A 144,179-nucleotide genomic window follows, 5' to 3' on the forward strand; every position below is an offset into this window, starting at 1 on the left:
ACAAAAAACATGTCTATAGTGGGTTACCTCTTATCCTTATCTCTAATAAGTAGTTGTTCCTAAAATGTGATGAGAAATATTATGCTAAGAGATCATCTCTTAAATAAGAGAACGCAAGCCTTATCTTATGATTTCTCTCCCCTCCACCTTAGTATTTATCCTACGTGACATTCATAAGATAGCACCATTGTACATACCCTAAAACGAATCATGAGGTGTGGTCTTTCTTGGTCAAAGTAATATTTAATTGTTTTGCTACATGCGTACAGCAGGCTACACGGAAGGTTCTTTTGGAAATTTTCTTCTTAATGTACACGGAAGTTGTACATGATAGAGTGGAACAGACAAGCGCGTCGTGGCGAGGTCATGCATACACAGGCCTCAAGCAATGCACAGAGATGTGCGGGGTGGACATGACGTAGGGTGGAGCATGGTTACAGTCAGACAAGGTCGGCTAGGTCACACTGGACTGTCTGATGGATCGAGGGGGATGTTGGTCAAAGCAGAAGATGACGGTGATTTCAACAACGGAGACATAGGAGCGTGATGTTGATGGTGGATGACTTATGTGACGTGGAAAGACGTGGTCTGAGGACTTGTGCGGCTTCGACAAGACTATGACGCGGGGATGATTCAAGTTAGTGTATAGATGAGAGCTTGAAGTCGAGAGGGCGCTGGGTAGCACGGCCGGCTACATGGAGTCATGTTCAAGGTGGAGTTGAAGTCTAGCGGAAGACTTCACTCTCTGTCGATGGAGGGGTTACGGTGTAAGACGTCGGAGAATAGAGCCTATTTCAACGAGAAAGCGAGACACACGTGGGTCGGACTGGGTACATGTGGTCTGACGGAGACGTGATACTCGGCATCGGTCGATGATGATCGGTGGTTCTCTATAGTGGGGGTTGAGGGAGTGTGGGCTAGCTAACCAGGAGATTTGACCAGGACAGTAGAGGCTCGACGCGGTGATATCGGCAAGGAGTGCGGTAAGCACGAGACACATCGACATACCAAGGAACTGGTGATCATACATGTTGTCAGACAAAGTTTGTAAATGGTGTTGAAGCAGTGTTGGAGAGCACCAGATTCTATTTGGTGACTGGATCTATTGAGTTTGACGCGTGAGATGGATAAGAGTTGACCATGGAGAATCTAAGAAAGTGACGGAAAGTCTGAAATTATCAAAAACGGAGAGAGTACATTGATGTATACGAAGGAGGTGGAGTACTGCTATAGCTATGGGACATGTCAGAGACTATCCAGAAAAGGGTGAGACAACTGTGAATTTGACTCTGGGTGACACACGACAACAGTGAAATTCCTTCAAGTTTCAGAAAGACCGTCAAGAAAGAGTGAAGACGTTGAGTTCAGGTTACTCTTATCTGTGACATCCATTGTGCTTTCTTTCCCTCTATCAATAGAATGATACGCCCAGTGCGTATTCACGAAAAAAAATTGTGAGTTGTTCATTTTCATCCAGATCAGTGATCAGTGTGTGATGACGTTGAACGGATAATCCGGAAGTTAGGAGCACAAAGTAGAGCAATAAGGAACTTAACTTTGCTCGAGTGTTGACCGTGAAGAAGACGAGAAGGGACTACAGTTGCAGGTGGAGTCACATGGAGTCTGGGTTTAGCAACGATGCTCCTAGCGTTTCTCAAGTCCAATGTACATGGAGGTTCGATGCATGAACGAATCCAAGGTGGTGGAAAATATTCGTCAAGGTGAAGTTTGATAAAATTGTCGAATATTTGTACTAGGTAGGTTGGATTTAGACTGTGTGTAGATAGGGTAGCAGTCGTGTCCAATTAGGACACTTGTATATATAGGCCTTTTATATAATAAGAGGGTAGACACATAATGTAACATATGCCAACATAATAGCTCATGCATGCAAAGGAGCCGACGGCATGTGTTGGAGCCCGATGCGTTATTGTAGCGGTGTCATAGAGAGGAGCGCATGTAATCACGCCCTGTGGATGTAACCATATTGATAAACCTCCTTAACAAATTTCGGTTTCGTGCTTGTGTGACTTGATCCTCGAATGATCAACGGTATATGCCCCCGGTTTTATTCTAACATTTTTATGACAAATTCAGCATCGCAAGGACGTCGACTTTAATTGTCAAGTATGTTAATTCCCTTTTCGGATAACAGGTTTCAAATTTCTTTTTCTCTTTTCGACCGAAAATTTCGATTGTAGAAAATGTCATGTCAAGACCGGAGTGCTTCATGTCATGTTTGTGGCACTTGTTCATTTTAGAAAAACTATGCGGGTGCAAGATTCACACCTTATTGTTTATGCGCAAGGGAGAGTTGCCATGCGACCCCCCTGACGCATGCAGTCACGCACCTGAGTAGCGCCTCAGTATTTTACACGCAGATACGCTGGTAAAACACAACGTGTCTGCCCTCGACGCAGTGACCGACCACGTCCCTTTCGGCGCTGATACATTCCATGCACCTCTTCGCAGTGCCAGCTCGCCATCCTCGTGGGGACGTCGCGTCTCGACCTCGATCCAATTTGTACCTATGCACTCGCTCGTCTTCCCAACCACAACCGTCCACCGGCTCGCAACCGCGCCCGGGCTGAAGATCCAACCCCGGATTACTTTTTTGCACTAGCTAGCAGGCGACGCAAAGCCCTTCACTAGTCACCACCATGGATGCCCTGGCATATAGTAAGAACTAAAAAGATACTACTAGAGTATATATGTATATATATGTGTTCTAGCTCAAGGTCGCTCGCGGCCAATGGCGGGTCGCCACCGCAAAGCTCCATTAACAATAGTTGGCACGACTGAGAAACGCATGCGGGCAGATGAACCGCTTCTGCGCTACGGAACAAGCAGCATATCCCCTCGGATCGCTGACTGCGGCGAAGGATTCGAAGATACTGCCGCAGGTAGCCAATTGCTGCAGCTCCTTTTGCTTATGATAGTCGTGTTATTCTTCCCGCGCGAGTGTATATATACGCATGCTGATACCACGTTCCAGTGACCGCTCGCATCTCATAGACTCGTAGACGACCGCCGGCGAGAGAGGAAGCGGAGAGGCCGGCGGAGGCGCGAGGTAAGGAGAGCTCCATCGGTCCAATGGCCGGCCGCGGCGGGGCGATCGCGCTCGTCGCGCTGTGCGTGCTCGAGCTCGCGCTGCGAGGCGCCGGCGCCGGCGCCGCCCCCGCCCCTGCCCCAGCACCGGAGCGGCTCGTGCCGGCCATGTTCGTGTTCGGGGACTCGACGGTGGACGTCGGCAACAACAACCAGCTGCCCGGCTGCAAGCCCGAGTGCAGGGCCAACTACCCGCGGTACGGGGTCGACTACCCCTCCTCCGGCGCGCCCACCGGCCGCTTCAGCAATGGCAAAAACCTCGCTGACCACATAGGTGCCGTGAAAACTTTTCTCCTCCCTTCAGCTTCACTCTGTACTACCAGAGGCTGCTGGTTATAGCTTCTTCTTTGCGACAAATTTTACCTAGGAGCATTTGTTTTGTTATTACTTACTGAACACGTGAACAATCTATGCATGTACGTTATCGTACCAGCAACGATCCAACGAAACTGAAAGGCTGCTGTCCTTTGAGTCGCCGAGTGACGATCTAGGCACTAGGCCCCAAGCCTTCCAGTCAGTGGGAGCAGACCGTAGACAGAATGTGCATATACTACTTTTATCATGCAATACGCCTTGCGATCAATTATTTTTCAGCGCAACTACCTGGTACATGTTCCTCGAACGATCAAGTGACCCTGCATTCACTAAGGACAGGATTTCAGCGCAATCTGTCTTCGCCAGTATTGGTTTTTGTGACCAGTGCAGTGCCAACTTAAGTCCCTCTTCACGTGCAGCAAGCTCAGCCCCTAGTTTCACTATCTAATTAATTAACTCGCCACTTTACCATCCACGCAAGCAAAACATCATTTACACATACTTGCTCTCGCATGCGAGCTCGCTTCAGTCATGCATTTTCCACTATCCCCTAAATTCTAGAAGCTCTTGCAGCGATGGTCGTGGCAATCCGGTATTGGTACAGCCGTAGAGGCAAATGGCACCTCTCTTACCCTCGAGCCCACTTCCTCCCATCTCAACCCAAGCTTATGGCCGTAGCCGGGGACTGAGAGCAAAACGTTACAAGGACATATATTCACCGTGCAGATTATTCTAAAAAATGCGTAGTGCAGATAATGTTCAACTTCAAACAATCTCGAAACAATAGTTTTTTAGGCTGGTCATAATGAAAGTAAGTTAGCTACTCCCTCCGTCACGGTTTAGAAGACACGCTTGGAAAATTTCTAGGACCAAGGTAGTCACCGATTGGTTGTGGGATGTAGTAGGTGTAGGTGCTAATGCGCCTAATCAACTAAGAAAATACTAGTACTAATGCGTGAGCAGCAAATTAGAAGGGTTCATGCATGAGTAGTACTAGTACTAATTAATGAGAGTAATTGTTTTCACGCCTTAAACCTTGTCTATTTTAGAAATGCACGCAAGTTTAATTATGTCTTCTAAACCGTGACGGATGGAGTAGTAACGTAACGCATTTCAAGATAAAACTATTTATGTGTTATGTAGTTAATAAGAAAAAGAGGTGTTTTGAGTAACATAATATATTACTGTAACATAACGCTTTTCGAAAAAAGATGAGTCTCTAAGTCTAAATTACTTCCCATTATGACCAGCCTTATGAAGCAACAGGGAGGGTCCGAGGACCCAGAAGTTGGTATTGATACTCCCTTCATTTCATAATGTATGGCCTATCTTTCTTTTTTTTATGCTTCAACGACGGGCTTATGTCTGCGTGAACTTTATTGCGGTCGCCAAGAGTGTTACAAGGTGCATGGCACCGGAAATACATGGAGTGGGAGGCCTATCTTTTTTTCTAAAGTTATAGTGTTCAAATTTGACCAAGTATATAGAAAAAAATATCTACATCTAGAATATGGAATACATGTCATCATGTACATTGTGAAATATATTTTTATATTGTACAATAAGTTTGATAGTGTATATACAGATAATTTTCTTTATGAACTTTATCAGAGTTTATAAAGTTTGACTTTTAAAAGAATCTATATATGTGTTAAATTGTGGAAGGGGGTATAACAAAATAGGGGCTCTATGTTTTATGAGAGTTTCTGTTCCATTAAGCATTAGCAACTCAGCTAACTTTTGTCATTCCAATGTGGTTCTTCCTCTATTCGCGAAGTAGTCATGCAATACAAATGAGGTGACATTTTATGTATCTTTGTTTGGACGAGCAGCCATCTTCCTTGGATTCGACGAGAGCCCGCCTGCTTTCCAGTCCCTCTGGCTCCCGGCCATGGGCGCCGTTCCACAACACATGAAAGGCGGCATCAACTTCGCGTCCGGAGGGTCCGGCCTACAAAATACAACGGGCCGTAACTACGTACGCACGGACGCGCACTCCGCCTTGCCTTCGTTTGCGCTGACTACTACTGTAGATCTGTCCATGTAACGTAGCCACCGGCTCCGCTTTCTTCCCGCAGTGTGGGCGACCGGTGTACAGCATGGCCGACCAGCTCGAGGAGTTCACGTCGGCCGTCGATATGATGGGGGAGGACTCGGGCGACCTCATCTCCACATCCCTCTTCTTCATCAGCGTCGGCAGCAACGACCTGTTCGAGTACGCCTATCCCTGGCCGACGCCCTCCGACCGCAACGACACCGCCTTCCTGGGATGCCTCGTCGACCATTACAAGACCTACCTGCAGGTGCATGCGACTCCATGCAATTCCTGGGATGCCTCGCCGCCCATGTATCTAGTGCCTCTAGCTATTGACGTACATTCTTCTTGTAGGAGCTGTATGCTGCCGGGGCGAGGAAGTTCAGCATCGTCAGCCCGTCGCTGGTGGGGTGCTGCCCGTCGCAGAGGGCGGTCGCGCTGACACATCACAACGACACCGACGAGTTCGGCTGCTTCCGCGCGGCCAACGACCTCTCCAGGCAGCTCTATCCCATGTTAGCCTCCATGCTCCAGGAGCTCAGCCGTGATCTGGACGGCATGAACTACTCCCTCTGCGACTCGGCAGGGATGGCCGCAAGGCTCTTCACGCCCGGCGGCGGGTCTGGCTTCAGTACGTCGGCGCGCGGCGCCCTCAAATGCTTCGTTTGTCAGTAACGTTAACGCGTCGGAATGTGTTGGTGATGTATACTACCGTTGCGTTTTTGTTGGCAGACCTGACGGTGCTGGACACGGCGTGCTGCGCCGGCGCAGGGCGGTTCGGGGAGGGCCAGTGCAACAGCTCCGCCACGCTCTGCCCGAACCGCGCCAACTTCATGTTCTGGGACGGCTTCCACCCGACGGACGCGGCGGCGTCCCTGGCCGCGCTCGAGATCTTCACCGACACCGGCAACTACCTCCACCCGATGAACGTGGGGCAGCTGGCGGCGCTGTGAGCGTGGAGAGAGCCGCGCAAACGATCTGGCATGGCCAGTTTCTACGTGCTCCGCCGAAGTCTTGGTGTTGCTGGTAATTCCGGAATAAGTAGAGGTGTGTGACTACAGAGTGTCAAATTTGATCCGGAGATGCCAATAATTTGGTAGTGCCGGCGTGCTTGTTGTTATCCCAGATCATGATCTGGGATTCGTTTTCACATTATTCGTAAGGCCTGGTTTCAGATTGATCCACGTGTACCTCGTGGTTTTGCTTCCGTGAGAGATGCGGTTTTGTCTTCGCGAAAGACATGTCTTTCGAAAACGGAAAAAAACATTTTTTTGCAGGAGGCACGGTTTTGATTTCGTGAGAGTCGCGGTTTAGCTTCTGCGAGAGGCACGATTTTGCCTTCGTGAGAGGCACAACCATGCCTCTCGAAAAAGGAAAAATAACGCGTTTTCTATTTTTTTTCTTGATAGGTACGGTTTTCCTTCCGCGAGAGACATGTTTTACCTTCGTCAGAGGCACGCCCGTGCCTTTCGAAAAGGCGAAAATAACACTTTTTTTTTCCGCAAGATGCACGATTTTATTTCCACGACAGGCACGGTTTTGCCTTCGTGAGAGGCATGGTCTTGCCTCTAGGAAGGGAAAAACAACGCGAAACAAACATGTTTTCTGGTTTTCTTCCTATCGCGAGAGGCATGGTTTTTTTTGGTCCGGCTTTTTCGTGAAAAAAAAGTTTGTTAAAACCTATCAACATGAGATCTAGTTTTGAAGATCTCAACGCGAGAAATACAACGATGAAAACGGTTTAAGATTTCAACGCATGGTTGAGGAGATAAAACATTTTGAAAATACGAATCTACGAAAAAAGAAAAAACTTTCAGGTCGCGACAAGTGACACGCATGCAGTGCACCACTTGTCGCAACCTTGGAAGTGGGAGTGATCTTTGAAAGGAGTATTTCCTAATTAGTGATTTCGCCACGTAAGAGCATCTCCAGCCGCTCCCCCAATAGGCCCCCAAGGCCTTTTTTGTCATCCGCGAGAAAAAAAACGGCCCACCCGCCCCCTACAAGCTTGTTTTTCGTCGGATTTGGTCAAAGGTACGTCCGACGCTCCTAGGTCAAACCCAGTGCCCTGGGGGCGAGCTGGAGATGTCGGCGCTATTTTTCCGCATGCAATTGGTCCACATTCAACCACGTTTTCCCTCTCCCTCATCCCTTTCCACCTACCTCACGCACCCAACATCCTCTTTCTCTTCTATTTTTCTCCCGACAACTCAAAGCCTCTCTGCTCTTGCGGCAGGCCGAGGGAGTCCACCACGGAGGAGGAGGAGCGAGCAGTCGGCACTCGTCGCCTCCATCTGAATCTGTCGCCGCCCCCGAGCGAAGGAGGAAGAGGCGGACAGTGGGGACGATGACGGAAGCCATGGAGGAGGAGAAGGGGTTCCAACCCCAGCTGATGGGCGGCGGCGGAAAGATCAGGAGAGCGCCAATGAGGCGTGGGAGCGGCGACGGCATGGATCCTGGGCAGGGGCCGCCTCTCGCCGTCGCAGCGCGCACGGAGCGTCACGGACGATAAGCTCGACAAGCTCGCGGCTCCCTTGATCTATGCTGGGGGCGCAACAAGTGGGAAACTTTTCCCCCAAGAGCAAAATTAGCGCTGACAAATCTCAATTCGGTGCAAAAATTGTCCCTGGGGGGACAAAACGGCTCAAGATGCCCTAAAAATGAATCGCCTCGAATTCTTGGAACAAATCCACAACAAGCGACGGGTGTTGTGACAAGGTTTCAGTGACGAGACGTGGGTCAAATTTACGTATGGACTACTTTCGTTAGGGGGTTGATTCCCTGGTAACCAAACAAGGCTTTAGGCCAACTCCAGCACACGACCCCAAACATACGCCCGCCTCAGCCTGCTTATGTCCATTTTGGAAGACAATGGGGTAGCCCATGTCCGGATCGGGTCGTTGTCAGGTCAGTGCGCCCAACGCGCTGCCGCACCCCAAATCATGTCCGGGGTGGACATGATACAAAAAAACACAAAACTCAAATAAATGCCGAAAAAATCAAATAATACGCAAACATAATGGTTAAAATATAAGTAAACACTATAGTCTTCATGGCCTCCACATGGCTTAGAACATAATTAACAAAAAAAACTTGTTGGGGACCGTTGCATGGGAAAACAAAAAAAATCCTATGCATACGAAAGACCTATCGTGGTGATGATCATCTAGGAGAGGGGAGATCGGATCCACATACCCTTGTAGATTGCTAAGCTGAAATGCGGTTGATGTAGTGGAACGTCTTCGCGATCCAAATCGCAGTCGTCCCACGGTCAGTCCCGATCTAGCGTCAAACGGACGGCACCTCCGCGTTCAGCACACGTATAGCTCGACGATGATCTCTGCCTTCTTGATCCAGCAAGAGGGGCGGAGAGATAGATGAGTTATCCAACACGGCGGCGTGGTGGTGAACTAATCCAGCAAGGCTTCGCCTAAGCACCGCCGAACTAGACTAGAGGAGAAACATGTCTAGAGAGAAGTAGAGGGAGCACGTGGCAATTAGGGTTAGCCCTCACCTCTAAACCTCTAGTTTATAGAGGAGGGAGAGGAGGGGAGGCTGCCTTGGCCCCTCCTCCAAGAAGAGGTTCGGCTGAACCCTAAGGAAGAGTCCACCTTCCCACAAGGGAGGTGGACTACTTTGGGAGGATTCCTCCTTCCCTTCCTTTTAAAGGTCTTTTGCCTTTTATCCTCCACTCTAGCCGCATGGGCCCTTAGGGGAGGCTTTGGCCAGTCCACTAGGGGTTGGTCTACCTCCTCTCACAAACCATGAATCCTTTGGGTCGTCATACCCCTCCCGGTGGTCCCCCAGTACCCTCTCGACACTCCCGGTACACTACCGATGAGCCCAAAGCTTTTCCGATGACCAAAACAGGACTTCCTATATATCAATCTTTACCTCCGGACCATTCCGAAGCTCCTCGTGACGTCCTGGATCTCATCCGAGACTCCGAAAAACCTTCGGTCACCAACACCTATAACTCAACTATACCGAAACGTCACTAAACCTTAAGTGTGCAGACCATGCGGGTTCGAGAACTATGCATACATGACCTGAGACACTCCCCGGTCAATAACCAATAGTGGGACCTGGATGTCCATATTGGCTCCTACATATTCTACCAAGATCTCTATCGGTTGAACCTCTATGTCAAGGATTCAGTTAATCCCGTATGTTGTTCCTTTTGTCCTTCGGTATGTTACTTGCCCGAGATCCAATCATCGGTATATCCATACCTAGTTCAATCTCGTTACCGGCAAGTCTCTTTACTCGTTCCGTAATACAAGATCCCGTGACTAACTCCTTAGTCACATTGCTTGCAAGGCTTGTTGTGATGTTGTATTACCGAGTGGGCCCCGAGATACCTCTCCATCACACGGAGTGACAAATCTCAGTCTTGATCCATGTCAACCCAACAAACACCTTCGGAAATACTTGTAGAGCACCTTTATAGTCACCGAGTAACGTTGCGACGTTTGAAACACACAAGGTATTCCTCCGGTGTCCAGGAGTTCCATGATCTCATGGTCATAGGAACAGATACATTGACATGCACAAAAAAGTAGCAATAAACTGACACGATCATATGCTACATTTATAGTTTGGGTCTTGTCCATCACATAATTCTCCTAATGATGTGATCCCGTTATCAAGTGACAACATTTGTCTATGGCCAGCAAACCTTGACCATCTTTGATCAACGAGCTAGTCAACTAGAGGCTCATTAGGGACACTGTGTTGTCTATGTATCCACACATGTATTTTAGTTTCCAATCAATACAATTCTAGCATGGATAATAAACGATTATCATGAACAAGGAAATATAAAAATAACCAATTTATTATTTGCTCTAGGGCATATTTCCAACAGTCTCCCACTTGCTCTAGAGTCAATAATCTAGTTTACATCACTATTTGATTTCAATGAATCTAACACCCATACAGTTCTGGGGTTCGATCAGGACTTGCTTGTGAGAGAGGGTTTTAGTCAATAGGTTTGAACCTTTCAGATCTGTGTGTGTTTTACAGATCTCTATTTCATCCTATAGATACTGCTACCACGCGCCATTTGGAACCATTCCAAATGACTGCTCCACTATACGAATCTGGTTTACTTCTCAAAGTCATCTGAATTAGTGTCAAAGCTTGCATCGACGTAACCCTTTACGGCGAATTCTTTTATCACCTCCATAATCAAGAAAATTCCTTAGTACACTAGTTACTAAGGATAACTTTGACCGTTGTCCAGTGATTCAATCTTGGATTACTCTTTGTAACCCTTGACAGACTCATGGCAAGGCACACATCACGTGCGATACACAACATGGCATGCTTTAGAGTCTACGACTAAGGTATAGGGGATGACCTTCGTCCTTTCTCTTTCTTCTGCCATGGTCGGCTTTGAGTCTTAGTCAAATTCACACCTCACAACACAACCAAGAACTCCTTCTTTGCCGATCTATTTTGAACTCCTTCAAAAACCTGTCAAGGCATGCATTTTGTTGAAAGTTCTATTAAGCGCTTTGATATATCTCCATAGATCTTGATGCTCAATGTTCAAGTAGCTTAATCCAGGTTTTCCTTTGAAAAACTCCTTTCAAACAACCCTTTATGCTTTCGAGAAATTCTACATTATTTCCGATCAACAATATGTCGACCACATATACTCATCAGAAATTCTATAGTGCTCCCACTCACTTCTTTGGAAATACAAGCTTCTCACAAACCTTGTATAAACCCAAAAACTTTGATCATCTCATCAAAGCGTATATTCCAACTCCGAGATGCTTGCTCCAGTCCATAGAAGGGTCGGTGGAGCTTGCATACTTGTTAACATCCTTAGGATTGACAAAAAGTTCTGGTTGTATCACATACAACCTATCCTCAAGGAAACCGTCGAGGAAACAATGTTTTGACATCCTATCTGCAAGATTTCATAAATAATGCAGCAACTGCTAACATAATTCCAACAAACTCTTAGCATCGCTATGAGTGAGAAAGTCTCATCATAATCAACTCTTTGAACTTGTCGGAAACATCTTTGCGACAAGTCGAGCTTTCTTAATGGTGACTTCTCACCATCATCGTATGTCTTCCTTTTAAAGATCCATCTGTACTTAACAGTCTTACGACCATCAAGTAGTTCTTCCAAAGTCTACACTTTGTTTTTATACATGGATCCTCTCTCGGATTTCATGGCCTCCAGCCATTTGTTGGAATCTGGGCCTACCATCGCTTCTCCATAGCTCGTAGGTTCATTGTTGTCCAACAACATGATCTCCAAGACAGGGTTACCGTACCACTTTGTAGCAGTACGTGACCTTGTCGACCTATGAGGTTTGTAGTAACTTGATCTCAAGCTTCATGATCACTATCATCAACTTCCACTTCAATTGGCGTAGGCGCCACAAGAACAACTTCATGCGCCCTAGTACATACTGGTTGAAGTGACGGTTCAATAACCTCATCAAGTTTTCACCATCCTTCCACTCAATTCTTTCGAGAGAAACCTTTTCTTGAGAAAGGACCCGTTTCTAGAAACAAACACTTTGCTTCCGGATCTGAGATAGGAGGTATACCCAACTGTTTTGGGTGTCCTATGAAGATGAATTTATCCGCTTTGGGTTCGAGCTTCTCAGGATGGAACTTTTTCACATAAGCGTCGCAACCCCAAACTTTTAAGAAACGACAACTTATATTTCTCCAAACCATAGTTCATACGGTGTCATCTCAACGGAATTATGTGGTGTCCTATTTAAAGTGATGCGGTTGTCTCTAATGCCTAACCCAAAAACAAAAGTGGTAATTTGATAAGAGACATCATAGTATGCACCATATCCAATATGGCATGGCTATGACATTCGTACACACCATCACACTATGGTGTTCCAGGTGGCATGAGTTGTGAAACAATTTTCACATTGTCTTAATTGTGTACCAAACTCGCAACTCAGATATTCATCTCTACGATCATGTCGTAGACATTTTATCCTCTTGCCACGACGATCTTCAACTTCACTCTGAAATTACTTGAACCTTTCAATAATTCAGACGTGTTTTTCATCAAGCAAATATCTCAAGTCATCTTAATGATATCCACTGCGTGCCTCAGCACTCACTGGACTGCATACTTCAGAAATGTATTACTTCCAATAAGTCACTTTCTTGTTCCATCTCACTGGAAAACGAGGCCTTCAGTCATCTTTCTCATGTGGTATGATTTGCATTCTCAAGTGATTCAAAATCAAGTGAGTCCAAATGATCCATCTGCATGGAGTATCTTCATGTGTTTATACCTATATGACTCAAGTGGCAGTGCCACATGTAAGTGGTACTATCATTACTACTTTGTATCTTTTGGCATCAATATTATGAACATGTGTATCACTACGATCGAGATTCAATAAACCATTGAAGGTATTTATTCAAGCAAATATAATAACCATTATTCTCTTTAAATGAATAATCATGTTTCAATAAACACAATCTAATCATGTTCATGCTCAACGCAAACACCAAATAACATTTATTTAGGTTCAACACTAATTCCGATGGTAGAGGGAGCGTGTGATGTTTGATCACATCAACCTGGAAATTTCTTCCAACACACATCATCACCTCACTTTTAGCTAGTCTCCGTTTATTCCGTAGATTTTATTTCGAGTTACTAACACTTAGCAACCGAACCGGTATCTAATACCCTGGTGCTGCTAGGAGTATTAGTAAAGTACACATCAATGTCATGTATATCCAATATACTTTTGTCGACTTTGTCAGCCTTCTCATCTACCAAGTATATAGGGTAGTTCCGCTTCTGTGACTGATGGGGTTATAGTCCCAGGGTAGGGTCATAGGTCTGCCCTATAGGTCCTACCCAAGGACTACCCTTCATAGGGGACAAGGCCCTTAGACAGTTCCGACTGAACTAAGGACGCCCCCGTCATCCAGTCGGCGACGGTCCACTCGGAGCATATCTAACGTGCCGACTGGAATCCACTCTGTACATCGTAACCTCCCAGGAGGGCAACGGTCATACGTTTTCATACACCATAACTAGCATTTAAGGCTTACGTTACCAGTAACGCCAGCATTTACTCGCCATTACTCCACCCCTGTCCACCGGACCATTATGAAGGGCAGCGCACTCTATATAAGCCGTCCTTCACCACTGGTACAGGGGTTGGCACTTGCTGTAATCCCTTAATACACTCGACACAAAGCTCCCAAGAGCACTGAGACGTCGGGCTTTTACCTCCACCGTAGAGGGGCCTGAACTCATACATCCTCGCCGTAGCTAAGGCTCTGCCCATATACTTTCGTACCCCGTACTTCTACTGTCAGACTTATACCCACGACAGTTGGCGCCCACCTTGGTGCAGGCGTCTAAGCGACTTCCAGCGAGTTTGCGATTTCATCTTTTCGTCATGTCATCCGGCGGAGATCTGTGCATGGGTCATGAGATCCTCTTCGGTGCACTCTCCTTCATTGCTGATGATTCGGCATGGCTTCAGGATGCGCCCCTCGACATCGAAACGCTTCCAAGTCGCGGGGCTACGCACTTCTGTGCCAGTTCCTGCGGCGTTCTTCTTCTCCATCCATCGACCCCGGTGTCGATCTTTGCCCCCGTCACGTGCCGCAACAAGCGATCCCATCGTTCGCGGCTCCAGCGTTGGGTGCGACACGCCCTAGCGCGACAAAACATGTCCTCTCAAGTGGCGGTGCTCGAATCGGTTGTGGTCACGCGGTCATCCCAGTGCTTGGAGTCAGTTCTGACTGAACTACCTTCCGAGTATCAGGGTCACGGGTCTGCAGCCGAAGTACTCATGGCCGATTCCCACGAAAGTCCCTTCAGGACTGGTCGGAACAAGCGTGAGACCGGAGAATCATCCGACGCTCGTCATCAGCACCCTCGTTCTTCCATTCGACGCGCTCGCCAGAGCAACGTCGAGGTGTTCCGCACACCCATCCTCACATACGGCGCAGCAGCAAAACTCGGCGGTCTCCCAGTCGCACAAGAAGATCCACAACAGTTCCGTTCAAGCGAACACACATCAGTCGGTTTTCAGTCCCGGCTCTCACCAGCGTCGCAGAGGGGGCAGCCTCTGGAACGATCATTCCAGGGACCAGAGTCGGAATCCGCTTTCCGTTCGGTCTCATCCCGAAGATCGTCGCCGTTCGCGTACTCCTCCGCGGAGTGGGCCTTACGGACCCCGGCATTACGATGATCATCGTTCGGGCGGTGACGCGCATGATCAAAGGCCTGATGCAAGAGGGTATATCACTCACAAGAAGGTTGATAGAAGCCGAGCCCACCGTGATGGTCACGATAGAGATCATCCGAGTGGAAGCAGGACCGTTGTTTCTGGTCCCGAGTGTTTCAGTCGGGCCATTCGCTCGGCTGACATCCCTCCCAACTTCCGATTGGCGACGGGAATCAGCAAATTCACAGGAGAGTCCAAACCAGAAACTTGGTTAGACGACTACAGAGTGGCGGTCCAGATCGGTGGCGGAGATGACCATGTCGCCATGAAACATCTCCCACTGATGCTCGATGGTTCGGCTCGAGCTTGCTAAACCAGTTAGCTCCATCAAGCATTTACAGTTGGGCAGATCTGTCCCGAGTCTTCATCAGGACCTTCGAGGGTACGTGCAAACACCCTGCTGGTCTCACAGAGCTTCAGCACTGTGTCCAGAAGCAAAACGAGCCCTTGCGCGATTTCATCCAGCGCTGGACAACCCTCTACCACACAGTGGAGAATGTTACAGAACACCAAGCAGTCTGCGCCTTCAAGGCAGGCGTTCGGTACAGAGATCTATACCTGAAGTTTGGTCGGACAGGCGACATCTCCATGAGCAAGATGATGGAGATAGCCGCGCGCTATGCGAATGGCGAAGAGGAGGACCGCATACGTAACGGCAAGCATAAGTCAGTCGCCGACGGAGATGGGAGCAGCAGCCGGAAGCAGAAATAGAAAGCCCAATCCACTCCGCAAGCAGAGGCGGCAGTCGTTACAAACGCTAAGTCCAAAGGCAAGGGGAAACCACAATACACCCCCAAGAAGAAACAGTCAGGAAATTCCATCCTAGATCAACCGTGTCCAATCCACACGAAGACGGATGAAGAAGGCAATGTCATATTGCCGAAACATACCACTCGGCAGTGTCGCCTCCTGATCCAAGGATTCGGTGAAGGAAAGCCGAGTGAGAAAGACACCGAGCAAGATGACGAGGACAAGGGGGATCCGTTCCCTCAAGTCCATGCAACGTTAATGATTTTTGCTGATGTAGAAAGCAAAAGTCGACTGAAGCTGGTCAACAGGGAGGTAAACATGGCAACCCCATCCACTCCCACGTTCCTCAAGAGGTCACAGACTGCAATCACTTTCGATCAGTCAGACCACCCAGCACACGTACGCACCCTAGGGAGGCAAGCTCTGGTCGTCGACCCGGTGGTGGAAGGAGTTAGGCTGCGCAAAGTCCTCATGGACGGCGGCAGCGGCTTGAATATCATGTACGCCGATACTCTCAAGGGAATGGGCATTCCGATGTCCAGACTTAGCGAGAGCAGTATGCAATTCCATGGAGTCGTCCCGGGAAGAAAGGCCAAATCACTCGGCCAGATTCCCTTGGATGTCGTTTTCGGCTCTGACAAGAACTTCCGCAAAGAGAAGTTAACATTCGAGGTGGTAGACTTCCAGAGTGCATACCATGCCATTCCGGGTCGTCCGGCATACGTACGTTTCATGGCCCGTCCATGTTACGTATATTTGAAGCTGAAGATGCCTGGTCCCAAAGGCGTGATTATTGTCACAGGCAATCGGCAGCGGGCCGAGGAGTGTCTGCAGCAGGGGTCGAGAATTACACACCATCAGATGGTTGTACTCGAGTTGGATTAGTACAAGAAGATTGCCGACCCCGCCGACCTGATGCGTTCAAAGAAGCCAGCTTCCGAGTCCGCATTCCAGTCGGCGGGAGACACGAAGAAAGTAAGCATCCACCCGACGGATGCCACCGCCGCCCCAACAAACATCTCCACCACCCTTGATCCAAAATAGGAAGCCGAGCTCATCCAATTCCTCCGTGAGAACTGGGACATTTTTGCATGGAAGCCTGCTGACATGCTAGGTGTACCCACGGAGTTGGCTGAGCACCGACTGCATGTGGATCCTGCCGCTCGGCCCATCCGAGAACGCTTGCGTCAGTCCGCCGCGCACAAGAGAAAAGCAATCGGAGAGGAGGTAGCTAAACTTCTGTTAGCCAACTTCATTCGCGAGGTACACCACTCCGAGTGGCTCGCTAATGTTGTCATGATGCCCAAGAAGGACAAATCTCTCTGTATGTGCATCGATTTCAAGCACCTTAATAAGGTATGTCCGAAAGACCACTTCCCGCTCCCCCGCATTGATCAAATCGTTGATTCGACTGGGGGTTGCGAGTGCTTATCCTTCCTTGATGCCTATTCGAGCTATCATCAATCCGTCTGTATGGTCCAGATGAATTAAAAACATCTTTCATCACCCCATTCGGGTGCTTCTGTTACATCACTATGCCATTCGGTTTGAAAAATGCAGGAGCAACTTTTATGCGAATGATCCAAAAATGCCTCCTAGACCAGATTGGTCGAAATGTGGAGGCATATATGGACGATATCGTAGTCAAGTCACGCAAAGGTTCCGACCTGCTAACTGACTTGGCAGAAACATTCGCCAACCTACATAGGTACGATATCAAGCTCAACCCAGCCAAGTGTTCATTCGGCGTTCCCAGCGAGAAGTTACTCGGTTTCTTCGTTTCCGAACGAGGGATCGATGTCAACCCCGAAAAGATCGGAACCATTGTTCGAATGGAGTGGCCGGTAAGAGTACATGACGTACAAAAGCTCACAGGTTGCCTAGCGGCTTTGAGCAGGTTTATCGCTCGACTCGACGAGAAGGCATTACCTCTGTACCGACTCATGAAGAAGTCGGATACCTTCGAGTGGACAGACGAAGCCCAAACCGCATTCGACGACCTCAAAGCCCTGCTTTCCACCCAGCCGGTTCTTACTGCCCCGCTTAGTAAAGAACCCCTTCTTCTGTACATCACGGCTACAAATCAAGTCGTCAGCACCGTTCTGTCAGTCGAACGCGAAGAAGAAGGCAAAGCGTACAAGTTTCAGCGGTGTCGTGGTTTTGTCACGACAGATGTCCTCGTGAGAGAACTTAGGTGTGAGGCCATCGCAACCATGTGGCGGCTTGAAGGGGTTGGTCGGAATCGAGAGACACGAGTTTACCCAGGTTCGGCCCCTCCGATGGAGGTAAAAGCCTACGTCCTGCTTGTGTTCCATTGATGGAGATGATGATCTTGATTACAAGGGGGCAGATTCGCCACCTCTAATCTCGTGGGTGTCTAATCTGTCTATCTCATGATTTGTCTTGTCTAGACCTAAGTTGTCAATCTTGTCCCTCTTGGGGCGCCTTACCCCTCCTTATATAGGTGGAAGGGGTAGGTTTACATGTAGAGTCCTACTAGGAATAGGAATAGGACTAGTCTCTCTTGAATCCTAATCCGGGTCTTGTTTCCTTCTTGTGGGAGTCTTTCTTCTTGGGCCTTCTCTTGTGAGTCGGCCCTCCTAGCCTCTCTATGAGTCGCCTTATGCCAGGGTGCACGCTGGGCCTTGGGCCTTTGTCATTTATCTAAGTCGCCTGTGGGGACAAGTATGAGTCGCCCGCGAGGTCACTGCTGAGTTGCCGGTGAATCGCCAAGTCCTTTGGCGGGGCATACTCCAAGCCGGGTTACACTGCGGGGTATATCCCCGACATTAGCCCCCAAGGTTAGCTTGAATTTATTCATGGTAAGCTCCTGAAATAAGAATAATAAATAAGTTAAGGGACCGGCTTGCTCCTCTAGCCGGCTTGATTTACTGAAGTGGCTCCTTGAAAAATTTGGGTTTCTTCGAGCCGTCTTCACAATCATCTTGTTCGTGCGTGTCCTTTGTAATAAAATACATATGCCATTGAATCGGCCTCCACTGCTTTGGCTTGATGAAAATTTGGGAAATAAGAAATCCACACAATGTTGAACTAGCTTCTCTTGCTTCGGCGGGTTATGATTGACAATGGCGGGTCATGATTGACAATGGCGGGTCATCATTATTAGTAGTGCCCCGTCAAACAACTGAATTCCAATTGACAAATCCGTGTGATGTTGAGCCGGTCTTTCAGTGCTTCAACTAGATAAAAAATATGTTGAACCGGTCTCCCAATACTTCACCTCCATGACAGAATGAAATGTGCTCTTCAATTTTTTGATATATCCATATTATCTGTAGCCCCCAAGGGCCGGGTCATCAGTGTGTGATGTGTCGGGTCTTCAATTTGAACCTCATGATCTATGAAACAACTTAGTGTTGTAGCCCCCAAGGGCCGGGTTGTCTTGCGTGCAGCAACCTGGGACTTTAGAAATTATGATTTGAATAGTGTAACCCCCAAGTGACGGGTCGATTGCTTGCGGCGACTCGGGATTTCCATGTTCTTCTCTTGAATAAAGAGCGGTATGTAGCCTTCCAAGGCCGGCTTATCTCCTTGAGGTAGCCGGGTCTGTTGATGATGTGATGATTTGAAAAGCGGATTGCATTAGCCCCCAACTGTCATGGTGTATGCTTGCAACGACATGGGACTTTCATACTTTGATGTAATCTTGATTTGAATAATGTAGCCCCCAAGTGCCGGGTTGTGTGCCTGCAGTGACTCGGGGCTATTCCTTCCATTGTAGAATAAAATCATATCCACTCTGTGAGCTGATGATGCCTTTGTGATAAACGAAATCCTTGATCGTGGTTGCAATGTAACCCGGCAAATATATCCTTGAGAAATCCATATGTCGGAGAAATCCATAAGTGTTGTAGTTTACTACAGAACACAAGTTGAAGAGATCCAATGGCCGGTCAATTAGATGACTCCGCATTATATGTGATAGGGCGGCTCTTTGACAATAATCAATTCTTCCGAGTTGGCTTTAAAAAACCCCCCAATCATTTAACACTGGTTATGATAGACCATGATAAAAATCCAGCCAAATTGGCTATTCAAAGATTTATTTGCACCTGCAAGAATTTATGCTTTGACCCGGTTTGAAGACCGGCATGATATGTATGTATGATGTATGATGCAATGCAATATGATGCATGTATATGATATGATAAGTATGGCATCAAGCTATTTCAAATAAGCCGGCTAAGTGAGTCACGGTGGCTAGCACCTCAGTGAGTAATGGGTGATAATAAATAGCAATCGGCCCAAGATATTTTGAGGCGAGTCAGCAAAAAGCCTAAAAAACCTTGTGGCAGTGCCACGAAGGTAAAAAAAATAGCAATTTCGTCGGCTCATAAGGTCGCGACAGGATAGGGCGAGTCAAAAAGCTCAAGCGCCACCCAAGATAATGATTTCGTCGGCTCATAAGGTCGCGACAGGATAGGGCGAGTCAGAAAGCTCAAGCGCCACACAAGATAATGATTTCGTCGGCTCATAAGGTCGCGACAGGATGGGGCGAGTCAGAAAGCTCAAGCGCCACCCTAAGATGATGGTTTCGTCGGCTCATAAGGTCGCGACAGGATGGGGCGAGTCAGAAAGCTCAAGCGCCACCCTAAGATGATGGTTTCGTCGGCTCATAAGGTTGCGACAGGATGGGGCGAGTCAGAAAGCTCAAGCGCCACCCTAAGATGATGGTTTCGTCGGCTCATAAGGTCGCGACAGGATGGGGCGAGTCAGAAAGCTCAAGAGCCACCCTAAGATGATGGTTTCGTCGGCTCATACGGTCGCAACAGGATGGGGCGAGTCAGAAAGCTCAAGCGCCACCCTAAGATGATGGTTTCGTCGGCTCATAAGGTCGCGACAGGATGGGGCGAGTCAGAAATCTCAAGCGCCACCCTAAGATGATGGTTTCATCGGCTCATAAGGTCGCGACAGGATGGGGCGAGTCAGAAAGCTCAAGCGCCACCCTAAGATGATGGTTTCGTCGGCTCATAAGGTCGCGACAGGATGGGGCGAGTCAGAAAGCTCAAGCGCCACCCTAAGATGATGGTTTCGTCGGCTCATAAGGTCGCGACAGGATGGGGCGAGTCAGAAAGCTCAAGCGCCACCCTAAGATGATGGTTTCGTCGGCTCATAAGGTCGCGACAGGATGGGGCGAGTCAGAAAGCTCAAGCGCCACCCTAAGATGATGGTTTCGTCGGCTCATAAGGTCGCGACAGGATGGGGCGAGTCAGAAAGCTCAAGCGCCACCCTAAGATGATGGTTTCGTCGGCTCATAAGGTCGCGACAGGATGGGGCGAGTCAGAAAGCTCAAGCGCCACCCTAAGGTGATGGTTTCGTCGGCTCATAAGGTCGCGACAGGATGGGGCGAGTCAGAAAGCTCAAGCGCCACCCTAAGATGATGGTTTCATCGGCTCATAAGGTCGCGACGGGATGGGGCGAGTCAGAAAGCTCAAGCGCCACCCTAAGATGATGGTTTCCTCGGCTCATAAGGTCGCGACAAGATGGGGCGAGTCAGAAAGCTCAAGCGCCACCCTAAGATGATGGTTTCGTCGGCTCATACGGTCGCGACAGGATGGGGCGAGTCAGAAAGCTCAAGCGCCACCCTAAGATGATAATTTTTCTGTAATGACCCGTGGTTCTTGAATTATTCATCCCAGTTGAGTCTACCGAGCCATGTCCATGTAGCCCCCGAGTCTTAAGTCGACTCAAGGAGGCGTCTTGAGAGTCTCCATACTTGATTGTGGCATAAACCGGCAGAGAAAAGATACTGGTGCTCGCTCCATCTCCGAGATATAAAGCCACTGCACCGGCAAGGTTATGTTATCCGGACCGTGAGGGTGGCGACTTGCGTCCTTCTGTTAGGCAGCTCGTATAAGCGAGCACTGCACCGGCGGGTTGATATAATCCGGTCCGTGTGGACGGCGACTTGCGTCCTTCTGTTGGGCGGCTCATACAGGCGAGCATTGCACCGACAGGTTCATGTAATCCGGGCCGTGAGGGCGGCGTCTCAAATGTGAGAGTTGTTTCGCGATTTGTCGCAGACTCGAGAATCAATCGCGGCGTTATAAGCCGCCTAGGTTGCGCAGACTTGAGAATTGACGGTGTCATTGTACACTGGCGCGGAGGGTGAGTCGCCCGTTTGATCGCTTGGATTGATGTAGCGTGGATGGATGCCGGCGCGTGATTAACGTGAGCTCCACATCCATAATATTATATCACCTTTGTAGGGAGCACTTGTCCGGCGCGGGCGATGAGTCGCCCATGGCGTTTGTAGGTTGACGCCGATAGTGAGTAGTCCATGACGAGATTCGTCCTTGCAATAATCCGTCTTTGATCGCGCGGGCGTAAGAATTGGTCGCGTCATTGACTCATTGTGCACGTGACATGACGCTACTTTTATAATAGTCCTGCAAAAAAATATTACAGGACGGAGTAATTGTTCTTGAAGGAATTTTAATATGCATATATAAAAAATATATAGAAGGGAAAGATATCACCTGATATTTTCAGTAATCTATCCAACTAGCTTTATAGATTGATTAAATCATCAAATATGCAGCACCAGTAATATTGCTCGCGTTCCTTGGGAGACTATAAAAATCTGGCCGGCTGAAGCTTTGTGAACGTCTCCAGCTTATCAAGAGCACCAGTCTGTTCAAATACCCTCGCATAAAGGAAAAAAGTCAAACAGGAGCATCATATACTCCCACGCATCCACAGGAACACTCTCTTTTGCTGCCGAAAGAATGCCCAGGTTAATTTCTTTGTGAGCTTCTTTCTTCAGAACTGGCGAGGTGAGGACGCTTGACGGGGACAGCGCAGCAAGGCGGCGGCAGAGGTGAGCACGGCGAGGCGAAGCGGTGGCTGAGCCGGCCAGGGGCGACTCGCGGTGAGGGCGAGGTTAGGTGGAGGAGAGGCTGAGGAGGCGCGGCGCGCGAGACGAGCTTATGATGGCGAGGCAGCGGCTCACGGCGCGAACAGGCGACGCTGACGGCGGAGCCGGTCGGACTTGAAGTAGAAAAAGCGGCCCGCGGGATCTGTCCGACGCGAGGTAGCGACGCGGCGGCTCATGAAGGAAACTGGGCCGCCCTTCACCACTGGTACAGGGGTTGGCACTTGATGTAATCCCTTAATACACTCGACACAAAGCTCCCAAGAGCACTGAGACGTAGGGCTTTTACCTCCACCGTAGAGGGGCCTGAACTCATACATCCTCGCCGTAGCTAAGGCTCTGCCCATATACTTTCGTACCCCGTACTTCTACTGTCAGACTTATACCCACGACAATGACCGTTCCCCTCATTACAGAAGCACTTAGTCTCGGGTTTGGGTTAAACCTTCGATTTCTTCACTAGAGCAGCAACTAGTTTGTCGTTTCATGAAGTATCCCTTCTTGCCCTTGCCCTTCTTGAAACTAGTGGTTTTACTAACCATCAAAAATTGATGCTCCTACTTGATTTCTACTTTGCGGTGTCGAACATCGGGAATAGCTCAAGGATCTTCATATCTATCCTTGATATGTCCCGATCTAGCGCCGAACGGACGACATCTCCGCGTTCAGCACACGTATAGCTCGACGACGATCTCTGCCTTCTTGATCCAACAAGAGGGGGAGGAGAGGTAGACGAGTTCTCCAACATGGTGGCGTGGTGGTGGTGGTGGTGGTGGTGAACTAATCCAGCAGGGCTTCGCCTAAGCACCGCCGAACTAGACTAGAGGGGAAACATATCTAGAGAGAAGTAGAGGGAGCACGTGGCAATTAGGGTTAGCCCTCACCTCTAAAACCTCTAGTATATATAGGAGGGAGAGGCGGGGAGGCTGGCTTGTCCCCTCCTCCAAGGATAGGTTCGGCCGAACCCTAAGGAAGAGTCCACCTTCCCACAAGGGAGGTGCACTACTTTGGGAGGACTCCTCCTTCCCTTCCTTTTAAAGGTTTTTTGCCTTTTATCCTCCACTCCAGCTGCATGGGCCCTTAGGGGAGGCTTTGGCCAACCCACTAGGGGCTGGTCTACCTCCTCTCATAGCCCATGAAGCCTTTGGGTCGTCACACCCCTCCCAGTGGTCCCCCGGTACCCTCCCGGCACTCCGGGTACACTACCGATGAGTCTGAAGCTTTTCCGGTGACCAAAACAGAACTTCCTATATATGAATCTTTACCTGCAGACCATTCCGGAGCTCCTCGTGACGTCTAGGATCTCATCCGGGACTATGAACAACCTTCGTTCATCAACACCTATAACTCAACTATACGGAGACGTCACCGAACCTTAAGTGTGCACACCATGCGGGTTCGAGAACTATGCAGACATGACCTGAGACACTCCCCGGTCAATAACCAATAGCGGGACCTGGATGTCCATATTGGATCCTACATATTCTACGAAGATCTCTATCGGTTGAACCTCTATGTCAAGGATTCAATTAATCTTGTATGTTGTTCCCTTTGTCCTTGGGTATGTTACTTGTCCGAGATTAGATCGTCGGTGATTCCATACATAGTTCAATCTCGTTACCGGCAAGTCTCTTTACTCGTTCCGTAAAACAAGATCCCGTAACTAACACCTTAGTCACATTGCTTGCAAGGCTTGTTGTGATGTTGTATTACCGAGTGGGCCCCGAGATACCTCTCCGTCACACGAAGTGACAAATCCCAGTCTTGATCCATGCCAACCCAACAGACACCTTTGAAGATACGTGTAGAGCACCTTTATAGTCATCCAGTAACGTTCTGATGTTTGATACACACAAGGTATTCCTCCGGTGTCCAGGAATTGCATGATCTCATGGTCATAGGAACACATATATTGACATGCAGAAAACAGTAGCAATAAACTGACACGATCATATGCTACGTTTATAGTTTTGGTCTTGTCCATCACATCATTCTCCTAATAATGTGATCTCGTTATCAAGTGAAAACACTTGTCTATGTCCATGAAACCTTGATCATCTTTGATCAACGAGCTAGTCAACTAGAGGCTCACTAGGGAGAGTGTGTTGTCCGTGTATCCACACATGTATTTGAGTTTCCAATGAATACAATTCTAGCATGGATAATAACGATTATCATAAACAAGGAAATATAATAATAACCAATTTATTATTTCCTCTAGGGCATATTTACAACAAAACTAAAAAACAAAGATAAGTGTCGCATGCGCGCTGCTGCCGTGTTCGTCGTCGTCTCACACACTGTCGTTGTCGTCCTCGTCGCCAGTGAGGTCGATGTAGGGCGGCAGCGTCCAGAGGTGGGACGATGGTCCCTCAAAGGTAGAACGCACCTGCACCACCTCCCCCCGTGGCGACGGCCCGCGCTCCGGTGACCACGGCGGCATGGGGCACCAAGACCCGGCCCCCATGGCGTCGGCCATATCCGTGGTCGTGCATGACCAGCTCCATCGCTGGCCCACCAGACCCGGGTGGAATGCGGCGACGGGCTTCTCCTCCTTCACCTCCTCTTTGACGTCCATCATTTTCAACTCTGGTACGGCCACGTCACCAGCCGCATAGAGGGCCAGCATGGTGTCCAGACCCACCCATTAACGCTCCTCATGCGTTTTCTTGGAGTCTTCCAAGACACGTTGAATGAGCTGGGCCTCCTCCTCCTCTATCATGGGAGGAGGTGGTGGTGGAGACGGTGTACGCCCACGCACATGGGGGCGTGCTCGTCGCGGGCTAGCTGGGCGACCAAGAAAGTATGACGTGCACCGCGCGTCGTGCTCGTCCCGAAACCAAGTGTCCCCCAATGGGGATTCGACGACGTACGTGGGGTTGTAGTATAGGTCATCAGGCAGGCGGCTGCAGCGGCGATCGATCTCCTTGCGACGAGCACGGTCGCTCATCGGGATCGGCGACATCGGCACGTGATCCGCGGACAGATGGTAGTTATTGGGCAGGTGAACGTCGCTCTAGCGTAGTTGCGTCCCTCTTTCCCAATAATGTCGGCAAACATCCGCGTGGACGTACTATCGGTCGCACGTCGGGGCAGCCGGAGGGGCGATGGCGAATGTGGGCGGTGCGGGGGCCCTCCGTGAGGGTAGTGCGGGCTCTGAGATGGCGGCTCGGCGACGGTCGGAGGACGAACCAGCCTCGTGGTCGTGCACCCCCTTGCGGCCGGTGCTCCACCACACCATGGGAGCTGGCGACCGGAGAGCTCGAGGAAGGGAAGGGGAGAACTAGGGTTTGGGTTTCGGGTTTCGAGGAGGCAGCGGAACTGGAGTGGGAGCATGGACTGTGACCGGTCCACGGCTTCCCATTTAAGAAGGACAACGACCGCTCGCCTGGGCGGATGAGAGGTGGGGCCGACCGCGCGTGCGTAGTTAATTTGGGCGGTGGGAGGTAGATGGCCGCCTGCCACACGACCCCGATGCAGACGAGAGACACGTCCGCTTGTTGTCCGTCTCGGCTCAAACCGTCGCGCGCTCGGCCATGGGATTTGTCTGTTTTGCCCCAAACGGATAGGATGGGATCGTGAGTTGGCCTTATTGCCATAAATCTAACAGTCATGAAAACGGTGTGACCAATGCAGCCATGCAGTGTCGGAGGCCCCCGGTGGGCAAGGTGTGGCAACGGCCACACCTTGATTTGGTCCAAGTTTTTTAATAAATGTATGCATATCATCATTTGCTAGCTTGCTGGCTCTCGCTAGATGGAAAAGAATCGCTGAAAAAAGAAAAGGGGCACGCAGCTCCCCTAATTGGGCCTATGGCAACGCCCAACGACGCACGCAGCCCCGCTATTTGGGCCTAATCCCTCTCACGAACAGAGTCAGGCAACTCGCTCCAGCGCGCATGAAGCAGTTCCCCAACCCGAGAGAAGCACGCATGCCACGAACCCTAGATAGCGCGACGGCGGCCAAGCATACTGTTGTGGGTGGCGAGCGAGCGGACGCAGTGGAGGACGGCGGTGGGCGGAGGACAGACAGCGCAACTGGTTGCGGCCGAGGTCGGGACTGGGGCACGGACAGGGCACCACTGTGCAGCGAGCGCCGAGTGACTGCTGTGACCAAGCAAACGACGCGGCGGCCGCCAGCTCCGCCTCCCTCACGGGTCCAGCCATCCGCGCCTCCGCCTCTGTCTCCACATAGTCCTCTCCCTCTCTATTCGCTCGATTGAACAAGGCACGGGATTGGATCGAACGATCGGAGAGTCCTCCGATGTGCTGGCTGCTGAGCACGCGCTTGCTAGTTGCACAATATTTCTAATTATTTATATATATTCGTCACGCGCTTGCTAGTTGCACAATATTTCTAATTATTTATATATATTCGTCGTATCGTCGTATGGTTGTATCCAGAAATTTCCGGATCCGTATCGTCATGTTTGTGTTTGTGTTTCTATAGGTGCTTTGTAGGTTACGACACACACCACTCATCAAGATCAAGTGAATTCAAGAGAATTGCATGTTATTATGTTTAAGAGTCCGTTACACCTTAAATTTTTTTCGTCCTCCACCTCTGCAGCCACGTACCTTGAGCATAGTATTTTATTTTGCACGCGGATACGCTAGTAAACGACAATGCGCTGGCCCTCGACGTAGAGGGCGCCTCCCCGACATATTCTATGCACTCCTTGGCAGTGCCAGCTAGGCAGCTCGCCATCCTCGGGGGGACGTCGCGTCTCGGCTTCGGTCCAATTTGTAAGTATGCCACCGGCCACAACCGCGCACGGGCTGAAGATCCAACCCCGGATTACTTTTTTGCACTAGCTAGCAGGCGATGCAAGGCAAAGCCCTTCACTAGTCACCACCATGGATGCCCTGGCATATAGTAAGAACTGGACTACAGTACTAATTAAGGAGTAGTAGAGTTTACAACGATAGTTACCACGACTGAGAAACACATGCGGGCAGATGAACCGCTTCTGCGCTACGGAACAAGCAGCATACGCCGTCAGATCGCTGACTGCGGCGAAGGACTCGAAGATACTGCTGCAGGTAGCCAATTGCTGCAGCTCCTTTTGCTTATGATATTCGTCTTCTTCTTGGCGCCGTCCCATCACCTCTTCTTCGAATCGTCCTGGGCGAGCGCGCGAGTGTGTATATACATATACATGTATATATAGGCATGCCGATGCGACGTACCAATGCCCGCTCGTGTTGGAAGCAGAGGCGCGAGGTAAGGGGAGCTCCATCGGTCCAATATAATGGCCGGCCGAGGCGGGGCGCTCGCGCTCGTTGCGCTGTGCATGCTCGAGGTCGCGCTGCGGGGCACCGGCGCCGCCGCCGGGGAGCGGCTCGTGCCGGCCATGTTCGTGTTCGGAGACTCGACGGTGGACGTCGGCAACAACAACCTGCTGCCGGGCTGCAAGCCCGAGTGCAGGGCCAACTACCCGCGGTACGGCGTCGACTACCCCTCCCACGCGCCCACCGGCCGCTTCAGCAATGGCTTCAACCTTGCTGACCAGATAGGTGCCGTCAAAAATCCCTCTCCCCCTTCAGTTATACTCCGTATTAAGTTTTAGTAGCAGAGACTACTGATGATCTTACTCCGGACACCTTACATATCTAGCAAAAAAGAACTGAGTTGAGCAGTTTTTTTATACGTGTACATAACATGTTCTGACGTACGTGCAGCTCAATTTCTTGGATTCAACGAGAGCCCGCCTGCTTTCCGATCCCTCCCGGCCGAGGGCATCGTTCCACAGATGAAAGGCGGCATCAACTTTGCGTCGGGAGGGTCAGGGCTGCAGAACCAAACGGGCCAACATGTACGCACACCGGCCAGACTTTGTTTGCGCCAACCTGACTAAATGGCATCAATAACCACGTGAGGTAAGAGGCTGGCTTCCTCTGTTGTGCAGTGCGGAGGAGTCTACACTCTACAGCATGGCCGACCAACTCGAGGAGTTCACGTCGGTCGTCAAGATGATGGGGGACAGCTCGTACGACCTCATCTCCACATCACTCTTCTTCCTCAGCGCCGGCAGCAACGACTTGTTCGAGTACGCCGATGACAAGAGCCCTGACCCTCACCGCGACGACACCGCCTTCCTGAAATGCCTCGTGGATTCTTACAAGACCTACCTGCAGGTGCGAAGCTAGTATGAAGTTGAGTCATTTACTTTGAGACGAATGGAATATATATTACTCCCTTCGTTTTGAAAGAAAAAATATATACTATTACTTTTCAGTACTAAATCAGCGACAACTAATATGGTTCGGAATGAGTAGTGCTACCCGGTGCTTCCGATGAGAACCTCGTCGTGGTCAGATCACGGACGTTGTTTTGTTGCAGGAATTGTACGCGGCCGGGGCGAGGAAGTTCAGCATCGTCAGCCCGTCGCTGGTGGGGTGCTGCCCGTCGCAGAGGGCGGCCGCGCTGACACATCACAACGGCTTGGACGAGCTCCATTGCTTCGGCGCGGCCAACAACCTGTCCAGGCAGCTCTACCCGTTGCTGGCCTCGACGCTCCAGGGCCTCAGCCGTGATCTGGACGGCATGCACTACTCTATCAGCGACTCCACAGGGATGGCCGAGACGGTCTTCACACCCGGCGGCGCCATTGGCTACAGTACGTCAACAACACCCCGACGTGCTGCCCTTCCGTCGTGTGTTTGGGACGAGACGGTGAAGATCTGACATCCGATACTTATCATTTGGGTTTCCCTTTTTTTCTGGCAGACCTGACGGTGCTGGACACGGCGTGCTGCGCCGGGTCAGGGCAGTTCGGGACGGGCGGGTGCAACGCCTCGGCCGTGCTCTGCCCCAACCGCGCCAACTTCGTGTTCTGGGACGGCTTCCACCCGACGGAATATGCGTCGAGTTTGGCCGCCTTCGTGCTCTTCAACGGCGGCGGGAAGTTCGTCGGCCCGATCAACGTGGAGCAGCTGGCGGCGCTGTAGCGAACGGTCCGGCCGTGCGTGCTCGTCTGCTCCGGCCACGTACGTCTTGGTACTATCTGCTCCGGAATAAGTAGTGGTGTGGAGTTCGATCGGGGGATGGGTATAGATGGATTCTTGTCCACGTCCAAGAATTTGGTACTGGTACCTGCGTGTTTGTTGTTGTCTGGTCTCATTCTTGTTAAACTGTTGTAACAGCTTCGGTTATACATGCCTAGAATATAGGATCATAGATGTCCACAAGGCCTGCGTGCGGACTCCTATGGATGGTCTCCCTCCTCATGTGTATATAGGCATGCCTTGTGTAATTGTAACCATCAGTGAATATTACATCATTCAACTTGGTATCACTTACCAGGTGACGCCATGACCTCACCCTCCTCCGGCTCCGGCGCCCCCAGCTCGGCCGCATCGCCCAGCTCCCTCTCCTCCAACACGGCGCCACCTCCGGGCACCACTCCGTCCGTCTCCGCCGCGACGTCGCCCATCACCTCCTTTGGTATTCCTCCCTTCACCTTCCAGGCCACTGCGAGCACCCCCCATCTCCCAGTTTGCCCCCCTCTTCACCACCTCCAACCCGGCGCCATCTCTGCCTCCTCCTCGCCACCCGATCTTCAATGATCATATCACCAACCACATCAAATTTCTTCTCAACCCCGCCGACCGCAACTACCACAAGTGGAAATCATTTTTCCTCATGGTGCCCGTTCGTTATGGCGTCTCCTTCTTGATCGAACACCCCCCACCACCCAACGCCGACACCCAGTACCGCGAGCTCGACGCCCATGTCACCCTATGGATCTACGCCACTCTCGCCGACCCCCTCATTGATCATGTCGTCGGCGCCACCACCACCTATGTCGTCTGGACCAAGATCAAGGATTACTTCCTTGCCAACCGCGCCGCTCGTTTCATGCTCCTCAACCGCCAGTATCGTAATCTCAAGCAGGGCGACCTCTCCGTCACCGAGTACGCGCGCCGCCTCAAGCTCCTCACCGACAGCCTCGCCGACATCGACTACGCCGTCACCGAAGTGGACTTGACGACCCAATTCCTCCACGGCTTGGACAAGCGCTTGGACACCATCCGCGTCGTCCTTGGAGATCAAGGGCTGCCCTTCGACACCGTGCTCTCCCGCGTCGTCCTCGCCGAAGAGTCCATGACACACCGCGCCGCCGAGGAGAGCGCGTCTTCCTTCGCCCTCCCCGGTGCGGGCTCCTCCACCAACGTCTCCAGCTCGGGCGGCCGCCCCCAAGGCGACCGTGCACGCGATCGCACCTCCGATCGCCCGCCTGCAAATCACCCCCATCCTCCCCAACAACAACGCGGCCGTGGCGACGGTGGTGACCGTGGCTGTGGACGCGGTCGTGGTCGTGGCCGTGGCCGTCACGACTCTGGCGGTCGTGGCCAGCAATCCCACCCTCCGGCCACCCCGTTCACGGGCTACTTCGCCCCCTACGGCATGGCGATCGCTCCTCCACGTCCTGGCGGGGTCCCTCCTAATGCCGCCGGCGTCCTTGGGCCACGCCCCGGCTCCCACGCCCACGCCTACCCCGTGTTCACGCCGACGCCGTCTCCGCCATCACCCTACTTCACCGCGCAGCCGCCATCATGGGATCATCTCGCCATGTTGAACGCTGCGTACAGCAACGGCGGCGTCCCGGCTACTCCCTCCACCGACTGGTACTTCGACAGCGGCACCTCTTCCCACGTTACGGGCACCTCAAGTAACCTAACCTCGTCTAGTTCTTCATTACAACATGTACCGTCTCGCATCTTGGTCGGCAATGGTCAATCACTCCCTGTCACAGCCAACGGCACCACCACACTACCAACCAACGACTTCCGCCTCACCGACGTCCTCGTCTCCCCCACTGTCATCACCAGCCTTATTTCCGTTCGTAAATTCACCAAGGATAATTCTTGCTCTGTTGAGTTTTACCCTTGTGGCTTTCTTGTGAAGGATCTACACACGCGGAGGGTCCTCATGATCTCCATTAGCCACGACGGCCTCTACCCCTTCACTGGCAACACACCTTCACCGGCATCCGCGCTCCTCGCCCACGCCTCGTCAGCTCTCTGGCATCGTCGCCTCGGCCATCCTGGCACACAGGCACTCTCCACATTAGCTCAGGACTTCCTTCCCGACTGCAATAAGGACCCTCTACCCCCTTGTACCGCCTGTCAACTAGGCCGACAGCCTCGCCTACCCTTTTCTTCTTCCTTTAGTAAAACATTTGCACCATTTGATCTTATACATTGTGATTTGTTGACCTCCCCTATTGTAAGCTTCTCTGGATATCAATATTATCTTGTTGTGTTGGATGATTTTACCCATTATTCATGGTAGTTCCCACTGCGTAACAAATCCGACACCTCCACCACCCTCCAACGCTTCTTCTCCTTTGTCCACACCCAATACAATGTCGTCATCAAAGCTATGCAATGTGACAACGGCGGCGAGTTTATCAACCACACACTACGCTCTTTCTTCTCCTCAAATGGCATCGGTTATAGGTTCTCATGCCCACACACCTCTCCCCAAAACGGCAAGGCGGAACGTCTCATCCGCACCACAAATGACATTGTTAGAACTCTCCTTTTTCAAGCTAACCTCACACCACCCTTTTGGGTAGAGGCCCTACACACCGCAACCTATCTCCTCAACCGGCGTCCATCCTGCGCCATTGCCGATCACACGCCCTACTTCCTCCTACACGGCATCCACCCAACATACGACCACTTACGAGTTTTTGGTTGTCTGTGCTTTCCCCACACGGCAGCTACTATGCCACATAAACTCTCCCCGCGTGTTGTCCGATGTGTCTTCCTCGGTTACCCCCTCGAACACAAAGGGTACCATTGTTTTGACTTAACATCTCGCCGCGTCATCGTCTCTCGCCACGTCGTTTTTGACGAGACTTGCTTCCCGTACACACCGCCACAAGATCCCACGTCCACAGACAATCCTGCATGCAGAATCCTACCTAACCACCCACCCGATCACCCATCAATTTCGGCCACCTCGTACGGGTCACAACCACCCCGACCAAATCTCCCGCCCTCGATTCCCACCCCATGCACGTCGCGCCAGCCCGCTCGTGCACCCCCCGCGCCGACTGCTACTCCCACGCGTCCACCCGGTATTGCTCGCGCCGACCCTCCCGGCGCCACGAACGCCTCCCCACCTACCATCTCTGACTCCGCCAATCATCACTCCCCTTCCGCTGCCTCCGCATCCACTCCGTCCGCCACGACCGAATCTTCCTCGCGACGCGCGCATACCCGACCAAACATAGACCCCGACGGTCCCACACAATCTGCATCGGCCTCCTCGCCCCCATGCACACCGCCTCGCCCGCTTCCGCTACGTGCACGACCCATCGCACCCACCAAAAATTCCCACAGCATGGCTACCCGCTCCAAAACTGGTTTCTGCATGCCCCGTCGCCTCTTTCTCGCCGACGCAACGTCCCCTGCTATTCCCCCCCCCTACCAGCCAGCTACAAATCAGCACTCAAAGACCCCCATTGGCGCCAAGCTATGCTCGATGAATACAATGCTCTAATGAATAACTCTACTTGGTCTTTGGTGCCTAAGCCTACAGGTGTCAACGTGGTCACTGGCAAGTGGATCTTTCGTCACAAGTTCAACATGGACGGCTCCTTGGCTCGTTACAAGGCTCGTTGGGTGCTTCGCGGCTTCACGCAACGCGAGGGTGTCGACTACGACGAAACGTTCAGCCCCGTCGTCAAACCAACAACTATCTGTGTGGTTCTCAGCCTTGCCACATCACACTCCTGGCCCATCCATCAACCGGATGTGAAAAATGCATTTCTCCACGGCGCCTTAAACGAAACCGTCTTCTTCTCCCAACCAGCCGGCTTTGTTGACCCAACCTCCCCGGATCATGTCTGTCGTCTCCACAAATCACTTTATGGCCTCAAGCAAGCTCCTCGCACATGGTTTCTTCGCTTTCAGGCCTTCTTACTCTCCATCGGCTTCCATGCATCCAAGAGTGACACGTCCCTCTTCATTCTCCATCGTGGTACCACACTTGCTTACTTGCTAGTTTATGTCGATGATATCATCCTCACCGCCAACTCCACTACCACCCTTCACACCACCATCTCCTCGCTCAAGAACGAGTTCGCCATGACGGACCTGGGTCCTCTCCACCACTTTCTTGGCATAAACGTGACGTCCACCAAGTCCGGTCTCTTCCTGAGCCAGCAACAATACACGCTAGAGATCATTGAGTGTGCCTGCATGCTCAACTGCAAGCCCGTTCCAACCCCTATTGACACCAACTCCAAGATGTCCCTTACACACGGTCGCCTTCTCTCCAACCCAACACATTACCGTAGTCTGGCCGGGGCTCTCCAATACCTAACACTCACATGGCCCGACATCTCATACGCTGTGCAACAGGTATGCTTGTTCATGCATGAACCGAGGGGGGCACACATGCAACTCATCAAACGCATACTCCGCTACCTGCAAGGTACGTCCCACTATGGCTTGCAGTTCTACCGATCCACATCACTGGACTTGGTCGCCTACACCGACGCCGATTGGGCCGGGTGCCCCGACACTCGCAAGTCCACCTCAGGGTTCTGTGTTTTTCTTGGCTCGAACCTCATCTCTTGGTCTTCCAAACGCCAAGCCACCATCTCACGATCCAGCGCCGAGGCCGAATACCGGGGCGTCGCCAATTGCGTCGCCGAGTCTTGTTGGTTACGGCAGCTCCTCGCCGAACTACAACATCCTCCCACACGAGCAACCGTGGTTTACTGTGACAACATCAGCGCATCCTACCTCGCCTGAACCCTGTACAACATCAACGTACCAAACATATCGAGATTGATCTTCACTTTGTACGTGATCGGGTTGCCATGGGAGACGCTCGCGTTCTCCACGTTCCATCATCCTCGCAGTTCGCCGATGTCTTCACCAAAGGCTTGCCATCGCTGGTGTTCCACGAGTTCAGAACCAGCCTCAACATCCACGGTCATGGAGTTCCGGCTGAGGGGGGGTGTTAAACTATTGTAACAGCTTCGGTTATACATGCCTAGAATATAGGATCATAGATGCCCACAAGGCCTGCGTGCCGACTCCTATGGGTAGTCTCTCCTCCTCATGTATATATAGGCATGCCTTGTGTAATTGTAACCATCAGTGAATATTATATCATTCAACTATTCTATAGGGTTTGTTTTCAGTTTATTCACAAGTGTTTTCTCAAACAAGACATGTACATGGTCTGCACGGAAAATTACGATTGGCAAGAGCAATGAGCAATTTGACTATTTGAAGTATACTTGGACAATGTTCGTGTGTTGCGGTGAAATATAAATGCTCTAAAATTCAGGTTGTGATTTAACTGTTCATATTAATGTGATTGTGTAAATAAATGTTGATTAAGTTCTGTTTGGGACTTATTTTATAGTTTGATGAGATGTTGGTAATTAACTAAAGTAAAATTTGTTTCAAAGGTAAGTAAATTTAGGGCCGGTTCTTTTGATGACTTAAAAAAATACACAAATGATAATGCTCACACGTGTATCATGTTTAAACTTTGCCCACACCCAGCCATCTTTCTTGATTTTGTTTCGTACGAATCTTGATTAGCAAAAATGTATGTGCGTTGCATCGGGAGAAAGAAGATAATCACACCCCTTAAGCATAGCCTATTACACGAGTAGTTGTTTGATTTACGACCCACATAAACTATTCTCAACATGAAGAATTAAGCTTTCGGCCAAACCTTCTTCGCAAAATGGCTAAGAAATGTTTGCATTCTTTTGTTTGCCACTTTGCTATTTTATCCCATCGCCACTGTTGCAGGAGGTGCTCTCCACTCATGATGGTGTGTACTTTGATTTAGCCAACATATAAAATGTTTTTGTTCTAGTGAGAAAACGGCTAGAATGCACCTCATTAAAATAGCATGTGTGATTTATCCAAGGAAAAATAATAGCTAAAAGAAATACCATTGACGAAAGAATAAAAAAATCTGGAGATAGAGAGATTATACTTGTGAGTGCATGAAACATTATTCCAAAGGACGTACTTTCGGTTAGCCAATCGTTCAAAGCAAAAGATTAGTGCAATGGATAAAAAGTACACACCTTGACAAGACAGAACTCCGTCACATCGGCATCATATAGATTCCAAAAATATCCGCGTGATCCTAAAAAATATTGAGTGAGAAGAGGAGTAGAATTAAATTATTACGTCAAGATTCCTCACCAGAGCATAGAAGAGGAGAAAAAAGAATCCTACTCTTCGATATATAACTAGACTCAAAGCAGTTTTTCACTAGACTCGACTCGGCCAAGTTCGATCAATCAAGGGGGCTTCTAGATCGGTACTGGTCTGATACCAACTTGTCACGCCCAAAATGCGACCCTATCCTCAATTTGGCACGGAGGCCTCGTCAGGGATAGAAGCGCATCTCGTCGTGTCGCAAGAATGGATATCGTTACAAGTACATGTACTGAAAAGAAGAGATATATGATAGAAATGGCTTACACTCGCCACAAGCTACATCAGAGTCACATCAGTACATTACATAAACATCAAGAATAAGAGCAGGGTCCGACTACGGACGAAAACAAACGAGAAAAGAAGAACGACGTCCATCCTTGCTATCCCAGGCTGCCGGTCTGGAACCCATCCTAGATTGATGAAGAAGAAGAAGAAGAAGCAACTCCAAATGAACAATCAACGCGCTCGCGTCAAGTAACCTTTGCATGTATCTGCAATTGGTGTTGTAGTAATCTGTGAGCCACAGGGGACTCAGCAATCTCATTTCCAAAGGTATCAAGACTAGCAAAGCTTAATGGGTGAGGTATGGTTAAGTGGTGAGGTTGCAGCAGCGGCTAAGCATATATTTGGTGGCTAACTTACGAGTAAAAGAAATAAGAGGGGGGAAGATCTATGCATAGCGGACGTGAACTACGGATGATCAAATGAATGATCCAGAACACCTACCTACGTCAGGCATAACCCCACCGTGTCCTCGATCGGAGCAGGGGCTCACGAAAGAGACAGTCACAGTTACGCACACAGTTGGCAAGTTTTAATTAAGTTATCTTCAAGTTATCTAGAACCAGTGTTAAACAAAGTTTTCACGTTGTCACATAACCGCGGGCACGGCTTTTCGAAAAGATTTAACCCTGCAGGGGTGCTCCAACTAGTCCATCACAAATTACCACAAGCCGCATAGAAATCCTCAATCACGAAGCTCGCGATCTCGTCGGATTCCTTAGTGGAAAACCTCAACTCTGAGATTACCCAAAGCATCACCGGAATCCCGATGCACAAGATATCTCGTCAAAGGTAAAACTAATCCAGCAAGGCCGCCCGACGTGTCGACGATCCTGATAGGAGCCGCGTATCTCGTTCTCAGGACACGACGGATGGAACTAGCTACGGGTGCCAAACCTCGAGTTTCCCCGTGGTGGCCCCGCAGGCAGACCGTTTGGGACCAACACCATCAGCACTGGCCCCCTGTTTATGTAAAATTACTCCTCGGGTTCATGACGCCCTATGCATTTCAGTGTTAACAAGTTATTATGTTGGAAAAATGTAGAACCAATGCTGGGCCTTGCCAGACCAGCTTTAATCTAAAACGAATTATCAAGGGGGTCCCCATAACAACCCCGGTCGTGTTAGGAGCGCTCGTTTAGCCGAAACTAAGGGGGCAAAGGTGGAACAGAACACCAGGCTAGAAAGGCCGAGCCTTCCACCTTTTACCAAGTATATAGGTGCATTAAATTAAATAGCAATAATATATGGTGATATGACAAGGAACCCATGTTATCACATGGAAGCAACTACACCTGCAACTAGCAACGCTAACAACAGGGTTAAGCAAGCAGTAACATAGCCAATCAGTGGTTTGCTAGGTTGTACAGGTTGAAGGTGATCATGGCATTGTTGAGAGGCTGATATTTAACATGTGGTAGGCAACGAGACATAAACGATAGAAGCGATAAAACTAGCATGGCAATTATAGTAATGGTATCTGGGGAAATGGTCATCTTGCGTGAGATCCCTCTTGGAAGAAGAACAACTCGGTGAAGTCGGCGAACCAACGTAGTCGAACGGGTCCTCACATTCCGACACGCTTGCGGAACTCTATCGGAACGGAGCAAACCGGAAACAAACATCAACACAAATATTCACCACACGATGCACAACATGATGCACAACCTAATATGATGCATGATCAGTTCAATGATGCAAGGGATGGCATGGCAATTCACCTCACGCAAACACTACACATTAAGTGAAGCTCGATATGCAACGGGTTGCACATCGACGAAACTCCTCGTTTAAATATTTAGTTTACTCCCGATTATTTACACGGCAATATTAAATTGTTGTTATCATGGCAAGGTGTGAAGCGGTGATCCTACATGGCATCCTAGTCGGTTAACACGCGGAGCATAGAACGGAGTTACGTCACAAGAAACATGCAACACAATATATCATGCCATGAATGCATTATGCATTTAAGTTCAACCACGGCAAGAAGGGAAAGAAACACATGTCCTCACGGTGAGCGAGAGGGAACCATGGCGGCAAAAGGAAACGATGCCACGACAACGTTCCTATCCCGATAACTCGTCGAGATAACGTGCCAACGAATAGGGAGCGTGTGCGGGAACGCTAAATAAAGATGGGGTGATCCCGGTTACCGAGTTCCCATGTGTCGAGGCACAAAAAAAGAAGTACACGTGCAACGGGCAACATACGGTGCATACATATATTCAACTCATACATCATATGTGATCGGTACACGACACGTCCCATCGGTATACCTTCGAGGCGTGCAATTCGGAGGGGTTCAGTGAAGGTGAAGGGGAACAACGGTCGTCGTGGACGTCGTGGTACCGGTCCCGTCGACGGTAGTCGTTCGCTCGGCGTTGTGGTTCTCGGGTCTTCGGCGCCGGTAGTCGATCACGTCTCCGTCGATGTTCGGGGTTCGTCGAGGACGTCGTTGTACTCGGCGAGCTTGTCGGTTCCATGAAGGAGGTGGTGGTGCATGCGGCGACGGCAAGCGGCAGCACGAGCAAATGCGAGCGGAGGCCACGGCTACAAACGCCAGCAACTAATATCTAGCAACTAGCATGCCTCAGCTAGCAACCTAGCATGCCTCAACCTACACAGCAACTAACAACATCAAGCATCCTACCTCAACTAGCAAGCTAGCAACAGCAACTAACACAACTAGCTACAGCAAGCATGCACGGCAGCTAGCAACGACAAGCATCAACAGCAACCGGCCACGGCAGCGGCACAAGCAAGTACATGCAGCAGCTAGCAAAACAAGCTAGCATCCTAGCAGCAGCAAGCAAGCAAAACACATCAGGCAGCATACGGCAAGAGCAGCAACACAGGCAGCAACAAGGTAACAGCTACAGCGACAGGGGGCACCGCACAAGGCAGGCTAACAGCACGACACAACACACGCAGCAGGCGGCTCGGCACGGGACCAAGGCGGCGCGGCACAGGCAGGGCACCGACAGGGAACGACGGCGCACGACGCTGCCGGAGGGCGCAGGCGGGCAACGGGGAGGAAGGAGGAGGCCATGGGGACCTGGAGCGGCGGCTCGGCAAGGCGCAGAGCAGCTCCTGGCGGCGGCACCTCGGTAGGGGCTAGCGAGCTCGAGGCCAGCCGAGGCGAGGCCGAGGGGGCGCGGCGCGGCGGCGGAGAGTGCACGTGGCGGGGAGCGCAGGCGGCGGGCACGACTCCGGTGGAGGCTGGGAGGAGGGAGCCGGGAAAGAGGGAGGAACGCGAGGAGGGAGAGGACGCGCGAGGGGGAAGGAGCTATGCGAGGGGAGGATGAGGGGATCGGCAGAGGCGCTAGGGTTGGGGGGCCTGCTGGGCCTGGGGTCCCCTCTCTCCCTTTTGGTTTTGGTTTTTTAATAAAGACATAGAACAAACTTAAAGGAAAATATATTTTAACAAAATAAAAAAATGCATTTTACTCCTTTAAAAATATACCCCAACTTTTAAAATAGATTGGGCCTTTTAAACAAATAAAAATAAAACCCTTTTGAAGAATAAAATAAAACCTCTTTTATTTAAAGAATAAAATAAAAGCTTTTTAAAAGAGAAAAGAAAATGAGACGGTTTTAAAATAAAACAAAAGGAGAAATAAAATAAAAACCCAAGGGTTGCCCCCACATTTAATAAAATGATTTTCTTTAAAAGAAGACGAATCTTTATTTTAAAAAATAGGGGTTAAAACGGAACTTTAGCAAAACCACAAAGAAAGAAATAAGAGGAGAGAGAGGGGGAACTACTATCGCTCTACGACTCGGTGATCACTCGAAGCATAACACTCAATACACCACACGCGACAGATGATGCAAGATGCCATGCATGATGCGACGATGCAAACTACATGACGATGCAATAAACAAAAATAACCACACGACGGAAACAGAAATAAAGGGGAATCTTCTGGGGTGTCGGCATCGGGTTGTCACACGCGCCCCCCCTGGCCACGGCTACAGGCTTGTGGGCCCCCTGTGGGCCTCCTGCCTTGGCCCTCAAGTCCCCCGATCTTCTTCTGTTCTGGAAAAATTCATTTCAGGGATTTTATTCCATTTGGACTCCGTTCCAAAATCGGATCTGAAAAGAGTCAAAAACACAGAAAAAACAGGAACTCACACTTGGCACTGAATTAATAAGTTAGTCCCAAAAAAGATATAAAAGGTATATAAAACATCCAAAGTTGAATTTTTGATGCTTTCCTGCTACCTAGCATAGATGTCCTTTGTAACTCCTCTTATGTGACATGAATGTTCAGATCCGTTAGATTCAAAACAATAGTTTGCTATTGACGTGGAGACAATAATACTTCAAGCAAACTAGCAAGGTAATCATGAACTTTCAGAATAACAAGGCCAAAAAAAAGTTATCCCTACAAAATCATATAGTCTGGCTATGCTCTATCATCCTTGCACAACGAATTTAAATCATGCACAACCTCGGTATTGGCCAAGTAATTGTTTTCACACCTTTACTTTCTCAAACCTTTTCAACTCTCACGCAATACATGAGTGTGAGCCATGGTTTTAGCACTATAAGTGGAATGGAGTGTGGTGGAGGTTGCAAGGCAAACAAGGAGAAGATGGTCACATCGACTAGGCATATCAATGAGCTATGGAGATGCTCATCAATAGATATCAATGTGAATGAGTAGGGATTGCCATACAAATGATGCACTAGAGCTAAGAGTATGTGAAAGCTCTTAAAAAAACTAGTGGGTGTGCATCCAACTTGCTTGCTCACGAAGACCTAAGGCAATTTTGAGGAAGCCCATCATTGGAATATACAAGCCAAGTTATACAATGAAAATTTCCCACTAGCTATATGGTGGTGACAAAACGAGAGACTCTCAATCATGAAGATCATGGTGCTTAATATGAAGCACAAGTGTGGAAAGGAGATAGTAGCATTGTCCCTTCTCTCTTTTTCTCTCATTTTTTTGGTGGGCTCTTTGGCCTCTTTTTATTATTATTATTTTTATTTTGGTGGGCATCTTTGGCCTCTTTTTGTAAATGGGCTTCGCTGGCCTCTTTTATTTCCTCACATGGGACAATGCTCCATCAATGATGATCATCACACTTACAACTCAAAACTTAGAGGAATGATGACTCTATATGAAATGCCTTCGGTAGTGTACCGTAACAATGATCTAGCATGGCATAGACATCAATGGAAACATCATGCTAGCTATCTTATGATCATGCAATGGCAATGTAGAAGTGGTGGCACATGTCATGGTGGTAGTTGCATGGCAATATATCTCTGAATGGCTTTGAAAAAGCCATAGTAGGTAGGTATGGTGGCTGTTTTGAGGGAGGCTAATGGTGGGTTTTATGCACCGGCGAAAGTTGCACGACACTAAAGAAGATAGTGATGGTGGAAGGTGAAAGTGCATCTAAACCATGGACTCAACATTAGTCATGAAGAACTCATATACTTGTTGCAAAAGTTTTAGTATTAATCGAAACAAAGCATTCAACGCATACTCCTAGGGGGAGGGTTGGTAGGTATAAACCATCGCGCGATCCCGACCGCTACACAAAGGATGACAATCAATAAACTAATTATGCTCAGACTTCATCACATAGCGGTTCTCCATACGTGCATGCTACGGGAATCACTAACTTCAACACAAGTATTTCTAGATCCACAACACCTTACTAGTATAACTTCAATATTACCACAACCACAACTCAAAACTAATTGAGATGAATCAAACTTCTCTAACTACTCAATGCACATGAAGGTGGAAGTTTTCGTATCCCTTTGGATAACTACCCCTTTTGAGACTACTTTCATAGCATAGATCAACTACCACACCACGCACTGCCGTGCTCCAAAAGATAGAATTGAAGCACACAGAGCAAAATCAACTAGCTCAAAAGATATAAGTGAAACACATGTGAGCTGAATTGCCTCACCAAAGGATATAAGTGAAGCTCGACAAAATCACGGTGAGTGCATGTCTCTCTCTAGGTGTGCAGCAAGGAAGATTGTGACACAACAAAAATAAAAGACTCCTATGATACAAGACGCTCCAAGAAAAACACATAACATGTGGTGAATAAAAATATAGCCCCAAGTAACGTTACCGATGGATTGAAGACGAAAGAGGGGATGCCTTCCCGGGGCATCCCCAAGCTTAGGCTTTTTAGGCATCCTTGAATCAACTTGGGGTGCCTTGGGCATCCCCAAGCTTGAGCTCTTGCCACTCTTTATCTCTTTGTCCATAAGAACTTCACCCAAAACTTGAAAACTTTACAACACGAAACTTAAACAGAAACTCGTGATATCATTAGTATAAGAAAGAAAATCACCACTTCCTTAGGTACTGTAGCAAACTTAAATTCTACTTATGTTGATGTTGGGTTACTGTATTTTCAATCTTCCATGGCTAATACCCCCTGATACTATCCATAGTTTCATCAAAATAAGCAACCAACTCAACAAAAACAGAATCTGTTAACAGCAGACCAGTCTGTAGCAATCTGTATACTTCGTATACTTCTGGTACTTCAAAAATTCTGAAAAATTACGACAGTCTGAAGAGTTTGCATAGCAATCAGCAGCAAGAAGAATCAACTCAAAAGCTCTCACAAAAAAAATAATTAAAATTCTTTTCATGAGCAGAAAGTTTCCGTCTTTTCCAGCATGATCAAACGATCATCCCCAAGACTAATCATAATGGTTTTACTTGGCACAAACGCAAAAGAAACACAAAAAAACACAATCATAACAGAATTATGAAAAGTGTGGAAAACACAAAACAGAAAGAAAAAGGATAGATTCGTTGGGTTGCCTCCCAAGAAGCGCTATTGTTTAACGCCCTTAGCTAGGCATAAGGTGATGGAATCACGTATAGTCATCTTTGGTGCTCAAACCATAAGTAGCCCTCATCATAGATTTATAAGGCAATCTTATTTTCTTTCTAGGAAAATGCTCCATGGCCTTTTTTAGAGGAAATTCAAATCTAATATTCCCCTCCTTCATATTGATGATAGCACCAATAGTACTTAGGAAAGGTCTACCAAGAATAATGGGACATGAAGGATTGCAATCTATGTCAAGTACAATGAAATCCACGGGTACATAGTTCTTATTTGCAACAATAAGAACATCATTGATCCTTCCCATGGGTTTCTTGACAGTAGAATCCGCAAGATGCAAATTAAGAGAACACTCTTCAATCTCATGAAAACCAAGAATATCACATAAAGACTTTGGAATCGCGGAAACACTAGCACCCAAATCACACAAAGCATTGCATCCATAGTTTTTGATTTTGATTTTGATAGTAGGTTCCCACTCATCATGAAGTTTTCTAGGTATAGAGACTTCTAATTCGAGTTTCTCTTCAAGAGATTTCATCATAGCATCTACGATATGTGCGGTAAAGGCTTTGCTTTGGCTATAAGCATGTGGAGAGTTTGCAATGGATTGCATCAAGGAAATGCATTCAAACAAGGAGCAACTATCATAATTGAATTCCTTGAAATCCAAAGTGGGAGTTTCATTACTACCCAATATTTTGATTTCTTCTACTCCACTCTTCACACCTTTATCATCAAGATAGGTGGACTCCGAATCATTGGGGCATTTTTCAACCAAAGTGGATTCATATCCAGCCCCTTCATCAATAGGTTTGACATGCGAAAACAAAGATTCAAGAGGAGTCACACCAAGCACTTTAAGATCTTCGTGATTTGCATCACTAGAACGCACCCTTTTAAACCATTCATGTCTAGCGCGGATTTGGGCGGTTCTTTCTTTGCTCTCATTAATGCAGACACGCATAGCTTTTAAAGTTTCATCCAAGTTAACCTTGGGAGGAGCACATCTAACTTACAAAGCATCAATATCACAAGACATCCTATCAACGCTCTTAGCCAAATCGTCTATTTTTAGTAGTTTCTCCTCTATGGACGCATTGAAAATCTTTTGAGAGTTGATGAACTCTTTAATATTACTCTCTAAATCAGAGGGTAATTTGTTATGATTTCCATAGGTGTTGTTGTAGGAATTGCCATAGTTGTTATAGGAGTTACTAGGAAAAGGCCTAGGAACATAGTTTCCTCTAAAAGCATTGTTGTTTCCAAAATTGTTCCTACCAACAAAATTAACGTCCAAATTAGCGTTGCTACTCTCAATCAAGGAGGATAGTGGCATGTAAGTAGGATCTAAAGGAGCATTTCTACTAGCAACCAAATTCATCAACTCGTCCATCTTAGCACTAAGCGAGTTAATTTCTTCTATAGCGTGTACCTTTTTGCTAGCAGGTGACCTTTCAGTGTGCCACTGAGAGTAGTTGGTCATGATATTGTCTAGGAGTTTTGTAGCTTTTCCTAACGTGATTTCCATGAACGTTCCACCTGAGGCGGAGTCCAAGATATTTCGAGAGGCAAAATTCAAACCAACATAAAAGATTTGTATAATCATCCACAAACTCAAGCCATGAGCGGGACAATTTCTAATCATTAACTTCATCCTCTCCCAAGATTGTGCAACGTGTTCATGATCAAGTTGCTTGAAATTCATGATATCGTTACGGAGAGAGATAATCTTAGCCGGCGGAAAATACTTGGATATGTAAGCATCTTTGTACTTATTCCAAGAATCGATAATATTTTTAGACAAAGAAGAAAACCAAGTTTTTGCACGATCTCGCAAAGAGAACGGAAAAAGCTTAAATTTAACAACATCATTATCCACATCTTTCTTCTTTTGCATATCGCAAAGTTCAATGAAAGTATTAAGATGGGATGCGACATGTTCACTAGGAAGGCCAGAAAATTGCTCTTTCATAACAAGATTCAGCAAGGTAGCGTTGATTTCATATGACTCCGCACTAGTGGCGGGAGCAATCGGAGTACTAATAAAATCATTATTATTAGTATTCGAGAAGTCGCAAAGTTTGGTGTTTTCAGCCATGATGACTTCAACAAACAAACAAGAACACAAGCAAGCAAGAAAACTGGCAAAGGAAAACGGCAAAAGGCAAATGAAAACGGCAAAGGAGAAAGGAAAATGAGAACGACAAATGTGAAGTGGGGGAGAGGAAAACGAGAGGCAACTGGCAAAAAGGTAAATGCAAGAGATGAGTTTGTGACACTTACTTGGATAGATCTTGACTTGATCTCTCCCCGACAACGACGCCAGAAATCCTTCTGCTGCTGGCTACACCTATAGGGATTTCCTTGGCAAATATGCAAAGGATTCCCCCGCAGCCTTGGAGCCTTGCGTTGGTGTTCCCTTTAAGAGGAAAGGGTGATGTAGCACAGCGGCGGTAAGTATTTCCCTCAGTTTGAGAACCAAGGTATCAATCCAGTAGGAGGATCGCGTCAAGTCACAAGTACCTGCACAAACACAAAGAGCTTGCACCCAACGCTATGAAGGGGTTGTCAATCCCTTATAGATTGTTTGCAAAGTGAGAACTGAAAGCAAAAAGTAAACAAAGCAAAGTAAAAGTAACAGCGGAGATGATAGTTGTGAATAGACCCGGGGGACGTAGTGTTCACTAGTGGCTTCTCTCATGAAAGCAAGTAGACGGAGGGTGAACGAATTACTGTCGAGCAATTGATAGAACCGCACAAAGTCATGACCTAATCTATGGCAATGATCATACATATAGGCATCACGTCCAAAACAAGTAGACCGATACTTTCTGCATCTACTACTATTACTCCACACGTCGACCGCTATCCAGCATGCATCTACTGTATTGAGTTCATAAGAACAGAGTAACGCCTTAAGTAAGATGACATGATGTAGATGGACAATCTTAAATCTATGACGAAAGCCCATCTTGTTACCCTTGATGGCAACAACATGATGCGTGCCTTGCTGCCCCTTCTGTCACTGGGAAAGGTCACCGCACGGTATGAACCCAAAACCAAGCACTTCTCCCATTGCAAGAATCATAGATCTAGTTGGCCAAACAAAACCCAAGACTCGGAGAGACTTACAAGGATATCACATCATGCATATAAGAAATCAGCAAAGACTCGAATATAATTCATAGATAATCTGATCACAAATCCACAATTCACCGGATCTCGACAAACACACCGCCAAAGAGGATTACATCGGATAGATCTCCATAAAGATCATGGATAACTTTGTATTGAAGATCCAAGAGAGAGAAGAAGCCATCTAGCTACTAACTACGGACCCGTAGGTCTGAAGTAGACTACTCACGAGTCATTGGAGAGTCAATGATGTTGATGTAGAAGCCCTCCAGCTCCAAAGTCCCCTCCGGTAGGGCACCGGGAAGGGTCTCCAGATGAGATCTCGCGGAAACGGAAGCTTGCGGCGGTGGAAAAGTGGTTTCGTGGACACCCTTATTTTTTCTGGGATTTTAGGGAATAAATAGGCCAAAGAGCTAGGGCAGGGGAGCTCTAGGGGGCCCACAAGCTTGGTAGCCGTGAGCCCCCCTGGTCGCGACTACAGGGCTTGTGGGCCCCCTGTGGGCCTCCTGCCTTGGCCCTCAAGTCCCCGATCTTTTTCTGTTCTGGAAAAATTCATTTCAGGGATTTTATTCCGTTTGGACTCCGTTCCAAAATCAGGTCTGAAAAGAGTCAAAAACACAGAAAAAACAGGAACTGACACTTGACACAGAATTAATAAGTTAGTCCCAAAAAAGATATAAAAGGTATATAAAACATCCAAAGTTGACAAGATAACAGTATGAAACCATCAAAAATTATAGATACGTTTGAGACGTATCAATCACCAGCCATCGACAACCTGGACTGCCTTCCTCAACATGAGTTAGAAGATACGAGACCCACAGGTGCATCAACAACTGCAAGACGATTTGGTGGAGCACCTATGGATGCTCAAGGGCAACGCTTAGCTCGATGTGTGATGAATTATGAGTTTTATTTGTTGAACTATTTTTATTTGTATTGATTTGTTGAACTATTTTTGATTTGTATTGATTTCTATGATGAACCATGTCACAAAAAATAAAGGATCTGTTCATTTTGTGCCGAAGCATACCGAATATGGGCCAAAAGTGGGCTAATTTGCACCGAAAGTGAGCCAATTTGCGCCCAAAAATGGGCCGAAATCAGCTGTTGGGGGCGACCTTGGGGGTGGTTGGGAATTCAAGCCCCCCACGCCGATTTTTCCGCCAGCACACCTCAGGCGGTGCTATTTCACGCCCCCCGGGGGGCGAACGGCCGGAGATGCTCTTAAAGAGTTCGCCCACACGACCAACAACGCGCGGTTGCCAGCTACGCCGTGTGGGTGAACCAATTTTCGTCCACACAGTCTGTCATGGTATTTTCACAGCAGATGCCACGGGGTGGCTTAGATCGTCGTTTGGGGCCGATGGGCGCCGGCGGCGTCTAGGAACGAGTGAAGGCGCGAGACACATGACGAAGATCTACCTAGGTCCGAGGCCCTCCAATGGAGGTAAAGCCCATTGTTAGGGCATATTTCTCCCTAAGTTGTTTCGGTGATTGATGACAATGCCTGTGTGGACTAATCATGTGCATTGAGCATTTCAGATAATTCATGTCTAGGTACAAGACGATTCGATGCCCCTCGAAGTCTCTCAAAGACGGTTGCTTTCTACGTTTCTCTTTGGTGAATTTGAGTCGTAGGAAAGCCGTACTATTAAGAGGAGGTCCGTTTCGAAAAGGTTTGGGTGAAATCAACACGTACACATTCCTATTTGCACCACCTTTCCCTTGCTTCAATGGAGCTCCAACCATGTTATCCATGTATGTGCAAAAGGATACCGCTGGCACAACGGTAGTACCGCCCTCAGGGCGGTAGTAGTTTTTTACTACCGCTCTGTGAGCGGTAGTAGTTTTTTTACTACCGCTCCGTTGGAATTTTTGCGCATCCCTTTGCCTCAGCAGTAGTAGGCACGGTAGTATTTTCTTACCAACGTGGTTGGTGAACTGTCGTGCGGTAGTACCGCTCCAGCAGCGGACGCCCGTCGGTGGCACAAAGTAGCACGACCTTCCCACCCCTATGCCCCATTCCATTTCATCCCCCCAAACCCTCCCATGCCCCCGCCCTCCCCTCCGCCCGCCACCCTCCCGCCATGGACGATCCCTCGCCAATTTCGGCAACCCGGTCGTCGTCCCGGCCACCAAGGCGAAGAAGAAGAAGGCGCCCCAGGGTACGAAGAAGCCGCGGTCGAAACTCACGCGGGAGGAGATCACAAAGCTGGACGCGAAATCGTCCAAGAGGCGGAACCGACGGGCGGAGGCGAAGACGAAGGACGCCGCGGCCGCGTACGCCATGGAGCTTGCTGCGTTGGAGGCCGCGCGACAGAAGGCCAATGCTCAAGAGAAGGAGGACATCGTCAACAAAGCGCACACGCTCCTCATGATTGGGTTGTGCCGTCCGACGAGCTTCGCGGCTGCGCCCGTCGGGCCGGCGAGCACATGCTCGTCGGTCGTCCGGCCTCCGTAGTGCCCCTCCCCGACGTCGTCGACCACACCATTGTCGCCCGGTTTCCCTCCGCCAAGGTGCCAAGCCCAAACCCGTTTGTTGGGGGCGCCGAAAGTCAGCGTGATCGCGCCGTCCACGCCGCGCCCCTCGGCCGTCATCGACCTCAACATCACGCCGGGGTCCTGCAGCGGCGGCCGCCCGTCTGTCGAGATGCAAAAAAAGCATCCCGGCTGTTTTGTTGGCGAAAACCCTATTCTTTTTTGGAGGCCGGCTGTGTTGACGGCCGCTGACTGTGTTGCCGACGAAGACGTGTAGGATGGCTGTGTTGCCGGCGTGATCTAGGACCGCTTTGCATGAACTATGGGTCGTGGCTATTCGAATATTTGTGTTTCAAAATAAGGTGGACAGGATGCGCCCGCGCATTGGACGCACGACCACCGTGTCGTAGAAATGGTCCGGAGATGACCCTATTGTTCGTTCCAAACGGACAGAATCCGGACAAAACGGACGTCCGGATGGGTCGCCCGCTGGAGTTGACGTGATCAACGAGTAGAAAACCGGTGTGTACACCGCCTGCAACAGGTTCGGTTCAGCATAGTCGGGCTCGCTCGTCAGTTCTAGCGCTCCCAGTCCCAGTCCTCTGAACCAGGGGGATTAGCTAGGGTTTAACGAGCCGCAGCGACCACCATGACGGCCGCAGACGCGGCGGCGGAGTCGGACGCGGAGGCCAGGAGCATCCTCGAGCGGGCCGCGGCGGCATCCTTCCCGCCGCTCCACGCCGTCCACCACCTCCTCTCCGTCGGGGTTCGGCTCCTCACCCATCTTCCCATCTTTATCTCCCCCCCTCCCAAAAAATTACGGCAGCCTTTTGAGCTAGAAGGAAGAAATCTCGACAGTTTTATAGATTGATGTTGTTCCTAAGGAGCAACTGGACTGTAATTTCCCCTTCCGAGAACAGCTCAGTCACTTTTTTTTTCTCTGCGATGAACTTACCTACTTGAAGCAAAGTAGAAGAAACCCCAAATTCAGTCGTTCCTGACGGCCCGGCAGTTTTCGTTGGTAGATGCATTACTTCCTTGCTTTGCAAACTTTGCTGCTGAATCCTCACTAGTCTCATATTCAATGTGCAGTACTTCGTTTATCTCCCCCACTATCCGTTTTAATGCACCGATGTGCAGTTTTATAGATCCGATGAGCATTTGCCAGGAAGCAGGTTGATTGTTTAAGAAGCTTCGCTAAGATAGATGAGATTCCGAAAATTGTGTCACCCCCCTTGATTCGATCTGTGTTAATTCTTTATAGAACTAGAAGTAAGGAGGAATATAGAGAACTCTGACTGTGTTTAAGATAAAGGGAAACATAGAGAAATAGTTGTTCTTTATTGTGTATGTAGGCATGTGTGCGATGTTGACAGGACATGGAGCTTTTTCTGACCATTGGCTCTCGTCCCGTTGCATTGTTCTGCTGATCTGCCTGTTAATACATAATTCACAACTGGAGAAAAATCATCAACATTACTGTCATGTTGCAGGTTTGTGTGCGATGCATCTTTCGCATGTTTGGAGCCTTTAGCCATGCCTGCTCATGTGCGTCTCTTACGGTGTCCGTCTTGCATTCGTTTCTTGAAGAGCATGATGATTCCGCAAAAGACGGGTCTTGCTCATGTTTGTCAATGGATGAAGCATGCTGCTCTATTTGCTTTGGAATATTGCTACCCACCTGCCATCAGGATGAGGGTGTAGCACCGTTTGAAGCCATTTCTCGTATTGACATAATTACTTCAATGGTGTCTCAAGCAATACAAAGAGAGGGTTATCAAATCGGTGAGTTCTCTACAGAAATTTCAGTGCCTGCAGTTGTAGCAGCGAATGAACGTGCCATCAGGTAACCATCTCTACTTGAGAAACCCTGCTTCAGTTTTTCTGTAGCACCTTCAATTCATATATGTGACAGTGGTAATTCAAGGAGATGGCATTATATAATCTATATTAACCATATCAATAAGCTGGAAGGTTGTCCTCTCAATTGTATAGATGGTGGTATTTGACACAACCAATGTTAAAATAACCTCCAACCCTGTTCAACTAGCAAACAGTCCACAACAGTAAGCTAAATTTAGTTTTGTTGGATACTGGATAATTACAATTAAGATCATGTCTTACCTGCTCTCAAATGTGCATGTTTTTTTTTGTGTAATGTTTTTATAATATATGTGATGATTGTAAACTATTGTTCTCATAATGCGTTTTCCTTTTCCCTCCTAATAGGTTATATATGAAAGGAAAATATGGCAGTGAAAATTGGTTCAAGGACGAAATATTTACTCAACAAACCATGTCAGTGAAGGAGGCTCTGAGACTATTGATAGTACCATCGCTCGAGAAACAACTGGTAGGATCTTCTTTGATTGTCTTTTGTCTTGGAGTGTTGTACAACCAACAATTGCTTAACTAAATAAATACATACAGGGTGTTAAGCATAGTAACAATTCATTTCGAATTCGCTTAACATATACCCATGATGATGCTTCACTGAAGCTCAAAAGTTTATTGCCAAATGACAGTAATCGCAAAAGGAAAGCAGGTAAGTCCTTTGTGGTCATTTACTAACAAGGTAATTTGATCATCCTTCTAGATTTATCAGATTTTTCATTCATATGATGATTTGTCTGATGTTGTAACAGAGTCAAGAGAAGGAAATGATACTAGAAGGAACTCAACGTATGATGATAAACAGATATTAACTGAAACAGATACATTCATCCACAAGAGTCTCGAGGGTATTCAAGATCAAGAATTCTGTACTTTATTTAAGCTGCCTCCTGAAAAGGTGCCCACTGTACTATTACAGTACTGCTTCACCCCCAGAAATTGGCCTTATATTATACTGACTTTTTAGGTCAACTTACTTGATTCCCCCTTCAGGTGTTAAAACCTTGCCAACTTGTGATATCCTTCCTAAGGTCACCCATATATATTGGTGGAAGATACTTGAAGGTATGTTCAAGTAATCCTTGGTTTTATCCAGTGTGGTTCATTCATTACCAGACTGTCAATTATAGTGGAACACCACCTTTTGCTGTCAGTAAGGACTAGTTCAATGGTAACAAACTTATGAAATGCCTTCTTGATCGATAATCACTGCTTCTTGAAGAGTTACTCCATCAAGAATTACATTGTTCTGTAAACTCACTTTCCAACCTCATTAAAGGTGATTGAAAAGATTCAACTCTTAGTTATGAATATTACAAAATGTCGTGTCAGAATCAAATAGTTTTCTCTTAAAGAGGCTATACTGTACTTTTGCGCCATAATATCATTTGTATTTGCCTTGATATTTGTTTCCCTATGCTCAATATACATAAACAAACTACATGTGTGTTTGCTCTTCAGTTAAACATGTTGATATTCAAACAAGATTATGAACCCCTCGTGTTACTGATTCCCATTGCCAGCTTTCCAGAAATGTCAGTCAGTCATGTTGGATAATTGATGATGAAAGAATGGGGGAAGCATCAGTTGAGGTAAAACACGCTGCATCAGAGTCAAGTCTCACCCAACAAAGCTGAACATCACTGTACTTCTTTTGTAGGAAATAATTAAAGAGAATGTCTGTGCCATCTCCAGAGGCGATGGCTACAAGTTCCATGCTGCTGGAAGAGAAGATATCGATGTATGTTGTAGTTTGGAACTGTATCTGTTGGTACATGGTATGCTGAATGTCTTACATACACAGGTACGGATGCTTGGATCTGGTCGTCCATTTCTAATTGAAGTCTTGAATGTGCGATCAATTCCGACTGCGATTGAAATTCAACAAATCTCTGACAAGATCAATAGCTCCGAAAAGAAATATGTAAGGAATCAAATTGATGCTGAATTGAATTTGCAGGTCATAGTTGCACACAGATTGCATATGACATGCTTATGACTCGAATTTTCTAGGTCAGAGTTAGAAATCTCAAGTTGGTAGACAATGAAATATGGGCCATGATGCGTGAAGGAGAATCGGAGAAGCAGGTGCTCTATTCAATTGGTGACAGTATCATTTACCTGAAATGATAGTGTCAGTTGTTCCTATCTTTTACATTTTGCTGTCGCATCACATTACCTTATACATAGCTTTGTCTTGCAAAAAAACACAATTCTTACCTAATTATCAAGGTTTACTCTTTACTTCATGTGTGCAGAAGCAGTATGCTGCCCTCATATGGACTTCTAATCCTCTGACGGATGATGACCTGCAGAAAATTTCTGTTGTTAAGGATATGGTACAGTATATTTGCTTACTAGTAAACCAATCGAGCAAGTTTGATTCTGTTCTCTTGTTATCTTATTGGATAAGTTGGGGTTTTGCATGTGACCATGTGTCGCAGTAAGACTTTGGGTTATTTTTACCTAAGCAAGTAGTACTGCAGCAGGTAGCGGGGTATAAGCCTGTTGAGATATGAGATGAACTTTGCCAAGATTTGCTTTCGTTTTCTGTGCCGGGATCGATATTCTTTGCTAGCGTATCCATGCATTTATTAAGGCAGTTTTTTTGTCATGAGTATATATGTGATGAATTGACTGGGACTTCATCCGAGTTTATTCAACTATTTTGTGTTGATATCTTGCTACCCGGGTAGTAAGCCAACACTCCCTATGAAGTACGCATAACGGCATCTCTTTTTTGCCTCCCTTGTAGGAAATTGTGCAGAATACCCCAGTAAGGGTTCTTCATCGAAGAAGCCCGTTGGAGCGGAAACGGATTATACATTGGTGAGGGTTAAGACTGATTCGAGCTTTATGTAATCTGTTTCATTGTTCTATTTTTCATTCTTTTGAAAATCCATTTTGCATTTCATTCGTCTGAAAAATAGCAATTCATCTGTCAATCAGGATGGAGATTGAGAAAGTTGAAGGCAGCTCAAACTATTACTTGCTGCATCTATGCACTCAGGTACCATCTTGCCAATATTAGTAGGTTATTTGTCTCCATATATGTGTTGGTTATCTTTATCTGTCTAAACCCATTCCGATTTGTCCTAACTTCTGGGAAAATGCAGCATTTGCCGGATGCTTGTGTAATATCGTTATTTAGAAGCATAGAATAGTTTTATATTTCCTGTTTGATCAACTGTGATGTGTTTACAGGCAGGAACATACATTAAGGAGTTTGTGCATGGTGATCTTGGACGCACAAATCCAAGGTATCCATCCTTGTTATCTACATTTAGGTTCCTTGCCATTTATCAGGCATGTCTGGCAACCCTATTGTGCTTAAAGAAACAATGTAATGCATGTTCTACCGTGAACGTCTCCTCTCAAGCCCCATTCACCATCTTCTGTTGATAAATAAGAAGTGAATTTACATCCCTGGAGTACAATTTTATCGGTTTCTGATGAGCTTCTCTGCGCACGCTTGCGCTCTTGCTCTTGCAGTATCGGTTCCATGCTACGTTGCAGAGCCGAGATATTGCAGCTCGATGTCACCGACGTAAAGATGGACTTGCTGCAATAATATGCTGCTGCCACGTGATACCGTTCCGGGCAAGTATTATTGGTAGAGGAGGCGTGCTGATAAGCCAAGGTTCCTGCAGAAGACGTATGCCGATGGCAAGTGTGCTAAGAAGGACGAATCGATTTCCTTTTCAATCGAGCGCGTAACTTGATGTCAATTTGAGAATGTACACCAGCCAGGGGCAGCCAGCAGCAATTTCGAGAAACTGGGGTGAATTTGGGCCCCATTTCGGGTCCAATGTTTTCCCTTCTCCCAGAGCAACAATTTAGAGAAAAGTTGAGAAATTGAACCATCTGTTGTGTCGCTTTGTGTTGTTGTGCTGCTAAACAACATTCATTGAGCAGCATCACGCGGATGATAGAACAAAGAGAAAAAAAGTTGATTTGGAGAATTTACCGGGGTGAGGCTGGCACTCAGTTTCTGGTTTACTTGGGTCTTCCACTGCTTCTACTAGTTGGGTTTCTCTCTTCTTCTTTCTTATTAGGTCTGACATGTTTTTTCGAGCATCTAGTGCTAGCCTGGCCGGCTGTAGCCTGTAGGGCCGTCGACAAATACTTGGCCATCCTGCCACATCTGCTCTGCATGCATCTCCATGCCGTGGCAACACACGGAAGGAACTTTGCTTTCTGTCCTAAATAAAAAGCCAGAGATTAACCAGAAACGGAAATGTGCAAGACATCCTATGCCGCTATGCGTTTCTTCCCTGCCCCTCCCTCGCGTGTGCGCTTCCTTGGAATAACTTGTCCCCGGCGATGTGCGTGCCTTCTCCTCCCGTCCTCGACGCAGGTTTTGTTTCACGCCCTCTTCCTATAAATCGTTGCCCATCAACACCCAGACAAATCACCACAGCCCAACCACGACGTTCCTCCTTGGTTTCATTTCCCTCCCTGGCCATGGCCTCCGCCAAGCTCAGCTTCAAGAGGATGGACAGCGTCGCCGAGAGCATGCCCGACGCGCTGCGCCAGAGCCGCTACCAGATGAAAAGGTGCTTCCAGCGCTACGTGTCCCGGGGCCGGAGGCTCCTCAAGAACCAGCAGCTCATGGAGGAGCTCGACCGGTCGCTCGACGACGAGCTCGAGAAGGAGAAGCTCGTCGAGGGCTTCCTCGGCTACATCATCTGCTCCACCCAGGTCTATTTGAGCTTCAGAATTACCTAACACGTTCCATTTCTGCAGCTTCGGTATCAAAAAACTTGTGTCCTTTGTTGCATTGTGCTGGCAGGAAGCGGTGGTGCTGCCGCCGTTCGTCGCGTTCGCCGTCAGGATGAACCCCGGCATCTGGGAGTACGTCAAGGTTCACGCCGACGACCTGTCGGTCGAAGGGATCACGCCCTCCGAGTACCTCAAGTTCAAAGACACGTTATACGACGAGAAATGGTGATAACATTTGCTGATGCTATATGATACAAGCTCCACATGAGACCATGACAACACAAGCGTTAAAACTGAAAAAACAAAATGTCTGCTCGTGTGTATCTCAGGGCCAAGGACGACAACTCGCTGGAGGTTGATTTCGGCGCTCTTGACCTCTCAACGCCTCGCCTCACGCTCCCCTCCTCCATAGGGAACGGGATGCAGTTCGTCTCCAAGTTCATGTCTTCGAAGCTGAATGGCAAGCCTGAGAGCATGAAGCCGTTGCTCGACTATTTACTCGCTCTGAATTACCGCGGAGAGGTAAGGACATCAGCCGTTCAAACCACAGAAACTATCCAAATTTAACAGGCTGGTTGGACTTATATATATATATATATCCTCACAAACATGCAGAAGCTGATGGTTAACGACACAATCGACACGGTCAACAAGCTTCAGACGGCGCTGCTCCTTGCAGAAGTTTTTGTTAGCGGGCTGCCCAAATTCACACCATACTTGAAGTTTGAACAAAGGTAACATGCTGCCAAATTAAGCAGCTACAAAGTTCCTGGTGCCAAAAATGTGTAACCGCGACTAATGTTGTCTTTTTTTCTACAACGGCCTTGCAGGTTTCAGGAGTGGGGATTGGAGAAAGGATGGGGTGAGAACGCCGAAAGGTGCAAGGAGACGCTGAATTTCCTATCTGAAGTGCTCCAGGCACCGGATCCTATCAACATGGAGAAGTTCTTCAGCAGGGTTCCATCCATATTTAACATTGTTGTCTTCTCTATCCATGGCTACTTTGGGCAAGAGAAGGTTCTAGGCTTGCCAGACACCGGCGGCCAGGTATCAATATCATCAAATAGTAGGAAATGGTACTCTGATCTCAGATTATATCATACTCTGAAGGCATGGTTTCTCTGTGACAGGTTGTCTACATCCTGGATCAAGTCAGGTCCATGGAAGAGGAGCTGCTGCAAAGAATCAAGCTGCAGGGTTTGCATATAACACCAAAGATTCTTGTGGTAAAGATAATTTACGCCGCGATCCTAGCCATTCCTGCTATATCTGCCGTTTGTAAAACTGATAAACTGATGGGTATTGTTGTGCCGCAGCTAACAAGACTGATACCAGATTCCAAAGGCACAAAGTGTAATGTGGAACTCGAACCGGTTGAAAATACAAAATATTCGCACATACTACGCGTGCCGTTCAAGACTGAAGATGGGAAGGATTTGCGCCAGTGGGTTTCCCGGTTCGACATTTACCCTTACCTAGAGAGATATGCTCAGGTTTGCCAGCTACGAATTATTAATTGTCAGCACTCTTGTGTTATAGATCTTGAGTAAAATTTCATCCCTACATAATTTCAGGATGCCTCTACTAAAATTCTTGACATGCTGGAAGGCAAACCGGACTTGATCATTGGCAACTACACTGATGGCAATTTGGTGGCGTCCCTCATGTCAAGCAAACTAGGAGTCACACAGGTGAGAAAATGTTTAATCAGATAGGATTCCTCATGATTTTATTTTGCTACCAATCACAATTGGCAATGACATCCTTAAATGATTTTCCTAACAGGGAACAATTGCGCATGCTCTCGAGAAGACGAAGTATGAGGACTCAGATGTCAAGTGGAGAGAGCTGGACCAGAAGTACCACTTCTCGTGTCAATTCACTGCTGATATGTTTGCCATGAACACTACTGACTTTATCATCACTAGCACATACCAAGAAATTGCTGGAAGGTCTGTATACTGAATCATTACTGCAACTTCAGTGCACTAACAAAAAAAAATGTTTGTACTTACTCCTTGAACATTCTAACATGAAAATGTGATGCAGCAAAGAGAAGCCTGGCCAATATGAGCATCACTATGCATTCACAATGCCCGGGCTCTGTCGCTTCGCCACGGGCATCAATGTCTTTGACCCGAAGTTCAACATTGCTGCACCTGGCGCCGATCAGTCCGTCTACTTCCCCTTCACACAGAAGCAGAAGCGGCTGACGAATTTACACCCACAGATTGAGGAGTTACTGTACAGCAAGGAGGACACAGATGAACACATGTAAGCCCCTTACAAATACACATACTTTCATTCGATCAGATGAAGTCGCTAACTGCTGTGATGCTGCCAAATCAGAGGGTATCTGGCAGATAGAAGTAAGCCAATCATCTTCTCGATGGCGAGGCTGGACAAGGTGAAGAACATCACTGGACTAGTGGAGTGGTATGGGCAGAACAAGAAGGTCAGGGACCTTGTGAACCTCGTCGTCGTTGCAGGCCTCCTGAATGCTGCGCAGTCCAAGGACCGAGAAGAGATAGACGAGATCAACAAGATGCACAATTTGATTGACAAGTACCAACTGAAAGGGCAGATCCGCTGGATCAAGGCTCAGACCGACCGTGTCCGCAATGGCGAGCTGTACCGTTACATCGCAGATTCAAAGGGTGCATTTGTTCAGGTATATACAATAACCTACAAAACTAATTGCTCGATCATGATCAATACATGCCTCCATCTGAAGTGCATGCTTTGGGGTAACCAACCAGTGCATAAAAGATAAAACCTCAACTGTAGCCTCACAATGCATATCTCTGGTTTCAGCCTGCTCTCTATGAAGCATTTGGGCTAACAGTCATCGAGGCGATGAACTGCGGGCTGCCAACATTCGCAACGAACCAAGGAGGGCCGGCAGAGATCATCGTCGATGGGGTCTCAGGTTTCCACATAAACCCAATGAACGGCAGGGAGGCAGGCACCAAGATTGCAGACTTCTTCCAGAAGTGCAAGGAAGACCCAAGCTACTGGAACAAGATGTCGACTGCCGGACTTCAGCGCATCTATGAATGGTACTAGGCACCCACTCTCTCCTACTCCCACCTCATGAAATGGTTTTCCTATCACCTGGTAAGAAAATCTAACCATGTGCTGTGCATGATGGCAGCTACACATGGAAGATTTACGCAACTAAAGTGCTCAACATGGGATCAATGTATGGCTTCTGGAGGACTCTGAACAAGGAAGAGAGGGTGGCGAAACAACGCTACATGCAGATGTTCTACAACCTTCAGTACAGGAATCTGGTGAGTCTATGATCTACCATGTCTGTGGCCGATGCACAATGCAAACAAGATGATAGCAAGAGGAGGCCTGACGATCGATGATCATGTCGTGTTCTCTTTCAGGTGAAGACCGTCCCCAGAGTAGGGGAGCAGCCTCCAAGACCCGCGGCCTCGACGGGCGCGGTGGCGGAGCGTAACCAGATCGTCGCGAGGCCGAGAGAAAGGCAAGTGTGCGCACTCTTACGAAATTTACTGAGGAAAGACCCGGGAAGCAACTGACTGACCAGTGCGTTTGTTGTTTGGGAATTGGGTGCTGCTGCTGCTGCAGAAAGCCGCAGGGTCGAGTCCAAAGGTTAGTACTGTCAACTTCTTCCTTCCAGCAATGGATGAAATTATCTGCAGAACAATACAGTGATGAGGGCTAGAGTATATTAGATGCTGATCTTTGAATGTTGCCTTTGTTTATGTGCTCAGGATGATGACCAGCCTGCTCGGGCCGAAGCCGCCAACCTACGAACAGAACGGCTACAGATGAACTTTGATTGTGCTCTGGGGCAAGATGTTCGCAGCTCAATTCATTCTATTGATGGCATAGTGTGTGAAGTGATTGGTGTGGGATTTGTATACGTGTGTGGATCTTTGTTGTGTCGGTTGTTGTTTGGAAACATGTAACAAAGATCAAAAGTGCCCATGGCAACAACTGATAATATACGACGATTGGAGAACACAAGTTTCATATTTTTTAACAAACTTACATGAGATCTCAATCAAATTGTCTTGTAGTACAATGTTATCTGCTCCAATGGTAAGCACGCCAACTTACAAAATGTGAAAATAATTGCTTCTAAAGCATTTCTATACATGGAAAAGGGGAAACTCTGCTGGCCAGTAAGAATATTTACAGTTCTAGGTATTGCTGAAGAAAACAGCCAAAAAAGAATTACATATAATCAAATCCTAAAAGGAGGTAATTATAAATCAAAAGATTAACCGATCAAACACATTTTGAAGGTACATTTGCAAATATGCAATGTCACCCAGAATTTTGCCATATTTTTGGTTCATTGTGAAGGTGGACACTCGCCTCACAAGATCAACAGAATTTTGTCATATTTTTGGTTCATTGTGAAGGTGGACACTCGCCTCACAAGATCAACCGCCAGAGAGATCTCCGCCTCAATCACCCCCAACAAAAAATCATCGTCGCCTCGAGTCACCCAAGGTGAAGAGGCTAAGGTTGAACTGCCTATCTAAGGTCTAACAAACCCTCCAGGCAACAACCAACAGCACTGTCCGGATAGAGTGAACAAGCCCACTTTCCAAATCCCTTTTGTCCGGATAGGACTTTGAATAGGCTTGAATTTCACTCACTGGATCAGAGAAAAGCCAGGACTTTGAATAGGCTTGAATTTCACTCACTGGATCAGAGAAAAGCCAGGACTTTGAATAGGCTTGAATTTCACTCACTGGATCAGAGAAAAGCCCGGCATCAAGATGATCTTGCTTTAGATAGGAGAAACCATCTCTCATTATCCCCAGACCAAGTTTGATTCAAGTTTTTCATTGTCGAACAAACACCACCCAAGCGAGATGCGACAACGAGTCTTCTTAGCCACATTAAAATTGTAAAAGCTTTAATTCCCAATGCCTTTCTAGAAAAAAAAATGGTTCCAGGCGAAAGCTGCGTTGTCAATGTTTTTCATCAGCATTACTATCCACGATCGCAATGACCAGATGGAAGGCTCACAAGGATTACAAAGACATGGACAGAGAAAATGGCATAACCTATAGTAGCCATAGTTCAAATTTGCCAACTGTTCAAAACTCAAGTACCAACATGCCCCAAACATAACTAAGTACAACAGGAACTTGGACAAAATTTCTAATCAAAAGCAACTCTCAGAATATACACTGCATCGGTTTGTTGATTATTTGCCGAGAAGCTCGAGTATTTGGTTCAAGCTCTGCCCGCACATAATTTCACTCCACGGTCAAAGATACAGAGGCAGCTACAGTCCTGTTCCGTTGGATCCCTGCGTGTTAAGGCTCGTTATTGTTCCACAAACAAGGAACCGGGGTAACATGCTCCTATTTTATATTAGACACGAAAACTCACCTTAGAATCCTACCATTCGGAACTGCGAGTGCATCCTCACTCAGTTGCCTGCACATGATAATCAGTCAGAACTCAGGCTAGACAACAAACCCCTAGAGTATAGAGCCACTTCTGCTTTCCAAGTTAAATTACAGGGAAAATCCAGAATTATCACGTTGAGATTAACTGTACTAGTGGAAACTATTTTCATTAAGGATATTATAAATAAAAGTGACGCAATTGCCGATTGCCAAGGTTTGCCCCCATTCTCTTTTCTGTTCTTTATGCCGGTGATCAATAGATCACCATCAGTTCTTTGCAGACTACATTTGTGCAACATAATTTCAAAATAACATGTTATAATGCTAAAGGCAACAGACACAATGAACCAACAAAATATGGCGCACAGAGAAGAAATGTATTAAAAAAACAGTAGCATATATAAATATATGAACAAACCTTGTTCAGAGGGTTGTCTGGGGATTTCTTCCATAGCTTCCATATCATGTCTTTGTACTGTTTCAGTGTTAGGCCTGGCTTTTCTTCCTTCAGCCTAGGGAGCTCTGCCTCTTCAAATGCCTGCCATAAAGATAATTCAAAATGTACTTAAGCAACAGGTGTCTAATGACCATAAAAATTCCAACCATAGTATATGACATGAAACTAAAAGAATCATTACGTGTTACAATAAATCACATCCAATGTAGGATTTGCAAAGCAACATGGCACATAATGCAGAACACTCTTGTAAGTGACATGATTAAAACTCATCTACCAATCAGAAGTTTGTGTATGAACTTTGAACTAAGGTAATCGCAAAATCATAAGACTAATGCATTAGTACATCAATAATGCCTGTGAGACTGGCAGTGGAAATGGTAAGATGTTGCACCCAACTAGCTAATCGTCCATGTGGATTAATTTCCCCTTATGGTCCTCAGCTTACGGATTTTTATTATAAAGGTAATAAACCAATAACTACCACACAAGATACTCCACTGATTGTGTTCAGGGAGCAATTAGCTCTAGGATAGCAGATATCAACTCATTTCATCCACTCGTGAATATTATACAAATATGGTTGCTCATGTCTCTAATGGTGTTCACGGAACATCCAACAATTGCAAACGAGTAGCATAGGGCTCATGTGCACAATTAGTACCAGAAGAAGTCTCTATTGGGCATTCTCACAATTCACATCCAAACTATAATATCACTGTCAGCAGACCTAATGCGCATGGAGCAATAAAATCATACCGCGGTTTGGTTGACCTTACACTCCTTAACACAGTTGTTGTGTGTGCGTGTGTGATCATAATGTAATCATCATCAAATTTTCCTAACTTGCGCAGCAGTTCAGTAAGCAAATCTGAACTTTTGCCAAATACGTACTAAAAATGTATACCTTGAATGATGCCTTGAGGCGACGCTCAGGATGCCTGTCAGCGGGCAAGGCCGCCTCCGAGTCAACGAGCGACAAGCGCACGATGGCCTCGTCGACGCCCGAGGCCTCGATGACGGAGTCGTCCCTGTTGGTGTTGGCGACGAGGACGACGCGCTCGTACTCCTCCTCCTCGGCGGTGCGCGCGGCGCGCTTCTTGGCGGCCTCGGCCTCGCGCTCGAGGCGGAGGCGCTCCTCCTCGCGGCGGCGCACGAGCTCGGCCTCGGTGACCTTGGGGGCCGGGGCGCCGACGCGGCTGGCCTTGCGGGCGTCCGTCTTGGAGACGGCAGAGGCGACGGCGGCGGCCTCGGCCTCGGCGAGGCGGCGGTTCTCGGCCTTGCGGGCGGCGGCCTCGGCGCGCTTCTCGGCGTCCTCCTCGCGGCGGCGCGCGGCGCGGGACTTGGAGCCCTCGGCCTCGCGCCAGTACTCCTCCTCCTTGGCGCGCTCGGCGCGCTGGCGGCGGTCCGACTCCTCGGCGGAGCGGCGCTCGCGGGCGGCCTCCGCCTTGGAGTTGACGCCCATCTTCTTCGGCATCTCGAGATTTGCGGTCGAAGAATCTGGGGGAAGCCGGGGTCTGGATTTGGGATTTCAGGCTGGCTGTCTAGGGCTTGGGGTCCTCTATGCGCGAAGGAATGGCGTGTCGTCTACGCGTGTTGCTTACAATATCTGGTTCTTTTGCGTTCCAGAGCCTTCTAGATGTACTGTTACTACTATGCATACAAGATCACCGTCAACTCAAGCTTTATAAAGTTTGATCAAATTTTACAGTGAAAAATACCAACACCTTCAATATCAAACATATATAATACGAAACTATATTTCATAATGGTTCTGGATTGCTTTTACTCTGGTTCGAGGGACGATGCAAAAATATCTCCTCCAGATATCGAAGTGGGGTTCGCAACCCAAAAACATCTTGCATAGGGCTACGAAGCCTGAGATATGAAAGATGGAACCAGGGGTAAGGTTGTGAAACCGCAGCCCGTAGAATTCGAGTAAGCCACTTAAGAAGGGATGAATAGGGAATCCCACCCCACGCAGCAGGAAAGGAACGAGGCAAAGCCGCTCTCCCTCATGTGGGGGAAGGGAAGCTCTCCGCATAGGCCTTCCCATGAATGAAGGTCAAACTAGCGCGGGTGGGGGCGAAATCTGATGGAGGGAGATATCCTTCAGTTTCAAGCTCGCGCACGCGGAGATGGGAGACAGAACAACTGGCCCAGTCCCCTGGAAGGGGACCGAGGGGGTGTGAAGAAGAACTAGCCATGATTCCACGAGTGTTGGAGAGCTATAGGGTTTCTTGGTGAGGCTGAGATGCAATGGAGCCTTGAGGCTGATTTTGATCTGTTTATAAGGGGAGCTACCCCCTCTTGCTATAAAGAAGTGGTTCCATAAAAACTTGCTAAGGGTGTTCTCTTCCACAAAAATCACACGAGAATCGAGAAATATTGTTAATCTTTGTGCAGGGTTAAAAGCCATGGGCCCCGCAATGCTTCGGTAATTGTGAGCCCGTCGAAGACCAAGACCATCAATTCTTGTTCGGAAGAGACAAAGGAACTCACCTTGCAAGCCGAACACTTTGGGCGTAATCATCCGGAGACACCTACATATCGGCGTTGAAGGCTAGTTCGGGGGCTACTAAGGGAGTCCGGAATCAAGGGGTCCTCAGGGAATCAGCTTACCACGAAGAGGTCGGCCTGATGGGTTGACTCTATGATGGGTCGGGCTGTGCGATTGTCTCGTGTTCACGGAGGAGAACCCCGAAGACTGGCATGGCAACCAAGTAAAGGTAGATTAGGTCAGTTTTATCTAACCTTAGGCCCTCCCGGTAACTATATAAACTGAGGGTCCTCGTCCATGGGAGGGACAGTTCCACCTAGGGTTTAGTATATACGATCCCGAGGTATACTCTTTAATTATCATCCACGTCAATATAATCAAGCATGACGTAGGGTGTTACCTCCTCAAGAGGGCCCGGACCTGGGTAAACATTGTCTCTCCCTCTCTCCTCCAACCCATCGATCCAAGGTCTACAGTTTGGGACTCCCTACCCGAGATCTGCCTATTTTGACGCTGACACTAGTCTCAACCGAGTTTGGACCCGGGAGTAATGTGAGCATTAGTCCCGGTTCCAATGGCTAGGAGCGGACGGGGGGCACGGTCAGGATTAGTCTTGGTTCAAATGAGACATCTAGTCCCGGTAAAGCTGCTTCGTCCAGGCCGAGTCCAAGCTTTCTCTCCTCTCTGTTCCCTTCCCCAAGCTCGAGTTCATCATCCTCCATCTTTGCCAAGACTTGTCAAGATTGGCGGCACCCCATCTATCCAAGGGTTCTAAAAGGTTAGCAACTTCATCCTTTCATCTCTCATTGCTAGTTTAGCTCGTTTCATGCTCTATAAGTATAGTGATTCGTGGGTTTTAGTTTGGGAGTAACTATGTGGGAGTTTATTTGATTTATATGCAATTTGAGCTTAAATTAACTTCTTAGTTTGCATATGTGTAGATGTGGTTTACTTAGTATTGACAGTTAGCTTGTGGACTATTCTCCCATGAAAAGACTAATTTAGCCACTGTGGTAACCCCTTGGACTATAAAAGGAGGTCCATGGCTACCTTTAGAAAGGTTGACACTCTATTCATTCCACACGCGTAACTGCTGCACTCAAGCATCCTTGCAGGGCGAGTACGTCTGTGCTGTGATCATCCACATAATCCACCAAAACACAGGGTTTTATGCTCCCGAGCGGCCCGAACCTGTCTAAACCCCTGTGCACGCAACTGTCGGTGATGCTCTTTGTGCTCCCGTAATCCCCGGAGAACCGTAGCAAAAGGACCTTGCCAGTCCCATAGATCATCGAATCACCCTGACACCACGTTATTTGAGACGTGGCTCAATGGAGTAGATGCAAATATAGCAAAACATATTCAGATAGGGATATATGCACTATTTTGGGCTATATGAAACACTAGAAATGATTTGATATTTAATGGGAAAAACTTTACCAATTTTTTGCACGGTATCTTCAGATCCATTGCTTGGATCCGTACATGGTTGTTACTTAGACATGCAAATTTCATGAAGCTTTTGGTCATTGGATGCAACCGTTGGATGATAGTAGCACATGTTATCTTTTGAACCTCAGACTTTGTTACCGCGCTTTATTCAATATTATGGCTGCACGCATCATTCTAATGCAGAGGCCAGAGGCTTTGCTCTTTTTTAAAAAAAAGCAAATAACCGAGCCAAATCGTTTTTTATGTGACACTAACCTGCTCAGGTTTGATTAAAATGGTTTTGACATTTTTAGGGTTGAAATCATACCAGAATTATGTTTTTTTGGGGGGGGGGGGGGTTGTTATGGAGACATTTAGAGTGATTTGGGTTTGAAAACTATGCTTCTTTCATAGAACACACCTCTTTGTCATCCGTTCGTTGACAGTAGGCTCCATGCCACGTTGTCAGGTCTAATCAACATCTTGTTTGTATAGAAACATGATTTATACCGTATATACACGCCAAAGCATTTTTTTTAGCTGTAAACTGACTTTTTATGTCAAGTTGTAGCACGGTGTGATTGGCTCATTCTCATCCATCGAGCATATCGTGACTCACAGATAAAGCTACTCTAGGAAAGAGCCGGGACAACGATTTTCAAAGCAAGTTACTGACATGTTTTCCTTCCTTTTTTTTTGTTGAGTCACAAGTACCATTATATATGGTCATCCCGTCAGATGCCGGTTAGTAACACGGTTACTTCCATGCATGGCGATCACCCGAAAGCTTTGCGTCGCTATCCGTAGGTGTGCACAACAGCCGCACCACAAGGAGATCCGGAGATGGAACTCAACCGATCCAAGAGACCCCCATCATCTTCGCCGCGAACGCGTAACGATCCGCCGCCTCGTCGATCTGCCAATCCATTGTGCAGCAGGCAGCAAGCAGTTCAGTCACTCAGATAATACCATGGCGGGAGAATATGTATTCATGTGGGAGAGAAAAGAGAGAAGGATATCGTCCGTACGATCTTCTGCGTGGACCGGCCGCAGCCGTGGCCGCTCTTGCGGTCGATCCGGGCGACGATGGGGTTGGTCTGCGGGCTCTGCTCCACGCTCGTGCACAGGACGTGCTGCATCGTCTGATGAACACGCATGGACAAGAACCAACAGGCCGTCAGTTCGATCCTGATCCGACGATCGATTTTCAGACGAATTAAGTGCACGCGCGTACCGCGAGGAACTTGAGGGTGTGGGACGGCACGACGCGGTCGTCGTGGTCCGCCGTCAGCAACATGGTGGGAGGGTACTGCCGGCGGAGGCGCTGGTGGTCGCCGGCTGCGCGCTTCTCCCACGGCCGCCTCACGTTGTGCAGAGGGGAGTACTTGATAAGCCAGTGAAACTCCTCCTCCTTCTCCGAGCAGCCGAAGTCGCAAGTCCATGCACGACCTGGACGACGGACATTTCACAAGATCAAGACGGCCACTTGGACACGGACAGGATGCGATTTTCAGGGGTGAGGCGACAGGCAAAACCTATGGTGAACTTGTGGAACCGGAGCATGTCCATGACACCCACGTGAGCCAGAGCACAGCCGAAGAGACCAGGCCGCTGCACTCACAAACAGCGCAACAATCTCGGCTCACTTTTGGAACAAATTAAATGAGCTGCAACAACCTGGAACAAAACCATGAAGACTAGCTGGCTTTACCTGGTTGATGCAGGCGGCGACCAGGAGGCCGCCGTTGCTCCCGCCTTCGATGCACAGCCGGCTCGGGCTCGTGTACCCGGCGGAGACGAGGAACTCGCCGGCGGCGATGAAGTCGTCGAAGCAGTTCTGCTTGTTCGCGAGCGAGCCGGCCTTGTGCCAGCCCTCCCCGTACTCGCCGCCGCCCCGGATGTTGGCGATGCACGTCACGAACCCCAGGTTCCTCATGAGGACGACGCGGGCCGCGCTGAACTGCGGCGTCATGCTCATGCCGAATCCGCCGTAGCCGAAGAGCAGGGCCGGGTGTGACCCGTCGAGGACGATGCTCTTCCTCGACACGACGAACATCGGGATCTTGGTCCCATCCTTGCTCTGGTAAAACACCTGCAAAAGAAACCAATCAAGCAAGATCAACTGAACTGCAAATACACCACACATGGTTCAAGACAATTTTCTTCTTTAGATAATAAGCGAATGTACCTGCTTTGCTTCGAAATCCGTGCGATCAAATCCAGGGACTGTAATCTCTCTGTATATGTTCATCTCAGGGGTCCCGGAGCTCAGATCACACCTGTAGACGATCCCGGGAGTGAGGAAGCTCGAGAACTCGATGAACACCTCGGAGTCGGCACGCCTACCGGTAATCCCGTTGACGCTGCCTATGTCGATGGGTATGTCGTGGAGCAGCTCTCCGGTGACCAGGCTCCTCATCTGCAGCACGTACTTGACATCTGACAGGTAGTTCACCAGAAGCTTGTCCCCGTGGACAGCACAAGCCGACTCCAGGACAGCCTTGTCGTCTTGAGGTAGAACATCGGTCCACGACTCCGGATCATCGACGTCGACCCGCGACAGTTTGTACCTCGGAGCATCTTTGTTTGTGAGAATGGTGAAATGAGTGTCATCGTTGGCGACGACTCCGTAGAACGCCTCGAACTCATCCACAAGCTTCACAAAGGGAAGCATTTCGTGGGTTCCCTTCATGGCTGAAAGAGCTGAGAGGTCGCAGTAGTACAACTTGTTGACCGGCTCCGAACTCTCTGAAACTGACAGAAGCACGTACTGCAACAAAAGTAGTTGTAGAATGTAGCATCAGTTACCGAAGTGTCAACAAGATGGGTGAAGAGCATGGTGGTATGTTGGGTGGCTAATGTATACCTTGCCGTCCTCTGTAACCTCAGGGGCGTATATGTACTTGGGGTGCTCGGGGTCTCTCCAGCACATGACGTCGTCGGACTGGTCCGTTCCGAGGAAATGGTAGTAGACCTCGTGGTTGAGGTTAACGTCGGTCCTGATCCCGGACTCGGGCGCGCCTCCGTCGTCCCTGCTCGCCGGAAACCAGAGCAAGGCATGAGACAAGATGATCCCACTCCCATGGATTTTCATCAAGCAAGCAAGCAGAGAGCACAGAGCAGTGGTGCCATTTTGCTGCAGTGTCACTTACTTTGGAGCCGGGAAGCGCGAGTAGAAGAAGCCCTTGCCGTCGCGCGTCCAGGCGATGCGCGAGAACTTGACCCAGGACAGGGTGTCGGGGAGGCGGCGCCTGTCGCGGACGCGCATGGCCCTGATGGTGACCCAGTCGCTGCCGCTGGCGCTGGTGCCGTAGGCCAGGTGCTCGCCGTCGTCGCTGACGCCGATCATGGACAGCGACACCGTGGCGTCGTCGCTGAGCTCGCTCGGGTCCAGCAGCACGCTCGGCTCGCCGCCCAGCCCGTGCTGCATGCACAACAAACGATTAGTTCGGAGACGATCGGTACAGTTGCCGTTGCCCTCTGAAGAAAAAGATAGTGCACACCGGGTTTGATCTGCACCTGGACGTAGAGGGCGGCGTGGGGGAGGAGGCCGGGGTTGTGGAAGTAGAAGTAGGCGCCGGCGCGCTTGAAGGGGGCGCGGTAGCGCGGGTGGTCGAGCAGCGCCGTGAGCTGCCCGCGCAGCCGGCCGCGGTGGTCGCAGGTGGCCAGCACGGCGTCGGCCACGCCCGCCTGCGCGCCCACGAACTCCTTCACCTCCTCCGACTCCAGCTCCTCCATCCTGATGTGATGCACGCACGTTACCCACGGCACCAAACAACAAACGTGGCAGCCAGCACCACAGGCAGAGAGGTTCGTCCGTGTACTACAGTTTTTTTAACATAGTATATAGACGCAAGCGCTCATATACACGCGCATACATTCACCCTTATGAACGCATACAACACATCCTATCCCTATGAACATCTTCGATAGACTAAGCCGACATATCAACTTAAGATTTACGAAGTTATTGTAGGCGTCTTGTCATCGACGAAAACGTCTCCAATAATACAAACATCAGCATTTGAATCCTTGTGGGTTAGGGATACCACGTGTTGGTTTGCCTTTCGTGTACTACAGTAAAACTGTAAAAAAGCGCGAGCTTCTGTGTGCTTCTGCAGAGGGTTCAGAGGGGAGCATGTGGGTGGCGTTCAGATACGGCACAGCTTGCCCCGAGCTGTGTTCTGGCCTTCTGGGTGCAGCCGCTGTGAAATGAATGGAGCAGTGAATCCTCCTCTGGGGTGGTGAATCACTACTAATTTAGCAGCAAGTGTTGTGTTATTATTACTGCGGTGTCCAACTACACCCTCCGTTTCTAAAGTATTTGTTTTTCTAAATATTTTACTACGGACTATATATAGATGGATATAAACATAATTTAAAATACAAATTCATTTATTTTATTTCGTATATAATCCGTAGTTGAAGTTTTTGAAAAACAAATATTTAGGAACCAATGGAGTAGTATATAGCAACCACGGGCTATAGCAACATAGCATGCGTATGAATCGATGATCAATCCGCAAAAAAAAAAGGATGAGTCAAGGATTGAACTCCATGGCTTTCGAAAAAATAAATCGGACTCCCATGGCCGGATGGAAAACGTGAACAAGCACTCCAGCTTCTTTCGGGTAGGCATGTACATCAAGCTGGTTAAAGTTGATAGACGCGCAGGCCGAAGAAACGCTCTCTAGTTCGAAGAGAAGCAACAAGAACCAGACCCCGGAAACGGGCCGGGTGAATCCTATCACGAGCAGATTCAGATCACTCACCATCTGTAGGGGTCCGGCACAAGAACGCCATGGTAGTCGTCGACAATGCCGCCGTCGCGGCGGGCCGGAGGGTAGCGGAGGGGAGGCAGCGGCTCGTCGGCGGCGGCGAGGGAGCCCATGGCCGACGATTAGGTGGTGAAGCAATGCAAATCAAGCCCGCCCGCCGGTGTGGGTGTAGTTGGTGGTGTGTGTTGAATGAAGCCGTGAATGGATGGATGGCGCCTCCCTCTCCCTGGCGAGCGGAAGCACAAAGAAGTCGCGCGATGACAACACACCACGATACGCAGCGGTCGGTATAAATAGAAGCGTGTGCGTGCGTGTGTGTGTGTGCAGGATGTGATGATAACGTGGCGAGCATTATTCGTGCTCCATACCAAAAAAAAAAAAAAAGTTGTTCGGCAGCCACCAGTTGTATTCGTGCTCCATAGCATTGGCCCTTGGTGTTTACATAAATAAATACATAAATAAAACTTTTGATATTCCCGGCCGGGAAAAAGGAACACCAAAGGGGTGTTGCGGTGGGAGCAAAGAGGGTTGAAAGAGACGGCGGAGCTGGGATGTCGCCATGGGGGTGTAAGAGTGTTGCCATGCATCAGGACGCGTCGCTGTCGTCGGCCTGTCACGTGCTCTGGCCAATCAGCTCGATCTTCTGCGCGGGCTGCCGGTTTTGTCTACGGCACTTCGGGCTCCGTAGCCTGGCCTTGATTCTGGGACCGGTTTCTTGAACACGGGAGCCTAGCCACGTTCAACCGAGGGATGGATTTGGATGGATTTGGATAGTAGGATGAAATTGTATTTTTTTTCTTATCTTCTTCAGATGAAACCTTAGTATATATGATAGGGGATCTCCAAAGATCGTATCTCAAATCAAATCACATACACGTTCCGAGGACGCGTCGGATACTGGAGCCGGCCTTCCAATCCGGCTCATCAAATAAAAAGCAGGCATCGCAATTTTATTAATATTAATACATGGATTCTTTTTATAAAAAAGTTATCATAGTTTAAATCTTTTTTGGCCGTGTGCTTATGGCCCACGTCTTGCTCCTTGGTGTTCAACTCCTACTCCTCGTCGGAGTTCGCCTTCTGGTTATGGACGTCATCAATTGAGGTGAGGTCGACGATCGACGTAGACAGCCTGACCTCATGGTTGATATGGCAAGGCTTGATCAACGCATAACTGTCGATGTTGGTAGCATTTCCGTCCATGATCGCGTGCGTCGCCTTCATATTCGCCTCAACCACGATCTCCTCGAAGAGGCGATCACGCTCCTCCGCAGCAGATGGTGCATGCGATGCACATGGACTCGTAAAACGCCTCTATGCCTACCCCTTGTTGACAATGTCCGCTATCTCGTGTTAGCATATACTATCTTCATATCAAATATAAGATGTTTTTTAGGCTAGTAGCCTACAAAAATGTCTTTATTTTAATACACATGAAGTACTTGTGTAAGCTAGCGAGAGGAAGTTCATCATCTAGTTTTACCTTAGAAAATTAAAACATAGTTGAATTAAGTTCCTTGCGAATTACACCTTTACGGATGAATCGATGCACTGAGGGTCGACACTATGTACTTCTTCAAGTGGCTGGCAAGGCGACCGTTGAAGACGAAGCAATTACTCGGATGCGATCGAATTCGATGGTGGTGAGGGCATTCTAGACGATGTTATCCTTATGACACATCCCCATCGGACTCTCTGAATCGAGACCACAACCACTTTTTGCTCACCGCCTTCTCCTCGACTGTTGCAGTGGCAGTGGCCTTACCCTTCCCAGCCACTGTTTTGGAAGGAGAAGGAGGAAGAGCATGAAGGTTGGGGTTCACTATGTTCTTTGGCAATGAAGCTTGGGAAAATTGGGTGCTGGAAGCAATAGGGAAGGCGTAAGGAGAACTAGGTTCATCCTGCTTACCTTATAGGCCCGTAAATAATACGTACCAAGTGGCATGATAGTTAATTTCTTTGCTTCCCAACACGACGTGCATTATATGCCCAACATAATCGAGGGATTTTGTTGATAATGCCACTAGAAATTCGAGGCACGTTCTCTTTAATGACCGGACGTGCCAATGGTAACAGCCTCGAGCGACGATAAAGCTCGACGTAATGGCCACTTATGGGACCTTTCAGTTCTACAATGTATGATGGGGGTTCGGTATTTGGTCAAGGTTGTCAGAACATGACCTTGTCAACTACTCCACCAGTTAAGGAAAGACTTCGCAGTTAAGCTACATAGGCCGAGGTAGGATCTTCGGAACCAACCTATACCAAACGCCTTTTTGGAGAGAGACGTTGATAGAAGCTCCTCAGATGTCCGAATTGTGTTACTTCTCGAAATAATAAAACGGTTACACTAAAGATAAACGCCGAAGTGACTGGGTCAACCAACTTGCAAGGACTTCGACTCCCGAGGTGTCCTCGGACACAAGCTGACAAAGGAAATTAAAGATTGTCGAACTCGCCTACGAAACCGAAGACCAAAGTAAAGCCACTCCAAGGAGTTGACCAATAGCCTTAGCTTGAAGGCCAGTTCAGGGGCTACTGACGGTGTCCTAGACTAGGGTGCGAGCCACGTCAGCGTGCCAGCCATGGGCGGGGCCGAGAACCCCTAGATAACTGAAGAATTGGCCATGTCAATCATGGTCCTCGGCTTACTCAAGATGGAATCCTCTATAGACTTGGCGCACATTTTAAGATATATTCAATTCATCGACAAGTTTATCCTAAATGTAAGCGACATACATGTAACCCTAGGTGTAGGTTTCAAAACCGGCACATATCGGGTAGGGCCCCCTGAGCTGTGAGATGAGATCGAGGATAATAAGAGACAAAGAACACAAGGCTTTTACCCAGGTCCGGGCCCTCTTGATGGAGGTAAAACCCTACATCCTGCTCTTGTTGTATTGATGTTCTAGAGATTACAGAGTCAATCTACCTCGAGATTGTGAGATTGTGGGCTAAACCCTAGGGGTTATGATGTTGCTTACGTGTGTCTTCTATGGGCTAAACCCCATGGTTTATATAGGAACTCGGGGTATCTATGGTTACATGAATGTCGGTTACCATCTATGGATTACATGCCGAATAAATCATCCTTTCCCTCAAGTGCACGCCAAGTCTTTGATAGAATCTGGAGTGCTCACACTTCGTCAGAAGGCCTGCGAAGACCTTCTCCTCAATGCCTCCAGTACGACCCATGGACTATACCACCTCGGCTAGGACCCCTTAGTCCAGGACTCCCTCACTAGGTACCCGCGGTCCATGTATAAGGCGAGGGGTTTAGTGCATAGGGTCAGCTTAAGTTATATTCATACATATGACGTCGAGGTAGATCATCTTGTACTTTGTAATTCAACACAACCAATATAAGACGTAGGGTATTACCTCTTTGAGAGGGCCCAAACCTGGGTAAACATCGTGTCTCTCATTCGTCCTATTACCATGAAGCTAAAATCACCAGCCTAGGACCCGTGAAAGAACGGTTGCCCCCTAAGGTAGTTTTGGTAATTAATCAGAACATATGCATCATTGGACTAATGAGTTTATTCAAGTATATTTCAGAAAAGTTCAAAGATGATTTGGCTATAGGATTGTGTGGAGATGCCCCTTGGTTGCAAGGAAGGAATAGGATTGGCTCAAGCTTCAAGCAAGAAAACTCTACATTTTATATTTGTGAGAAATCACTTTGAGTCCATAGGAAAGTCAATACTATTAAAAGGGGATGAGGTATTATGATGAATTGGTTGCTCAAGTGCTTAGAGGTAGCAACCAAAAATACTCAACCATTTTCCCACAAAATATATTTGTCCCAAGACACATAAGAAAAATCGGTGCCACCAACATTTCCAACTCGGCCCTAACGATTTTACACTTGGGCAGATCCTATGCCAAACCCACCATCTCGGTACAACCAACATTCCTATCGGTGCCACCGAGCTTGTGTGATCAACTCTATGTCGAGGAGATTTCAAGTTTCAGAATTTCTGAGTTTGAAATCGGTCTCACCGAGATTTGGAAACCAACCTAGGTCATCGTATCGGTACCACCGAGATTCCTATATCGGTCTCACCGAGAATTCAAAAGTTGCCACATTTAGTGCAACTCGGTACCACCGAGATTCATTTCGGTGTCATCTAGTTGGGCAATAATGTTGTAATGGTTGGATTTTGGGAGATGCCTATATATACCCCTCCACCTACCTCTCATTCAAAGAGGAAGCACCCAGAACACACTTACACTTGCCATATCTATTTTTTTGAGAGAGAGCCAGCTACTCATGTGTTGAGATCAAGAGATTCCACTCCAACCATTTGAATCTTGATTTCTAGCCTCCCCAAGTTTCTTTCCACAATATCAGTCTCTCCTACCCCTGCTAAATCTGAGAGAGAGTGATTGAGTATTGAGGAGACTATCTTTTGAAGCACAAGAGCAAGGAGTTCATCGTTCTACCACATCTATACCTTTTGGAGGGTGATGCCTCCTAGATTGGTTAGGTGTCGCTTGGGAGCCTCCTACTTTGTGTTGTGGAGTTGAACCAAGATGTTTGTAAGGGCAAGGAGATCGCTTACTTCATGAAGATTTACCGTGAGTGAGGCTAGTCCTGTGTGGACGGAAGCCGTGGTGGAATAGACAAGGCCACTTCTTTGTGGACCCCAAGTGGCTGGAGACCTCCATGGAATGTCGAAGCCGTTACCCTCTATGGGTTGAAGTCTCCACTAACATGGACGTATGATAGCGCCACCTATTGGAACCATGGCAGAAATCGCCGTGTCAACCTTTGCGTTTGATCTCCCTACCTTACCTTCTACTTTACACTTGCATGTTTTGCTTTCCGCTTCTATACTCTTAGATGTGCATTTGTAGGGTGTACTTGACTAATCATAATTGGTAAAATTGGCCCACACTTAAAATTTGGGAAAAGGCTAAGTTTTTTATCTTGTCAAGTAGTCTAACCACCCCCTCTAGACATACTTTCGATCCTAAAAGTGGTATCAGAGCTTTGGTTTCCATTGTATTGGTTTCACAACCTAGGATAGTATGGCGTCTAGTGAGGGAAATTATCATTGTAGAGGTCCATATTTTGATGGCAATAATTTTTCTATTTGGAAGCATAAGATGAAAATGCATATTCTTGGTCATAATCGTGTCGTTTGGGGTGTTGTTCGTGTTGGTGTGCAAGGTGATTTCTTTGGAGAAGGAAAATAACTGGATCGTGATGCCATAATGGATGAGATGAAGATGTTGTAATACAATTCTCAAGCCTGTGATATCTTCTTCAACTGCTTGTGTCCCGAAGAATTCAGCAAAATCAGTCGCCTTGAGAATGCAAAGGAAATTTGGGATACTTTGACTGACATGCACGAAGGTACCGATTCTGTCAGGGAATCTAATTTGGATGTGCTTCAAAGTTAGCTTGATAAGATCAATATGAAGGGTGGTGAAGAAGTCATTGAGATGTATTCTAGGCCAGCTCTCATCACAAATGATATTGCCGGCGAAGGAAGTGAAGAGATGACCGACAAATTCATCATCAAGAAGACACTTAGAGTATTGGATGGAAGATACGACACCGTGTGCACACTAATCCAAATGATGCCAAACTACAAATATTTCAAGCCAACTCAAGTCATTGGAAGGATTGTTGCTCATGAAATGTCACTCAAGGACAAAGATGAGTTGCACAACAAGTCAAGCGGTGTTTACAAACCTTCAGTCGATGCTCCCGCTACTTAAAGTGACAACCTTGTTAGCTATGAAGAGATCAACCTCATGGTCAGAAAATTCAACAAGTTCTACAAGAGTAGAGGTAAAGAGAGAAACTCAAGCTCCAGATATGACAAGAAGTGTTCATCTAGTCGTGACCGAAACTGCTACAACTATGGAAAGCAATGACACTTTTCAAATCAGTACAAAGACGAAGAGAAGAGTCACCTAGAAGACGAAGCTCAAGAGATGAGTCACTTTGCAAATAGAAAAGGAGTAGAGAAGATCATTATGAACGAAGACACTCCCGAAGAGGCAAATAATCGGAGAAGAAGGACAAGTACACCAAGATCAGTTCAAGAAGAAGACTTCAAGCTCATGTTGGTGAATGGGTTTATGGCTCTGAGTTTGACAACTAATCCGAGAGAAGCTACCACTCCAACTCTGACTATAGTCAAGATGAAGGTGTTGCAGACATTGCACTTGTTTCCTCCAACTCCTACGACTTATTTGATTCACCAAATGAAGGGATTGGAAACTACTTCATGGAAAAAGGCCCCAAGGTATCACACCCCGAATACTTGACTTTGATACTAATGAGGATGACTTGTTAGGGGAAGATGACTTGCTCTTTGATAAGACTAGTGTTAACATTGAAAATGAACTTGCTAATTATCATGCTAGTCAAGAGAAATCGAATGATGATGATAAGAAAGAGATTGAACGACTAACTAAAGAACTAAACACTCTTAAGTTAGCTCATGAAACTATTCTATAGGATCATAGAGAGCTTGCAAGAACTCATGAGAAGCTACGCTTTGAGAAGCTAAATTTAGAGCAAGAGCATGAGTTCCTAAAAGCAATCAATGATGATCTTTGAAAGAAGAGTTCCTCTTATCTAGCCAAATGATTACTCTTGTCTACTTTTGTTCCACAAGTTAAACCTAAGAACGCTAGTAATAAAGGCAAGATAATTTCTTCATCTAGTAACAACAATGCTAAAGCTAGATCAAATTATGTTGTTGCTAGTAGCTCTCTTGATTCCACAAACGATTCTCTTAGCCAAGTTATAGTTGAGCAAGAAAATGATTTATTGAAAGGGATTATAAAGAGAGATGTCTTCAAGAGTCTTGTCGGAAGTAAGAAATTTAAAGAAATTGTGCGCAAGCAAGTAGGACATCGGAAGAAGCAATGTGTTGGCTACTTCAACGTCAATGGAGATACTTGGGAAGAACGTCCATATCCCATTCCCAAGTTTGTTTCTCAAGAGGATAAGTGTGATCCCACTCCTCCCAAGGGAACAAGCTTACAAGATGGCCTTATACCACAAGACCACAAGGGCAAGGGGAAGTTTCAAGAGGAAATCGACTCATTTGAAGAATAACCCCAAGCCAAGGTTGAGTGGGTTCCCAAGGACACTTCTAGCACTACCTCATCTAGTGCTACCACAATTCCAAGGATCCCCATCAAGGTGATGTGGGTCCCCAAGAGGTAGAACTAGAAAGTTCTTGAGGGGTGACTCCTCCAATGAAATTCACTCTTATTCATTTTGGCAAGAACTACATGCAGTCAACCTCAACCATATGCATTAGTTCAAGGAGTCACACATTCCCTCAAAGGTGAGCAAGGGACAAGGTAATTAATGCATCTTTGGACATCACCTCCCATGTATTTCACTCCATGTCCATAGATATCCTTGCATTTGTTCCTTTTGCTTTGGGACTAACCCATGTAGGTGAGAAGAGTAAGAAACAACAAGGATTGCTCCCAACTCAAGATGATCTTCATCAACAATGAGCATCCACCACTACTTCACCTACTTGAAGTCTTTTACGACAAAACCAAGGTAAGTTGATCCCTCTTAGGGGGTTGTCACATCTAGGGGGAGCTTTACTCTAAGACTTGAGTATAAGTGTCTCCTAAATGATGTGAACATATTAATGCATTTTGTATAAGTGGTAACCCCACTTGTGCTTAATCGATGAGTATGACCTATGATCAAGTATTCCTACTTGGCTCCTAAGTCAATATACTCATATATATATGACTTCGTCATCGCCAAAGTGCTTGATAGATGCTAGAATATTTGTGCATGTTTGATACGTCTCCGTCGTATCTACTTTTCCAAACTCTTTTGCCCTTGTTTTGGACTCTAATTTGCATGATTTGAATGAAACTAACCCGGACTAATGCTATTTTCAGCAGAATTGCCATGGTGTTGTTTTTTGCTCAGAAATAAAAGTTCTCGGAATGACCTGGAAATTTACGAGGATTTTTTGTGGAATATATAAAAAATACTGACGCAAGAATCAACCGGAGGATTGGAGCGTGGAGCCCACAAGCCTACCAGGCGCGGGCCCCCCTAGCCGTGCCTAGCAGGCTTGTGGGGCCCACGGAGCTCCACCGCCTCCAATTCTAGCTCTATTTAGTCCCTTTCGTCCGGAAAAAAATCAATGAGAAGAGTTCATCGCGTTTTACGATACGGAGGTGTGATACGTCCATTTTGCATCATGTTTTCATGTTGATATTTATCGCTTCTTTGGCTGTTATTTCACTTCACGGTATAATTCTTATGCCTTTTCTCTCTTATTTTGCAAGGTTTACATGAAGAGGGAGAATGCCGGCAACTGCAATTCTGGCCTGAAAGTGGAGCAAAGTTGAGATACCTATTCTGCGCAACTCCAAACGCCGTAAAAATCAACGAGAATTTTTTTCCTGATTTATCAAAAATACTGAGCCGAAGAAGTGCCAGAGGGGCACCAGGGGTTGGCCACAAGCCTGCACGGCGCGACCACCCCCTAGGCCGCGCCATGAGGGCTTGTGGGCAACCTGCTGGCCCACTTACCCCCCTCTTTTGCTATATGAAGGGTTTCGTCCAGAAAAAAAATCAGGGAGGAGCTTTTTCGTGGTTTCGCCGCTGCCACGAGGCGGAACTTGAGCAGAACCAATCTAGAGCTCCGGCAGGATGATCCTGTCGGGGAAACTTCCCTCCCGGAGGGGTAATCGTTGCCATCATCATCACCAACACTCCTCTCATCAGAGGGGACTCGTCACCATCAACATCTTCATCAGCACCATGTCATCTCCAAACCCTAGTTCATCACTTGTAACAAATCTCCGTCTCGCGACTCCGATTGGTACTTGTAAGGTTGCTAGTAGTATTGATTACTCTTTGTAGTTGATGCTAGTTGGATTACTTGGTGGAAGAGTTTATGTTCAGATCCTTGATGCTACTCATTACCTCTCTGGTCATGAATATGATTATGCTTTGTGAGTAGTTACTTTTGTTCCTAAGGACATGGGATAAGTCATGCTAATAGTAGTCATGTGAATTTGGTATTCGTTCGGTAATTTGATGTGTTGTATGTTGTTTTTCCTCTAGTGGTGTTATGTGAACGTCGACTACATAACACTTCACCATTATTTGGGCCTAGAGGAAGGCATTGGGAAGTAGTAAGTAGAAGATGGGTTGCTAGAGTGATAGAAGCTTAAACCCTAGTTTATGCGTTGCTTCGTAAGGGGCTGATTTGGATCCACTAGTTTAATGCTATGGTTAGACTTTGTCTTAATTCTTATTTTGTAGTTGAGGATGCTTGCGAGAGGGGTTAATCATAAGTGGGATGCTTGTCCAAGTAAGGGCAGTACCGAAGCGCCGGTCCACTCACATATCAAACTATCAAAGTAACAAACGCGAATCATATGAACATGATGAAACTAGCATGACAGAAATTCCCGTGTGTCCTTGGGAGGGTTTTTCCTCCTATAAGACTCTGTCCAGGTTTGTCCCTTGCTACAAAAGGGACTGGGCCACTTTGGTGCACCGTTGCTACTTTTGTTACTTGTTGCTCGCTACGAATCATCTCACCACACAATCACTTGTTACCGATAATTTCAGTGCTCGCAGATATTTCCTTGCTGAAAATCATTTGTGAGATCCTTCTGCTCCCCGTTGGGTTCGACACTCTTACTTATCGAAAGGACTAGGATTGATCCCCTATACTCGTGGGTCATCAAGACTCTTTTCTCGCGCCGATGCCGGGGAGTGAAGCGCCTTTGGTAAGGGGAACTTGGTAAGGAAACATTCATATAGTGTGCTGAAATTTGTTGTCACTTGTCACTATGGATACTAATCCTTTGAGGGGATTGTTCGGGGTATCTTCACCTCGAACGGAAGCACAAAGAGTTTCTCCTCAACCTGCTGCACCTACTGAAAATATTTGCTTTGAATTTCCTTCGGGTATGCTTGAGAAACTGTTGGCTAATCCTTTTACAGGGGATGGAACATCACATCCAGACTTGCATCTGATCTATGTAGATGAAGTTTGTGGTTTATTTAAGCTTGCAGGTGTGCCCGAGGATGAGGTCAAGAAGAAGGTATTTCCTTTATCTTTGAAGGATAAGGCGTTGACATGGTATATGCTATGTGATGATACTGGATCATGGGACTACAATCAGTTGAAATTGGAATTTCATCAAAAGTTTTATCCTATGCATTTAGTACATCGTGATCGGAATTATATTTACAATTTTTGGCCTCGTGACAGAGAAAGCATCGCTCAAGATTGGGAGAGGCTTAAATCAATGCTATATTCATGCCCCAATCATGAGCTCTCGAGAGAAATTATCATTCAGAACTTCTATACTCGGCTTTCCCATGATGATCGCACCATGCTTGACACTTCTTGTACCAGTTCTTTTATGAAGAGAGATATTGACTTAAAATGGAATTTACTGGAGAGAATTAAATGCAACTCTGAAGATTGGGAGCTTGAAGAAGGTAAGGAGTCAGGTATGAATTTCATGTTTGATTGCGTTAAATGCTTTGTTGAGACAAATAACTTTAGTGATTTTAGCGCTAAGTATGGACTTGACTGTCAGATAGTAGCTTCATTGTGTGAATCTTTCGTTGCTCATATTGATCTCCCCAAAGAGAAGTGGTTTAAATATCATCCTCCTTTAAAAGTCAATGTAGTTAAACTCACTCCAGTTGAAGAGAAAGTCATTGCCTATAGTGATCCTGTTGTTCCCAGTGCTTACATTGAGAAACCACCTTTCCCTATTAGGATAAAGGATCATTATAAAGCTTCAAGTGTGATACGTAGAGGCTACATTAGAACACCTACACCCCCTGAGCAAATTAGAGTTCAACCTAGCATTGCGATTATCAAAGATCTTCTGTCTGAAGAAGTTGAGGGACACAACATTCACTTCTATGAAGATGCTACCAGAATTGCTAAACCTCACGCTAGAGACAAACATAGGCCTGTTGTTGGCATGCTTGTGGTTTCTGTTAAGATAGGAGATCATTGTTATCATGGCTTATGTGACGTGGGTGCTAGTGTTAGTGCAATACCTCAATCCCTATACGATGAAATCAAAGATGAGATTGCACCTGTTGAGATAGAGCCCATTGATGTCACTATTCAGCTTGCCAATAGTGGTACTATCTTCCCTGTGGGAATTGTTAGGGATGTTGAAGTCTTGTGTGGTAAAACAAAGTATCCTGTTGATTTCTTCGTTCTTGCTACCGCACAAGATAGCTTTTGTCCCATCATATTTGGCAGACCCTTCCTCAATACTGTCAATGCTCATATTGATTGTGAGAAGCAAACTGCCACTGTTGGCTTTGAAGGTGTATCACATGAGTTCAATTTCTCTAAGTTTGGTAGACAACCTCATGAAAAGGAGTTGCCTAGTAGGGATGAAACTATTGCCTTAGCCTCTATTGTCGTGCCTCCTACTGATCCCTTAGAGCAATACTTTCTTGAGCATGAAAATGATATGCATATGGATGAAAGGGATGAGATATATAGAGTTGTCTTAGAACAATATCCTATCCTTAAGAATAACTTGCCTGTTGAACTGCTTGGGGATCCACTCCCACCAAAGGGTGATCCTGTGTTCGAGCTTAAACAGTTGCCTGATACTCTTAAGTATGCCTATCTTGATGAAAAAGAGATATCCTATTATAATTAGTGCTAGCCTCTCAGAGCACGAAGAAAAGAAGTTACTAAAAACTCTGAGGAAGCAGCGTGCTACTATTGAATATACTCTTGATGATCTTAAGGGCATTAGTCCTACTCTATGCCAGCACAAGATTAAAACTGATCCTGACTTCAAACCAGTTGCTGATCATCAAAGGAGATTAAGTCCTAAGATGAAAGAAGTAGTGAGAAAAGAAATACTAAAGCTCCTGGAAGCAGGTATCATTTATCCTGTTGCTCACAGCGATTGGGTGAGTCCGGTGCATTGCGTTCCTAAGAAGGGAGGCATTACCGTTGTCCCTAATGATAAGGATGAATTGATCCCACAGAGGATTATTACTGGCTATAGGATGGTGATCGATTTTAGGAAATTGAATAAAGCCACTAGGAAATATCATTACCCTTTGCCTTTTATCGACCAAATGTTAGAAAGGCTATCTAAACACACACACTTCTGCTTTCTAGACGGTTATTCTGGTTTCTCCCAAATACCAGTTGCACAATCTGATCAGGAGAAAACCACTTTCACGTGCCCTTTCGGTACCTTTGCTTATAGACGTATGCCTTTTGGCTTATGTAATGCACCTGCCACCTTTCAAAGATGTATGATGGCTATATTCTCTGACTTTTGCGAAAAGATTGTCGAGGTTTTCATGGATTACTTCTCCGTTTACGGGTCTTCTTTTGATGATTGCCTCAGCAACCTTGATCGGGTCTTGCAGAGATGTAAAGATACCAATCTTGTCCTGAATTGGGAAAGTGCCACTTTATGGTTAATGAAGGCATCGTCTTAGGACATAAAATTTCTGAAAGAGGTATTGAAGTCGATAAGGCTAAGGTTGATGCAATCGAGAAAATGCCATACCCCACAGATATCAAAGGTATAAGAAGTTTCCTTGGTCATGCTGGTTTCTATAGGAGGTTCATTAAAGACTTCTCTAAGATTTCTAGGCCTCTTACGAATCTCTTGCAAAAGGATATTCCTTTTGTCTTTGGCGATGATTGTGAGGAAGCCTTCAAAATACTTAAGAAGGCTTTGATAACTGCGCCTATTATTCAACCACCTGATTGGAACTTACCTTTTGAAATCATGTGTGATGCTAGCGATTATGCTGTTGGTGTTGTTCTAGGGCAAAGAGTTGACAAGAAGTTGAATGTTATTCACTATGCTAGTAAAACTCTAGAGAGTGCCCAAAGAAACTATGCCACTACGGAGAAGGAATTTTTAGCAGTCGTGTTTGCATGTGAAAAGTTCAGGTCTTACATAGTTGATTCCAAAGTCACTACTCACACTGATCACGCTGCTATTAAGTACCTCATGGAGAAGAAAGACGCTAAACCTAGACTTATCAGATGGGTTCTCTTGCTACAAGAGTTTGATTTGCACGTTGTCGACAGGAAGGGTGCTGATAACCCCGTAGCAGATAACTTGTCTAGATTGGAGAATGTTCTTAATGACCCACAACCTATTGATGATAGCTTTCCTGATGAGCAACTGAATGTCATCAATCCTTCACGTAGTGCACCATGGTATGCTGATTATGCAAACTATATTGTTGCCAAATATATACCACCTATCACATACTAGCAAAATAAGAAATTCTTCTTTGACTTGAAACATTACTTCTGGGATGATCCTCACCTTTATAAGGAAGGAGTAGATGGTGTTATTAGACGTTGTGTACCTGAACATGAACAGGGACAAATCCTACAGAAGTGTCACTCCGAGGCCTACGGAGGACACCATGCGGGAGATAGAACTGCACACAAGGTATTGCAATCAGGTTTCTATTGGCCCACTCTCTTCAAGGATGCCCGTAAGTTTGTCTTGTCTTGTGACGAATGTCAAAGAATAGGTAATATCGGTAAACGTCACAAAATGCCTATGAACTATTCACTTGTTATTGAACCATTTGATGTTTGGGGCTTTGATTATATGGGACCTTTTCCAAAATCCAATGGGTATACTCACATCCTAGTTGCTGTTGATTACGTCACTAAGTGGGTAGAAGCTATCACCACTAGTAGTGCTGATCACAACACCTCTATCAAGATGCTGAAAGAAGTTATCTTCCCTAGATTTGGAGTCCCTAGATATCTAATGACCGACGGTGGTTCACATTTCATTCATGGTGCTTTTCGTAAAACGCTTGCTAAGTACGATGTCAGCCATAGAATTGCGTCTCCCTATCACCCTCAGTCCAGTGGTCAAGTAGAGCTAAGCAACAGAGAGATTAAACTGATTCTGCAAAAGATTGTCAACACGTCTAGAAAGAATTGGTCTAAGAAGCTCGATGATGCACTGTGGGCTTATAGAACTGCCTATAAGAATCCCATGGGAATGTCTCCGTACAAAATGGTGTACGGTAAAGCATGTCATTTACCTATTGAGCTAGAGCATAAAGCTTATTGGGCAATCAAAGAGCTCAACTTTGATTACAAACTTGCTGGTGAGAAGAGGTTATTTGATATTAGCTCACTTGATGATTGGAGAACTCAGGCATATGAGAATGCCAAGTTGTTCAAAGAAAAGGTTAAGAGGTGGCATGATAAAAGGATACAAAAGCGTGAGTTCAATGTAGGTGATTATGTCTTGCTATATAATTCTCGTTTAAGATTTTTTGCAGGCAAGCTTCTCTCTAAATGGGAAGGTCCCTATATTGTTGAGGAAGTATATCGTTCCGGTGCTATCAAGATCAACAACATGGAAGGTAATTGTCTAAGAGTGGTAAATGGGTAGAGAATCAAGCATTATATCTCAGGTACTCCCATAAATGTTGAAAGCAATATTATCAATACCATAACTCCGGAGGAATACCTAAGGGATATTTATCAGCCCGTTTCAGACTCCGAAAACAAAGAGGTATGTGTTTCGGTAAGTAAACAGACTCCAAAACTTTTCCAGTAGGAATTTTTCTCCGTTTTGGAATATTTAGAAAAATAGAAAAATTGGAAGTAGTCCGGAAAGCGCGCGAGGAGGCGACAAGCCTGCCAGGCACGGGCCCACCCCCTGGCCGTGCCTGGGGGGCTTGTGGCCACCTCGTGTGCATCCCGGACTCCGTTTTCGTGCGGAGTACTCCTTCTGGTCTGAAAAAAATCATTATATATTCTCCCATAAGGTCTGGCCCTCGTATCACGCAATTTTCCTCTATTTTTGTTTCGAGCCTGTTTTCTGCCGCAGATTTAGAGCAAGATGCCGTCTCAGGAATCTGTGGGGGAGAACCATCTCCCTCAAGTCTATATAGAAGTAAATGCTGACCTGAAAAGAATGGAGGTCATGGAGGCCAAGGAAAGGCTACCTAAAGAAACCAAGGGCAAAACTAAGGAGAAGAATCAGGCATGGGACGAAGTGCAATCCGTGCTCAACAAGGAAGAAGTTGAAGAAGTGGATTTCCTCCAACCCTACCTCCACCTACTGTCTCCATCCTTGATTGAACTCTTGAGGTTTTGTGAAACAACTCGTGCTCGTAATACTTATGGCACCCGTGAAGTTGTTTTGCTGGAGAAACATATCACAGATCTCCAAGGTATAAATCAAAGATTCATGGTCCTCTTGGAATCAAAGATTGCAACAACTCCACCACCATCATCTCCAAAGTAAGACAATTAAGCATGGGTATGGGCAATCCCCTTGACTTGCGCCAAGCTTGGGGGAGTTATCCCGGTATCGTATCACCATCACATCTTTTGCCTTTACCTTTGTTTTAGTTTGTTCCTTTTCAGTTTTCTCTTTCTCTAGTAGATTAAAGGTCTTAGTGTTTTAGGCTTGAGTTTTGCTTTGTGTCACCCCCGATGTATTCGAGCTCGTGAGCCATATAATAAAGAGTGTCTTAGTTGATGACTTTGCCTCTTGCTATGATCAAGAGAATGAGAAAAGAACAAAAGCATGAAAGATCATGTAATGATCTTATGGAAAGTGATGGCTTCACATATAAAAAGGATGACGATTGAAACTTATTGAGGGTAGACAAACGTAGACCTTGGTCATTGTTGCAATTAATAGGAAGTGATAAAGAAGGAGAGGTGCACATATAAATACATCATCTTTGACACCATCTATGATTGTGAACACTCACTAAACTATTACATGCTTAGAAGTAGATGTTGGACAAGGAAGGCAACATAATGAATTGTGTTTGCTTGGTTCCGAACAATGTTATATGATTAGAGATCCCTTAGCATGTGACGATTGCTTCCACCTCTTATTAGCCAAAACTCCTGCACCAAGTAGAGATACTACATAATAAAGTTCTTTATCACAGGAGGCAATATAAAGTGACGTTCCTCCGCACTAAGAGGACACACATCCCAACCTCAAAAGCGCATGACAACCTCTGCTTCCCTCTGCGAAGGGCCTATCTTGTACCTTTACTTTTTGCCCTTGAAAGAGTCATGGTGATCTTCACCAATTCCCTATTTCGCCTTTATCTTGGCTAACGTCATATGCTAGGGAAAGATCTATATTCATATGTCAACTTGGAGGTAAGTATTCATGAATTATTATTGTTGACATTACCCTTGAGGTAAGCAGTTGGGAGGCGAAACTATAAGCCCCTATCTTTCTCTGTGTCCAACTAAAACTTTGATCTCATGGGTACCACGTGAGTTGTAGCAATTGTAGAGAACGAAAAGATGATTGAGTATGTGGATTTTCTTTACAAGATCTTATTTGACTCTTTCTGATGTTGTGATAAATTGCAATTGCTTCAATGACTAAAGGCTATCGGTTGTTAATTCTCGATAAGGTTCTTGATCCATGCTTTACTTTGTGAAGAAATTGTCACTTTAGCATAAGAGTTGATATGATGGTATTGCTATTCCGATCATGATCATGATGCCTGCATGTTCGTATCTTGTTTTGTCGACACCTCTCTCCCTAAACATGTGGGCATATTTATTGAGCTCGGCTTTTGCTTGAGGACAAGCGAGGTTTAAGCTTGGGGGAGTTGATACGTCCATTTTGCATCATGCTTTCATGTTGATATTTATTGCTTTTTGGGATGTTATTTCACTTCACGGTACAATAATTATGCCTTTTCTCTCTTATTTTGCAAGGTTTACATGAAGAGGGAGAATGCCGGCAGCTGGAATTCTGGCCTGAAAAAGGAGCAAGTTTGAGATGCCTATTCTGCGCAACTCCAAAAGCCGTGAAAATCAACGTGGATTTTTTTGGGAATATATAAAAAATACTGGGCAGAAGAAGTGCCAGAGGAGCGCAACCAGGGGGCCACAAGCGTGGTAGGCGCGGCCTACCCCCTGGCCGCGCCTAGGGGGCTTGTTGGCTCCCTGTTGGCCCACTAGCTCCCCTCTTCTGCTATATGAAGGGTTTCGTTTCGAAAAAAAATCAGGAGGAGGCTTTTCGGAGGATTCGCCGCCGCCACGAGGCGGAACTTGAGCAGAACCAATCTAGAGCTCCGGCAGGACGATCCTGCCGGGGAAACTTCCCTCCCGGAGTGGGAAATCGTCGCCATCGTCATCACCAACACTCCTCTCATCGGAGGGGACTCATCACCATCAACATCTTCATCAGCACCATCTCATCTCCAAACCCTAGTTCATCACTTGTAACCAATCTCCGTCTCGCGACTCCGATTGGTACTTGTAAGGTTGCTAGTAGTGTTAATTACTCCTTGTAGTTGATGCTAGTTGGATTACTTGGTGGAAGATTTTATGTTCAGATCCTTGACGCTACTCATTACCTCTATGGTCATGAATATGATTATGCTTTGTGAGTAGTTACTTTTGTTCCTGAGGACATGGGATAAGTCATGCTATAAGTAGTCATGTGAATTTGGTATTCGTTCGGTAATTTGATGTATTGTATGTTGTTTTTCCTCTAGTGGTGTTATGTAAACGTCGACTACATAATACTTCACCATTATTTGGGCCTAGAGGAAGGCATTGGGAAGTAGTAAGTAGATGATGGGTTGCTAGAGTGACAGAAGCTTAAACCCTGGTTTATGCGTTGCTTCGTAAGGGGCTGATTTGGATCCACTAGTTTAATGCTATGGTTAGACTTTGTATTAATTCTTCTTTCGTAGTTGCGGATGCTTGTGAGAGGGGTTAATCATAAGTGGGATGCTTGTCCAAGTAAGGGCAGTACCCCAGCGTCGGTCCATCCACATATCAAACTATCAAAGTAACGAACGCGAATCATATGAACATGATGAAAACTAGCGTGACAGAAATTCCCGTGTGTCCTCGGGAGCGTTTTTGCTCCTATAAGAGTTTGTCCAGGCTTGTCCCTTGCTACAAAAGGGATTGGGCCACTTTGCTGCACCGTTGTTACTTTTTTTACTTGTTGCTTGCTACAAATCATCTCACCACACAACCAATTGTTACCGATAGTTTTAGTGCTTGCAGATTTTACCTTGCTGAAAACCACTTGTCAGATCCTTCTGCTCCTCATTGGGTTCGACACTCTTTCTTATCGAAAGGACTACGATAGATCCCTATACTTGTGGGTCATCAGTCGCCATCGTCATCACCAGCCTTCCTTCATCGCCAATTCCATGATGCTCTTCACCGTTCTTGAGTAATCTCATCGTAGGCTTGCTGGACGGTGATGGGTTGGATGAGATCTATCATGTAATCGAGTTAGTTTTGATGGGGATTGATCCCTAGTATCCACTATGTTCTGAGATTGATGTTGCTACTACTTTGCCATGCTTAATGCTTGTCACTAGGGCCCGAGTGCCATGATTTGAGATCTGAACCTATTAAGTTCTTGTCAATATATGTGTGTTCTTGATCCTATCCTGCAAGTTGTAGTCACCTACTATGTGTTATGACCCGGCAACCCCGGAGTGACAATAGCCGGAACCACTCCCGGAGATGACCATAGTATGAGGACATCATGTATTCACTAAGTGCTAATGTGTTGTTCCGGTTCTCTATTAAAAGGAGAACCTTAGTATCCCGTAGTTTCCATTAGGACCCCGCTGCCACTGGAGGGATGGACAGTAGATGTCATGCAAGTTCTTTTCCCTAAGCACGCATGACTACATACGAAATACATGCCTACATTACATTGACGAACTCGAGCTAGTTACTTATCTCTCCGTGTTATAACTGTTGCATGATGAATATCATCCGACATAATTATCCATCAGCGATCCAATGCCTACGAGTTTTTCCTACTGGTCCTTGCTACGTTACTTTGCCGGTATTGCTGTCGCTGCTGCTACTGTTACTCTGTCGCTACTGTTATCACTGCTGCTACTTTTACTCTGTTGCTACTGCTGCCACTGTTACTGTTGCTACTGTTGCTATCACACTACTCTGCTACTGATACTTTGCTGCAGATACTAAGTCTTTCAGGTGTGGTTGAATTGACAACTCAACTGCTATTACTCGAGAATATTCTTTGGCTTCCCCTTGTGTCGAATCAACAAATTTGGGTTGAATACTCTACCCTCGAAAACTGTTGCAATCCCCCATACTTGTGGGTTATCAAGATTATTTTCTGCCGCTGTTGCCGGGGAGGCATAGCTCTATTCTCTAAGTCACTTGGGATTTATGTCTGCTAATCACTATGAGAAATCCGAGAGATCCAAAAACTAAAGTCTTGCCCTCAACTACGAGGACAGGTAAGGAACTGCCATCTAGCTCTGCACTTGATTCACCTTCAGTTATGAGTAAGTCTGCGACACCACCTCATGCTAGAAATTTTGATATGTCGCCTGTGCTTGATGATGCAACTTCTGCTATCCATGATGCTTGTGATGATGCTTTGCTTGATACTGCTTTGCCACTAGGTGCATTCCTTGATGCACAAATTGCTAGAGTTGCTGCTGAATGTGATGATACTTCTGAAACGGCTGAGATTATTGAAGTAGAACCTGCTATTTCGCCTGTTAGAACTAACTCTCCTAGATATGAATTGCCTGATATGCCTGAGGGTTATGTTATGGAGGAAGAGATAGCTGAGGACTTTCTTGCTTGTAAGGATAGCTATGATGTTGAGAAATTACTGCGCAAGTGGAAAGAAAAATCTTTGAACGCTAGGATGAAATACGACCCGAAGTTTGCTACTTCGCCTATCTTTGTGACTGATAAGGATTATGAATTCTCTGTCGACCCTGAGTTAATCACTTTGGTCGAATCTGATCCTTTTCAAGGTTATGAGTCTGAAACGGTTGTAGCCCATCTTACCAAATGATACATCTCCAACGTATCTATATTTTTTGATGGTTCCATGCTATTATCTTGTCAAACTTTGGATGTTTTGTATGCCTTTTATATCTTTTTTGAGACTAACTAATTAACTCAGTGCCAAGTGCCAGTTCCTGTTTTTTCCGTGTTTTTGACACTTTTCAGAGGAGAATTTTAAACGGTGTCCAAACAGAATAAAACTTCCGAAAAGATTTTTTCCGGAACAGAAGATACGCAGGGGACGTGAGAACCAAGGCAGAGGCCACCAGGGGAGGCCACAAGCCCCCTAGGCGCGGCCAAGGGGCCTGCACCTAGAAGGTTTGTGGGCCCCCTCTGGCTTGTCTGTCCTATCTCTTCCGCCTATAAATTCCCAAAAAATCCAAAACTGCGAGAGAGATCCACGAAAATACTTTTTCGCCGCCGCAAGCTTCTGTCTCCGCAAGATACCATCTGGGACACGTTATGGTGCCCTGCCGGAGGGGGGATTCGGATACGGAGGGCTTCTTCATCAACACCATGGCCTCTCCGATGATGCGTGAGTAGTTCACCATAGACCTTCGTGTCCATAGCTAGTAGCTAGATGGCTTCTTCTCTCTCTTGGATCTTCAATACAAAGTTCTCTGTGATCTTCATGGAGATCTATCTGATGTAATCTTCTTTTGCGGCGTGTTTGTCGAGATCCGATGAATTGTGGATTTATGATCAGATTATCTCTAAATCTTATTTGAGTTTCTTCTGATCTCTTATATGCATGATTTCATATCCTTGTAGTTCTCTTCAAGTTGTTGGTTTTGTTTGGCCAACCTGATCTATGATTCTTGCAATGGGAGAAGTGCTTGGTTTTGGGTTTATACCGTGTGGTGACCTCACCCAGTGACAGAAGGGGTAGCGAGGCACGCATCGTGTTGTTGCCATCAAGGGTAAAAAGATGGGGTTTACATCATTCGTTTGAGTTTATCCCTCTACATCATGTCATCTTGCTTAAGGCGTTATTCTGTTCGTCATGAACTCAATACACTAGATGCATGCTGGATAGCGGTCGATGTGTGGAGTAATAGTAGTAGATGTAGACAATATCGGTCTACTTGTCTCGGACGTGATGCCTATATGTATGATCATTGGCTTAGATATCGTCATGACTTTGCGCGATTCTATCAATTGCTCGATAGTAATTTGTTCACCCACCGTAATATTTGCTATTTTGAGAGAAGCCTCTAGTGAACACTATGGCCCCCGGGTCTACTTCACACCATATTTTCAGCCTTACACTTTTACTTCATTGCACTTTCCGCCTTTAGATCTCACTTTGCAATCAATCTTGAAGGGATTGACAACCCCTTTATAGCGTTGGGTGCAAGCTTGTTTGTGTTTGCGCAGGTACTGTGGACACTTGGCTCTATTCTCCTACTGGATTGATACCTTGGTTCTCAAAACTAAGGAAATACTTACTGCTATTGTGCTGCATCACCCTTTCCTCTTCAAGGGAAAAACCAACGCTAGCTCAAGAGGTATCACCAAACTGCACGATATAGCCACCCTATTCACGAGTGAGGAAAAGATCCGCCACTACTATATCCTTAAGCTGTTTCCTTTCTCGCTAAAGGATGATGCTAAGACTTGGTTCACTTCTCTTGCCCCTGGTCGTGTGCGTAGTCCCCAGGATATGATCTACTACTTCTCTAAAAAATATTTCCCTGCCCATAAGAAGCAAGCTGCCTTGCAGGAAATATACAACTTTGCGCAAGTTGAAGAAGAGAGTCTCCCACAAGCTTGGGGGAGGCTTGTCCAGATACTAAATGCTTTGCCTGATCACCCTTTCGAGAAGAATGAAATAGTTGATATCTTCTATAGTGGACTAACCGATGCTTCTAAGGACCACCTAGATAGTTGTGCTGGTTGTGTTTTCACGGAACGAACCGTAGAACAAGCTGAGATCCTATTGAATAATATCTTGTGCAATGAGAATGCTTGGACTATTCCCGAACCACCTCCTAAGCCAACTCCTAAGAAAGGAGGTATCCTATTCCTCAGTCCTGAAGATATGCAAGAAGCTAAGAAATCTATGAAAGAGAAAGGCATTAAATTTGAAGATGTAAAAAATCTACCACCTATCGAAGAGATCCATGGTCTTGATAACCCGATACAGGTAGTAGAGGTAAATTCTCTTCGTAGATTCAATGAGAGTGATATTCCTTTTGATAAACCTGCTAGCTTATGCCTGGATGAATTTGATAACTTTGTTGCCAAACAACAAAGTTTCAATGATTATATTAACACACAATTGGAACATAATGCTCGTATGCTTAGTCATTTAAGTGCTTGTGTGGACAGAAACGTCAATGATCTTAAGCTCTTGAGTAAACATGCCTCTATGGTTACTACTCAAGTAGAACAAGTACTTAAGGCTCAAAATGACTTGCTCAATGAGTTGAATGACAATTCTGTTAGAGTCGTCACTAGAGGCGGTAGAATGACCCAGGAACCTTTGTATCCCAAGGGTCATCCTAAGAGAATTGAACAAGATTCTGAAGGAGTTAGCACTGATGCACCTAGTCATCCTAGGAAGAAGAAGAAAGATGATAGGAATTTGCACGCTAGCAACCCTGTTGCTGCTACACTTGAGAATCCAAATGATATCTCTGTTTCCGATGCTGAAACGCAATCTGGTGATGAACATGAGCCTAATGATAATATCGATAGTGATGTTCATGTTGATGCTCAACCTAGCAATGATAAGGATGTGGAGATTGAACCTGTTGATCTCGATAACCCACAACCTAAGAATATGAGATACGATAAGAATGACTTCACTGCTAGGAAGCATGATAAAGAAAGGGAACCATGGGTTCAGAAACCCATGCCCTTTCCTCCCAAACCATCCAAGAAAAAGGATGATGAGGATTTTGAGCGATTTGTTGAAATGATTAAACCTGTCTTCGTGGAAATGCGTTTGAGAGATATGCTCAAAATGTCTCCGTATGCTAAGTACATGAAGGATATTGTGACTAATAAGAGGAGGATACCTGAGGTTGAGATTTCCACCATGCTCGCTAGTTATACCTTCAAGGGTGGAACTCCTAAGAAACTAGGTGATCCCGGAGTGCCCAGTATACCTTGCTCTATTAAAGGCAACTACGTTAGAACTGTTTTATGCGACCTTGGAGCCGGTGTTAGTGTTATGTCTCTCTCTCTTTATCGTAGACTTGAACTGGATAAGTTGACACCCGCTGAAATATCTCTGCAAATGGCCGACAAATCAATTGCTTTCCCTATCGACATTTGCGAGGATGTGCCTGTTGTGGTTGCTAATGTCACCATCTTAACAGACTTTGTTATTCTGGATATTCCCGAGGACGATGCCATGTCGGTCATCCTTGGAAGACCCTTTTTAAACACTGAGGGGCTGTTATTGATTGCAACAAAGTCAATGTCACTTTCCATGTCAATGGTAATGAGCATACGGTGCACTTTCCGAAGAAACAATATTGAGTACATTGCATCAATGCTATTGAAAAAACTTCATCGATTCTTATTGGGAGATTTGAATGCCCTATACCAACTGTTAAGATGAAGTATGATTTGCTTGTTGGCGATATGCACATCCCCATTGAGGTAACCTAGTGACTATTCGAAAATTCTCCGTTTCTTTTTATGCCATTCGAAAAAGTTTGTCAAGGAGACTTGACCAACTTCATTGATGGATTTCTTTCGATGACCATGGGATGGATGAATCGAGGATTCACAACCCTGTGTTCCAAGCTTTCACCTTAGGTTGCTTAGAATAAAAATGATAGATTTAGCTTTAATTTTCCCTGTTTTCTGCTTTTTGCGTCCCGTAGAAAAGTGTCCCAAAAATAAAAGTTCTCCGAATGTCCTGAAAATCAAGTATGATTTTTTCTGGAATTTTTGAAAAATTCTGAGACGAAGAGCTAGTCAGGGGATGCACCAGTGGGCCACAAGCCCAGGAGGTGCGGGCACCCCCCCTGGTCGCACCTACCAGGCTTGTGGGGCCCACGTGTCCCCCCTCCACTTATTCCAGCTCCCATCTCCTTCTCCTACCTCCAGAAAAATTCATTCTACAGCTCAAACCCGTGTTCTTGCTCTTCTTGCTGTGATTTTCGATCTCCTTGTGCAAAGCCCCATTCACAAACTGTTTCGAGGGAATTGCTCCTTGGTATGTGACTCCTCCATTGGTCCAATTAGTTTTTGCTCTAGTGCCTTATTCGTTGCATATTTTTGCTGCCTTGGTGACCCTGTTCTTGAGCTTTGCATGCTAATTTTAGCTGGTACCAAGTAGTTTTAATGCGTGATATGGCCTCTAAGCACTTGTAGGAGTAGTTGCTACGAGTTTCGTTGGGCCTTGTTCAATTTTCCTTTGAGTCGCTGAAAATTTCAGAAAAGGAAGATGTCCAGGAGAAACTATCATCGTGGTTCCTCAAGCAAGAGGGGTCCCCGTCTCACGATTTGGGAACCCAATTCTTACCAACCGAGGAACGCACAGGTACAACCATGTGAATGGCCTTCTGATGAATTCATGACTGATGCAGGTTTCAAAGACGAGTTTGATACACTTGTTCACAACGCCGGACTTGAAGAATTTATCTCCGATAAATGTGAATAGTATACTTGTCTCACTGCCTCTTTTGTTCGTAGATTCAAATTTTCAGCTGGTCGGGACACATCCATACTGTTTGATCTCTTTGAAAAATCGTACACCATGGATTTAGAGGATTTCAATAGAATTTGCAAGATACCTGATTGGGGTAGCCTCAATGATCCTCCTAAGTCTTCGCTTAGAGATTTTATCTCTAGTATAGCTGTCGGAGAAACTAGAGATATTACGGAGGCTACCATGGGGAGCATTCATTTTCCTGCCTTGCATTACTTTGCCCTCTTCATAGGTAGATGTATTAACGGCAAGATTGTGCATTGTCACCTCTGTGCACCTGACCTTGGCATTCTTAAGAGCGCAGTAACGGGTGATAGAAGTTTCAACATGGGATCTATAATCGCGAGGAGGCTAAATAATAATGCTAATGAAGGGGATTTCTTTGGTGGGATCTATGCCACTCGCATAGCAAATTTTCTTGGAGTACCCATCCGTGAAGGAGATCCCCCGCTCCATACATCTTTCCTTGATCACGCTGCTATGACACGCTATCAGTTCCTTGAGAGGTATAATGAATCCCTCCTATACCGGCTAATATTTAACCGACATCAGGTTTTCCATATTACCCTTCCTGCTCCTGCCTTCTTTGACTTTCAGGTAAAATGGAGATACTATATAACCAGAGGAGAGGCAGAGGAGTATGAGAGGGAGGCAAAGGCTGCTCGCCTCCGTGAGGCAGCTATTCAGGCGGTAGCTGCAGCGCTCCCGTACAACCCCCATTATGATTTTGGGTATCGCCCGGACCATCCATGGGAGTAGACAAACTTAGGCCAAAAGCCTAAGCTTGGGGGAGTACGTGTTTCTCACCGACTTTATATTCACGCTCACACTTTCACTTTCATAGTCGGTGTTCACACTTTGCCACTGTATCATCCATGCTAGTTTATTTCTTTTTCTACCTTTCTTCTCGTGTGTTTGTCTAGTTTGAGAAAACCCAAAAATATTTCATGTTCTTCTTTTGATTGTTGGGAGCTTTCCCGTGTAAATAGTTTTCTTTTTCTTTGGGTCAAGGTAGAAGACCATGGTTACAATGTGTAGTGGCTCTCGCATGCATATCCGTTTATCTGTCAAAGAGCCATATTACTTTGTCTTCTCCTTTGTGTTTGCTTGCAGATTCCAGCTTAGTCCAATGCACTAGCACTGTTATTATTGTTCACATCATTCGGTCATGCAAGTGAAAGGCAATAATGACGATATATGATGAAGTGACTGAGCCTGGAAAAGCTGGTATGAACTTGATCTATTTTGTTTTTGTAAATATGACTAGCTCATCGTTCCAGATTCAGCTTTGTTGTGAGTGAAACATGTTTGCAATGACAACTTAGAGATCATAGTTTATGATGCCATGCTTAATTAGCTAGGAGCTTATAATGGTTTATCTTGGATGCCAACATGAATTTTGAGATGATTATGATGTAGTATGATAGGATGGTATCTTCCTTTGAATGATTCAAGTGGCTTGACTTGGCGCATGTTTATGCATGTAGTTGAAACAAAATCAACATAGCCTCTATGATATTCATGTTCATGGTGATTTATGTCCTACTCATGCTTGCACTCAATGTGGGTTAATCTCAATGCATTTTTACGACTGTTGTCGCTCTCTAGTTGGTCGCTTCCCAGTCTTTTGCTAGCCTTCACTTGTACTAAGCGGGAATACTGCTTGTGCATCCACTTCCACAAACCCAAAGTTGTTCCATATGAGTCCACCATACCTACCTATATGCGGTATTTACGTGCCGTTCCAAGTAAATTTGCATGTGCCACTCTCTAAACCTTCAAGAAATAATCTGTTTTGCATGCCCGAACCGCTCATGTGGTGACAACGGGTGATCAGTATCTTCCATGCTAGGCGTGTTATCCTCGATATGTGTTTATTCACTATCATTCACGAGAAAGGGGCCGGTAATTGGAATGCCCAGTTCCATGCTCAAATCGAAAAGATAATTGCAAACTAAACTCCCCCTGGATTGTTGTTGGTATGGACGACACCCAAGTATTCGGCTAGTCGTGGAGTGTGATTGATCGGTGGTGGGGGAGTCAAAACTTTACTTTTCTGTTTGGGAACCGCCTATAGTATGTGTAGCATGGAAGATGGTGAAAACTCTTGGTCATTGCGTTGACAATGAAAGCATGCCACCCAAAATTATTTATCTCTGTTTTAAAAGCTTGAGCTCTGGCACCTCTGCAAATCAATGCTTCCCTCTGCTAAGGGCCTATCTATTTATGTTTCTGTATAGTCATCCTCTTCTTATAAAAGCACTAATTAGAGAGCACCTCTGTCATTTTTATGCTTTGCTTTTAATTGATATTGAGTATGACTGGATCTTCTTTGCCATGAATTACAATGTTCAGTCAGCCCTTGGTCTTTGAAGGTGCTGTGCATTTATGTTTTGCGGTCTCAAAAAGAGCTAGCGAGATACCATCTGTTCACACTGCTTCATGATTGTTTTGATTGAAGTGTTGACGTTTAAAACTCATTATTATTGCTCGCTAGTTGATTATGCCATTGATATGAGTTTGCCATGAGACCTAAATGTCATTGCTTATGTGGTTTTCTTGTGATCTTGCTCAAAATTTGAATATGAGTAAGACATAATTGCAACAACAAGATCAAACACAGTTCGTAAAAGTTTCTCTTTTGTCTCTTTCAGTTTGTCAACTGAATTGCTTGAGGACAAGCAAGGCTTTAAGCTTGGGGGAGTTGATACGTCTCCGTCGTATCTACTTTTCCAAACTCTTTTGCCCTTGTTTTGGACTCTAATTTGCATGATTTGAATGGAACTAGCCCGGACTAATGCTGTTTTTAGCAGAATTGCCATGGTGTTGTTTTTGCGCAGAAATAAAATTTCCAGGTCATTCCGAGAACTTTTAATTCTGTGCAAAAACAAGAGCATGGCAATTCTGCTGAAAACACCGTTAGTCCGGGTTAGTTCCATTCAAATCATGCAAATTAGAGTCCAAAACAAGGGCAAAAGAGTTTGGAAAAGTAGATACGATGGAGACGTATCAACTCCCCCAAGCTTAAAGCCTTGCTTGTCCTCAAGCAATCCAGTTGACAAACTAAAAGAGACAAAAGAAAAAAATTTACGAACTCTGTTTGATCTTGTTGCTGTAATTATGTCTAACTCATATTCAGATTTTCAGCAAGATCATAAGCTAACCACATAAGCAATGACATTTAGGTCTCATGGTAAACTCATATCAATGGCATAATCAACTAGCGAGCAAGAATAATAAGTTTCAAATGTCAACACTTCAATCAAAACAATCATTAGGCAATATGAACAGATGGTATCTCGCTAGCTCTTTCTGAGACCGCAAAACATAAATGCAGAGCACCTTCAAAGACCAAGGGCTGACTGAACATTGTAATTCATGGCAAAGAAGATCCAGTCACAGTAATACTCAATAACAATTAAAAGCAAAACATAAAAATGACGGAGGTGCTCTCTAATTGGTGCTTTTATAAGAAGAGGATGACTCAACAGAAACATAAATAGACAGGCCCTTCGCAGAGGGAAGCATTGATTTGCAGAGGTGCCAGAGCTCAAGCTTTGAAGACAGAGATAAATAATTTCGGGTGGCATGCTTTCATTGTCAACGTGATGACCAAGAGTTTTCACTATCTTCCATGCTACACAAATTATAGGCGGTTCCCAAACAGAAAGGTAAAGTTTTGACTCCCCCACCACCGATCAATCACACTCCACGACTAGCCGAATACTCGGGTGCCGTCCATACCAACAACAATCGAAGGGGAGTTTTGTTTACAATTATATTTTCGATTTGAGCATGGAACTCGGCATTCCAATTACCGGCCCCTTTCTCGTGAATGATAGTGAATAAACACATATCGAGGATAACACTCCTAGCATGGAAGATACTGACCACCCCTTGTCACCATATGAGCGGTTCGGGCATGCAAAACAAATTATTACTTGAAGGTTTAGAGAGTGGCACATGCAAATTTACTTGGAACGGCAGGTAGATACCGCATATAGGTAGGTATGGTGGACTCATATGGAACAACCTTGGGTTTACGGAAGTGGATCCACAAGCAGTATTCCTGCTTAGTAGAAGTGAAGGCTAGCAAAAGACTGGGAAGCCACCAACTAGAGAGCGACAACAGTCATCAATATGCATTGAGATTACCCAACATTGAGTGCAAGCATGAGTAGGACATAAATCACCATAATCATGAATATCATAGAGGCTATGTTGATTTATTTCAACTACATGCGTAAACACGCGCCAAGTCAAGCCACTTGAATCATTCAAAGGAAGATACCATCCTATCATACTACATCGTAATCATCTTGAAATTCATGTTGGCATCCAATTCAAACCATTATAAGCTCCTAGCTAATTAAGCATGGCATCAGAAACTATGATCTCTAAGTTTTCATTGCAAACATGTTTCTCTCATAACAAAGCTGAATTAGGAACGATGAGCTAGTCATATTTACAAAAACAAAATAGATAAAAGTTCATACCAGCTTTTCCAGGCTCAGTCACCTCATCATATATCGTCATTATTGCCTTTCACTTGCACGACCGAAAAATGAGAATCATAATGAGAGTGTTTGTGCATTGGACTAAACTGGAATCTGCAAGCAAACATAGAGGAGAAGACAAAGTAATATGGTTCTTTGACAGATAAACAGATATGCATACGAGAGCCACTAAACATTTTAACCATGGTCTTCTACCTTGACCCAAAGAAAAAGAAAACTTTTTACACGGGAAAGCTCCCAACAAGGAAAAGAAGAACGAGAAATATTTTTGGTTTTTTTTCTCAAACTAGACAAACACACGAAAAGAAAACGAGAAAAAAAATAAACTAGCATAGATGATACAGTGGCAAGGTGTGAACACCGACTAACAAAGTGAAAGTGTGAACATGAATATAAAGTCGGTGAGAAACACGTACTCCCCCAAGCTTAGGCTTTTGGCCTAAGTTGGTCTACTCCCATGGCTGGTCCGGGCGATATCCAAAATCATAATTTAGGTTGTACGGGAGCGCGACAACCACTGCCTGAATAGCTGCCTCATGGAGGCGAGCACCCTTTGCCTACCTCTCATACTCCTTTGCCTCTCCTCTGGTTATGAATATCTCCATTTTACCTGAAAGTCAAAGAAGGCAGGAGCAGGAAGGGTAATATGGAAAACACGTTGTCGGTTAAATATTAACCGGTATAGAAGGGATTCATTATCCCTCTCAAGGAACTGATACCGTGTCATAGCGGCACAATCAAGGAAAACTGTATGGAGCGGGGGATCTCCTTCGCGGATGGGTACTCCAAGAAAATTTGCTATGTGAGTGGCATAGATCCCACCAAAGAAATCCCCTTCATTAGCATTATTATTTAGCCTCCTCGCGATTATAGCTCCCATGTTGAAACTTCTATCACCCGTTACTGCGCTCTTAAGAATGCTAAGGTCAGGTGCACAGAGGTGACAATGCACAATCTTGCCGTTAATACATCTACCTACGAAGAGGGCAAAGTAATGCAAGGCAGGAAAATGAATGCTCCCCATGGTAGCCTCCGTAATATCTCTAGTTTCTCCGACAGTTATACTAGAGATAAAATCTCTAAGCGAAGACTTAGGAGGATCATTGAGGCTACCCCAATCAGGTATCTTGCAAATTCTATTGAAATCCTCTAAATCCATGGTGTACGATTTTTCATAGAGATCAAACAGTATGGATGTGTCCCGACCAGCTGATAATTTGAATCTACGAACAAAAGAGGCAGTGAGAGAAGTATACTATTCACATTTATTGGAGATAAATTCTTCAAGTCCGGCGTTGTGAACAAGTGTATCAAACTCGTCTTTGAAACCTGCATCTATTATGAATTCATCAGAAGGCCATTCACATGGTTGTACCTGTGCGTTCCTCGGTTGGTAAGGATCGGGCTCCTGAATTGCGAGACGGGGACCCCTCTTGCTTGAAGAACCACCATGGTAGTTTTTCCTAAACATCTTCCCTTTTCTGAAAATTTTAGTGACTCAAAAGAAAAATGAACAAGGCTCAACGAAACTCATAGCAACTACTCCTACAAGTGCCTAGAGGCCATATCATGCATCAAAACTACTTGGGACCAACTAAAATTAACATGCAATGCTCAAGAACACGGTCACCAAGGCAACAATAATACGCAACGAATAAGGCACTAGAGCAAAAACTAATTGGACCAATGGAGGGGTCACATACCAAGGAACAATTCCCCCAAAACAGTTTGGTGAATGGGGCTTTGCACAAGGAGATCGAAAACCGCAGCAAGAAGAGCAAGAACACGGGTTTGAGCTGCGGAATGATTTTTTCTAGAGGTAGGAGAAGGAGATGGGAGCTGGAATAAGTGGAGGGGGGCCACATGGGCCCCTCAAGCCTGGTAGGTGCGGCCAGGGGGGGTGCCCGCGCCTCCTGGGCTTGTGGCCCACTGGTGCATCCCCCTGACTAGCTCTTTATCTCGAATTTTTTCAAAAATTCTAGAAAAAATCATACTTGTTTTTCAAGGCAATTGAAGAACTTTTATTTTCGGGACACTTTTCTATGGGGCGGAAAAAATAGAAAACAGGAGAAACTAAAGCTAAATCTATCACTTTTCTTCTAACAACGAAAAGTAAAAGTTCGGAACAGAGGTTTGTGACTCCTAGATTCATCCATCTCATAGTCATCAAAAGAAATCCGTCAATGAGGTTGATCAAGTCTCCTTGACAAACCTTTTTCGAATCGCATAAAAAACGGAGAATTTTCGAATATCCCCAACAAGCAAATCATACTTCATCTTAACAGTACGTATAGGGCATTCAAAGCTCCCAATAAGAATCGATGAAGTTTTTTTGATAGCATTGATGCAATGTACTCGATATTGTTTCTTCGGAAAGTGCATTGTATGCTCATTACCATTGACATGGAAAGTGACATTGCCTTTGTTGCAATCAATAACAACCCCTCAGTGTTTAAAAAGGGTCTTCCAAGGATGACCACCATGGCATCATCCTCGGGAATATCCAGGATAACAAAGTCCGCTAAGATAGTAACGTTAGCAATCACAACAGGCACATCCTTGCAAATGTCGATAGGGAAAGCAGTTGATTTGTCGGCCATTTGCAAGGAGATTTCAGTGGGTGTCAACTTATCCAATTCAAGTCTATGATAAAGAGAGAGAGGCATAACACTAACACCGGCTCCAAGGTCGCATAAAGCAGTTCTAACGTAGTTGCCTTTAATGGAGCAAGGTATACTGGGCACTCCTGGATCACCTAGTTTCTTAGGAGTTCCACCCTTGAAGGTCTAATTAGCGAGCATGGTGGAAATCTCAACCTCAGGTATCCTCCTCTTATTAGTCACAATATCCTTCATGTACGTAGCATAAGGAGACATTTTGAGCATATGTGTCAAACGCATTTGCAGAAAGACAAGTCTAATCATTTCAACAAATCGCTCAAAATCCTTATCATCCTTTTTCTTAAATGGTTTGGGAGGAAAGGGCATGGGTTTCTGAACCCATGGTTCCCTTTCTTTACCATGCTTCCTAGAAGTGAAGTCGTTCTTATCGTATCTGCTATTCTTAGGTTGTGGGTTATCAAGATCAACACTAGGTTCAATCTCCACATCCTTATCATTGCTAGGTTGAGCATCAACATGAACATTACTATCGATATTATCATTAGGCTCATGTTCATCACTAGATTGTGTTTCGGCATCAGAAACCGAGATACCGTTTGGATTCTCGGGTGTAACAGCAACGGGGTTGCTAGCATGCAAGTTCCTATCATCTTTATTTTTTCCTTCTAGGATGACTAGGTGCCTCAGTGCTAACTCCTTGAGAATCTTGTTCAATTCTCTTAGGATGACCCTCAAGATACAAAGGTTCCTGGGTCATTCTACCACCTCTAGTGACGACTTTGACAGAATTGTCATTCAACTCATTGAGCAAGTCATTTTGAGCCTTAAGTACTTGTTCTACTTGAGTAGTAACCATAGAGGCATGTTTACTCAAAAGCTTAAGATCATTGACGTTTCTATCCACACAAGCACTTAAATGACTAAGCATATGAGCATTCTGTTTCAATTGTCTGCTAACATAATCATTGAAACTTTGTTGTTTGACAACAAAGTTATCAAATTCATCTAAGCATAAGCTAGCAGGTTTATCAAAAGGAATATCACTCTCATTGAATCTACGAAGAGAATTTACCTCTACTACCTCTGTCGGGTTATCAAGACCATGGATCTCTTCGATAGGTGGTAGATTCTTGACATCTTCAGATTTAATGCCTTTCTCTTTCATAGATTTCTTAGCTTCTTGCCTATCTTCAGGTCTGAGGAATAGGATACCTCTTTTCTTCGGAGTTGGCTTCGGAGGTGGTTCGGGAATAGTCCAAGCATTCTCATTCCACAAGATATTATTCAATAGAATCTCAACTTGTTCCATAGTTCGTTCCCTGAAAACACAATCAGCACAACTATCTAGGTGGTCCCTAGAAGCATCGGTTAGTCCATTATAGAAGATATCAAGTATTTCATTCTTCTAAAGAGGGTGATCATGCAAAGCATTTAGCAGCTGGATGAGCCTCCCCCAAGGTTGTGGGAGACTCTCTTCTTCAACTTGCATAAAGTTATATATTTCTTGCAAGGCAGCTTGTTTCTTATGTGCAGGAAAATATTTTTTAGAGAAGTAGTAGATCATATCCTTGGGACTACGCACAGAACCAGGAGCAAGAGAAGTGAACCAAGTCTTAGCATCATCCTTTAGCGAGAAAGGAAACAACTTAAGGATATAATAGTGGCAACTCTTTTACTCACTCGTGAATAGGGTGGCGATATCGTGCAACTTAGTAAGGTGTGCTACAACCGTTTCAGACTCATAACCATGAAAATGATCAGATTCGACCAAAGTGATTAACTCAGGATCGACACAGAATTCATAATCCTTATCGGTCACAAAGATAGGTGAAGTAGTAAACTTAGGATCGTATTTCATCCTAGCGTTCAGAGATTTTTCTTTCCACTTGCGCAATAAGTTCTCAAGATCATAGCTATCCTTACAAGCAAGAAAGTCCTCAGCTATCTCTCCCACCATAACATAACCCTCAGGTATATCAGGCAATTCATATCTAGGAGAGCTAATTCTAACAGGTGAAATAGCAGGTTCTACTTCAATAATCTCAGCAGTTTCAGAAGTATTATCACATTCAGCAGCAACTCTAGCAATTTGTGCATCAAGAAATGCACCTAGTGGCAAAGCAGTATCAAGCAAAGCATCATCACAATCATCATGGATAGCAGAAGTAGCATCATCAAGCACATGCGACATATCATAATTTCTAGCAGGAGGTGGTGTCGCAAACTTACTCATAACTGAAGGTGAATCAAGTACAGAGCTAGATGGCAGTTCCTTACCTGTCCTCGTAGTTGAGGGCAAGACTTTAGTTTTTGGATCTCTCGGATTCCTCATAGTGATCAACAGACGTAAATCCCAAGTGACTCAGAGAATATAGCTATGCCTCCCCGGCAACGGTGCCAGAAAATAGTCTTGATAACCCACAAGTATAGGGGATCGCAACAGTTTTCGAGGGTAGAGTATTCAACCCAAATTTGTTGATTCGACACAAGGGGAAGCCAAAGAATATTCTCGAGTATTAGCAGTTGAGTTGTCAATTCAACCACACCTGAAAGACTTAGTATGTGCAGCAAAGTTTCAGTAGCAAAGTAGTGTGATAGTAACAGTAGCAACGGTAACAGTAGCAGTGACAGCAGCAGCGGTAACAGTAGAAGCAGTGACAGGAGTAGCGGCAAAGTAACGTCGCAAGGACCAGTAGGAAAAACTCGTAGGCTTTGGATCGGTGATGGATAATTATGCCGAATGACATTCATCATGCAATAGTTATAAGATGGAGAGATAAGTAACTAGCTCTAGTTCGTCAATGTAATGTAGGCATGTATTCCGTATGTAGTCATACGTGCTTAGGGAAAAGAACTTGCATGACATCTATTGTCCATCCCTCCCGTGGCAGCAGGGTCCTAATGGAAACTACGAGATATTAAGGTTCTCCTTTTAATAGAGAACCAGAACAACACATTAGCACTTAGTGAATAAATGAACTCCTCATACTATGGTCATCTCCGGGAGTGTTTCCGGCTATTGTCACTCTGGGGTTGCCGGGTCATAACACATAGTAGGTGACTACAACTTGCAAGATAGGATCAAGAACACACATATATTGACGAGAACATAATACTTTCAGATCTGAAATCATGGCACTCGGGCCCTAGTGACAAGCATTAAGCATGGCAAAGTAGTAGCAACATCAATCTCAAAACATAGTGGATACTAGGGATCAATCCCTGTCAAAACTAACTCGATTACATGATAGATCTCATCCAACTCATCACCGTCCAGCAAGCCTACAATGAGATTACTCACGAACGGTGAAGAGCATCATGGAATTGGCGATGAAGGAAGGTTGGTGATGACGATGGCGACGATGTCCCCTCTCCGGAGCCCAGAACGGACTCCAGATCTGCCCTCGAGAGGAAGAACAGGTGGTGGCGGCACCTCCGTATCGTAAAACATGATGAACTCTTCTCCTTGATTTTTTCCGGATGAAAGGGACTAAGTAGAGCTGGAGTTGGAGGCGGCGGAGCCCCGAGGGCCCCACAAGCCTGCTAGGCGCGGCCAGGGGGGCACGCGCCTCCAGGGCTTGTGGGCTCCTCGCTCTCGTCTCCGGTTGATTCTTGCGCCAGTATTTTTTTATATATTCCACAAAAAATCCTCGTAAATTTCCTGGTCATTTCGAGAACTTTTATTTGTGCGCAAAAACAACACCATGGCAATTCTGCTGAAAACGGTGTTAGTCCGGGTTAGTTCCATTCAAATCATGCAAATCAGAGTCCAAAACAAGGGCAAAAGAGTTTGGAAAAGTAGATACGATGGAGACGTATCACACTGCTTCCAGAGCCTTTACTACAGAGGAAGAAGAAGAGGATGCACCTACCCTTATGAAGCCAAGACCTCATCTGCCACTTCACAATGAGGCTCATCCAATTGCTGAAGACATGAACAAGAGGAGTGATGCAGGGTTGAGGAAGTGGAGAGCCATTGATCCCTATGCTGTGAGGAGAAGAACTGTTGTTGATCCCCGCTTTCACACAAGGGAACAACAAAAAATTTATGAGACTGCTTTGTTGATAAGAGTCCAGCAGTCAGCGACATGAGATATGTCGACTGGGAATAAATTAAAGATAGTGAACAATTCTTTCCCCATATGAGAGAAAACTTCAACCTTGTTGACATCGAAGAATTTGTTGGCAGATAGATGATTGCATGGAATGATGAGATTATTACGCAATTCTACTGAACAGTTCACTTCTATGCAGATGGTACAATTGTCTGGATGACTGATGGTCATAGATATTAAGCCACAATTGAAGAATGGGCTACTATCATTGGTGCTCCAAAATCACGAGAAGAAGACTTGGATGTGTATTCAGATTCTAAGATGAATCACAACTCCATGGCTAACATGTACTCCATACAAGAGAATGCCCCATGACCATCTTTCGTCTCACAAGCTTGGCTCTATCTATTTCTTGCAAGCAGGAATAACCACTACAAACACTATCTTGAGACACACCCTCATGACCAAATTAGGTGATGAAAAAATGATTAGAGACTATTCCATTAATATGTTGCGTCATCTAGACACACACATTCACTTCAAAGTGATGGATTTGATTGTTGAGACTGTCAAGAGAACTGCTGCATACCAGAAGAGATCATGTGGATATGCTCCATACATTCACATGCTCATCATTGCCAAGTTTGGTAAGCATGCATATCACCTTGATTGTCCTCATTTGCTACTTCAGCGAGATTTTGATGATAATGTAGTTGTGATGGATGACACCCATCCCAACTTAGCTACTGTTAGAGAGGCAACAGAGACATCAGCTGCAGAGGGTGCTATGAATGCTTCAGCTCAACCCCACCGCTCAAAACCAGAGATGAGCAGATGTCCTTGATTAGCACCATCCAAGGGATGGAGAAGAAAGTTTCAGAGATTTTTCTAAACCAGAAGAGCCTAGAGAGGATCGTGGAGACAAAATTCCATGACGTGGATGTGAAGGTGATGGAGTTGACCACCACTATTGAGCAACTTCAGCATGAAGTTGACTCAGTGAAGATTCCATGCTCCAATGATGACGATGATGATGATGATGATTCGCCTCTTCATACTACCACTCAGTTCACGACCCGGGCTAGGTCAACAGCTGTGCCTGTTACGGAAGCAAGACCATCTTCATCAACTCAAGCTTCAGATCCTCCTCCAGCACCTCGAGTGTCTACACCTCCAGCTCCAGCGATATCTACCAAAGCCTTCGTCGATGCTCTCTTGTCTACTCCAACTTCAGCTACCGGAGGAGATCGTGCCAACAAATACACTTAGTTGTAGACCATTTGAACTTTTTGGTAACTTGTTGCCAAATGGGAAGAAGTGCATAGATCAATAGGGCTTCGAGAGGCAACACTTTTGATCTTTATTTGCTCTCGTTTGGTTTTTAAAACTTTTGGTGTTTTGGATGACTTTATCTGTTTATAGGTGTGTTTGATCATATGATTTGGTTGCTTAATGCTACCACGTTATTGCTTTTGAGCTATCTACATGATGATCATTCACTTGCTTGTTGGTGCTATGTCCATTACTATTCATTCATATCATTTATACGCACCACCAAGTTGTATGTGACAGGGAAGAGTAAGCCATGATCCTAATCGATTGTGCATTTGCATTCAAACGCAAATTTAAAATAATGCACAAATTTAGGGGGAGCTCTTGCTTTTCACACACTTCTTAAAGCGTCGATGCTAATCATTGATTATATATTTTGTCAAAGCTTTGATCTATATGTTGTCATCAATTACCAAAAAGGGGGAGATTGAAAGCACAATTACTTCCTAAGGTGGTTTTGTTGGGGAATGTTGCATGGGAAACAAAAAATTTCCTACGCACACGCAATACCTATACATGGTGATGATCATCTATGAGAGGGGAGAGTGAATCTATATACCCTTGTAGATCGGTAAGCGGAAGCGTATATAACACGATTGATGTAGTGGAACATCTTCCCGATTCAAATTGCAGCCCGTCCCGTAATCTCATCACGATCCGTCCCGCGATCCCATCCCGATCCATCCCGATCTAGTGCAGAACGGACGACACCTCCGTGTCCAGCACACATACAGCTCGATGACGATCCCTGCTACCTCTTGAGCTTGCGTTGGTTTTTTTCCCTTGAATAGGAAAGGGTGATGCAGCACAGTAGCAGTAAGTATTTCCCCGAGTTTTGAGAACCAAGGTATCAATCCAGTAGGAGTATCAAGACGAAGCACCAATGTACCTGCGCAAAAACAGCAAACTTGCACCCAACGCTACAAAGGGGTTATCAATCCCTTCATGATTGATTGCAAGGTGAGATCTGAAGGCGGAAAGTGCAACAAGGTAAAAGTGTAGGGCTGAAAATATGATGTGAAGTAGACCCCGGGGCCATAGTGTTCTCTAGAGGCTTCTCTCAAGATAGCAAATATTACAGTGGGTGAACGAATTACTGTCAAGCAATTGACAGAACCGCGCAAAGTCATGACGATATCTAAGGCAATGATCATACATATAGGCATCACGTCTGAGACAAGTAGACCGATACTTTCTCCATCTACTACTATTACTCCACACATCGACCGCTATCCAACATGCATCTAGTGTATTGAGTTCATGACTAACAGAGTAACGCCTTAAGCAAGATGACATGATGTAGAGGGATAAATTCATGTAATAGATATAAACCCCATCTTTTTACCCCTGATGGCAACAACACGATGCGTGCCTCGCTACCCCTTCTGTCACTGGGTGAGGTCACCGCACGGTATGAACCCAAAACCAAGCACTTCTCCCATTACAAGAATCATATATCAAGTTGGCCAAACAAAACCCACAACTCGAAGAGAATTACAAGGATATGAAATCATGCATATCAGAGATCAGAAGATACTCAAATAAGATTCATAGATAATCTGATCATAAATCCACAATTCATCGGATCTCGACAAACACACCGCAACAGAAGATTACATCGGATAGATCTCCATGAAGATCATGGAGAACTTTGTATTGAAGATCCAAGAGAGAGAAGAAGCCATCTAGCTACTAGGTACGGACCCGAAGGTCTATGGTGAACTACTCACGCATCATCGGAGAGGCAATGGTGTTGATGAATAAGCCCTCCGTATCTGAATCCCCCCTCCAGCAGGGCACCAAAACGTGCCCCAGATGGGATCTTGCGGAGACAGAAGCTTGCGGTGGCGGAAAAGTATTTTCGTGGATCTCTCCCATGGTTTTGGATTTTTCGGGGATTTATAGGCGGAAGAAGTAGGGCAGAGGAGCCACAGGGGCCCCACAAGCCTGCTAGGCACGGGCCCCCCTGGCCGCGCCTAGGAGGCTTGTGGCCTCCCCTGGTGCCCTCTGCCTTGGTTCTCACGCTCCCTGTGTATCTTCTGTTCCGAAAAAAAAATCTTTTCGGAGGTTTTATTCCGTTTGGACTCCGTTTAATATTCTCCTCTGAAAAGGGTAAAAACACGGATAAAACAGGAACTGGCACTTGGCACTGAGTTAATAAGTTAGTCCCAAAAAAGATATAAAAGGCATACAAAACATCCAAAGTTTGACAAGATAATAACATGGAACCATAAAAAATGATAGATACGTTGTAGACGTATCAAGCATCCCCAAGCTTAACTCCTGCTCGTCCTCGAGTAGGGAAGTGATAAAGACTAAATTTTTGATGTGGAATGCTACCTAGCATATTTGTCCTTTGTAACTTCTTTCATGTGACATGAATGTTCAGATCCGTAAGATTCAAAACAATAGTTTGCTATTGACATGAAAACAATAATACTTCAAGCAAACTAGCAAGGTAATCATGAACTTTCGAAATAACAAGGCCAAAGAAAATTATCCCTACAAAATCATATAGTCTAGCTATGCTCCATCATCCCCACACAACTAATTTCAATCGTGTACAACCCCGGTATTGGCCAAGTAATTGTTTTCGCACTCTTACTTTCTCAAACCTTTTTCAACTCTCACGCAATACATGAGCGTGAGCCGTGGATATAGCACTTATATGTGGAATAGAGTGTGGTGAAGGTTGTGAGGCAAAAAGGAGGAGATGGTCACATCGACTCGGCGTATCAATGGGCTATGGAGATGCCCATCAATAGATATCAATGTGAAAGAGTAGGGATTACCATGAAATGGATGCACTTAGAGCTATAAGTATGTGAAAGCTCAAAAGGAGAACTAGTGGGTGTGCATCCAACTTGCTTGCTCACGAATACCTAGGGCAATTTTGAGGAAGCCCATCATGGGAATATACAAGACAAGTTATATAATGAAAATTCCCACTAGTATATGGTGGTTACAAAACAAGAGACTCTCAATCATGAAGAATATGGTGCTATTATTAAGCACAAGTGTGGAAAAAGATAGTAGCATTGTCCCTTCTCTCTTTTTCTCTCTTTTTTTGTTTGGGCACTTTGGCCTCTTTCCATATATATATATATTTTTGTGGGCAACTTTGTCCTTTTTTTATTTCCTCAGATGGGACAATGCTCTAATAATGATGATCATCACACTTTTATTTACTCATAGCTCAAAGCTTAGAACAATGATGACTCTATAGGAAATGCCTCCGGCAGTGTACCGGGATGTGCAACGATCTAGCTTAGCGTATGACATTGAAACATCTCGCTAGCTATCTTATGATCATGCAATGGCAATATGAAAGTGACGGCACATGTCATGAGACGGAACGGTGGGAGTTGCAAGGCAATATATCTCGGAATGGCTATGAAAATGCCATAATAGGTAGGTATGGTGGCTGTTTTGAGGAAGGTATATGGTGGTTTTGTGTACCGGCGAAAGTTGCGCGGCACTAGAGAGGCTAGCAATGGTGGAAGGTGAAAGTGCATCTATACCATGGACTCACATTAGTCATGAAGAACTCACCTACTTATTGCGAAAGTTTTTATTAGTAATCAAAACAAAGTGCTAAACGCATACTCCTAGGGGAAGGGTTGGTAAGTGTTAACCATCGCGCGATCCCGATGGCAACACAAAGGATGACAATCAATAAATCAATTATGCTCCGACTTCCTAACATAGCGGTTCACCATACGTGCATGTTACGGGAATCACTAACTTCAACACAAGTATTTCTAGATTCACAACACCCTACTAACATAACTCTTAATATTACCAAATCCATGTCTCAAAACTAATTGAGAGGAATCAAACTTCTCTTTCTAATCAATGCACATGAATATGGAAGTTTTATTGTATCCTCTTTGGGTACCTATCACCTTTGGGACTACTTTCATAGCATAAGCCAACTACCAAGTTACTCAGAGAGAGCACTCTCAAAAATATATAAGTGAAGATCAAGAGTTATTATTTCTCAAAAATATGACACCGCCGTGCTCTAAAAGATCTAAGTGAAGCACATGTGAGCTAAATTGCGTGACTCAAAAGATATAAGCAAAGCTGAAAGAGTATTATAGAAAATTCACGGTGAGTGCATGTCTCTCTCAAAAGGTGTGCAACAAGGATGATTGTGACACAACAAAAATAAAAGACTCCTACGATACAAGATGCTCCAAGAAAAACACATATCACGTGGTGAATAAAAATATAGCTCCAAGTAATGTTACCGATGGATTGAAGACGAAAGATGGGATGCCTTCCCGGGGCATCCCCAAGCTTAGGCTTTTTTATGTCCTTGAATTTGGCTTGGGATGCCTTGGGAATCCCCAAGACTGAGCTCTTTCCACTCTTTATCCCTTTGTCCATGAGAACATCACCCAAAACTTGAAAACTTCACAACACAAAACTTAAACAGAAACTCGTGATATCATTAGCACAAGAAAACAAACTACCACCTCTTTAGATACTGTAGAAAACTTGATTTCTATTTATATTGGTGTTAGATTACTGTATTATCACTTTTCCATGTCTAATACCCCCCGATACTATCCATAGTTTCATCAAAATAAGCAATCAACACAACAAAAATAGAATCTATCAAAAACAGACCAGTCTGTAGAAATCTGTATACTTCTGTTATCTCAAATTTTTTGAACAATTAAGAAATTTTGGGAAAGTGGCATATCAACCAGAAGCAAAAAAGAATCAACTCAAAAGCTCTTTCTGGATAAAAATGAAAAATAATTTCGTGAGCGACAAGTTTCTGTCTTTTTCCAGCAGGTTCAAACAACCATCACCAAACTAGTCATAAAGATTTTACTTGGCCCAAATACAAAAAGAAACACAAAAGACACAATCATAACATAATTATGATGGTGTGGAAGCAACAAAACAGAAAGCAAAAAAGCAAAGATAAATTCATTGGGTTGCTTCCCAACAAGCGCTATTGTTTAACGCCCTTAGCTAGGCATAAGGTGATAGAATCACGTATCGTCGTCTTTGGTACTCAAACCATAAGTAGGGTGAACACTCATAATCTTAAGGTCTTAATCTCTCTTACTAGATGGTTCACCATTATTTTTAGGAACAAAAACAGACTTGGTGGACTTATTGTGGGCAAAAATTGGAGTGTTCTGCACAGCGGCAAAAGCGGAACCCAAGTTGGTTATAACATCCTCTAGTTTGCCAATCCTAGCGGAATCATGACCTAGTTTTTCGTTAACTGTGGGTTCCCTCTCCTTTAAATTTTCCAAAGTCATTCCCACCTTGGATCCATACTGAGTTATTTGATTGTGGATCATTTTATCCAAATTCTCAATGAGTTCAATCGTAGCAACTTTGTTTTCAATGATATCCAGCCTACGCATCACATGTTCCAAAGTTAAGGTGGTTCCATTAACCATGAGTGGGGTGAGCCTACCAAATTTATCAAAGCACCGTAAGAATCAACGGTATGGCTACCCAAGAAATTTCCTCCTACGATGGTGTCAAGAACATACCTATTCCAAGGGGAAATACCCACATAAAAGCTACGAAGCAGGACGGTAGTGGATTGCTTACGAGTAGATCTACTCTGAGCATTGCAAATCCTATACCAAGCATCATTTAAGTTTTCTTCCTCATTTTGTTTAAAATTGAGAACTTCGCTCTCGGGAGTATCGTTCGAAGCGGTGGGTCTAGCCATGAGGACACGTAGACTATCCCACTCAAGCAGGCAGAAAGCAAGCGAAAGAAAAGGGCGAACGAAAAAGGCAAATATTTTTGTTAATTTTTGTTTTTCAGAAGTGGGGGAGAGGAAAACGAGAGGCAAAAAAGTAAATGCAAGAGATGAGTTTGCGACACTTACTTGGATAAGCTTCACTTGATGCTCCCCGGGAACGGCGCCAGAAATTGGCACGTTGACGGGAGACTATTCTTGACTTGATCCTCCTCCCCGGCAACGGCGCCAGAAATTCTTCTTGCTACCTCTTGAGCTTGCGTTGATTTTTTTTTCCTTGAAGAGGAAAGGGTGATGCAACACAGTAGCAGAAAGTATTTCCTTCAGTTTTGAGAACCAAGGTATCTATCCAGTAGGAGTATCAAGACGAAGCACCAATGTACCTGCGCAAAAACAACAAACTTGCACCCAACGCTACAAAGGGGTTGTCAATCCCTTCACGATTGATTGCAAGGTGAGATCTAAAGGCGGAAAGTGCAACAAGGTAAAAGTGTAGGGCTGAAAATATGATGTGAAGTAGACCCCGGGGCCATAGTGTTCACTAGAGGCTTCTCTCAAGATAGCAAATATTACGGTGGGTGAACGAATTACTGTCAAGCAATTGATAGAACCACGCAAAGTCATAACGATATCTAAGGCAATGATCATACATATAAGCATCACGTCCGAGACAAGTAGACCGATACTTTCTGCATCTACTACTATTACTCCACACATCGACCGCTATCCAGCATGCATCTAGTGTATTGAGTTCATGACAAACAGAGTAACGCCTTAAGCAAGATGACATGATGTAGAGGGATAAATTCATGCAATAGATATAAATCCCATCTTTTTATCCTTGATGGCAACAACACGATGCGTGCCTCGCTACCCCTTTTGACACTGGGTGAGGTCACCGCACGGTATGAACCCAAAACCAAGCACTTCTCCCATTGCAAGAATCATACATCAAGTTGGCCAAACAAAACCCACAACTCGAAGAGAATTACAAGGATATGAAATCATGCATATAAGAGATAAGAAGAAACTCAAATAAGATTCATAGATAATCTGATCATAAATCCACAATTCATCGGATCTCGACAAACACACCGCAAAAGAAGATTACATCAGATAGATCTCCATGAAGATCATGGAGAACTTTGTATTAAAGATCCAAGAGAGAGAAGAAGCCATCTAGCTACTAGCTACGGACCCGAAAGTCTATGGTGAACTACTCACGCATCATCGAAGAGGCAATGGAGTTGATGAAGAAGCCCTCCGTATCCGAATCCCCGCTCCGGCAGTGCACCAGAACGTGCCCCAGATGGGATCTTGCGGAGACAGAAGCTTGAGGTGGCAGAAAAGTATTTTCGTGGATCACTACCGTGGTTTTGGATTTTTCGGGAATTTATAGGCGGAAGAAGTAGGGCAGAGGAGCCACAGGGGGCCCACAAGCCTCCTAGGCGCGGGCACCCCCTGGCCTCGCCTAGGGGGCTTGTGGCCTCCCCTGGTGCCCTCTGCCTTGGTTCTCAAGCTCCGTGCGCATCTTCTGTTCCGGAAAAAAATATATTTTCAGAGGTTTTATTCCGTTTGGACTTCTTTTAATATTCACCTCTGAAAAGGGTCAAAAACACGGAAAAAACAGGAACTGGCACTTGGCACTGAGTTAATAAGTTAGTCTCAAAAAGATATAAAAGGCATACAAAACATACAAAGTTTGACAAGATAATAGCATGGAACCGTCAGAAATTATAGATACGTTGGAGACGTATCAATCCCCACCTTCTTGATATAGCAAGAGGGGCGGAGAGGTAGATGAGTTCTCCAGCACGACGGCATGGTGGTAGTGGTGGTGGATCTATTCCAGCAGGGCTTCGCCTAAGCGTTGCTGAAAAGACCGATCTAGAGGAAGAATAGATCTAGAGAGAAGTAGAGGGAGCACGTGGCAATTAGGGTTACCCCTGACCACTAAAACCTCTAGTATATATAGGAGGGAGGGAGGGGAGGAGGCAGCCTCAAACCCTCAAGGTTTGGCCAAAATTCTAGGTGCAGGAGTCCTACTCCAATCCTACTAGGAGTAGGATTCCTCCTCTCCACTTGGAAACCCTTTCCACCTTTGGGTTTCTTTCCTTCCCAAATCCAATCCGCCTTGGGCTTTAGTGGAGGGATTTGGCCAGCCCACTAAGGGCTGGTCCACGTTCTCCCACAGCCCATGAGACCCTTTAGGGTGGGTGCGCCCACCTGGTGGACCCCCAGAACCAATTCGTCACTCCTCGTACACTACCGGAAATGTCCGAAACTTTTCCGGAGTTCAAAACCACTTTCCTATATATAAATATTTACCTCCGGACCATTCTGGAGCTCCTCGTGATGTCCAGTATCTCATCCGGGACTCCGAACAACCTTCGGTCACCAACACCTATAACTCAACTATACCGAAACTTAAGTGTGCAGACCCCGCGGGTTCGAGAACTATGCAGACATGACCCGAGATACTCCCCGGTTAATAACCAATAGCGGGACCTGGATGTCCATATTGGCTCCTACATATTCTACGAAGATGTCTATCGGTTGAACCTCTATGTCAAGGATTCAGTTAATTCCGTATGTTGTTCCCTTTGTCCTTCGGTATGTTACTTGCCCGAGATTTGATCGTCGGTATCTCCATACCTAGTTCAATCCCGTTACCGGAAAGTCTATTTGCTCGCTCCGTAATACAAGATCCCATGACAAACTCCTTAGTCACATTGCTTGCAAGGCTTATTGTGATGTTGTATTACCGAGTGGGCCCCGAGATACCTCTTCGTCACACGGAATGACAAATCCCAGTCTTGATCCATGCCAACCCAACAGACACCTTTGGATATACATGTGGAGCACCTCTATAGTCACCCAGTAACGTTGCAACGTTTGATACACATTAGGTATTCCTCTGGTGTCCAGGAGTTGCATGATCTCATGGTCATAGGAACAGATACATTGACATACAGGAAACAGTAGCAATAAACTGACACAATCATATGCTACGTTTATATGTCTTGTCCGTCACATCATTCTCCTAATGATGTGATCCCGTTATCAAGTGACAACACTTGTCTATGGCCAGGAAACCTTGACCATCTTTGATCAATGAGCTAGTCAACTAGAGGCTCACTAGGAACAGTGTGTTGTCTATGTATCCACACATCTATTTGAGTTTCCAATCAATACAATTCTAGTATGGATAATAAACGATTATCATGAACAAGGAGATATAATAATAACCAATTTATTATTGCCTCTAGGGCATATTTCCAACAGTCTCCCACTTACACTAGAGACAATAATCTAGTTCACATCACTATGTGATTGCAATGAATCTAACGCCCATACAGTTATGGGGTTCAATCATGTCTTGCTTGTGACAGAGGTCTTTAGTCAACGGGTCTGAACCTTTTAGATCCGTGTGTGCTTTACAAATATCTATGTCATCCTATAGATGTTGCTACCACGTGCCATTTGGAACTATTCCAAATGACTGTTCCACTATACGAATACGGTTTACTACTCATTGGTATTTGGATTAGTGTCAAAGCTTGCATCGACGTAACTCTTTACGACGAACTCTTTAATCACCTCCATAATCGAGAAAAATCCTTAGTTCACTAGTTACTAAAGATAACTTTGACCGTTGTTCAGCTATTCAATCTTGGATCACTCTTTGTACCCCTTGACAGACTCATGGCAAGGCACACATCAGGTGCGGTACACAACATGGCATACTTTAGAACCTACAACTAAGGCATAGGGGACGACCTTTGTGCTTTCTCTTTCTTCTGTCTTGGTCAGGCTTTTTGAGTCTTACTCAAAATCACACCTTACAATACAGTCAAGAACTCCTTCTTTAACTGATCCATTTTGAATTCCTTCAAAAATCTTGTCAAGGTATGTATTCATTGAAAGTTTTATCAAGCGTCTTGATCTATCTCCATAGATCTTGGTGCTCAATGTTCAAGTAGCTCAATCCAGGTTTTCCTTTGAAAAACTCCTTTCAAACAACCCTTTATGCTTTCCAAAAATTCTACATTATTCCCGATCAACAATATGTCAACCACATATACTAATAAGAAATTCTATAGTGCTCCCACTCACTTCTTTGGAAATACAAGTTTCTCATAAACTTTTATAAAACCAAAAACTTTGATCATCTCATCAAAGCGTATATTCCAACTCCGAGATGCTTGCTCCAGTCCATAGAAGGATCGCTGGAGCTTGCATACTTGTTAGCATCCTTAGGATCGACAGAACCTTTTGGTTGTATCACATACAACCTTTCCTCAAGGAAACCATCGATGAAACAATGTTTTGACATCCTATCTGCAAGATTTCATAAATAATGTATCAACTACTAACATAATTCGAATAGACTCGTAGCATCGCTACGAGTGAGAAAGTCTCATCATAGTCAACTCTTTGAACTTGTCGGAAACATCTTTGCGACAAGTCGAGCTTTCTTAATGGTGACTTTTCACCATCATCGTCTGTCTTCCTTTTAAAGATCCATCATGTAGTTCATAGTCTTACGACCATCAAGTAGTTCTTCCAAAGTCCACACTTTGTTTTCATACATGGATCCTCTCTCAGATTTCATGGCCTCCAGCCATTTGTCGGAATCCGGGCCCACGAGCGCTTCTCCATGGCTCGTAGGTTCATTGTTGTCCAACGACATGACCTCCAAGATAGGGTTACCGTACCACTCTGGAACAGTATGTGACCTTGTCGACCTACTAGGTTTGTAGTAACTTGATATGAAGCTCCATGATCACTATCATCAGCTTCCACTTCAATTGGTGTAGGCGCCACAAGAACAACTTCCTGCGTTTTGCTACACACTTGTTGAAGTGACGATACAATAACCTCATCAAGTTTCACCATCCTCCCACTCAATTCTTTCGAGAGAAACTTTTCCTCGAGAAAGGACCCGTTTCTAGAAACAAACACTTTGCTTCCGGATCCGAGATAGAAGGTATATCTAACTATTTTGGGTGTCCTATGAAGATGCATTTATCCGCTTTGGGTTCGAGCTTAGCATGCTGAAACTTTTTCACATAAGCATCGCAGCCCCAAACTTTTAAGAAACGACAGCTTAGGTTTCTCCAAACCATAGTTCATATGGTGTCATCTCAATGGCATTACATGGTGCCCTATTCAAAGTGAATGCGGTTGTCTCTAATGCCTAACCCATAAACGATAGTGGTAATTCGATAAGAGACATCATAGTATGCACCATATCAAATAGGGCGCGACTATGACGTTCGGACACACCATCACACTATGGTGTTCCAGGTGGCATGAGATGTGAAACAGTTTTCACATTATCTTAACTGTGTACCAAACTCGCAACTCAGATATTCATCTCTATGATCATATCGTAGACATTTTATCCTCTTGTCACGACAATCTTCAACTTCACTCTGAAATTACTTGAACCTTTCAATAATTCAGACGTGTGTTTCATCAAGCAAATACACTAGTATCTACTCAAATCATCTGTGGAGTAAGAACATAATGATATCCACTACGTGCCTGAGCACTCATTGGACTTCATACATCAAAATGTATTACTTCCAATAAGTAACTTTCTTGTTCCATCTCACTGGAAAAATGATGCCTTCAGTCATCTTGCCCATGTGGCATGATTTGCATGTTTCAAGTGATTCAAAATCAAGTGAGTCCAAACGATCCATCTGCATGGAGTTTCTTCATGCGTTTACACCAATACACATGGTTTGCATGTCTCAAACATTTCAAAAATGAGTAAGCCCAAAGATCCATCAGTATGGAGCTTCTTCATGCGTTTTATACCAATATGACTCAAGCGGCAGTGCCACAAGTAAGTGTATCATTACTATTTTGTATCTTTTGGCATTAATATTATGAACATGTGTAACACTACGATCGAGATTCAATAAACCATTGAAGGTTTTCATTCAAGCAAATAGAATAACCATTATTCTTTTTAAATGAATAATCGTATTGCAACAAACATGATCTAATCATGTTCATGCTCAACGCAAACACCAAATAACACTTATTTAGGTTCGACACTAATCTCCATGGTAGAGGGAGCGTGCGATGTTTGATCACATCAACCTTGAAAGCACTTCCAACACATATCGTGACGTCGCCTTCGGCTAGTCTCCGTTTATTCTGTAGCTTTTATTTCGAGTTACTAACACATAGCAACCGAACCGGTATCTAATACCCTGGTGCTACTAGGAGTACTAGTAAAGTACACATCAATATCATGTATATCCAATATACATTTGTCGACTTTGCCACCCTTCTCATCTACCAAGTATCTAGGGTAGTTCCGCCTAAGTGATCCTTCCCCTCATAACAGAAGCACTTAGTCTCGGGTTTGGGTTCAACCTTGGGTTTCTTCACTAGAGCAGGAACTGGTTTGCCGTTTCATGAAGTATCCCTTCTTGCCCTTGCCCTTCTTGAAACTAGTGGTTTTACTAACCATCAACAATTGATGCTCCTACTTGATTTCTACTTTCGCGGTGTCGAACAACGCGAATATCTCAAGGATCATCATAACTATCCTTGATAGGTTATAATTCATCACGAAGCTCTAGTAGCTTGATGGCAGTGACTTTGGAGAACCATCACTATCTCATCTGGAAGATCAACTCCCACTCGATTCAAGCGATTGTAGCACTCAGACAATCTGACCACATGCTCAACGATTGAGCTTTTCTCCCTTACTTTGTAGACAAAGAATCTTGTCAGAGGTCTCATACCTCTCAACAAGGGCACGAGCCTGAAATCCTAGTTTCATCTCTTGGAACATCTCGTATGTCCCGCGACGTTCAAAAAGTCTTCAGTGCCTCAATTCTAAGTTGTTTAAGCATTATGCACTGAACTATCATGTAGTCATCAAAAACGTGTATGTCAGATGTTCGCAACATCTACAAACGACACTTGAGGTTCAGCACACTGAGCGGTGCATTAATGACATAAGCCTGCTGCGCAGCAATGAGGACATTCCTAAGTTTATGGACCTCGTCCGCATAATTGCTACTATCAAATTTCAACTAAATTTTCATTAGGAACATATCTAAAACAGTAGAGCTACAACGCAAGCTACAACCTAATTTGCAAAGACCTTTTGACTATGTTCATGATAATGAGTTCAATTAATCATATTACTTAAGAACTCCCACTCAAATAGACATCCCTCTAGTCATTCGAGTGGTGAATGATCCAAATCCACTAACTCAAGTCCGATCATCACGTGAGTTGTGTATAGTTTCAATGGTGAACATCTCCATGTTGATCATATCAACTATATGATTCGTGCTCGATCTTTTGGTCTCTTGTATTCTGAGGCCATGTCTGTACATGCTAGGCTCGTCAAGTTTAACCCAAGTGTTTCGCGTGTGCAACTGTTTTGCACCCGTTGTATGTGAACGTTGAGTCTATCACACCCAATCATCACGTGGTGTCTCGAAACGATGAACTGTCGCAACGGTGCATAGTTGGGGAGAACACAATTTTATCTTGAAATTTTAGTGAGGGGTCACCTTATAATGCTACCGTCGTCCTAAGCAAAATAAGGTGCATAAGAGGATTAACATCACATGCAAATCATAAGTGACATGATATGGCCATGAACTTGTGCTTCTTGATCTCCATCACCAAAGCTCCGGCATGATCTCCATCGTCACCGGCGCCGCACCATGATCTCCATCATCATGCCGCCATCGAGGTTGCCGCGACATTATGCTATTACTACTAAAGCTACAACCTAGCGATATAGTAAAAGCATCTGAAAGAACAAACGTTAGTTTAAAGACAACCCTATGGCTCCTGCCGGTTGCCGTAGCATTGAGTCGATATTTAACTATTACAACATGATCATCTTATGCATCCAATATATCATATCATGTCTTTGGCCATATCACATCACATGCATACCCTGCAAAAACAAGTTAGACGTCCTCTAATTTGTTGTTGCATGTTTTACATGGATGCTATGGGTATCTAGTATGATCGCAACTTACTTACGCAAAGCCACAACAGTGATATGCAAATTGCTATTTAACCGTCTCCAAGGACCTCAAATCCGATTCAACTAAAGTTGAAGAAACAAACACCCGCCGGTCATCTTTATGCAACAAGTTGCATGTCAGTCGATGAAACCGGTCTCTCGTAAGCGTACGAGTAAAGTTGGTCCGGGCCGTTGATATTGTTGGAAATATGCCCTAGAGGGAATGATAAAATAGTTATTGTTATATTTCCAGTTTCAAGATAATCGTTTATTATCCATGCTCTAATTGTATTGAATGAAAGCATAGATACATGTGTGCATATATAGACAAAACAATGTCCCTAGTAAGCCTCTAGTTGACTAGCCAGTTGATCAAGGATGGTTAAAGGTTTTCTGACCATTTGCAAGTGTTGTCACTTGATAAATGGATCATATCATCAGGAGAATGATGTGATGGACAAGACCCAAACTATGAACGTAGCATGTGATCGTGTCATTTTGTTGCTATTGTTTTCTGCGTGTCAAGTATTCATTCCTATGACCATGAGATCATGTAACTCACTGACACCGGATGTAGCGACCCGACTCAATGAGTCAAGCCTCTGGTGTTTCTGTACCATCCCAAGATCATGCTGGTACACACACAGTACATAATGTATATATTCAAGAGTGCAATCACACAGCTTTATTAATCGAAATCTCATAAAGAGTACTTTATTACAATAAAGGAGTACAATAAAGTGGCTGAAGGCCAACTCATGAGATTATCTAACGAAGACTAAGTGGAAGCATCAGGTAGACGAGTCCATCCGACTCCAAGGGCATGTCGCTGAGCGTAGAACCGTAGCCTCACTCCTGGTCGGAAAAGTACTCTACGACATGATACGTTGCAGCCGTGTAGGTCAGCATATTGAATATGCTGGCAAATCATCAAGAGAGGGAGTAAAATAATAATCACTATCTCTACATGCGTATTTGGCCGGTGGAGCTAAGTTTTGCATAAAGCTAGTTTTATCCTACAACAAAAGGGGTCGGAAGCAAAATATTACTACATGTTTGTTGTTAACGAGATGGTTCCGCCAACCAGTTCTCGTACCCGAATAGTTGTTAACACCCACATCATTATTAAGTTGTGTCGAGAGTTCAGGGGAAATTCAATGCCTTCGGCTCAAGTTGTCCATGACCGTGGACACGGCTAATCGATTAGGTTGAGTACTCTGCAGAGTTTTGCACACGTTCCCCACAAGATTTGATCGCCTCCGGGTTTGTCCTCGCACTTCAGGGTGTTTGAAGACCGGATGATCAAAACATGGTCTTTCAACGGGTCCCTCTGAATCCCTGTCGGTGCCCATCCATTCCTACCGTTCGTCTACATCTGCTAGCACCGCCTGTCCAGAGTCGCCGCGTTGTCCAACCAAGCCAAAGCCCATAATGACTTGTGGCTGTGCAGGTAAGCCTTGAGTCTTGAAGTCTCCGTCCGTCCCTTTGAGCCTGGGTGAAGCTTTCCGCAGGATGACATGGCCTCTCCAGCATCCCGGGCATCCACTGGGTTCTCCAGGGAGCCGATCAACCGTCCTTCACCCAGAGTTGCATTGCGTCCGAGGTCTTGAAAATCTTGTCTTAGTCCGGTCTTGGTTATTATATCAACCTCGCATTCACTCGTGGTATACACTCAACCGATAACCCGTCTACTAGAGCATAGCATATATAACATTGTCGTCCCGGGGCCAAGTATCGGGGTGTTGGTGTTCCTACCACATGATACTACACCTATGACTAAAGTTTCCAAGTACCTAGGCAGCATGCAAATTGGGCAAAGAAGGTGATCTACCATGCATCGAAAACATAGGTAAAATAACATGATCAAAGATGACTTGCCTTGATGATAGTTGTCCTGCTCGAGCGTCTCTAAGTAACACGCTTCGCACTCCGGATGATCTACCGATACAAACACAAAGCACACCATAAGCAATTCAATCATGCCACGAGTAAAAATAACATCACATGCAATGATTGGCAAACGACTACGCAAAAGAATTTTATCGCGCGTCGGTAGGACAGAAACTTGTTTCTGTTGAAAACACTAGTAAAAATACTTGGAAAATTCTGAAAATTCTACTACAGTAAGGTTTTATCACTAGAAAACAGTAGCAAAAAGAATCAACTCAATATCATTTTTCAAACTCCTGGAATAGGCAAAACAGTGTTTAAACTAAATCTGCTCTAACTTATATTTAAAAATTCCCAACACAGAACAATTATATATTTTTAAAAACTACAGGAAATTTGTGAGCTACTGGAAAACGAATCAATGTCATTGGATGTAGGGATAAAAAGTTGTGATCAAAACAAGATTGAAAGTTTATGTTTTCGAAATCTGGACAGAAATTACGAAACTGCTAGTGCTAATGAGAGGCACACGTGGCAAGCTTCTAATGGCTGAGATGGAGTGCATGAAATAGAGAGAGAGAGGTTGCTACCTGCTGCTGGAGGTGTTGCACCGGCAAGAAAGGAGATGGCCGGCGAGGAAGGAGGGAGTAGCTCCGGGCGGTGGGGCGTCGGGCGGCGGCGGTGAGGTTCCTCCTCCGCGGGGAAGAGGCGGCGGTGGAGAGAGAGTTCGGGGAGGGCTCCTCCTCCGCGGCGAGGCCGAGGTGCAGCAGCTTTTGGGCTGCTGCCGCTGCTCGCGGCGGCGGCTAGGGCGGCGGTGGGGTGAGGCGCCGGCGGCGGCTTGTGGAGGCGGCGGTGGAGAGACGGCGGCTAGGGTTGGGGAGAGGTGACGGTGGGGGGGTTTATATAGGCTTAGGGGAGGGGACTAGAAGGAAGGAGAGGGAGAACTTTGGGAAGGAGATCATGGGAGAGAAAATAGGAAAGAGAGGGAGAGGTGAACGTGGGGAGTAAAAGGAAAAGGAGGGAGTAGAAATAGGAAAGAGAGAAATAAGGAAAGGGAGGGGGAGAACGTGGGGAGGGAGAGACGTGGAGAGGGGCTTGGGGGCTGCATGCAAGGCTTGCATGCGTGCATGCATGGGCGCTGGCAATTTTCTTTTTTTTTCTTTGAAAAACAAACAAACAGCAGCAACAAAAAGAAAGAAAAAGAAAAAAAACAAAACAGAAAAAAAATATTTTCCTAGCTAACAAAATACTAGAAAAAAAGGTACTAATATACATATATGCGCTAGAACTTAGGAGAAAACAAAATAACATATACAACTAATATATATATAATATATATATAGGAATCCTAGTTCCACCTAATGCAACTTTTAAAAAAAGTTTTATGCAATTAGATCACACAACGCGATCGGAAAAAAAACTCGACTAAAATAATTCGGAGTTTGGAAAAATTTGCAAAAACCAAAAATGGTGACTTTAACTCACAGGGGAGAAGTCATATTATCTCCGCTCCGATAAATTGCGTGCAGTCACATGACGATAAAATTTTCACAAGAACACAATGATGCATAAAATATGGAATGCAAATGAATGATCTATTAACATCCGTATTTACGAAAATTGGGATGTTACAAACCTACCCACCTTAGGATGAATCTCGCCCTCGAGATTGGGGTTGGCTAGAAAATAGGTGCGGGTGGTCTCGACGAAGATCCTCTTCTCGTTCCCAGGTGGCTTCTTCCTCGGTGTGGTGGCTCCACAACACCTTGCAGAACTTGATGATCTTGCTGCGGGTAACTCTGTTGGCGGTCTCGAGAATCCGGACGAGTTTCTCCTCATACGTCAGATCGCTGTCAAGCTGTATGGCCTCTAGGGGCACTGTATGTCTCAACGGAACATCGGCCATCTCAGCGTGGCATTTCTTCAACTGGGAAACATGGAAGACATCATGAACTCCGGACAATCCTTCCGGCAGTTCCAGTTTGTATGCGACTTCGCCTCTACGTTCAAGAATTTTGTAGGGGCCAATGAAACGTGGTGCTAGTTTTCCTTTCACTCCGAATCTCTTGATTCCTCGAAGTGGAGACACCCGAAGATATGCTCGATCTCCCACTTTGTACGTTACTTCCTTGCGTTTGGTGTTGGCATAACTCTTCTGCCTGGACTGAGCTATCTTGAGTTGGTCACGAATAAGCTTGACCTTCTCTTCAGAATCTCGGATGAGGTCGGGACCAAAAAGTTGTCGGTCTCCAACTCCATCCCACATCAACGGTGTTCTGCACCTCCTTCCGTATAGAGCTTCGAAAGGGGCCATCTTCAGACTGGTCTGGTAGCTGTTGTTGTACGAGAACTCGGCATACGGTAAATTGTCATCCCAACTAGACCCATAGTCTAGTGCGCAAGCTCTCAACATGTCCTCCAGAATCTGATTAACTCTCTCGGTCTGTCCATCTGTCTGCGGGTGAAATGCTGTGCTGAACTCCAATCTCATTCCCAAGGTTTCGTGCAGTTGGTGCCAAAATTTTGATGTGAACTGAGTCCCTCTATCGGACACAATGCTCTTCGGTACTCCGTGCAGACATACGATCCTCGTCATATAAATCTTGGCCAGCTTGGCACTCGTGTAGGTAGTTTTCACTGGAATGAAATGAGCTACCTTGGTCAAACGATCGACCACAACCCAAATAGAATCATAGCCAGAACGGGTCCTGGGTAATCCCGTGATGAAGTCCATACCAAGCTTTTCCCATTTCCATTCGGGTATCGGCAGAGGTTGGAGCAAACCTGCTGGCTTCTGATGCTCGGCTTTTACTCGCTGACAAACATCGCATATAGCTACGTACTCGGCAATGTCTTTCTTCAATCCTGTCCACCAGAAACTTTCTTTCAGATCCAGATACATCTTGGTGTTACCGGGGTGTATCGAGTACGAGGAATCATGAGCTTCCTGAAGTATCAACTTCCTGAGTTCGGGATCATTGGGCACATAGATGCGATCCTCAAACCATAAAGTTCCGTGTTCATCCTCACGAAAACCTTTAGCTTTCCCGTCTTCCATTTTCTGCTTAATCTCGGCTATCTCTTTGTCAGCTTTCTGTGCTTCACAGATCTTTTCCGTCAAAGTAGACTGAATTTCCAAAGTGGCAACAAATCCTCTTGGAACTATCTCCAATTTGAGCTCTCGGAGATCATCGACTAACTCCTGGGGTAATCCTCCCGCTGTGAGCGTGTTCACATAACTCTTGCGGCTCAACGCATCGGCTACAACATTTGCCTTGCCTGGGTGATAATGCAATCTCATGTCATAGTCCTTGATCAACTCTAGCCATCGCCTCTGTCTGAGGTTCAACTCCTTCCGCGTGAAGATATATTTCAGGCTCATGTGATCAGTGTAAACATCACAACTATTTCCGATCAGGAAATGTCTCCAGGTCTTGAGAGCGTGCATTACGGCTGCTAGTTCCAAGTCATGTGTGGCATAATTCAACTCATGAGGTCTGAGCTGTCTGGATGCATAGGCTACAACTTTGCCTTCTTGCATGAGCACTCCTCCAAGTCCTTGACGAGAAGCGTCACAGTAAACCTGGAAATCCTTCCGAATGTTCGGCAATATCAGCACTGGGGCTGTAACAAGACGTTTCTTCAGCTCTTGAAAACTGGTTTCACAATCCTCAGTCCAAACATACTTGGATTCCTTCTTCAACAACTCTGTCATGGGCTTGGCAATCTTTGAGAAATTCTCAATGAACCTCCGGTAATATCCGGCAAGTCCGAGGAAACTGCGGATCTCCTTGACTGACGTGGGTGCTACCCATTCGGTGACTGCTGCGACCTTGGCAGGGTCCACTGCTATTCCTTCTCCTGAGATGACGTGTCCGAGAAATCCGACTTCCTTCAACCAAAACTCACATTTGCTGAACTTTGCATATAACTTATGCTCTCGAAGCTTCTCCAGAACTAAATGCAGATGTTCCTTGTGTTCCTATACGTTCTTGGAGAATATCAGTATGTCATCGATGAACACCACGACAAACTTGTCCAAGTACTCCATAAATACCTTGTTCATCAGATTCATAAAATATGCCGGAGCATTAGTCAGTCCAAATGACATGACCGTGTACTCATACAAGCCATACCGAGTGGTAAAGGCTGTCTTGGGTATATCCTGTTCACGAATCTTCAACTGATGATACCCGGATGGAAGATCGATCTTTGAGAATATGCGAGCTCCAACTAACTGATCAAACAGATCATTGATCATCGGCAAGGGGTACTTGTTCTTGATGGTCACATCGTTCAATGCACGATAATCGACAACCATTCTCAAGGACTTGTCCTTCTTTTCAACCAAGAGCACTGGGGCTCCCCAAGGTGAAGAACTTGGGCGAATATACCCTTTGTCCAATAACTCCTTAATTTGCTTCTTGATTTCTATCAAGTCATTTGCGGGCATTCGATAAGGTCTCTTGGATATCGGGGCTGTTCCGGGTAATAGCTCAATCAAGAACTCAATCTCTCTATCGGGTGGCATGCCCGGCAATTCCTCCGGAAATACATCTGGATACTCCTGTACGATCGGTACTTCCTCCTGGACTACTCCCGTGAGAGAGTTTACTCGCTTACTCCGTGTCGGGCGCTGAGACACGTACTTAATCCGCTTCTGCTCGGGGGTGGTGAGCAAAATAGACTTAAGGGCACAATCGATATTCCCTTCATACTTGGCCATCCAATCCATGCCTAGGATTACATCCAATCCCTGGGATTCTAATACGATGAGGTCGGTGGGGAAATTATGGTTCCCGATGTTGAGACTCAAAGCATGGCATCCTATCCCGGCTGTCATGATGCCTCCTGGGGAACTGACCTTAATAGGTTGGCCGAGGGTTCTAGTTGGCAAGCTATACTTTTCCACAACTACCCTTGATATGAATGAATGCGTTGCACCAGAATCAAAAAGTACCAATACTGGATGTGAATTAAGCAAAAACTTACCAACCACAGTATCGGGGTGATCATAGACCTCTTCCACATCAATGTGGTTCACCTGAGCTCGAGGAAAAGGATTGGGCTTCTTTGCTGCAGAGTTGCCGTTGCCCTTGCCGTTTCCATTCCCTTGCTTGTTCTGGGGACAATCAGTGGCATAGTGTCCCTTCTTCTGACACTTGAAGCAAGTGATGTGAGTCAGATCCTTCTGAGCTGGAGCTGACTGCTGCTGAGTGCCAGTACCGCCATTCTTGAAGTTGCTGTTGTTGCGGTGATTCCCATTTCCTCCATGGTTGTGGCCTCCATGGTTGTGCACAGGGTGGTTATGCTGAACATGTCCACCAAACTTACCGGATCCAGTCCCGGTATTCCCTGAGTAGGGGGTGTAGCGAGGCTTCTGCTGAGTGCCGGAGTTGAACTTTCCAACCCCATACTTTCGCTTGCGGTTCTCCATCTGCTGATGTTTCCCCTCCAAGATGAGGGCCTTATCAACCAGCTCCTGGTAGTTGTTGAAGGTGGCTACCGTCAACTGAATGCTCAGCTCATCATTCAGTCCTTCCAAGAACTTCTCCTGCTTGGCCGCATCATCAGCCACATCTCCAGGTGCATAACGGGCGAGCATGCTGAAATCATCAACGTACTGGGCCACAGTGCGATTCCCCTGGCGTAAGTTGCGAAACTCACGCTTCTTCAGACTCATTGCACCAGCTGAGACATGCGCGGTGCGGAATGCTTGCTTGAATTGCTCCCAAGTGACTCCAGCAATGGGATAAGTGGTGGTGTAGTTCTCCCACCAAGCAGCTGCAGGGCCTTCAAGTTGATGCGCGGCAAAACGCACCTTCTCAGCTTCAGAACAACCAGCAGTGATAAGTTCACGCTCCATCTTGCGAAGCCAATCATCTGCCACAATGGGCTCAATGCTGCTGGAGAAAGTTGGAGGGTTCAACCTTAGAAAACGGGTAAGGTTGTCGGCCTGGGGTGGATGATGGTTGTTGTTGTTCTGGTTCTAGATGATCAGCTGCATCAAGGCATTTTGTTGCTGGATCAACTGAGTGAGTTCTGGCGGAAAGTTGGACTCAGGGGCGCGTCTCGGAGGCATCTGATGTTTGTGGAGGGGTGAGATTAGCATAGAACAATGGTCTAAGAGGAATTACACTACCCATATGAATGTAACACACAAGTATCACACCACACATTTTATTCAATCATCACAAAGGTTCACACGGGGATACAAAATTCGATAATCCTAAACATCGGCCTAACACGTAAAACGATAAAGTAAATTTGGGGGTCTAGTCTAAGTGTCCTCCTCAGAATAGCATGGTGTCGGGTCCTTCGGTGGAGCTTTCTTCATAGTCCTCGTCGTTGCTGATCACAGGGGCTACGTCTCCTTCGGGATGAAGGTTCTCGCCCATGTCCAGTTCCTCCTCCAGGTATGCAACTCGAGTCTTCAGCTTATCGATCCGCTCCAGAAAGTCCTTCACTTCCAGCTCATGCTCATAGTGGGCTTCCCGGGCTGCATCTTCAAGCTCAAGCTCGCGGAGTGACAGTTGCTTGATCTTCCGGGCGTCCTTGATCGCATGATACTCCAGAGTTCCGCTGTGCTTCTCCAAGGTCTGGGCATAAGACAAGAGAGCGTCATTGGTCTTGTTTGAGATGATGTCTCCGTCTTCATTTCTCCGGGATACAGCGAACAGGTCTGGAGAAATAGGGCAGCCTTTGTATTCATCCTTGATACGTCCGAGTGCACAATGAATCGCCATGTCCCTTCCGAGAATCCGGTTGGGTGCGATGAACTTGAAATCCATCGGCTCAGTGCGCGGCTCGAATGTCCTTCCGGGCATATGCACCTCGATCCTGTAGCATGAATCCTCCGGGTAAGACGAAGTTGGCTTCCCTGTGATAGTCGGCAGAGCAATCCTCAAATCCTTGGTGATCTGCACCAGCTCTTTTCCGAACGGCATAGTGGTGTCGGGCTGGCAAAACTCCGTGAATTTAACAGGGACGAAGGTGGCCATCTAAACATTGGAAAATCGGAGAGAAGTCAGAAATGATCAGAGGGGGAAATAGAAGATATAAGAGAAATGCGCAGCAATGAGGACATTCCTAAGTTTATGGACCCCGTCCGCATAATTGCTACTATCAAATTTCAACTAAATTTTCATTAGGAACATATCTAAAACAGTAGAGCTACAACGCAAGCTACAACCTAATTTGCAAAGACCTTTTGACTATGTTCATGATAATGAGTTCAATTAATCATATTACTTAAGAACTCCCACTCAAATAGACATCCCTCTAGTCATTCGAGTGGTGAATGATCCAAATCCACTAACTCAAGTCCGATCATCACGTGAGTTGTGTATAGTTTCAATGGTGAACATCTCCATGTTGATCATATCAACTATATGATTCGTGCTCGATCTTTTGGTCTCTTGTATTCTGAGGCCATGTCTGTACATGCTAGGCTCGTCAAGTTTAACCCAAGTGTTTCGCGTGTGCAACTGTTTTGCACCCGTTGTATGTGAACGTTGAGTCTATCACACCCAATCATCACGTGGTGTCTCGAAACGATGAACTGTCGCAACGGTGCATAGTTGGGGAGAACACAATTTTATCTTGAAATTTTAGTGAGGGGTCACCTTATAATGCTACCGTCGTCCTAAGCAAAATAAGGTGCATAAGAGGATTAACATCACATGCAAATCATAAGTGACATGATATGGCCATGAACTTGTGCTTCTTGATCTCCATCACCAAAGCTCCGGCATGATCTCCATCGTCACCGGCGCCGCACCATGATCTCCATCATCATGCCGCCATCGAGGTTGCCGCGACATTATGCTATTACTACTAAAGCTACAACCTAGCGATATAGTAAAAGCATCTGAAAGAACAAACGTTAGTTTAAAGACAACCCTATGGCTCCTGCCGGTTGCCGTAGCATTGAGTCGATATTTAACTATTACAACATGATCATCTTATGCATCCAATATATCATATCATGTCTTTGGCCATATCACATCACATGCATACCCTGCAAAAACAAGTTAGACGTCCTCTAATTTGTTGTTGCATGTTTTACATGGATGCTATGGGTATCTAGTATGATCGCAACTTACTTACGCAAAGCCACAACAGTGATATGCAAATTGCTATTTAACCGTCTCCAAGGACCTCAAATCCGATTCAACTAAAGTTGAAGAAACAAACACCCGCCGGTCATCTTTATGCAACAAGTTGCATGTCAGTCGATGAAACCGGTCTCTCGTAAGCGTACGAGTAAAGTTGGTCCGGGCCGTTGATATTGTTGGAAATATGCCCTAGAGGGAATGATAAAATAGTTATTGTTATATTTCCAGTTTCAAGATAATCGTTTATTATCCATGCTCTAATTGTATTGAATGAAAGCATAGATACATGTGTGCATATATAGACAAAACAATGTCCCTAGTAAGCCTCTAGTTGACTAGCCAGTTGATCAAGGATGGTTAAAGGTTTTCTGACCATTTGCAAGTGTTGTCACTTGATAAATGGATCATATCATCAGGAGAATGATGTGATGGACAAGACCCAAACTATGAACGTAGCATGTGATCGTGTCATTTTGTTGCTATTGTTTTCTGCGTGTCAAGTATTCATTCCTATGACCATGAGATCATGTAACTCACTGACACCGGATGTAGCGACCCGACTCAACGAGTCAAGCCTCTGGTGTTTCTGTACCATCCCAAGATCATGCTGGTACACACACAGTACATAATGTATATATTCAAGAGTGCAATCACACAGCTTTATTAATCGAAATCTCATAAAGAGTACTTTATTACAATAAAGGAGTACAATAAAGTGGCTGAAGGCCAACTCATGAGATTATCTAACGAAGACTAAGTGGAAGCATCAGGTAGACGAGTCCATCCGACTCCAAGGGCATGTCGCTGAGCGTAGAACCGTAGCCTCACTCCTGGTCGGAAAAGTACTCTACGACATGATACGTTGCAGCCGTGTAGGTCAGCATATTGAATATGCTGGCAAATCATCAAGAGAGGGAGTAAAATAATAATCACTATCTCTACATGCGTATTTGGCCGGTGGAGCTAAGTTTTGCATAAAGCTAGTTTTATCCTACAACAAAAGGGGTCGGAAGCAAAATATTACTACATGTTTGTTGTTAACGAGATGGTTCCGCCAACCAGTTCTCGTACCCGAATAGTTGTTAACACCCACATCATTATTAAGTTGTGTCGAGAGTTCAGGGGAAATTCAATGCCTTCGGCTCAAGTTGTCCATGACCGTGGACACGGCTAATCGATTAGGTTGAGTACTCTGCAGAGTTTTGCACACGTTCCCCACAAGATTTGATCGCCTCCGGGTTTGTCCTCGCACTTCAGGGTGTTTGAAGACCGGATGATCAAAACATGGTCTTTCAACGGGTCCCTCTGAATCCCTGTCGGTGCCCATCCATTCCTACCGTTCGTCTACATCTGCTAGCACCGCCTGTCCAGAGTCGCCGCGTTGTCCAACCAAGCCAGAGCCCATAATGACTTGTGGCTGTGCAGGTAAGCCTTGAGTCTTGAAGTCTCCGTCCGTCCCTTTGAGCCTGGGTGAAGCTTTCCGCAGGATGACATGGCCTCTCCAGCATCCCGGGCATCCACTGGGTTCTCCAGGGAGCCGATCAACCGTCCTTCACCCAGAGTTGCATTGCGTCCGAGGTCTTGAAAATCTTGTCTTAGTCCGGTCTTGGTTATTATATCAACCTTGCATTCACTCGTGGTATACACTCAACCGATAACCCGTCTACTAGAGCATAGCATATATAACATTGTCGTCCCGGGGCCAAGTATCGGGGTGTTGGTGTTCCTACCACATGATACTACACCTATGACTAAAGTTTCCAAGTACCTAGGCAGCATGCAAATTGGGCAAAGAAGGTGATCTACCATGCATCGAAAACATAGGTAAAATAACATGATCAAAGATGACTTGCCTTGATGATAGTTGTCCTGCTCGAGCGTCTCTAAGTAACACGCTTCGCACTCCGGATGATCTACCGATACAAACACAAAGCACACCATAAGCAATTCAATCATGCCACGAGTAAAAATAACATCACATGCAATGATTGGCAAACGACTACGCAAAAGAATTTTATCGCGCGTCGGTAGGACAGAAACTTGTTTCTGTTGAAAACACTAGTAAAAATACTTGGAAAATTCTGAAAATTCTACTACAGTAAGGTTTTATCACTAGAAAACAGTAGCAAAAAGAATCAACTCAATATCATTTTTCAAACTCCTGGAATAGGCAAAACAGTGTTTAAACTAAATCTGCTCTAACTTATATTTAAAAATTCCCAACACAGAACAATTATATATTTTTAAAAACTACAGGAAATTTGTGAGCTACTGGAAAACGAATCAATGTCATTGGATGTAGGGATAAAAAGTTGTGATCAAAACAAGATTGAAAGTTTATGTTTTCGAAATCTGGACAGAAATTACGAAACTGCTAGTGCTAATGAGAGGCACACGTGGCAAGCTTCTAATGGCTGAGATGGAGTGCATGAAATAGAGAGAGAGAGGTTGCTACCTGCTGCTGGAGGTGTTGCACCGGCAAGAAAGGAGATGGCCGGCGAGGAAGGAGGGAGTAGCTCCGGGCGGTGGGGCGTCGGGCGGCGGCGGTGAGGTTCCTCCTCCGCGGGGAAGAGGCGGCGGTGGAGAGAGAGTTCGGGGAGGGCTCCTCCTCCGCGGCGAGGCCGAGGTGCAGCAGCTTTTGGGCTGCTGCCGCTGCTCGCGGCGGCGGCTAGGGCGGCGGTGGGGTGAGGCGCCGGCGGCGGCTTGTGGAGGCGGCGGTGGAGAGACGGCGGCTAGGGTTGGGGAGAGGTGACGGTGGGGGGGTTTATATAGGCTTAGGGGAGGGGACTAGAAGGAAGGAGAGGGAGAACTTTGGGAAGGAGATCATGGGAGAGAAAATAGGAAAGAGAGGGAGAGGTGAACGTGGGGAGTAAAAGGAAAAGGAGGGAGTAGAAATAGGAAAGAGAGAAATAAGGAAAGGGAGGGGCAGAACGTGGGGAGGGAGAGACGTGGAGAGGGGCTTGGGGGCTGCATGCAAGGCTTGCATGCGTGCATGCATGGGGGCTGGCAGTTTTCTTTTTTTTTTCTTTGAAAAACAAACAAACAGCAGCAACAAAAATAAAGAAAAAGAAAAAAAACAAAACAGAAAAAAAATATTTTCCTAGCTAACAAAATACTAGAAAAAAAGGTACTAATATACATATATGCGCTAGAACTTAGGAGAAAACAAAATAACATATACAACTAATATATATATAATATATATATAGGAATCCTAGTTCCACCTAATGCAACTTTTAAAAAAAGTTTTATGCAATTAGATCACACAACGCGATCGAAAAAAAAACTCGACTAAAATAATTCGGAGTTTGGAAAAATTTGCAAAAACCAAAAATGGTGACTTTAACTCACAGGGGAGAAGTCATATTATCTCCGCTCCGATAAATTGCCTGCAGTCACATGACGATAAAATTTTCACAAGAACACAATGATGCATAAAATATGGAATGCAAATGAATGATCTATTAACATCCGAATTTACGAAAATTGGGATGTTACACCGGAGGAATACCTTGTGTGTATCAAACGTTGCAACGTTACTGGGTGACTATAAAGGTGCTCTACATGTATCTCCGAAGGTGTCCATTGAGTTAGCATGGATCAAGACTGGGATTTGTCACTCGGTGTGACGGAGAGGTATCTCGGGGGCCACTCGGTAATATAACATCACATATAAGCCTTGCAAGCAACGTGACTAAAGCGTTAGTCACAGGATCTTGTATTACGGAACGAGTAAAGAGACTTACCAGTAACGAGATTGAAATAGGTATAGGGATACCGACGATCAAATCTCGGGCAAGTAACATACCAAAGGACAAAGGGAATGTTTTACGGGATTATATGAATCCTTGGCGCAAAGATTCAACCGATAAGATCTTCATAGAATATGTAGGATCCAATATGGACATCCAAGTCCCGCTATTGGATATTGGCCGGGGAGTGTCTCAGTTCATGTCTACATAGTTCTCGAAGCTGCAGGGTCTGCACACTTAAGGTTCACTGATGTTTCGGTATAGTTGAGTTATAGGTGTTGGTGACCGAAGGTTGTTTGGAGTCCCGAATAAGATCACGGACGTCACGAGGGTTTCCGGAATGGTACGGAAACGAAGATTGATATATAGGATGGTTTCATTTGGTCTCCGGAAAGATTTTGGGCATTACCGGCAGTGTACCGGGAGTGACGAATGGGTTCCGGATCTTCACCGGGAGGGGCCCACCCACCCGGGAGTGAGCCTGGTGGCCCATGTATGGCACACCAGCCCTTAGTGGGCTGGTGAGGCCAGCCCAAGAGGGCCATGTCAGCTAGGAAGAAAAAACCAAAGAGAAAAGAAAAGAAAAAGAAGAGGGAGGTGGGAAGGGAGAGGAAGACTCCTCCTTCCCCAAACTGAATTGGAGTTGGAGTCCTCCTCTCCACTTCGGCCGGCGCCCTAGGGGCTCCCTTGAGCCCAAAGGCTAGCCCCTCCCCTCCTCCTCTATATACTAGAGGTTTTAGGGTTTTTGAGACACAAATTTGCCACGTGCAACTCAAACCTATACCTCGTAGTTCTTCCTCTAGATCGTTTTTCTATGGAGCTTGGACGGAGCCCTGCGGGAATAGATCATCACCATCACCGGCGCGCCGTCACGCTGTCGGAGAACTCATCTACTTCACCGTCTCTCTTGTTGGATCAAGAAGGCGGAGATCGTCATCGAGCTGTATGTGTGGTGAACGCGGAGGTGTCGTCCGTTCGGTGCTAGATCGGGACGGATCATGGGACGACGGTGATTTGAATCACGAAGTTGTACCACTACATCAACCGCATTTCTTAATGCTTCCCGCTGAGCGATCTACAAGGGTATGTGGATCCGATCTCCCTTTTGTAGATGAACATCACCATGATAGGTCTTCGTGTGAGTAGGAATTTTTTAGTTTCCCATGCAACGTTCCCCAACAGATACGTCCAAACGTATCTATAATTTCTGCTTGTTCCATGATCTTTTGGGTGACATTGTTATATGTTTTGCTACACTTTTATATCATTTTACACATATTTGGACTAACCTACTAACTCAGTGCACCCAGTGCCAATTTTTGTTTGCAGATGTCTATTTTGCACGGGCTTTTATGCAATTTTTCGAAGCCCGAAAAATCCCAGAAAAATATATATAAAACAATCAGCAAAACAGAAGCTTATGGATCACCGAAGATGGGACAGAGGGGGGCCAGGGGCGTCCCAGGTGGCCTGCTGGAGCGGCCAGGCCCTAAGTCGTGCCAGGAGGTCACCTGGGTGGGTCCCACCTCTTCCGGTGCCCTCCTTTGGCCTATATTTAGAGCCCCGAGAGGAAACCCTTGTAGAACTTCTGGAATCCCAAATTTCTCCATCGTTCCGCCTCCGCAACGCTTTCGAGATCGGGAGCGTCAGGAGACCTTTTCCCGGCACCTTGCCGGAGGGAGGATTGACCTAGGGAGCTTCACCACCGCCATGGACGCTTCCCAGACGTGCCGTGAGTAGTCCTCTTTGGACCATGATTCCATGACCAGTAGCTATGTGATGTCTTCTTTCCAATCTTGTGCTTCAATGGTTAGTCCTTGTGAGCTGCCCTACATGATCAAGGCATCTATGTAGTTCTCTTGCTATTGCTATGCTCGGTTTGTTATGAGAACTACATAGATTATGAGATTATGTTCAGATTGTTATGAGTTATATATTTGATTATCCTTTTATATTATGTTCCTTAGTGATTCATGCATGTTCTCCGTTGCTATTTATTGCTTTGGCCGAGTAGTAGATTGTAACTCCAAGAGGGAGCGTTATGCATGATTGTGGGTTCATGCCCCTCGATGTCTAGTTTGAGTGACAATAACGTGAGACTAGGGGATGTGCTTGTTGCCACGAGGGAGAAAACAACCGTGCTTGTGACCACGGGTGCAAGGATTATTTACTTTACGCATAGTTCATTAATGCAGTTGTCCGTTGCTTTGAGTTTACACTTTGGGTGGGGCTTGCAACTTAATACCGGCGATATGTTCTGGATAGATATCTCAAGGTGTATGATTAGTAAGTAGATGTTGATGAATAAACGGTCTACTTGTCTTGGCGTCCTGCCCATTACTATTGAACCTCTAACTATCAAGTAGCATAATTAGCATTGCGGTGCGATCATAATTCTATCAATTGCCCAACTATGATTTGTTTACCCAAGCATAGTTGTTTATCGTCTTTTGGGAGAGAGACGTCACTAGTGAACATCATGTGACTCGAGTCCATATCACCATCATTGCTTACACCTCCATCATTTACCGCTTTCATCTACTTTTTCGTTGCAATCACTATTACTTTCCCGCTTGTGTTTTGATCCTTTGCAAACTACAAGGCCGGAGAGATTGACAACCTCTCTGTACTCGTTGTGAGCAAAGTTATTTGTTGTGTGTCCAGGTCCACGTATTCTGCTAGCATCAGGGTGGAAGACACCTACTTGTTGAGCCTAGGAGTCCTCGTGGTTCGATAAACCTTACAGTCTCCGTGTAAGGGAAATATGTTGCTGACTACATCTCCACCTTCCACTTGGGGTAACTAATGAGGGGCGAGAACTATATCCATCAACTCGTCATCAGCCGCTTCAATCCAACAATACCGCTGAATCAAGAAAAGACCAAGGAGCAGGAAATTGAACATCAACGTCCAAAAACTCTTTTGTGTTCTACTCGAGATATGATCTATGCATGAAAATAGCTCATGATGCCACTGTTGGGGAATGTTGCATGGTAAACAAAAAAATTTCTACGCACACGCAATACCTATCCATGGTGATGATCATCTACGAGAGAGAAGAGTGAATCTACATACCCTTGTAGATCGCTAAGCGGAAGCGTATACAACGCGGTTGATGTAGTGGAACATCTTGGCGATTCAAATCGCAGCCCGTCCCGCGATCTCATCACGATCCGTCCGCGATCCCATCACGATACTTCCCGATCTAGTGCCGAACATACGACACCTCCGCGTTCAGCACACATACAACTCTATGACGATCCCCGCCTTCTTGATACAACAAGAGGGGTGGAGAGGTAGATGAGTTCTCTAGCACGGCGGCATGGTGGTGGTGGTGGTGGATCTATTCCAGCAAGGCTTCGCCTAAGCACTGCTGAAAAACCGATCTAGAGGAAGAATAGATCTAGAGAGAACTAGAGGGAGCACGTGGCCATTAAGGTTAGCCCTCACCTCTAAAACCACTAGTATATATAGGAGGGAGGGAGGGGAGGAGGCAGCCTCAAACCCTCAAGGTTTGGCCTAAATTGGAGGTGGAGGAGTCCTACTCCAATCCTACTAGGAGCAGGATTCCTCCTCTCCACTTGGAAACCCTTTCCACCTTTTCCACCTTTGGGTTTCTTTCCTTCCCACCTCCAATCCACCTTGGGCTTTAGTGGAGTCTTTGGCCAGCCCACTAAGGGTTGGTCCCCGTCCTCCCACAGCCCATGAGACCCTTTGGGTTGGGTGGGCCCACCTGGTGGACCCCCGAAATGTTGCGAAATGTTGCATGGGAAACAAAAATTTTGCTACGCACACGAAGACCTATCATGGTGATGTCCATCTACGAGAGGAGATTTGGATCTACGTACCCTTGTATATCACACAACATGAAGCGTTAAGAAACGCGGTTGATGTAGTGGAACGTCCTCACGTCCGTCTATCCGCCTGTTGAACCGTCCCACGAACCGTCCCGCGATCCGTCCCACGATCCGCTCCGATCTAGTGCCGAACGGACGACACCTCCGCGTTCAGCACACGTACAGCTTGATAATGATCTCGGCCTTCTTGATCCAGCAAGCAAGACGGAGAAGTAGATGAGTTATCCGGCAGCGTGACGGCGCTCCGGTGGTGGTGAAGGATCTACTCCTGCAGGTCTCCTCCCGAGCTCCGCAGAAATACGATCTAGAGGTAAAACTATGGTGTCTAGATCTGAGTTGCACGTGGCAAAGTTGTCTCAAATCAGCCCTAAATCACCACTATATATAGGAGGGAGGGGGAGGAGGCTTGCCTTGAGGGCCAAGCCCTCAAGGGTGCGCCGGCCAGGGAGGAGGAGGAGTCCTACTCCAATCCTAGTCCAACTAGGATTGCAAAGTGGAGTCCTTCTCTTCCTTCTCACCTTTCATTTTTTTCCTTTTCTTTGGTTTTTCTGTTCCTGGCGCATATGCCCTCTTGGTCTGTCCCACCAGCCCACTAAGGGCTGGTGCGCCACCCATAGGTCCTTTGGGCTTCCCCCGGGAGGGTTGCCCCCCTCCCGGTGAACTTCCAGAACCCATTTGTCACTCCCGGTACATTCCCGGTAATGCCCAAAACTTTCCGGTAACCAAATGAAGTCATCCTATATATCAATCTTCGTCTCCAGACCATTCCAGAAACCCCCGTGGAGTCCGTGATCTCATCCGGGACTCCGAACAACAATCGGTAACCACACATATAACTCAACTATACTAAAACATCGCCGAACCTTAAGTGTGCAGACCCTGCGGGTTCGAGAACTATCTAGACATGCCCTGAGGCACTCCTCGGTCAATATCCAATAGAGGGACCTAGATGCCCATACTGGATCCAACATATTCTCCGAAGATCTTATCGGTTGAACCTCAGTGTCAAGGACTCATATAATCCCGTATGTCATTCCCTTTGTCCTTCGGCATGTTACTTGCCCGAGATTCGATCGTCGGTATCCGCATACCTATTTCAATCTCGTTACTCGCAAGTCTCTTTAGTCGTTCCGTAATACAAGATCCCGTGACTTACACTTAGTCACATTGCTTGCAAGGCTTGTTGGAATTATGCCCTAGAGGCAATAATAAATATAGTTATTATTATAATTCCTGTATCAAGATAATCATTTATTATCCATGCTATAATTGTATTGAATGAAGACTCGTTTACATGTGTGGATACATAGACAAAGCACTGTCCCTAGCAAGCCGCTAGTTGGCTAGCTAGTTGATCAAAGATAGTAAGTGTCTTCTGATTATGAACAAGGTGTTGTTACTTGATAACTGGATCACGTCATTAGGAGAATCACGTGATGGACTAGACCCAAACTAATAGACGTAGCATGTTGATCGTGTCATTTTGTTGCTACTGTTTTCTGCGTGTCAAGTATTTGTTCCTATGACCATGAGATCATATAACTCACTAACACCGGAGAAATCCTTTGTGTGTATCAAATGTCGCAACGTAACTGGGTGACTATAAAGATGCTCTACAGGTATCTCCGAAGGTGTTCGTTGAGTTAGTATGGATCAACACTGGGATTTGTCACTTCGTGTGACGGAGAGGTATCTCAGGGCCCACCTGGTAATACAACATCACACACAAGCCTTGCAAGCAATGTGACTTAGTGTAAGTTGCGGGATCTTGTATTACGGAACGAGTAAAGAGACTTGCCGGTAAACGAGATTGAAATAGGCATCCAGGTCCCGCTATTGGATATTGACCGAGGAGTCTCTCGGGTCATGTCTACATAGTTCTCGAACCCGCAGGGTCTGCACACTTAAGGTTCGACGTTGTTTTATGCGTATTTGAGTTATATGGTTGGTTACCGAATGTTGTTCGGAGTCCCGGATGAGATCACAGACGTCACGAGGGTTTCCGGAATGGTCCGGAAACGAAGATTAATATATAGGATGACCTCATTTGATTACCGGAAGGTTTTCGGAGTTACCGGGAATGTACCGGGAATGACGAATGGGTTCCGGGAGTTCACCGGGGGGGGGGGGGCAACCCACCCCGGGGAAGCCCATAGGCCTTGGGGGTGGCACACCAGCCCTTAGTGGGCTGGTGGGACAGCCCAAGAAGGCCCTATGTGCCATAGGAAGAAAATCAAAGAGAAAACAAAAAAAAGGAGGAGGTGGGAAAGGGAAGAAGGACTCCACCTTCCAAACCAAGTTGGATTCGGTTTGGAAGGGGAGACCTTCCCCCCTTGGCTCGGCCGAAGCCCTTAGGGGCCCTTGGACCCCAAGGCAAGGCTCCCCCTCTTCCCCCTATATATACTGACGTTTTAGGGCTGATTTGAGACGACTTTTCCACGGCAGCCCGACCACATACCTCCACGGTTTTTCCTCTAGATCGCGTTTCTGCGGAGCTCGGGCGGAGCCCTGCTGAGACAAGATCATCACCAACCTCCGGAGCACCGTCACGCTGTCGGAGAACTCTTCTACCTCTTCGTCTCTCTTGCTAGATCAAGAAGGCCGAGATCATCGTCGAGCTGTACGTGTGCTGAACGCGTCGGTGCCGTCCGTTCGACACTAGATCGTGGGACTGATCGCGGGACGGTTCGCGGGGCGGATCGAGGGACGTGAGGACGTTCCACTACATCAACCGCGTTCACTAACGCTTCTGCTGTACGGTCTACAAGGGTACGTAGATCACACATCCCCTCTCGTAGATGGACATCACCATGATAGGTCTTCGTTCGCGTAGGAAATTTTTTGTTTCCCATGCGACGTTCCCCAACAGTGGCATCATGAGCTAGGTTCATGCGTAGATGTCTTCTCGAGTAGAACACGAAAGTTTTTGTGGGCGGTGATGTGCATTTTGCTGCCCTCCTTAGTCTTTTCTTGATTCCGCGGTATTGTTGGATTGAAGCGGCTTGGACCGACATTACTCGTACGCTTACGAGAGACTGGTTTCATCGCTACGAGTAACCCAGTTGCTCAAAGATGACTGGCAAGTGTTAGTTTCTCCAACTTTAGTTGAATCGGATTTGACCGAGGAGGTCCTTGGATGAGGTTAAATAGCAACTCATATATCTCCGTTGTGGTGTTTGCGTAAGTAAGATGCGATCCTACTAGATACCCATGGTCACCACGTAAAACATGCAACAACAAAATTAGAGGACGTCTAACTTGTTTTTGCAGGGTATGCTTGTGAGGTGATATGGCCAACGATGTGATGTGATATATTGGATGTATGAGATGATCATGTTGTAATAGATAATATCGACTTGCACGTCGATGGTACGACAACCGGCAGGAGCCATAGGGTTGTCTTTATACTAACGTTTGTGCTTGCAGATGCGTTTACTATTTTGCTAGGATATAGCTTTAGTAGTAATAGCATGAGTAGCACGACAACCCCGATGGTGACACGTTGATTGAGATCATGGTGTGGCGCCGGTGACAAGAAGATCGTACCGGTGCTTTGGTGATGGAGATCAAGGAGCACGTGATGATGGCCATATCATGTCACTTATGAATTGCATGTGATGTTAATCCTTTTATGCACCTTATTTTGCTTAGAACGACGGTAGCATTATGAGGTGATCTCTCACTAAAATTTCAAGACGAAATTGTGTTCTCCCCGACTGTGCACCGTTGCTACAGTTCGTCGTTTCGAGACACCACGTGATGATCGGGTGTGATAGACTCAACGTTCACATACAACGGGTGCAAAACAGTTGCGCACGCGGAACACTCGGGTTAAGCTTGACGAGCCTAGCATGTGCAAACATGGCCTCAGAACACATGAGACCAAAAGGTCGATCATGAATCATATAGCTGATATGATTAGCATAGGGATGCTTACCAGTGAAACTATACTCAACTCACGTGATGATCGGACTTGAGCTAGTGTAAGTGGATCATGAACCACTCAAATGACTAGAGAGATGTACTTTTTGAGTGGGAGTTTAGCGAATAATTTGATTACGTTAAACTCTAATTATCTTGAACATAGTCTAAGTCCACTTTGAATATATTTGTGTTGTAGATCATGGCTCACGCGACAGTCACCCTGAATATTAATACGTTCCTAGAGAAAGCTAAGTTGAAAGATGATGGAAGCAACTTTGTAGACTGGGCTCGTAATCTTAAGCTAATCTTACAAGCTGGGAAGAAGGATTATGTCCTTAATGCTGCGCTAGTAGATGAACCACCCGCTACGGCTGATCAGGATGTTAAGAACGCTTGGTTAGCACGTAAGGAGGACTACTCAGTAGTTCAATGTGCAGTCTTGTATGGCTTAGAACCGGGACTTCAACGTCGCTTTGAGCGTCATGGAGCATTTGAGATGTTCCAGGAGTTGAAGTTTATCTTTTAGAAGAACGCCCGGATCGAGAGGTATGAGACCTCCGATAAATTCTATGCTTGCAAGATGGAGGAGAACTCGTGTGTCAGTGAACATGTGCTCAAAATGTCTGGGTACTCAAACCGTCTAGCTGAGCTGGGGATCGAACTCCCGCAAGAGGCTATCACTGACAGAATCCTTCAATCACTGCCGCCAAGCTATAAAGGCTTTGTGTTGAACTACAACATGCAAGGGATGAACAAGTCACCCGGCGAGTTGTTTGCGATGCTGAAAGTCGCAGAGTCTGAACTCCGTAAAGAACATCAAGTGTTGATGGTGAATAAGACCACTAGTTTCAAGAGAAACGGCAAAGGCAAGAAGGGTAAATCAAAGAAGAGCGGCAAGCCTGTTGCCAATCCAATGAAGAAACCCAAAGCTGGACCTAAGCCTGAAACAAAGTGTTACTATTGCAAGGGTATGGGTCACTGGAAGCGCAATTGCCCCAAGTATCTGGCTGATAAGAAGGCGGCCAAAGAAAAATCAGGTATATTTGATATACATGTTATTGATGTGTACTTAACCGGCTCTCGTAGTAGTGCCTGGGTATTCGATACCGGTTCTGTTGCTCATATTTGCAACTCGAAACAGGAACTGCGGAATAGACGAAGGCTGGCAAAAGATGAAGTGACGATGCGCGTAGGAAATGGTTCCAAGGTTGATGCAATCACCGTCGGCACAGTTTCACTTCAGTTACCATCAGGATTAGTTATGAACTTGAATCATTGTTATTTAGTGCCTGCGTTGAGCATGAACATTATATCTGGATCTTGTTTATTGCGAGACGGTTACTCTTTTAAGTCACAGAATAATGGTTGTTCTATTTCTATGAGTAACATCTTTTATGGTCATGCACCCAATATGAGAGGATTGTTCATATTGAATCTTGATAGCGATACACACATAAATAACATTGAGACCAAAAGAGTTAGAGTTAACAATGATAGCGCCATATTTTTGTGGCACTGCCGCTTAGGTCATATTGGTGTAAAGCGCATGAAGAAACTCCATGCCGATGGACTTTTGGAGTCACTTGACTTTGATTCACTTGACACGTGCGAACCATGCCTCATGGGCAAGATGACTAAAACTCCGTTCTCCGGAACAATGGAGCGTGCAAGTGACTTGTTGGAAATCATCCATACCGATGTGTGTGGTCCGATGAGCGTAGAGGCACGCTGCGGATATCGTTATTTTCTCACCTTCACTGACGATTTGAGTAGATATGGTTATGTCTACTTAATGAAGCACAAGTATGAAACATTTGAAAAGTTCAAGCAATTTCAGAGTGAAGTTGAAAATCATCGTAACAAGAAGATCAAGTTCCTACGGTCTGATCGTGGGGGTGAATATCTGAGTTTCGAGTTTGGTGCTCACTTAAGACAATGTGGAATTGTTTCACAGTTGACACCGCCTGGAACACCACAGCGTAATGGTGTGTCCGAACATCGTAATCGTACTTTATTAGAGATGGTCCGATCTATGATGTCTCTTACCGATTTGTCATTATCGTTTTGGGGTTATGCATTAGAAACAGCTGCATTCACTTTAAATAGGGCACCATCAAAATCCGTTGAGACGACACCATACGAACTGTGGTATGGCAAAAGGCCAAAGTTGTCGTTTCTTAAAGTTTGGGGATGTGATGCTTATGTCAAAAAGCTTCTGCCTGAAAAGCTGGAACCCAAAGCGGAAAAGTGCATCTTCATAGGTTACCCAAAAGAAACAGTTGGGTACACCTTCTATCTGAAATCCGAGGGCAAAGTGTTTGTTGTTAAAAA

The 144,179-nt window shown here is 45.8% G+C and overlaps 6 protein-coding genes across 7 annotated transcripts; 4 read left to right on the top strand and 2 right to left on the bottom strand.

Annotated features, from left to right (window-relative positions):
• The first annotated feature begins 3,093 nt into the window (after positions 1–3,093).
• On the top strand, positions 3,094–6,611 carry LOC123430664 (GDSL esterase/lipase At1g71691-like). The gene is made up of 5 exons (XM_045114513.1): positions 3,094–3,382; positions 5,256–5,401; positions 5,502–5,726; positions 5,813–6,089; positions 6,191–6,611. Exons 1-5 carry the CDS (start codon positions 3,094–3,096, stop codon positions 6,409–6,411), a joined length of 1,158 nt encoding a protein of 385 aa, XP_044970448.1. The 3' UTR covers positions 6,412–6,611.
• A 21,000-nt stretch (positions 6,612–27,611) lies between these two features.
• Positions 27,612–29,310, top strand: LOC123430665 (GDSL esterase/lipase At4g28780-like). Its single transcript, XM_045114514.1, has 5 exons — positions 27,612–27,876; positions 28,042–28,167; positions 28,247–28,497; positions 28,703–28,979; positions 29,090–29,310. Exons 1-5 carry the CDS (start codon positions 27,612–27,614, stop codon positions 29,308–29,310), a joined length of 1,140 nt encoding a protein of 379 aa, XP_044970449.1.
• Positions 29,311–48,888: 19,578 nt separating this feature from the next.
• LOC123427514 (tRNA pseudouridine synthase Pus10) lies at positions 48,889–54,179 on the top strand. Of its 2 annotated transcripts, XM_045111582.1 has the most exons (15): positions 48,898–49,090; positions 49,818–50,170; positions 50,554–50,677; positions 50,755–50,869; positions 50,970–51,115; positions 51,211–51,282; positions 51,741–51,809; positions 51,878–51,958; positions 52,022–52,141; positions 52,231–52,305; positions 52,476–52,556; positions 52,973–53,046; positions 53,167–53,227; positions 53,422–53,477; positions 53,710–54,179. In XM_045111582.1, the coding sequence occupies exons 1-15, from the start codon at positions 48,974–48,976 to the stop codon at positions 53,786–53,788; spliced, it is 1,623 nt and encodes a 540-aa protein (XP_044967517.1). In that variant the 5' UTR covers positions 48,898–48,973; the 3' UTR covers positions 53,789–54,179. The 2 variants fall into 2 exon arrangements, with proteins under 2 accessions (XP_044967518.1, XP_044967517.1); XM_045111583.1 differs by lacking the exons at positions 52,973–53,046; positions 53,167–53,227; positions 53,422–53,477; positions 53,710–54,179 and having other exon boundaries at positions 48,889–49,090; positions 52,231–52,351; positions 52,476–52,560.
• A 432-nt stretch (positions 54,180–54,611) lies between these two features.
• LOC123427512 (sucrose synthase 7-like) lies at positions 54,612–58,936 on the top strand. The gene is made up of 16 exons (XM_045111581.1): positions 54,612–54,918; positions 55,010–55,164; positions 55,269–55,461; positions 55,555–55,673; positions 55,770–55,986; positions 56,070–56,165; positions 56,256–56,432; positions 56,514–56,630; positions 56,725–56,891; positions 56,989–57,213; positions 57,289–57,610; positions 57,754–57,998; positions 58,094–58,232; positions 58,335–58,435; positions 58,540–58,563; positions 58,686–58,936. The coding sequence occupies exons 1-16, from the start codon at positions 54,682–54,684 to the stop codon at positions 58,744–58,746; spliced, it is 2,595 nt and encodes an 864-aa protein (XP_044967516.1). The 5' UTR covers positions 54,612–54,681; the 3' UTR covers positions 58,747–58,936.
• A 1,044-nt stretch (positions 58,937–59,980) lies between these two features.
• LOC123427515 (coiled-coil domain-containing protein 124) lies at positions 59,981–62,390 on the bottom strand. Its single transcript, XM_045111584.1, has 4 exons — positions 61,712–62,390; positions 60,766–60,885; positions 60,328–60,375; positions 59,981–60,244 (listed from the first exon to the last, which is right to left on the bottom strand). Exons 1-3 carry the CDS (start codon positions 62,279–62,281, stop codon positions 60,364–60,366), a joined length of 702 nt encoding a protein of 233 aa, XP_044967519.1. The 5' UTR covers positions 62,282–62,390; the 3' UTR covers positions 59,981–60,244; positions 60,328–60,363.
• A 3,000-nt stretch (positions 62,391–65,390) lies between these two features.
• On the bottom strand, positions 65,391–69,772 carry LOC123427516 (prolyl endopeptidase-like). The gene is made up of 10 exons (XM_045111586.1): positions 69,508–69,772; positions 68,255–68,474; positions 67,888–68,159; positions 67,602–67,767; positions 66,924–67,505; positions 66,447–66,827; positions 66,271–66,346; positions 65,970–66,184; positions 65,764–65,877; positions 65,391–65,651 (listed from the first exon to the last, which is right to left on the bottom strand). The coding sequence occupies exons 1-10, from the start codon at positions 69,624–69,626 to the stop codon at positions 65,586–65,588; spliced, it is 2,211 nt and encodes a 736-aa protein (XP_044967521.1). The 5' UTR covers positions 69,627–69,772; the 3' UTR covers positions 65,391–65,585.
• Positions 69,773–144,179: the final 74,407 nt, after the last annotated feature.

This window comes from Hordeum vulgare, chromosome 2H (genome assembly GCF_904849725.1).
Source record: "Hordeum vulgare subsp. vulgare chromosome 2H, MorexV3_pseudomolecules_assembly, whole genome shotgun sequence".
Lineage (NCBI taxonomy): Eukaryota > Viridiplantae > Streptophyta > Magnoliopsida > Poales > Poaceae > Hordeum > Hordeum vulgare.

Bases quoted from the DNA above. Each gene is read 5' to 3' on its own strand.
- LOC123430664 (XM_045114513.1), top strand. From the start codon at position 3,094: ATGGCCGGCCGCGGCGGGGCGATCGCGCTCGTCGCGCTGTGCGTGCTC. The intron at 3,383-5,255 runs GTGCCGTGAAAA...TTGGACGAGCAG, and splicing joins AAACCTCGCTGACCACATAG to CCATCTTCCTTGGATTCGAC. The intron at 5,727-5,812 runs GTGCATGCGACT...TTCTTCTTGTAG, and splicing joins ATTACAAGACCTACCTGCAG to GAGCTGTATGCTGCCGGGGC.
- LOC123430665 (XM_045114514.1), top strand. From the start codon at position 27,612: ATGGCCGGCCGAGGCGGGGCGCTCGCGCTCGTTGCGCTGTGCATGCTC. The intron at 28,168-28,246 runs GCCAACATGTAC...GTGAGGTAAGAG, and splicing joins AGGGCTGCAGAACCAAACGG to GCTGGCTTCCTCTGTTGTGC. The intron at 28,498-28,702 runs GTGCGAAGCTAG...GTTTTGTTGCAG, and splicing joins CTTACAAGACCTACCTGCAG to GAATTGTACGCGGCCGGGGC.
- LOC123427514 (XM_045111582.1), top strand. From the start codon at position 48,974: ATGACGGCCGCAGACGCGGCGGCGGAGTCGGACGCGGAGGCCAGGAGC. The intron at 51,810-51,877 runs GTAAAACACGCT...CTTCTTTTGTAG, and splicing joins TGGGGGAAGCATCAGTTGAG to GAAATAATTAAAGAGAATGT. The intron at 53,047-53,166 runs GTGAGGGTTAAG...TCTGTCAATCAG, and splicing joins CGGAAACGGATTATACATTG to GATGGAGATTGAGAAAGTTG.
- LOC123427512 (XM_045111581.1), top strand. From the start codon at position 54,682: ATGGCCTCCGCCAAGCTCAGCTTCAAGAGGATGGACAGCGTCGCCGAG. The intron at 55,165-55,268 runs GTGATAACATTT...TGTGTATCTCAG, and splicing joins ACGTTATACGACGAGAAATG to GGCCAAGGACGACAACTCGC. The intron at 58,564-58,685 runs GTTAGTACTGTC...TTATGTGCTCAG, and splicing joins CCGCAGGGTCGAGTCCAAAG to GATGATGACCAGCCTGCTCG.
- LOC123427515 (XM_045111584.1), bottom strand. From the start codon at position 62,281: ATGCCGAAGAAGATGGGCGTCAACTCCAAGGCGGAGGCCGCCCGCGAG. The intron at 60,886-61,711 runs GTATACATTTTT...TCTTTATGGCAG, and splicing joins GCCTCAAGGCATCATTCAAG to GCATTTGAAGAGGCAGAGCT.
- LOC123427516 (XM_045111586.1), bottom strand. From the start codon at position 69,626: ATGGGCTCCCTCGCCGCCGCCGACGAGCCGCTGCCTCCCCTCCGCTAC. The intron at 66,347-66,446 runs GTAAAGCCAGCT...TTGTGAGTGCAG, and splicing joins TCGCCGCCTGCATCAACCAG to CGGCCTGGTCTCTTCGGCTG. The intron at 65,878-65,969 runs GTACGCGCGTGC...CGTGTTCATCAG, and splicing joins ACACCCTCAAGTTCCTCGCG to ACGATGCAGCACGTCCTGTG.